The following is a 144,179-nucleotide window of genomic DNA, read 5'->3' as shown; positions in this document are numbered from 1 at the left end:
TTGTTGTTTTCAGAAAAAAAACAGCAGAAACTAGCAGAGACATCTTTTGTTAGACTGGGACTACATACATATTCAGCCAAGTATTTTCTACTCACTGTTACAGATGACTCCAGCATCTTGTCCATGACTACAGGTGCTTGTCCCTAATGCCTTTGAAGGACAACTTGTTACTCTTGGCTCATTCCCAGAACAAGTCACATCATCCAGCCACACGGGTCCTGAACCCTGCCCAAAAAAAGCCCCAGTCTTTACTTCTATTGGAGTCCCACAACCCATGCTCTTACACACCACTGCAGCATCTGTTAAATCCCAGCCAGCATCGCAGACGGTTCCCCATTGATTATTATTTAAAACCTCCACTCTTCCAGAACACAGATTAGATCCATTTACCAGTCTAATATCTAAAGAAGAGTGAATGAATACCATAAGTAAATGTCAGAATGTATAAAAGTCATTTTTGCTGTTTATTTTTTGCAAATGTAATAACTCTGTTTAGCATATTAATATGCTATATATATATATATATATATATATATATATATATATATATATATATATATATATATGCCTATATACAGACAAGATACACATAAATAATTAAACTATATTATAAAACTGTTATTGCTGCTTATTTCTTAGGGATTTCCTGTACAGCCATTTTTTGAGACTGCTGTGCCATTATTTACTGCTTGTTAGTCAACAGATTGTACCCTAGTTTGCAATATGCCTGATTCAGATTTAATCTTTTTAACAGAATCATTTTGGTATATAATCACAAACATCCTATGCAGTTACTTAAAGGGCTGAGTAGAGCAAGCAAAGTAAAAACACTGATTCTATCGTATAGTACCTCGACAGGTGACTCCAGCATCAAATGAATGATTACAGTTGTGTGATGCCCATCCACGAAATTTGCAATCCTTTAAAGACCATTCATTCCCCCCACACTGAACATTATTCATCCATATTGTTCCTACACCAGATCCAAAGTAGGAATATAGTTTCGCTTCAGCACCAGTGGGACATCCAACCTCTCTACACACCACTACAGCATCAGGAAAATCCCAGTTATCTGAACACACTGTTCCCCACTGACCATTATACAGAACCTCCACTCGTCCAGAACATGAATTCTCACCATTCACTAACCTAACAGGAGCTAAAAAGACATGTTATCAAAAACACTGAAATATTCTTATAAATCATGTCATTATTTATTCAGACTCATGTTGTTTCACAGATGTAAACTGTTATTACTTCTGTGGAACACCAAAAGGGACATTTAAAAATATGTAACTCTTTTACACAGAATGACAAACCAACACGGCAGTTTAAAAATGTGAATGATATTACTGGACTGTTGTCGAGGAGAAGATAAACCATGATGAATGACCTACAGTTACAGTAAATCACTCTCATTGGAAAAGAGTCACATGAAGTTTCTCTTTCTGATTTACTAATACACGTAGTGAAAAATTAGCACTGAAGAGGCGTGGACATTTACGTTGTTTTTCCGATTGACGATTGCATATGCATTTGTAGCAGATTCTCTTTTAGACACAAAATATATGAGAGGAGAGTATTTAAATTAATCACACTGATCAGTGTACTGATATATGTGCCATTATTTAACACCCAAATAAAGCATGTCTTAAATTACTCTGGCCTTATGAATAAATCACTCACAGAAATTTTCTGCAAATCTGCATTTTTTTTGTAATTGCGCTTTCATAATTTTGTTAAATCAGGACCAAATAATAATATAGTGTAAAGAAAATAAATAATGTCTAGTTAATAAAATAGTTTTTAATTTGGGCTAACTACATGCAATATTTATCCAAGAATTTTAAGCTCACGGTTACAGACGACTCCAGCATCTCGTCCATGGCTGCAGGTGCTTGTTCCTATTTGCTTTGATGAACAATTTCTCACTGTTGGCTCATTCCCAGAACAACTCACACCATCCAGCCACACAGGTCCTGAACCCTGCCCAAAGAAAGCTCCGGTCTTTGCTGCTACAGGAGTCCCACAATCCATGCTACTACACACCACTGCAGCATCTGTTAAATCCCAGCCAGCATCACAGATGGTTCCCCATTGATTATTATATAAAACCTCCACTCGTCCAGAACATTGATTAGATCCATTTATCAGTCTAACATCTAAAGGAGAGTAGTTTAAAACCATAAGGAGATGTTTAAGATTCAAGATTTTTATTTGTCACATACACAGTATGCATATACATCTTGTACCCAAGCCCACAGATAGGTCTTCCGAGCAGAAGCGCAGGCAGAAAAGGAGACCACCTGCTGTCCTGAAAGTCGTGTTGGGTGGATCCGGGACTTCCAGGGTCCCTGATCCTCTCAGCCGTTCTGGCCGTGCGCCCTCCAGGTGGACTGTCTTTTTCCGTGGCATTCTCACGGTTTGGTTACTCAACTGTTTTGTCCTATTTTCTTACCATTTCCGCTTCGGTTTAGGGTTAGATCTACATAAAATGACATCCCTACCCAAACCCAACTCTAACCCCAACACCAGGCGACAATTGTTTAAAGTTTAGAAAATATAAAATAATACATCAGAAAAAATAGTATAAACCAATAGTTAAAGTGGCATGGCATGGAAAAAGACAGTCGTGGCAGGGCCACGGAAAAATGCGGAGATCCATGAGAATGCCATGGAAAAATTTGCAAAAATTCTGTGACTATCCCACGGAACTTTGTGAGATCATGTTGCTTGGTGACAAATACCACAGCACACCTTCAGAGGTCTAGTCGAGTCCATGCCTCGACGGGTCAGGGCTGTTTTGGTGGCAAAATGGGGACCTACACAATATTAGGCAGGTGGTCATTTCTGTTCGGTGCAGAAATAAAATGTGGATATATTTTAGAGTAGTAAATGTGCTACTTAAATATATTTACTGTCCTCTGAAAATAACTTAACATAAAGGCCTTATTGTCAAAATAGCTTGAAACAAAAGTGAGTATATCCTACACTCTAAATTCTGCTGGGTAATTTTTAACCCAATGCTAGGTAAATATTGGACAGAACACATGCTGGGTAATTAAATAAACCTATGCTGGGATGTTGTTAACAGTGAAAATAGATGTACATCATTTAACCATGCAAAGCCAGTCCTGTTCATCATGTTCATGTTTTTGTCTGCTTCAGAGGACCATAGGGGAGACTAGGGTTGTGCCGATAGACGATAGTATCGTGTATCGACGATCTTCAGACATATCGCCAATGGCAGGCTTTCATGGCGATAGTCAAGACGATAGTTGGCGAATGGTTATTATTTTTATCATCACAGTTTTATATTAACACCCACAATGCATGCTTTTCCTCACATGAGGGTTTGTGGGCTTCACTTTAAGCGGAGAGCTAGTAAAGAGAGAATTCCTTCTTGCACGTACCTGCACTTAATGCGCGCGTCTTGGACTTCTTCTAGCACTAAATCCAGCATGCCGCGTCATGAGCAGCTGTGCTTCTCTCTGTCTCACGTGCACGCGCTCTTGCGTCTGTCCGCAGTCTAAACATAAACTAAAGTAGTAATCCTTATTTGTTCAGTTTAATGCGTTTCATGCGAGCTGATGCAAACTTTACTTTTTGTTTAAAATATGACCCGCTGCATATTAGCGCCTCTCTCTCACTCTCGCGTACGTGCAGAGAGCTGCGCTCTGTCCGAAGTCAGATCACTAAGTTAGGTATTAATCCTGTTTATGATATGCATTTCAATGAGTTGTAGCAACACATCCCTCATGTTTAATATATGATTGTGTTTAAAATATGATCGCGTTCCGCTGGACCGATGCATTTAAAAAGGCACCTCATGAGAGCACCACTGCTTGACACGTGTAGTCTTCTGCAACAGCACTAAATAAATGCATTGAATAGTTTGTATGTGCGCGCACGTGTGTGTGCGTGCGCAGATGAATGTTTTTACAGTTATTAAGTAATCATGATAGGGTTTTAATGACGCGCTCGCTTTCATGGCATCAGTTTTAAGAAGGTTGCGGTCATGGTGTTACGGTCTTGGTTTTTTTTGTCCACCCATCAAGTGACTTGTTATAATGAGTAAAAATTAACAAATAAAATAAAAAAGAGTAAACTACTGCCACGCCCCCGATAATATCGTGTATCGCCGATCTCACAGGCTGACGATAGGACGATCTGAAAATAGGGCATATCGCCCAACACTAGGGGAGACCGGGGCTGGTTGTCTCACGGGTTGGTTGTCACACTGCTTATTCCAGACATACTACATGGCACTGTGGTACAATTTTGATATCAATTTATTAGCCTTTAATAGCTTACTCATTTGCACTTGTAATTTTGCTGAGCAGACACAAAACATTGAGGTTAGAAGACAAATTTTTATTTTTATGGGTCAGAGTAAATTTTTATGTTGGTGTTGTTTTTGTGTTGAGATCTTGTAGGATATTAGTCATTCAAAAACAAAACACTCATTAAAAAGCTAAAAGTAGTAGCTTTATTTTGAGTCATCTTTTAGCGATCAAGTTAAAGCTGTGTGGCAGCTAGCTTATCATGTTTGTCAAGAAGTCAGTTGGGGATGGTTGTCACATAGCTTGCGGGGTTGGTTGTCACATAAGAATATTGGACATGTAGACCTTTTAAGACTTTGTCTGTTTGTTTGTTTTTGTTTGCTGTTAAAATAAAATAAATAAAGCATTAAATAGAGGTTTTAACACTAAAAAATATTTCATTTTATTTCTCAACACAGTAGACAATAATAGGCTTTATGCCCAGCCGCACTACTTCCTGAACTTCAGCCAGCTTCTTGTTTCCTGTCTTCCATTATTGGACAAACTGATTAATCCAGGTGTGTCTGACCTCAGTAGTCACAATAACAATAATCAGACACACCTGGATTAATCAGTTTGTCCAATAATGGCAGACAGGAAACAAGGAGCTGGCTGAAGTTCATATTGCAGCTGGGCATAAAGCCTATTCAAGTAACTAATCACCCACTTTAATCCCATTGTTTAAACATAAGGGGCATTAATAACAACTTTCATAGGGGTGGGTTCATATTAAAACTTATTTGCAGTTTCTAGCTTTAAAAAAAGTTACACATTATCTTTTCAGATCCCAATTTATCACTGAAATCCTATTAAACCTCTATAGGGACAACCAACCCCATACCCTGTGACAACCAACCCCATTGTGTCAGAGTGTCTTTGATGGTTAATTACTTCCTGTTACAATACAATCAAAAAGTAAAAAGTATACAAATTTAAAGCCAAGACTCCAAAGTTTCATTTCATGTAGGAATGACTGCTGAAAGATTTTTTGAAGATGAGCAATTCATGCATGAGTAAAAATTGTGACAACCAACCCCGGTCTCCCCTACACATTTGCGTATCTTCTGTTAAAGCTGTGAAATTTGGTGCTTTGAGTACAATCAGTCATACTGACCACTGGATGTTGAACAGGCACATCATGGCAAAAAACTCTCTGAGGATTTGAGAATTAGAATTATTGCTCTCCACAAAGATGGCCTAGGTGGTTCTCAACGCCGTTTCTGGAGGCCCACTGCTCTGCACATTTAGTATGTCTTTGACAGACTCACTTCAGTTCATAGAGATCTCTACTAATGAGCTGATAATTTGAATAAGGTGTGTTAAATAAGGGAGATATACAAAATGTGCAGAGGAGTGGGCCTCCAGGAATAACGTTGAGAACAAATGACCTAGGCTATAATAAGACCAGGAACATTCTGGAACTGAGTTACAGTACAGTGGCCAGGTGTTTCAAAACTTTTGACTGGTATGTACATCTATTATCACTTAGTGTACTCAGCTATTTTGACAATAATGGCTGTATATTAAGTTATTTTAAAAGGACACTAAATCCATAATGCTATACAAGTATTATTATACAGGTAACATTGACCACTCTTGATATATCCAAATTTCATTTCTACAGAGATGTCATTTAAAGAAATACTAAAATGCTTGCTAAACTCACTTTATGAGATATTGTAAATAAAAGATTATGTATTATTGAAGGCTTAGTTTGTAATCTGTCATTTACAGCAATAATCACAAATGACATATTTTTGTCATTCTTGTGGTCATGATGCACTAAATCTCAAAATGAGATCATTCGTCTTTAGCCAGGTATTTACAGGGTCACATAATTATTCGATATTAAACAAAATAATAATGCTGTTATCATTTTCGCTTATTTCTGTACAGTCATTTATAGACTGCCATTATTTTTTTGCTTGCTGGTCATTAAACAATACAGGACTTCAGTTTGCATATCTTTCCGCCATCTTTCAGCTCTTTTGTGTAAGACTTAAACAAAAATAAACAACTTAATAAACAATATTTTCTATGTCTATGAAAAACTTGCAAAAAAGTTTTTTTTTTTTTTTTGAAGAAAGTCCATTAAATTTAATTCTAGTGCAGTTTTTTAAATGTTTTAAGATTGTTTGTTGGTTTTGTGAACGTTAGAGGATTGTTAAGTTTTATAATTTTCAAACTGTATAAAACATTATTTCTGATTGTTCTGTAAAACATTGCTGTAGAAAACACTATTCACTTATTAGGTTTAGATGTTTTGTTTCATTTAAAGTCCCCATTATAGTAGTCTCAGCCTCAGACGTCACGCCCATAGAATGTTGGCTAAACGTCTGATGTTTATCGTACACTTTCCTGGAAACCCTGTGGGAATGTTGACGTTGTCTTTTGATTGGTTGAAATAAACTAGATTTCCAGGAGACGCGAGTGTCGCAATTAGTTTCGGTCCCTTGTAAACAAAGCTCTGACGTTCCATTGAGGAAGAGAATCAGTCATGTTCACATGGATAATAATGACCATTTATAATGATCAGCTAAAAATTGGATTCTCAAAAATATGCAAAGTTCGCGGCATAGACTCTTTGTAGTCGACATCGAGTTTTGCTTGAGGCAGTTAGTGGACAAAAAAGTTTGGTTCTCCTGAATTACTTGTAGGTGTTAAAAAGTGGAGAGATATGCTTCAAACAGACGTTTAACGGGAGCGTCTCATTGGTGTGGCTGTTGATGAAGTGCACAATGTTGTTCTGATGGTGAGTAATGTTGTTTATTTAGATGGTATTCGGTTGCGGTCTGGCTACTCGAGACTACCATTATAATGATCAGTGTCTGTTTTAGTTGGACTCTTGAGCTTACTATCCTTTCCTCTGGCTGCTACAACTTTGTTTTTAAAACATTTTTGTTGTGGTAAAAAGAATGCCAATAATGTAATAATCCAACCACAGTGGCGATTAGTATCTGATGGTTAAGATCATCATCTAGGGAGTTGATTTATTCATTTAGTGTTTGATCAACCAAAAGTATATTTTTTCTGTTAATAATATGATACTGCGGTAAAATATCCAACACTCTCATAACAGTTTATAATTCTGACAGATTTTAAGACAATTTCCACATAAAAAAGAAAAGTTGGGACATTTACGCATAAAAAGGTAAAAACGCTTGACTGACTTTCCCACTGTACAGGTACTCGTATGCCTTTGTGCTTTTATAGTTATGCATCGAAGACCTGTCAACTCCGAGCAAAAACACAAAATAATTAAATATATCTTTATATGATGTATCAGGCCACTTCTTCATTTTATCCCCTCAATGGGTTATACATGCCAGGTGCAGTTAATATTTACAATAACTGTTTTTAATCATGTTTTATGTGTGCTCCCATGACATTGTTTTATACTGACTGGCTATTGAAATGTAAGTCTTGCACAGAAAAAGAAAAAATGTCACATTACTTCCACGTTCTAAAATATTTGGATAGTATGGTTGTGTGAGTAGTTTCTTGGCTTTATACAGGGCCATTTTGTATGCAATCATCAAGATCCCATTTAGTCAATTGAAGGGTTGAGCAAAGACTGGCAAATGCTGTGGCTGGCCTACCTCGGCAGATGACTCCAGAATCATATGAATGATCAGAGCTGTGTGTCCATCCACGATTTCTGCAGTCCTTTAGTGACAATTCAGTCCCATAACAAGAAACTACATTCATCCATATTGTTCCCACACCAGGTCCAAAGTAGGCAAATTGTTTCACTTCAGCACCAACCGGACATCCAACCTCTTTACACACCACTGCACCATCAGTAGGGTTCCATCCAGCTGAAGCCACTGTTCCCCATGTTCCGTTATGAAGAACCTCCACTCGCCCAGAACATGCATTACTGCCATTCACCAACCTAACAGAAGCTAAACATGAAAAACAAAATAACAAAAATGCTAAAATATTCTAGTAAATTCTGTTATTATTCATGTTTTAAGGATGTATGTCATTATTTTTTTTAACCCCAATTTCCACCGACTGCGGAAAGGCTGCGGATCCGCTGCGGAACGGCGGCAGAGTCAATCGGTTTCCATTCAAGTCTATGTGTGTATTTCCACTGACTGAGTTCCGAATCTGTCACAGCTGCGGCCATCCAAATACGCAGAGCTTCTATTTTGCCAGACAGCTCCGCAGGGCGGAGCCATGACTTTTTCGCGTGACCTTACCCGAATTCGCGATATCTCGTGTTGTATTCTGGGCTGGTAATATCCCAAAATGTCTTCTATTGAAACTACTGTTAACTTTTTTATTTTATATGCAAAATTCTTCATCCACAAACAAAAATGGCTTAAATCCCCTCTGTAATAGGATCCATTGTCTCATCTCTAAGACTTATAAAAAACAAAAAATGTATGCTATTTTTGAAATGTTATGATGATTTATTTAAAGGTGTGGCTTAAATTATGCACTTTTTCTTACCCAAGTATAGAATTTACGACGGTATAGCTTAACCTCATGCAAACCAATAACTGATTGTGATATTTATTTATCTTGATATTGTCTAACAATGCTTTTCTTTCCCTGAATGTATTTGTACTCTTTATATTCGTTAATAAAAAAATTATAATAAAAAACATCATAATTTAACTTCATAATGGGCGGAGACAGAACTAGATATCGCGGGATCATCATGTGAATTTGCGAGACCTCATGGGTCCTCGTCACTTCAGCACGCAGCCGCTCTGCAACAAATACGGAACTGGTGGGTATTACCGGACGGCGCAGTGCGGAGCCATAACGCAGTGGAGCCGATCTGCAGCCGTTCCACAGTTGGTGGAAATCCGGCGTTAGTGGAACTTCAACATTAAAGGAAAACATTATGTAGCTCTTTTCCATACAATGACAAAAGAACACTGAAGTTTATGTGAAATGGAAAATGACATTTCTAGGCTGAAGTGAAGGGGAAGATTTGTCCTGATAAATGACTTCTAATTAGTCATAAACCAGTGTCACTGGAAAGGAGTCACGGGAAGATTCTTCAAAATGTCTACTTTTGAGTTAACCAACAGGTCAAGAACAATACAGTTAAGAGCAAATCAACAATTTTTTATTTTTGTGTGAACTACATACAATATTTATTTAAGCTCACAGTTACAGATGACTCCAGCATCTTGTTCATGGCTACAGGTGTTTGTTCCCATTTGCTTTGATGGACAATTTTTCACTGATGACTCATTCCCAGAACAACTCAGACCATCCAGCCACACAGATCCTGAACCCTGCCCAAAGAAAGCTCCGGTCTTTACTGCCACAGGAGTCCCACAACCCATGCTATTACACACCACAGCAGCATCTGTTAAATCCCAGCCAGCATCACAGACGGTTCCCCATTGATTATTATATAAAACCTCCACTCTTCCAGAACACTGGTTAGGACCATTTGCCAGTCTAACATCTAAAGGAAAGTGAATGGAAACCATTAGCAGATGTCAATTACTTTTTTACACATTCTATACAACATAATAATGCTACATAATACTAAATACATAATACTTTTTTTCATTTATTTCTCAGGAATGTTCTGTACAATCATATGCAGAGATTGTTGTCATCATTTATTGCTCGATTGTCAGAAAAGCAGATTAGACTTCAGTTTGCATAAAGTCTAGTTCTGTGAGAATAGATTTAGCACTATTATAAGAGCATCTATTATTGTTTTCCTGATTTTATCTTTACATTATTGTGTAAACCTGTGTTTCTACTGTACAGGTAAACAATCTGCAAAGATACAAATCCCAAAGCCAATTCTAAAGCAAGTTATCAACATGATCTCACGAATTTCCGTGGCATAGTCACAGAATTTTGTGCTCATTTTTCCGTGGCATTCTCACGGATCTCCGCATTTTTCCGTGGCCCTGCTACGGACTGTCTTTTTCCGTGGCATTGTCACGGATTGGTTACTCAACTGTTTTGTCCTATTTTCTTACCATTTTTGCTTTGGTTTAGAGTTAGATTTACATGAAATGACATCCCTAACCAAACCCAACTCTAACCCCAACGCCAGGCAACAATTGTTTAAAGTTTAGAAAATATAAAAGAATAAATCAGAAAAAATAGTATAAATGAATTAATGAATGAAGCTTTATTTGTCATTGTACAAGTACAACGAAATTACAGCCATCAACCTGTCCATACATACAATACATAAAAACAAGGGGGGTAGACAGAACAGGTCGACAGAGCATTAAGAAGAAGTACAGCATTACACGAGGGAGGGTAGGTTAAAAAAAACAAACCCCCAGACTATGCTCCAACGGGAGTACAGTTTGGGAACAGGGACAGAACCACCTCAGCAACATAAGCACATATTCAGTACATACAACATGAACAACACACGACTTGCAACACGATAGGTAGGAATGGGGGTTGGAGATAGCCCAACACAGGCAAGCAGCCATCCGGTCCTGCAGCCATATTCGGCGCTGGTCACAGACCCGTCTTTCCGGCTGGGGGGTACAAAGCTGCAAAGGCGAGGGATTTGGGTACTGGGTGGTGATTGCATATATGTATGTGTGTGTAAGAGTTCGTGTGTGTGTAGGCCTTGAGAGAGTCGCTTTGCCCGGCATCCCAAATCTCGGTGCCTCAGTCCGCAAGATGTTAAAGCGTTAACATAGCAAATTGCTATGGAGACGACCTTGCAGCGAACGTTCCGGCAGGGCAGACAGGTTCCCCCGAACCCAAGCTTCTCGTCGAGAATATGGTGCCAATAGTTAAAATGACATACTAACGCAAACACCAAATCTAACCCTAAACTGAAGCGAAAATGGTTTGAAAATAGGAAAAAGCAGTTGAGTAACCAATCCGTGAGAATGCCACGGAAAAAGACAGTCCGTAGCAGGGCCACGGAAAAATGCGGAGATCCGTGAGAATGCCACGGAAAAATGAGCACAAAATTCCGTGACTATCCAACGGAACTTTGTGAGATCATGTTGGGAAAATCACTTTTCTTGGACTTTCTTGGACAATGAACAGCAAAGTTGTAATTTCTCAGTTACTTCTGCTACTGGTTGACATTGACATGTAACACATTTGCATAATGCCTGCCCACTGCCTAAATGTTAATGTAGTATATAGCTGTCAGCTCACTGATTTCACTTTCTTAAGTCTGTTTACTGCTCATAGTTCGGTCGATAAAGACTAAGCTACACCCGCTTAATGACAAGATAACTAACAATGTGTTTCATTATGTAGTGATCAGCCATATGCCCTAATAATCTCTTCAAAGACTTCATCTCCTGCTGTAAAAGCTCTTCTGTGTAACACACAGATATTGTGTGTACATGTGCCAACCTTTTCTATGAATGGTCGATTCTGCCTAGTTTCTGACATGTATAAGATGATTACAAAATGATAACATATTTCTGAAACATCCTTTCCAATTTATTCTTGTGTAACCACAACCACTTAAACCGCTGAATTAACAAAGCTCTACCCACTCCTTAAACTGATAGCGAAACCAGTCCGAGTGGGACTCTCACCGGTAAATCCACGTAAATATCGCTTTGTGTCTTGGAATGCTGCCACCGATTAAATAGATTACAGAAAAGCTACAGTGCACGTCCCCTGATAAGAGGCATGACAACAGACCAGGCCAATCACAGCAAACTAGACCAGCTTGACTAATCAGAGCATTTCGCAACGAGGCTTTTTATGGGATCAGGTGCAACAACAATTAAAAATATGTGAAAATAATGTTTGTTTAACTATAAAAACCAATTCTACCATACCACAAAAACAATATCAAAAAAGGACATAATAGGTGCTCTTTAATCTTTTTATCAGGATCATTTTCAGAGGTGGAAAGAGTAATAAAATATTGTACTCAAGTAAAAGTTAAGTTACTTTAATTATATTTTACTTAAGTAAAAGTAAAGTTACTGGTCTAAAAATCTACTTAAGTAAAAGTAAAAAGTAAATCATTTTAACTTTACTCAGAGTAAAAGTTACTTTTTTTTAAAGCGGGGAGTGGTGGAGGATTCTAGTATAGTTCAAAAACGACAAGGGAATATAAATCTCAAACTAGTTTTTAATTATAGGAACATCTTTACAATTAAAGTGCAATAGAAAAAAGTAAATAACTAAGAACTAAGAAACATTTATGGAATTGTTTAATGATTTTTACAGGTGAGTAATGCACTTTTGAAGCAAAAATAATATGAGGTCAGCAGCTAGTAAATACAATCACTATAGTAAGGTTGTAACTGATGTATTGCTGGTAACATACATTATTTTATTAATCTATATACCTAGTTTAAATGAGCATATAATGAGATGAGTGCCATGGCTATATACTTTTGACACGTTTATTGTCTTCTAGCTTCCCTGACCTGGGTACCTGATGTCTCTCTCTCTCTCTCTCTCTCTCTCTCTCTCATGACCTGCGCATTCTCAAGGATGTTCTGAAGTTGTGTTTGACTTGATGCAAAGCTGCTAGACCTCGGAAGATAATGCGCATGGTATTAAAAACGCATGAGCGGTAAAAACCCGGTCTGCAATTTCGTACTCGAGAGCATGAATCTTACCTTTCATAGGAATGAAACACTCGCTTCGCGTCACTAGAAAGTGGTCGCTTAAATATAACCAGGGGTTTCTTTCATAAGATTTAAACTGAGACGGGTCTGCATTAGCGCGCGACTGTCTCGTCCGTCTCCATGGTTCTTTTTGCGCGTTCCCCCACCCATAAATCATCCGTTGCGTGTCTTTATCACCTTGCTTTTTAATTTTTTTTTACTCAGTAACGGATATGATTTAAAATGTAGCGAAGTACAATACTTTAAACAAAACATACTTAAGTAAAAGTACAGATTTTAAAAACTACTCAAAGTAAAAGTACACAAAAAACTACTCAATTACAGTTACATGAGTAAATGTAATTCGTTACCTTCCACCTCTGATCATTTTGTATGCAATCACAAACATAATAGAATCAATTGAAGGGTAGAGTAGAGATTGGCAAAGTTAAAAGCAAACAAACAAAACCACTATTTATCCCACCTCGACAGATAATTCCAACATCAAATGTATGATCATATCATTATGGCCATCCACGATATTTGCACTACTTTAGTGACACTTAACTTCCTGTACAATCAAGTAAATACATCCATATTGGTCCCACACCAGGTCCATAGTAGGCATAGCTTTTCACTTCACTGGTTGGACATCCGACCTCTCTACACACCACTGCAGCATCAGTAGAGTCCCACCCATTTGAAGCAACTTTTCCCCATTTATCATTATGAAGAACCTCCACTCGTCCTGAAAATGAATTAATGCCTTTCACCAACCTAACAGGAGCTAAACATGAATAAAAACATGTTATTAAAAAAAGCTCAGATGTTCTTGTAATTTCTGTCATTATTTAATAAAAAATGTGTGCTTTTTCACAGAAAGAGAAAACAAAAACACCTCACCACAGTTTCTTTCCATACAATGACAAATCAACAGCTTAAAAAATGGCATGGTAAATGAGAATACTTCGTTAGGTTACAATTAGGTCATTAATCACTGTCACAGGAAAGAGTCACGCGAAGACTCATCAAAACGTCTCCTTTTGTATTAGCAAAGAGATTTAGAATGATAAGGTTTGGAGCAAATAAATTATCACAGAGTTTATAGTTTTTATTCAACTATATCAAATATTTATCCAAGAATTTAAAGCTTACGGTTGCAGACGACTCCAGCATCTTGTCCATGATTGCAGGTGCTTGTTCCTATTTGCTTTGATGGACAATTTTTCACTGTTGACTCATTCCCAGAACATCTCGCATCATCCAGCCACACAGGTCCTGAACCCTGCCCAAAGAAAGCCCTGGTCTTTACAGCTACAGGAGTCCCACAACTCATGCTATTACACACCACTGCAGCATCTGTTAAATCCCAGCCAGCATCACAGACGGTTCCCCATTGATTATTATATAAAACCTCCACTCTTCCAGAACATTGATTAGATCCATTTACCAGTCTAATATCTAAAGGAGAGTAAAAGACAATCATACGGAAATGTCAATGTGTCAAAGTAATTTTTAAAATGTCTCTGTTTAGCATTATGCTGTGTTACATAATATTATAATACTGTTATTATTTATTTATTTCATTTTTACAGACTCCAGTGTCATTAGCTATTACTTGCTGATCAGCAAAACAGACTGGACTTCAGTTTCCATAAAGTCTGGTTCTGTAATTACAGATATAATGCTTTTAACATGATCATTGTTTGAATGTTATCACAAATATCCAAAGATTTGGTAGTTTTGTGGGGTTAATTGATTTTATTATTGATTATACACTGGTACTATATGTTACACTAATATTATTGTTTCCACTGGTATATTTTGACAGAACACTGAATATGTTACTGATTTACTGCACTAGAAGTTAACAACACTTTATTAAATGTCATAGCGACATTTAATTAATTTTGTCACGATTAGAATGGAAAACATTGAAGTAATAAATAACTGTGGCAAAAAAGCAAACATTTTACACTTTTTTGACAAAATAATAGCAAGATTTGTATTAAAATATGTTAAAAAAATTATTTAACTTAATTAAGACATAGTTAAAAGTTTATTATGTGTTTTTAGTTTTATTTAGGGCAAACAAATCATTAAAACTAAATACCCTTTTAATTATGCACATTTTTGTCATTAAATCTGCCTATAAACAAAAAGTAGACAAAATGGCAGTGTTATTAGTCAGAAGGATAAATGTTTTATGAACTTTCATAATAAAACTGACCCGAGTTCACCTAAACATATTAGACACTGGTCATGTGATCAACTGTCCCTAGTGGTGAACCATCGGATTTTCGAAACGTTACGAAACAGTTATGACGTAATGAAGCCTCGTTTGCTAAAATCACGTAACTTGGGCCAGTTTGAAACAAGCTCTGAACCACTGATTCGAAACAAAAGATTCATAAATGTTTCGAAGTCTCATGAAGCAGTGCTTCGAAAACGACCATCACTAACGTGAAGTATTGCCAGCTAACCCTGCATACCTAGCGGTCTTTTGATAAGTATATTGTTTGCCTGTTTATTGTATTATGATTACCCCTGTATCTTGTTTGTTTGGATTGGACTTCCTCTTGTTACTGAATCATCTGCCTGAATGTGTTTGCCCTTCCGCCTTAAGATTTGGATTTGTCTGCTAGTTTGGATTTTGTTTAATAAACATCCGCACATGGATCCCGCTGTGTCAGCATCCCCATTACAGAGGGCAAGAGAAATAATAAACCAAGAGTGTATGTCATCTCAGATAAGAAGTGTTTCATGTTACTCTATAAAAAATTGAGTCAGATGTTAGAGAGTCAGAAGGAAGGGGATGATCTTTAAATACATGCTGATGTATTTTTTTTATTATCTGACTTTATTTTGGGCTTGAGCGGAATAAAGTAATTTTTGTTTGGCACCTGGAACATTTGCTTCTGAGTTTTTCTTATGAAGAATTAAGCTAAGACTTTTTGCCACTACACAGTCACCTGAAGGGTTGAGTAGAGACTGGCAAAGTAAAAAACATTGTAGCATCTCCTACCTCGACAGATGACTCCAACATCAAATGTATGATCGCAGTTGTGTGTTCCCCATCCACGAAATGTGCAGTCTTTTAGTGACAATTCAGTCCCTGTACAATAAACATCATCCATCCATATTGTTCCCCCACCAGGTCCAAAGTAAGAAAAGCTTTTCACTTCACCACCGGTCGGACATCCAAGCTCTTTACACACCACTGCAGCATCAGTAGAGTTCCAGAAATTTTTACACACTGTTCCCCACTGACCACCATGAAGAACCTCCACACGTCCAGAACATGAGTTAATGCCATTCATCAACCTAACTGGAGCTAAACATGAATGAAGGACAAGTCATTCATAAATTGTTGATACATGTTATTTCAAAGTTCTAAGATATAGGATGTTATGTTTTCTGTGGAACACCAAACGAGACATTAATGAAATATGTAGCGCTTTCCATACAATGACAAATAAACATAGCAGTATTAAAATGTGGGATGGTGAACCAAGGGAAGATTTTTGATGATAAATGATTAGGAAATTAGTGACTGTCATTGGAAAAGAATGGAGAAATGTAATGACTTTCAAGGAATTTAAGCTCACGATTACAGATGACTCCAGCATCTTCTGAATGTGTACAGTTCTCTATGTTCCATTTTTTTGAGTTACAGCTTTCCAGTGTAGTCTCACTTCCAGTACATTGTGTGGCATCCATCCATATTTGTCCAACACCTTTACCAAAATAAGCATCAATCTTTGCCTCTCGAGCATTTCCACAGCCCAGTTCTCTACACACCACGGCAGCGTCTGATAGATCCCAGCCGTTATCACAAACTGTTCCCCATACACCATCATGAAGGACCTCCACTCGTCCTGAACACTTGCTACTGTCATTCACCAACCTAACTAAGTCTAAGGTTACACACAAAAGGATCAAGGATTAGAAATAGCATTTTGTGTTCAGGATATTCATTTTTGGGTGAACTATCCCTTTAAAATAAATATGATTAATCTTGGTTACAAAGTTTTTAATGACAAAGACTTCAACATATAGGCCTACTATAAAACTGAATGCAGTAAAATGTTTACATTCGGTTAAAATAACAAATTGTTTACTATGATAAGACAGCTATTTTGAGACACGTTTATGTGTATTTGTCTGTAAACCAAAAAGGCACGAACATGATCTCATTTAGCATTGTGCATGTGCGCTATTGTTGGGTAGAAAAATGCCATGCTGCGTACACAAGGTTTTCAAGTTCAAGACGGCTGTCCAGTCCAACCAGGCCCGGCGTAACCATAATTAAAGTGGAGAGCTAAATTCTCCTACCTTAAGCTACCTTATCTCAGGCGAATGAATTCAAGCACGCTAATAAAATAACAAGCTAGCATACATAAACGCCCAGTACAATTCGGTGACCTAGGTGGCGTTTCCTTGATGTTTCGGCCTGCGAGGTTTCGCTTCTTTAATGCAACTCACACGAGCTAGTAATGTAGCTGTCACTATCATCCTCAAAGCGAACTGCAAAGAAGAATCAGAGTTTATTAAAGCTGAACAACGGGCTAACAACTCCAGGAGGGCAGAGAGACGAGAATAGAGTCAGTCCAATTCGCTTTTGAGGGTGTCCAGTCAGAAAGTGACAAACCAGGAAGCGCCATCAATGCCGAAACAATGCAGAGCAAGCGAAGACACATAAAATGTACGTAGAGAATGACCAAATTCCCAACATTTGTTTCATTGTTCCTAAAAATAGACCTACTGCTCATTACTGTTCACAAAGCAAGAGTTTTCTTTTTTTCACGTGACTGCTAAGTAGCATTACAAACATATGAATTATATTTAACCCTCTGGGGTCTAAGGGGTTTTTAGGGCCCTGGGGAAGTTTTGACATGCACTGACATTTGTGCTTTTTTCAGTTGTTTAAAAACAAATAAATGGCAAAATTCTCATAACACTGCGTTCAGAACAAACTGGGCTACAATATTATATGATCAACATGTATGTACATGTTTGTATTTTTGAGAGAAAAATGTTTATGCGTTGTTTTTGAAAAAGCTACACTTTTAAGTCACTGATACAAGTCCACAAAACTCATTCTAAACATGTTTTCCCAAGACTTTTCAAAACAGGATCTAGTAGTCTAGAGTTTTTTCTTCAAAATGAGGTGAAAATCATTCGGTCTACTCATTCACATAAAGCAATATATTGGTTTACAATTTCTAAGACACTTTTTCCTGGGAAAGGCTGTATGCGTAGAGGTGGGATTGCTCCTGAATAATCAGTGATTGACAGCTGAGGAACAAAAGAGTTGCATAATGAGCCACATAAGGAGCCTTGTGGGGATGTTCAACAGGAATGTAACTTTCTCTGTAGTAAAACCATGATAAGGTTTACTTGGGAATTTATAACAAAATTTATATGTGTGTATATATAGAAATATTTTCTATTAATTTCACAAGTATACCTTTAAAAACCATAGTAATTATAGTAAAGGTACTGTTTTGGCCATCGTAAAAATGAACACAGGGTAGTCCCTTACGAAAATTAACCATGGTTTTATTGTGGTAAAAGTGTTGTAACCATGGTTTTTTGGTGAATTGATTACTATAAGCAAAACCATGTTTTTACTACACTAACCATGGTTTAACTATGGTTTTTTAAAACCATGGTTATTTTGTGGTTACCATGGTTTTACTACAGTAACCATGTTTTTTTTGTTTTAACTGTAGTAAAACCATGGTTAATTTTCGTAAGGGGTGTTTGGTTGGCCAGCGAGAGTTTTACTTTTGTGCAGTAAACAGCTCAAAATGAAAACTGCCTAGCGTTGTCTGGACTCTTATTTGTGTTTTTGTAATCATTATAGTAGAAACACAACAAGGGACAAGCGTGTAAAAACTTATCAATGTTTGTTTACAGCCGCCGCCATTACCTCGTGTTGATCATGAAAGCAGTATGTGTGCATGCACACGCGAGTGATCCTGTGTTTAATAAACTTGCTGTGCGGAGATATGCGCTAAGACGCAACAAAATAAGGATTGTATTGTTTGCAATCGCGTATTTTATAAGAATACCAAAAACTGTGTCGAGTTTCCTGACTCGTGTGTTTGTTTATGTGTGTTCCCCTCGCGTGAAATGTTTGACGGAAGAACAAAGAAAACACTCGCGTCTGGAGATACTGACACACATACACAAGTAAATAAGGATTTAGATGTCGTGTTTGGTGCATTCGGATGAAACAACAAGGAATGGAGAGACTGGATTGTGAATTGCGTATTCATTGACTGCAGGAGGCACGAGTTATGCATATGGATGTTTCTGCTCGTTCACTTCAATGGCGCGGGGGTGTGACGATCTCATCTCATTACAGATAATCAGGTAACAAGAGAGAGACGGTACTTCTCCTTCTCATACAGCTTACACCGAATGACAATATCTGTTTTCGATCTCACTTACATCATTTAAAAGCTGACATTCCAAGCATTATGTAGACATTTATCTTTTGTTTCTATGACAAGTATTCGTTAAGTTACAGTTTATTTTTCTGACGCATTTGAGAAAGGACTTCACTGAGGGAGAGAGAACAAAACGCACATCATGTTTATTTTCTTAATTTTGCGAAAAGCACAACATTCTGTTTTTATTGGGAGTGGACAGAAAAAAAACTAGACACTTTAATGTTTTAAATGATGTATAAATCATATCTGTATGTCCAAAATCAGCAGAGTTATCTAAGTCTCTTTGCAGAGTGAATGAAAAATAAAGAGCTTGCGGCACCCGCGCCGCTGTCAACCCCAGAGTGTTAACCGTACATTACAACTCAGCAGGACCACAAACATATAACTTACAACTTAGAGTTATAGCCTTCTATATGCTGTGCTTCTGTTTATTAAATTTATTTATAGTTTTCTTGCAGTTTAGTTCTGTTTTTGTCATTTTATTACTTTTTACTGGGCCTATAATACTTATGTTTATTGTACGGCAAGCTCCAGGAAAACATTGAGCAGGCTCGCATGAAGATCAAGTCGAGCAAGTCCAGAAGTATCTCCATCATCAAGGGGAAGCTATCAAACCACCGCTTTGACATTGGCGAGGAACCCATTCCAGCTGTCTCCAAGAAGCCAGTGAAGAGCCTAGGTCATTGGTAATGATGTCTCCCTTATGGTGCTTTTCCATTGCATAGTACCCCACAGTTTAGTTTAGTTGGGTCGGGTCAGCTCACCTCACTTTTGGCGTGATTAGATTTTCCATCGTGTTTAGTATCACTTCGCAGTGGGAGGGATTATAGGCGTGTCGTTATATTTGCGCTGCCTACAGCTGTGACATCATACAAGTGAGAGGAGAGCGTCGTTGTACATTCCCATACGTTTATTTATTTCTCAGTCCGCCACAAAATTAAAATCGGCCACCACAAATAGATGTTCGCAAATCGCGTTTATCACTACCTCTGTATTACATCTCAGTTTCTGTTCAAACACCTGTGGCGTCAGTCGATGGCGCTCCGCTGAGCCTTACTGAAGTTGCATTTAAGCATATAATGCTGACGTGCTTGTCGCGAATGTTCCGCCACAAACTGCAAGTCTGGAAAAAACTGTTATGTGTCCCTGATTCTCAACATGTGGATGTTTTTCATCGCTAAAAGGGAGTTTGGGAACTTATAGCAGAGCACAGATGACAACATGTTTGCTCGAGACAGCGCAAGCTAGCACTAAAGGTAAAGCTAACATTATAGCGATGACACTGTTAGTGACGTTTCTTTCAGACCAATCAGTGATCTACAGTGTTTTTTCGCGTCAGGTTTGGTATCAGCTCGGGTCGCTTGGAACCCCAACCGAGGTGGTACGAAAAAAAGTATCGGGTACCACGTACTGCACCTAATGGAAAAGCTCCCAAAAGTAAGCTGACCCAAACTAAACCAAACCGTGGGGTACTACGCAATGGAAAACCGCCATTAAAAACAAACAGCAGCTTAGGAAGGAGGTAGCCAGTGGCCTGAAGAACATCGACAGAACTCTGCTTATGGGCAAGCTGAAGCTCTGGTGTATGCAGTATGGACTCCTTTCATGTCTCCTGTGGCCATTAACCCTCTATGAAGTCCCGCTCTCAAAGGTGGAAAAGCTGTAGAGATTGGTCAGCTCATATGTAAGGAAGTGGCTTGGCCTTCCCAAGTGCCTCAGCAGTATTGAGCTTTATGGCAAAGGGATGCTACACCTGCCCATTACCAGTCTGGTAGAGGAGAACAAGAGTGCCAAGGTCAGATTGGAGATGATGCTACTGGATTTAAGCGATCCATTTGTAAGGCTGTTACACCTTGGCAACACAACTAGGTGCTGAAGTGTCCTTGCTGCAATGTTGGAAAGTCAACAAACAAGTGTAAATGCCTTTCCTCCCCCATCATCCCAGTGGCAGCCAACACCATTTGTTCAGTGGAGTGAGGGTCAAGCCAACCTCACCACCATAAGATCAGACTCTGGTCAGCTGGGCAGAGCACAGGACTGGAAGCTGTTGGCAGACTTGAACAAAAACTCTGTTTCCCAGCTGAAATTGTAGCCACCAACCTGCGACCAGACCTTGTTTTGTGGTCAGCCTCGCTCAAGCTTGTCTACATCATGGAGCTTACCGTGCTCTGGGAGGGTGCAGTGGAGGAGGCCTATGAATAGAAAAGGCTGAGGTACCCTAAACTTGCAGCCGATGCGCAACAACAAGGCTGGAATGTGAAGGTATGCCCAGTGGAAGTAGGTTGCAGAGGGTTTCGAAGCCACCTCAACATCCAGGCTACTCAGAGAGATGTGAGTGCAAGGAAAGGCCCACCGGCAGGCAGTCAGAGACCTCTCCATGACAAACAACATGGCAAAAACAGCCGGCGAAAGAGAGCAGCTCCTTCCAAAAAAATGCTCTTCGACTTCAGTTGTGTGGAGTTGGTTTGGATTTACGGGAATTTTATGTTAATGCATTTTGATTAAATAAAATAAATATATATATTTAAATATGTACCGTTTGCAATAATTTTCTTTTAAATGGGGGCGGGGAAAAAAATCTAATCGAAACGTAAATCGAGTTAATTCACAGATTTTTTCAGAGATTTTTTTAGGGGGACAAATCGCCCAGCCCTACGCTGGGATTCACTGTTGAACCCTCTAGAGGTGTCGTGGGCCTATCAGCAAAACACCCAGGAAGGAGGGCCCACTTGACAACCCAAAGGGTGCCATCCCTCAATTCACCATCCCACGGAGTCTCAATGGTCCTCAGGTAAGTATTAAGGGATATCAAGTCTTATACCATAGGCCGATATTGTTGGGTAATTGTGGTAAATATTTTGCCACCGTTTGCCACTGAACCTGCATTAACAATGACAGTGGGGCCTCTGGCCTTAGTCAAACAGGTTGGCACGTATTGTTGGTTGCTGTGAATTTTAGGAATGTCACAATCCACCCGTTTTAGACACTTTTATGTGGGTATCCGCGGGGACCCGACCTATTGCAGGACTCTGCCCTAGACACCCTTCTCTACCTCCCTATTGGAGTATTCCACTTTATTGCATAGATGGGCTGAACGCACTAAAATTTAATTAAGAGGAAAAGACCTGAAGTCTGCCCATGGTGACGTTTTCATATAAAATTTAGTGGGGATTTAAGCGATCATGTATCCGTCCGTGTACAGTTTATGGAACTAACCTAGCAAAATTACCTTGACACTACTTACTATAGTTTTACACTTATCAAAAGTGATCATCCCCGTGCCCAACGCCATATTCTCTTGGAATATCAAAACTTATATTCACAATATAACTTATAACACAATATTGTGTCTCAACGTCATACTGTGGCCGATTAAAATACACTTTGCGAATAGAAAAATAAAAAGACGTAATTTTCTCTTCATCCAGAGTGACTGTTAAACTTACAAAGCATTTTTTCTCGATTTGCATTTTTTTTTTACTTAAAGAATGTAAATGTCTTTATATTTTTATAATACGCATGGTTTATGTTATTTTTAGGTGAGGCAACACTCAGATTGTTGTAACTCTCCATCAGATTCAGAATAATCAGAAGATTTGATAGTGGTGAAAGAACTGTAAAAAAGTTGAAATTTAAATACTTATTAATAATTATGCATACGTCATTGTATCTACTATTTAGTGCGGGATATGCATTTTTTAAACTGTTAATGTTAAATGTATAGCGGAAGATTTTCTTTTTCCAGGTGGATCATCTAGACCAGGTGTCCCCAACCTTGTTTACACCGCGGCCCGGTTTCAGCTTTTTAAAAAAATTCCCGGACCGGGGGTTAAGGTTTGGGGGGGGGTCGCTGAATTGCTGTTCAAACAAAGTGCTGAAAATCCTCCTTTGCGAAATAACGTTTTAAACGGAAGAAAGATCAACCAACCATGCATTGGGAAAACCATGCCTTGGGAGGGCTCGAGACCCAAGTTCAAGAACAGAAGAAAAATGCAGTGAAGGAGGAGAGATGCCAGTAGAATTGCGGCTGGGCGCGGAGGCACGGAGATTCCCGTTTACCATATACTTTTAATGATGATTGACACAGGACGGTTTAGGTTCCTTTCAAACCTACATTAAAAGTGTAGCCGTTAAAATATTATTTCTGCCGTGTTTATTTTGATCATGGTGCCATGACCGCTGGATAATTCTGAAGTTGTTTTACAGAAGAATAAAATTAGTACTTTTCAGTAATTTGCGATGTAAACGTCTCTGCGTATTTACATGATTTGCAACGTACATTTGCAAATAATTCATAAAGTCATACCTCTGCAATTCTTTGATTGATTGTGTTTTAGAAGTACTGTATGCTCAAACTCTAATGACAGCAATGCGATTGCCGATGTGCTGGTAAAGATAAAGAGAGACCATGAAAAAGAGAAAGTGCGCCTCTGTACAAAAGTGGAAATGATTTATGTTATTTTAAGTCGGCTCTTAAAGTACAAAATACCCAACTAAGCTATTACATAGCTATTATACAATTTTTTTGGGACGTTCTTGGGACCCGGTGGCAACTTGTCTACGGCCCGGTACTGGGTCGCGACCCAGTGGTTGGGGACCTCTGATCTAGACTGTTGGTCATCCCAGTTGTCAATCATTCTGATGATACCCAGCTATTTTTAGAGTGTTGGAATGTACAGGGAGCACAGTCACAGTGGCTTTAAAGAGCACCTATTGTCCGATTCATGAGTTTACATTTCCTTTGGTGTGTAAGTGTGTACACTGTAACAAATTGCTGTAGTTTCTACAGCAAAATTTTACAGGAAATTCCTGTTTTAACATTTTACAAGATTTTAGTGTTGTTCACAATGCATTATGGGTAAAAGAAGGTATTACAGCTGTTAACAGTATATTGTCATTTAAACTGTAATTGAATTTACAGGCAGAAGGTGTTGCCACTGTATATCATATGTTTTTACAAAAATTAATTGTGAAATGGCATCATGGGATTGCGTGGGTGTATTTACATTTGAAATGGACATGAACACTGAAGAGTCATCATTCAAAATTGTTGGTAAGTTCACGTAAATCATTCAAATATAGTACAGTATTAAACTAAGTACTATTATGGTCATTTAAATAGTGATATTTGGTATGCGACCGCTATACCAGATATTATTAACATAACAGATGTTAATAATTTGTATTTCACAACAGCGTGTCATTAAGACATGTAGCAAAATATAAAATTAAATTCTTTACATTATTTTAAATGTTACATTTGGTAGTTATGTGTCATTAACTTTATAACGTTTCAGATGTTTGTTGCAGGCATGAGCGAGGCAGCAAAAAGCGCGAGGGGTCTCGTAACGGCTGGACTGCAAGGTGGAGAGACGAATCTTCAAACTTAAAGGTAAAAACATTGTACATGCTGTGGATTTTATCATGGATGCGTGCTAAAGTGTTTTTAGACCATTGCTGTTAATTAAACGCGACACTGAATTGCTTGTTAAAGAAAACTACGTTATAAACGCGTACGTTATTTGCTGCCAGTTTAAAAATTAGATATGGTTGGATATCGTGCAAATTTCTAGTTTATTTCGCCAGCTTATACTCCTTACTAAGGGCACGTCAACATGTTTAACATAATACCTGCGTTATATCTGAGTTGAATGTGCGGTAGTTTTGAATTCAGGCGCAAGGCAGCAAAGATGTCACGTCATACGGGTCAACTTCAGGGTGGTGACACTAAGAAGCACCAAAAACATCAGAGCTGTGTCCCAATTCAAGGGCTGCGACCTTATAAGCATGGGTCCTTAAAAATGAGCTCTCGGTCTTTCAAGGTGGCAGCCTCAGAAGTTCGCGAAGAGAACTGAAATGAGACGGTCTAACCTTCGGACGACCCATAATTGGCGTCACCTGCTGCGCCTGTCAGCAGGACATAGTGGAAACGTTTCTGACCTATTAAAACAAATATGAAATCAGAAAAATATTAATTTAGTTTAGAAAATATGACACGTTGATGTAGATTAAACTATTCAACAGTATATTAAATTAAATAAATCAACCTTAGAAATATATGCATCATAAAAATAATAATATTAACACAAATCATAACTTAGAATACTAAAACAGTGACAAACTTTTTTTTGATAAATACACAATTTTATTTAATGAAGGTTTTAATTGTTTATTTTATAATATCCAGCCGCCGTTGCAGGTGCGCAATGAATATTGGGATATCCTCCGCTGTTAAGGATCCATTCGTTCTATCCTTAACATCGCGGAGAAATGAGGACGCATTTTGAGGCTTCATTCTAAGCATCCTTTGAATTGGGATGTCCTTACCAGCCTTAAGTCGCGCTGCTGTGACGCAATCGGTCTTAAAATACGTCCTTAGAAGGTCGCAGCCCTTGAATTGGGACACAGCTTATGACGTTTTATTTTTGCATATGGCTGTAGTTTGTAGCCATTTTGTTAAAGTATTTTGGATTGCTGTTAAATGAACGTGACATTTAAATTGAATTGCTTGTGAAAGAAAACGAACGTAAGGTTACACGATAAATGCGTATTTGCTCTTATCTTAGAAAATATGGTTGGATGCTGCGATTTTCTATTCTAGTTTATTTCGTCAGTTTATTTTCCTTACTTAAGGTAGTGTTTAACAAATTAATTGTGTCATACTTAAGTTAATGTGAAGCAATTTGATGCCTGTTATTTCGACCAGAAATATTTTATAACATTAGCCAACATAGTCAGATGTCATTAATTTTCCAGTTTGTTGTTCACTTTTTACATGTTAGTATAGGTGCTTGCAGTGTTGTTTTAAACGTGAGATTTAGTTAGGTTGGAGTGTAATTAAGTTTAACATTGTTTTTCAGGCACGAGACAGCAGAGATTGCAACTCTAACCTGATAGGACTGGTGGTTTGAGACAAATGAGAAAAGGTGAAAAACCCACTGTGTACACTGCCCTTTTTCATGGATGGATGCTATACTTCACTGTTGACTTTGCTATTTTATAAAGTATTTTTAGACATGTATCACTGCAAGTTGTGTCAGCATGAGAGCAATACTATTATAGGCTTTACTCAGCATATGAAAGTACACAGTAATGTTCGTACCTTGTTCCTTTACATGTGGAGTACCTGAATGCTCCCGTGCATTCAAAAAATTTCAGCATTCAAGTCTCATTTAAACAGAGAACTAAGAGGGTATCGTAGAAGTGTCAGATTTGACCAAACAGGCACCACAATGACTTGACAAATTTAAGTTTGTAATTTCACATGTACAAGCCTAAAGGACTTTATTGGACATTTAAAGGAACACGCCCAGATTTTGGGAATTTAGTTTATTCACCGTATCCCCCAGAGTTAGATAAGTCCATGCATACCTTTCTCATCTCTGTGCGTGCTGTAACTCTGTCTGACGAGTATATTGTATACTGTTAAAAGATAGTTGTGTCTCATATCACCTTGTTATTTGTACACGGTGTGACTATACAAATCACAACACATAAATAGGAAAATGTTTGCGTTATTTTGTCACTTATTAGGAGCAGTATACTAGCTGGAGCCATTCACTTCCAGTCTTTGTGCTAAGCTAAGCTAGCGGGGGCTGCGTCAAACAGAGTTACAGCACGCATGAAGATGAGAAAGGTATGTATGGACTTATCTAACTCTGGGGGATACGGTGAATAAGCTAAATTCCCAAAATCTGGGCGTGTTCCTTTAAAAGACCATATAGATGAAGGCAGGAAGATAAAATGCCCTTTTAAGCTGTGAGAGGACATTTAGTGTTAACTTCACATTTGCTTCTCATGTCTCAAGAATACATAAAAACAACAATGTTTTGAAATCTGTTGTATTTGTTCAATAAATGTTGACTGTTATATTTTCTCTTACATTTTATATTTCTTGTTTTTAAGATTATTTTTAGGTGAAATCCTCAATGCAACTCAGTGGATGCTGAGTATGGACGGTCAGGTGGTTGTGAATCCACACCCCAACCTTGTGGCTGGATTTGCAGCTTTGTTCGCATCATACTACAACTTCAACCTGATTTACCAGAGGGAGGCATCCTCCACACTTGAATTTGTTCAAAGGTAATTATATTCACATAGGGAGCTATTTGTTTTATAGCAGTGTTTCTCAACCAGGGGGATGGGACCCCCCAAGTAGGCCTTAAGACTTTTAAATGACAGTTATTCAAAATACAACAAAACAAGCATGATAAGATAAAACAATCTAAAATCAAAAGATTTCTTATTGTTTGGATGTTTTTTTAACAAATTTACATTGTGTAGACATGCCAAGCTCTAGTACAGGGGTGCCCAACCCTGCTCCTGGAGGGCTACCATCCTGCAGACTTCAGTTCCAACCCAGCTCCAACACCAATACCTGTCTGTAATTATTAAGCAACCCTGAACACCTTGATTAGCTGCTTCAGCTGTGTTTGATTGGGGTTGGAGCTAAAATCTGCAGAATGGCAGCCCTCCAGGAACAGGGCTGGGCACCTGCTCTAGTATATTTTATTTGGTAGAAATAAGGCTTTTGACATTGTTTTGGACAATAGGTTGAAAGAAAAAAGGTTGACAACCACTTTTTTAAAATGTGTACTTTCCTGGTGTATATGTTGTATTTATAGATAAATATGGTAACATAAGGTTCTTACTTTAGAGTATGGACAGGTTAATTAAAAGAGAACATTCTTGTCCTCAGATAATCAAAACAGTGCTGTGGTTGCGTTTGTAATTATTTTTGTTGGTGAAAAAACAGGAATTATGCTGTCTAAAATGTAAGCCTTTTAATACTAACTTCTTCTCAATTTTTGTTTAATTTTTTCTTACTGGATTTCATCACGTAACGTAACGTTATGTGGGCACTCTGTAGATGTGTTTTTTTCCTGCATTATACTATTTTCATTTGAAAAATAAAATGATATATACACACACACCAGGAAAGTACCCATGCTACCATATGATATTTAAGTGTTTATATGTACATTTGTATGTAAATGTACATATATACATGTATATTCTAAAATTTATTTTTGTTTGTTCTTTGTGCAGATGTTTTGTTGGAATCACAGCTACCACTGGCATCAAGACAGCATCAAGAGGCAAAAAAGTGGAAACGCCTCTGAGAAGAGAAACAACACCATCAACCCTCATGTGTGTACTCTTTTCAGAAAATTATTGGACTTTGAATGGTTACGCATGTAAGTTCTTGTTCATGTATAAAGACCAAAACATGTTGTAAATAGGCCAGTTCTGTGATTGAACACTTGTGTTTCTAGACATACAAGTTATGTCATGTTCTAACACAGATTCAACAAGATCTTAAATGTAACACAAACCGTGTTTAGATGTTTTATAGATGCCATTGTTTTAGAATATTCAGGATTGAGTGGAATAGTTGCTGAAACAACATCATTTTTTTAAAAGTACTTTGCTGTCAGTTTTAATAAATGTTGTTCTTGAAGCACCTCTGACTTTGGTTGCATTATTCTGTAAATTACATTTAATTCAGTTTTCATTCTCCTGTATTTACAGGAATAGATTTGGTAAATATATTAGTGTAATGATGTAGTAAAAATTCTTTACAGCATTTGAATGTAAACCTATTACAATATCATCTTGGGTTTTGGGGAATTTACAGGATTTTATTGGCAACTCTAGTTGCCAACTATATACTGTAATTTATTGGAATTACAAAAAAATACTGTAACTCATACAACAAGTGTAATTCATTATAACTGTAAAATAAACAACAAAGTACTGTATTTTACAAACAACAATTAGCTGTAAATTGCTCTACAGTATAATGCTGCAGTCCATTTTACAGCAATTAATAATTTTTTTACAGAACTTTATTGGCAACTTTTTTGCCAGCTAAATCCTGTAAATTCTACAGTCAATTTTTACAGTGTATTAGTACACGTTAACGATATGCAGTCTACATTTACCTTGACAAATGACTCCAGCATCTCCACCATGTCCACAGTTGGTTACTCCCCAACCAGCACTTCCACAGTTTATCAAGGAAGACTCCGTGCCAACACAGTTTACATCATCCATCCATATTTGTCCTGAACCTTGTCCAAAATAAGCACTAGACTTTGCCTCTATAGCATTTCCGCATCCCATTTCTTTACACACCACTGCAGCATCTGATAGATCCCAGTAATCGTGACACACTGTTCCCCATACACCATTATAGAGAACCTCCACTCGCCCAGAACATCGATTGAAACCATTCACCAACCTCACAGTAGCTTCAACTTGAGGTCCATTTCTAAAATCTGTTTGTATTCACAGAACATCAAACAAAGTTATGCATACATATATACCAGAATGTTCCTGTAAAAGTATATCCCACATATACTGTATGTTTCTTACCAAGCAACAGAACAAGGCACAAGAAATATAACATGATGCCTGCAAAGAAATAAAAAAAGGTTAATTTTTAGGCCTATTTTATAGCCTTTAAGAAAAGTTTAAAGCATTTAAGACAACAAAACAAATAGCATCAGAATTAATGACACATCAGGGCCATAGCCAGCCTGGTGGAAGCATGAGGGTTCTTTTATTCAAAAAGTGGACCTTTTTGCAGTTTTACTCTCTTTTTGTGTTCTAATTAGTATATGATGCGTGCAACTTTAACACATTTATTGGAGATTCACAGAAGTGTACTCTAAAAAACAGCACTACTGTATATGTAATTCACTGGCTTGTAATCATGGGGAAACAATTTATAATGCTATATAGCACCTACAGTATGTAGCACCATGTGGTGCTATGCAGAACCATAAGTGATGATTGTTTTTTTAATTATTGCTTTAATTGTTTTTGACATGTGTGACCCTAAAAAGGTTATGACAGCAAAATCATATATATAAAAATAAGTTAACAATAAAATAGGAGCAAATATTTAAAATATAAGCAATAACACAAATAAATACAACAAAACAAACATACAAATGTTCAGGTTTTTCAGATGGTCTAATAGTACTGTAATTTTTAGGTACAGAAGTTGAATTGAAGGTAATCAAAAGTTAAGAATAATACTACATTCACTACGGCTGTCACAATGATAAAATAATCGTCTCATTGCAATAGTTTGACCTCACTGCGATGATTTCAGATCACCGCAATAATTGCACATCTCTCTTAAAAATACTAGGGGGAGCTGCAGCCTGTATTAATGAGACCATAACAGATGGAGCTCCTTAAAGGACAAGTTCGGTATTTTACACTTTAAGCCCTGTTTTCAGATTTTTTTTTCTGATGAAATAGAACGGTTTTGACTGAAATTTGTACATATGATGCTGCCCCGAGAATTTTTGGTTTCTGTTGTATCACCCACTACCTCTACAATGGCTGTATAGGTGCACTGGAACAATCCTTCCTAAAATGCATTAAACTTTCGTTTACAAAGATGTGAAACTCACCGAGTGGCCAGGGGTGTTCACTGATATACTCACACAAAAATCACTGCAAAAGATGCTTTCCAACAGCTGTTTTAGCATTTGTTGTAAACTTGTGGACCTATTTTTCCAAACACCTCACACCCATAAATTTTTCCATTGAGAGCTTAAATAATAGACACTCCAGCCCAGTTGGTGGTGATAATCCACCTTTGCCAATTGCAAGAATACAAAAACGTTCCCGGCGCAGAGTAATACCGTACCTCAGCACATCTAATAGAAGTCAATGGAGTTTGACAAAAACTACGATAAAACCTGTTGGAAACCATCTTTTGCAGCGATTTTTGTGTGAGCATATCAGTGAACACCCCTGACCACTCGGTGAGTTTCACGTCTTTGTAAACGAAAGTTTAATGCATTTTAGGAAGTGAAGGATGTTATTCTTACAGACATTTAATATGTGTAATATGAGCTTAGTAGAATTGGTCTATTTAAGGTCTGTTCTGGTATATTCAGTTTATTTTGATTGCATTTTTATTTTCAGTTATTTTTCAGACACTATTGTTTTTATTTCTTATGAAGAATTTTCAGTTTTTAAAATATATATTAATTAATTGCTTTTAAATATTTGTTGTTTGTTACAGTAATATGTACTGCAAGGTAAACATTGCAAAAGATCAAAACAATGAGTGAAGATTATTTCATGAACAATTCATTAGACAATTTTCAGCCATATTTCATAATCGTGACAGTCCTAACATTCACTGTATAAATTAGTGATGAATCATTTTTAAAAAAGCTAATCAGTGAAGAAGTTTAAGGTTTATCATGTCTATATTAATATATTGTTACACATGCTTTTAATTTTAAAAAATTACATTTACTTAAGACATGACAGACACGTAAACTCACTAAGGGGCAATCCTCATTGTCGAGCTCTGTACTGTATGGCCATCATAAATTAAAAAACTTGTAAAGAAAAGAAACTTAAAATCTAGAGCGAGGGGCCACCTGAACAACACAAATGCCCAAACCCCCTCCACCCAACATGCATGCATATATTGTCAGTAATGTATATAATCAAATACGTTTATATAAAGCCCATCACCAATTATTAGATTTCTTTAACCTGGTAAAATGTCACTCCTGTTCTGCAGTTTCTTCCTCTTCAGTGTCAAGGAGACTTAAAGAGAGTGTAGATGTTTTTTTGTTTTTTTTTGCTACAGGAATCACCTGCGCTCTCTGCTCCTCCTTTTTACATCATTCTTGACATGTTTCTTTATGCATGTAGCAAACAGGGTTAGCCAAAGCTACTTAATCTATACACTGTCTACAGTATACACTACACTGACTTTAACTTAATTGAAATGCTACTGTAAGTTAGTCTGCAGCATATTAAATTCCTATTTGCATGAATGTGAATAAAATAAAATAAAATATGTGAATAAATTATTATTTTTCAAGGTCATAAAAAAAACGTTTAATATCTATTCAAGGTGTGTAGGTTTATCTGTGTGTGGATCTAAACATATCTGCATATACACACATTCAAAATATATTTGATAAAACTCAAATGACCACAGGAATTAGCAGAAAACTCTATGTCTAATGTACCTCATCATACTCAAAGTTGTGTGCAAAACCCACAATCTGTCAGTATTTATTTTTGTCAAGTTTGGTCTATCCTTGCCAAAAACTTTCTTCAAAGAGGACAATTTGCCATTCAAAGCCAATGGAAAAATGCCAAATTTTCTGAAAGCTAACTTTAACATTTGTTTATATTTACATGAACATACTTACAAAAAAACCTCATGCAAGCAGCATGACTTTAATAACAAAGCTATACAAAGCAAGTTGAGAGGCAAAAGCTCCAACAGAGAAGCATGCTAGAGCTGAGACAAATTTTTTTCAAACCATTGAATCATTTTGACGAATCTTTAATATGACTCGGGAGTAATTGTCATCTCAGAGATTGATTCGTTCATTTTGTGTTGACCGCGCATGATAACATCTATTGGCTCTGTGCCAGAAAGATAATTGGTTAGTTGTCCTCTCGGGTCTTTGGGTACAAGTTATTCTTTACTTTCACCTGTGACATCAATATACTATGCTATCTGTATTGGAAACAGAAAGTATTAGTTCATCTCTCGAGTGTTCCAAGTTGTTTGTTCCTTTTAACATGTGACATCACAATAGCCTATGCTATGCTGTCTTCACTGGAAAGAGAAATGATTAGTTAACTTCTTCAGTGTTCAGTTAATCTTCTTTTGTCACGTGACCGTGCTTCCTGGCTCAGTTTTTAAAAACCATTCATTTATTAACTTCAAATGATCAGAAGATACAGTGCATCCGAGCACAGGACAGGCCAGAGCCAGCGAATAGACAAATCCAGTGGGCGCCAAACATAAAAACGGTGGCAGTCCCAATTCTGCGGCTGGTCGTGAAACATGTCCAGCAAGCCAGGCTGTTTTCAGCCTAACAGCAATTCCTACACGTTGCCCATGTCTCCTCCGGTGCTTTTTCCGGGGCGCATCATAAGGCCACCAGCACAGGTAATCTGGGACGTCTCAAGTAGAGTTTGAAGGATATACCGCGATTTCCATACAGAGCTTATGGAATCCGATTTAATAGTATCTGTGAAATAGTTCCTGATATCCAAAAGCATCTGGCGGTCAAAAATTAGGAGAGAATAACAATTTGTAACAAACAGAAACATAAAAAGTGCAAGGAACACTGCGAGTGGCAGACGGCACACAACACACATCAGCACAATCTTTTGTTGGTTTAGATAACTAGAGGTTTAAATAACTAGAGAAATCTTTCATTATAAAAATATCTTATTAGCATAGGGGCCGTTTGCATGTGTAGCGGTAGGCTCATAAGGGAAAACATTTTAAGATGTAGCTGACTATGCCACCCTGTACAACAGGGAAATAATAAAATAGGAATCAATTTTATTGAAAAAGGCTCACAGGAACACTGCTTCACAAGAAGGGGTCTTGAGACGTGGATACCAAAAATACAAAACTTTATTATAACGAAACAGAAATATTAAAATCAGTTGTGTACGATGGCATCAGGCTAGAAGATCTAAAAGTTACTATAAAGGAGACCGAGGCATGCCTATGGTAGTCCAAACAAATTAAAGAGCACACAGCCCCAGTATCACTGCAATCTTAAACACCCGGTGCTCCACTCTCACCACACTACACACACAGGCATCAATGGTGAACACACTGCACTCCGGAAGTCCCACCACCGTACTCAAGGCCTACTAATGGACAGCTGGCAGCCTCGGCTCCTGTAACAAAGGAAGAATGAACCAAACAAAACAAATTTAGTATGAAGAACCTAAATAAAATAAACAATAAAGAAAAGATTTTCAAAAGAAACTACTAAACCACAAAATAACCCAGCTACGGAAAATGAGGTATTAGCAGAATGAAGGAGTAAACCTCCAAAATCACGACAATTATCAAATGCTAAACCACCTGCCAAATAAGTAACTGGTGCAGATGCATAAAGAAAAACAAATGAAATTCAATACACATAAACAAAATAAGACAAGTACTTACAAATAAACCAAAAGTAAGTAAAAACCACAAAATAATTCAAAACAAATAAGTATTAAACAAAAGACCTCAAGTTCAGACTAATGGTGCAGGACAATTTACAAACAAAGCAGGTAGAAACATAAGAAATACAAATAAATGAATAAACAAATGTAACCAACAAAAGACCTAATTACACATTTAGGGCGCACTCACATTATCCAAACCAAACCATGCCCCAGCGCGATTGTCACCCCTCCCTACTCCCCCAGGTGCACGCACTCACACTGTACTTTTTATCTATCCGAGTCCGGGCGCGCTTTCCTCATTAAAATGCGATTGTTTTTAAAAAAGCAGGAAGTAAAGCTCTCTCTTAACACTGGAACCCACCGTAATGATAAGTCTGTGTTTTTAATTGGGAGTCGTTTGGTGCGCGATTACAGACAGCCTTCTCACATGTCATCATATTGCTTAGTTGATCTGTCACGTGCGCAGCTCGGACATTCACGTAACCCCGCTGCGCGCATCAAAAGGTTTTTACGGCGGCAGATGAAGGTGAGTGGTCGCGCAGCTGACGTCTTCACCTGTTGAATCGCGCTCAGGCGTGAATGCGCTCACACCACAGCCTTCAGCGCCTGAGCCCAAGTGAACCGTGCTCCGGCCCACCTCTGCAACCCGGCCGTGGCGTGATTAACCAATCCGCACCCGGGCGCGGAACAGAGCGATCACACTTGTCAAACAAACCAGGCTTTGGGGGTCAAACGCGCCCGAGCGCGGTTTGCTTTGGATAGTGTGAGTGCGCCCTTATTTGACTGGCTTTAGCCGATGCCTTAGCGTCCACTCTATCCCCACCCGTCACGTAACGTAGACATTTATTTCAAGTCACACATCCAATAAGCCATAAGCAACACAAGACATACCTAAACCAACACGTACCTTAAAATGTCTTCACTGATTACGCACACGCAAGGGCGGTGGCCGGCACGAGATTACGCCGGGGAATGTTAGATACAGGAACAGTCACAAATAACGATCATACACGAACGATCCAGGAGCTATAAATGAAGTGTTTAGAGTAATGTTTACCTCAAGTCATACAGGGATAAGCGGTGAGCTGCACAACACATACCTGCAAACGGAAACAGGGCAAATGCGGAAGCGGAAAGAGTGAACCGGAAAGGGACAATCCCTGGCAATGACGCACGGAAGGGCTTCGACACACAAGCGGCATCTTACAAACCTGCTTATATCCGGGTACGTGATTTCTAATTAGACCACTTGTACAGCTGTAGCAAATAAAAAAAAAAGTTTAATAAAAAGGACATCCTACTACACATGCAATGCAAGTGTCATCCAGTATAGTGGTTGAATATCTGCTCGGTTCTAACTAATCTAATCTGGACCGGCTAACTATTGCGGAATAAGTATTACCCAGACGAATTATGTGAATGTTTTGTTCCGGACAAGCTAACTATTGCGGGATAAGTATATTTACTAGACAAATTATGTGAATGCTTTCTTAAAGGGATCTCTAGTTTACACTTAAATTGATTGACTGTATCTGTTTTTCGAACATTGTTTGGTAAATCATTCCAAAGCTTAGGGGCTAAGTAGGAAAAGGATCTACCACCCTAGACACTTTTGATACTCTAGAAATAATTCAGTGACCAGAATTTTGCGATCGCAGTGTACGTGATGGATTATATTCTGATAGTAGTTCTCGAAGATATGAAGGTGCTAGGCCATTTAAGGCTTTGCAGGTGATTAGCAGTATCTTAAAATGTATGCGATATATAACTGGTAGTAACCAGTGTAAAGATGCCAAAATTTGGGCTTGTGTGATCATACTTTATAGATAGAGTAAGAAAGTATAGAGTAAGCACTCTTGCAGCTGTGTTTTAAACCAGCGTTTTGCATGACACCCCTGAGCAACGAGTTACAATAGTCTATTCTTCAGGTCAAAAAAGTGTGGATAAGCTTCTATGCATCTGATGCAGACAACATATGGCATATTTTTTTTAGATATTTCTAAAATGGAAGAATGTTGTGTGGCAGTTGTTGGAGATTGGACTTTTGAAAAATATATTGCTGTCGAACATCACACCTAGGTTCTTGACTGTGGAAGATGGCGCAACAGTGCAGCCTGTCTATGGGCAACTTGTAATCTGACATATTTTGTTTGGAGAAATTTGTTTAAATAATAAGTATTTCTGTCTCACTGGAGTTTAGCATAAGGAAGTTATTTGCCATTCAGTCACTAATATCATTAATACAGTCTGTTAGCTTAGCTTTATTTCTCTAGGATATAAAGATGGGTATCATCTGCATAACAGTGAAAACTTATGTTATGATTCCTGAGAATGTGTCCTAGAGGTAACATATGTAACGAGAACAGTATAGGACCCAGAACTGATCCCTGTGGTACGCCGTATTTAACCGGAGAGCAACATGACTTTTCCTCATTAACATAAACAAAGTGATAGCAGTTGGTTAAATATGATCTAAACCAGGCTAACGCCTGACCCCTGATGCCAACATAGTTTTCTAGTCTATTAAGTAAGACAATGTACTATTGGGTAAAATGGTGGCTGCTTGCACAGCTTCGATATTTTCCAAAATAATCAGAATTTGGTTTTGAAGTAGTTCATAAAAGTTGTTACTACTGTGTTGGAGTTTAGTATCTGTTTCACTATGTTCTTTGTTTCTAGTCAGTTTCACAACTGTGTTAAAGAGGAAACGAGTGTTATTATGATTTTCTTCAATGAGCTTGCTGAGATAAGTAGATCTGGTGTTTTTAGAGCCTGTCTTTAGTGTTGAACATTCTCTTTCCATGCATCACGCCATACCTCTAAGCTTGTGCACCTCCAATTACGCTCCATTTTTCTTTAAGAAAATCTGTGTGGTGGCCCGGAGGTCTGTAGATAGTAGCTGAGATGAAAGAAAGCTGTTTGTTGTTATGGTCAGTTAGTTCCATATTCAGCAACATTATTTCAAATGAATACAATTTTAGTTCAGATTTATGATTTACTTTCAATATTTTATTGTAGATTGTAGCAACACCACCGCCTCTACGCTCTAAGCAAGGTTTATTCTTATAATAATAGAATGTGGGGTGGATTCATTTAAACTAATGTAATGTAATGTAAAACGCAGTCGGACCACCTTCGGCAAACCGACCAACATAAAGAAGCTGTCGGTCTGCCGGCGTTTCTTGGATGGCAAGCCACCAGCGGCACACCAGTGCCACCAGTACCGTTGGTACACCAGTGGCAAACCACTAGCTTTCTACTGAAACTAAGAATTATAAAAATCTTAAGAAAATACATGAAAAACAATATTTTTTAATATTTCAGTTTAAAAGAATTTGAAGGATAGAATAAAAAATGAGAGATAGTGTTTAATACAATATAGTCCACGTGCAGGTGTGTTAATTTGGACTATCATATTTAGACAACAAAACGAGTTTGTGGTTTCATAATCATTTGAGGAGATTTTAAATTGTTGTAGTGATCATGTCAATGTGTGACTTTGCCATGACGCGTGTGCTGTGCGCGCTGAACATGTGCCCTTTTTAAAACACTAGGCTTGTTCGACTTCCTGCGGCGCTACAAGAACCGACAGCCGCCGGTTGACGTCAAAGTACCGTGAGAACGAATTGAGAACTCATACGAAGTGTAATTTCGTCTCGCTCTCGCGGCACTTTAACGTCATCCGTCTAGTGGGGCCGCCAGGAAGTCAAACAGCCTTCTTTCTCAACACGGATTACCATGAGGTGGGACTGACGAAGCTCCTCTTTCACAGGTTTCTTTACTGTTTTCAGGTAAGTTTAAGTCCCTCAAAATACACAAATAATAAAACAGAAACGCTTTTGTTGATATTTACTTCATAGAAATGTTTTTTTGTCTTCGAGAAGTCTGTTAGCATGTGGACGCTTTTCAAAAGTGATAATGTTAGGGTGATAGCTTTTGCATTGTTTATTAAGTTTTTGCTTTTTAAAAAGCAACTTCGTGTGTTGATGAGATGATGTGATAGCTTTGTTCAGGTTGTCAGTCCATTATTGAAAGTAACTTAGGCTAATTTGTTTAGCCTAAAATATGCAATGTACTGCACAGTTAAACGGTGAAAAAACTTTCATATAGCGTGAGTATTTGGTAAAACTAGTACAAACACATGTTTTATCGTAAACATATATATACAAAAAGTTGTTCTTTTATTTTAGGAGTGACAAAATAACCTCTATAATAGAAGAAAAGCTGAAGATTTCAACATTTTCTGAACGGAGCCACAGAAAGAGATGTAAACTCAGGCAGGTTGAGAGCATATTAACTCACTTTATATGCACTTTTTTCACAACATATTACCATGCATCTTGTCATTTTTTACGTTTGTTGCAGTTATTCTAGGAAGGTTTTAACATCCAAACGTGAGTGGCACCGTATGAGCAATATTAAATGAATAAGTAAACCTAAAAACATAGATTCTGTTTTATTTTGTATACTTTCATTTTCTTTTCAGTGTTTCACATCCTTTTAATCAATATTGATTGCTTTGTGACAAATTGCATGTTATGTTTGTAGATTTTCCAGGCTGATATCCGTGAGGCAGAGTCGAAGCAGGCCTGTCAGAAAACATATCTAAGGTGCTATGAATCTCATAACTAGTAAGTACAACCTCAAACTAATACATTGCTGTTTACAGGTTTAAGGTTGTAGTTTATTTATTTAAAGTGCATCCAATTTCATTGGTAAAAAAACAATGTTATTTTGTGTATTTGGTATAATATGCAATGTATTTGCGTGGTGTACAGTTAAAAACACATACATTTTTATAGCTTTGGATTTCCTCCCTTGCTCAAACGCATTGATTTTGTACAGAACTCATTGATCTGAAATGCGCTGTGTCCCTCATTGGCCAGCTAATATGTACGTTGTGATTGGCCTGAATATGTCTGACGTCAGCCGGAAATGTGACGCTCCTGTTTGAAAGATTCGGTCACAATGCAATGCTGACAGGAGTTCATTTGTAGGCTATGAGTAAAAGCGGGAGCAATTATACAGACAGCGCATTATTTGAAAACCACGGCCACCGGGGGAAAACAATCCAACCATCTCCATTTACTTTATATTGAATTTCTGGCTAATAACCAAAAATCAAAACAATGCCTGAAAGCTGCTGCGTGACAGAGTCTACAGCTAACACACTGAAAAACCCAGAAATATGTTTTTAGTACCAAGCTATAAAACTCAGCCTTTAAGGAGACAAAAGTGGATCGCTGATTATGTTTCCCTACAGTGGGCAAATGGGCATAGTTCTAATTATAGTAGTACTATGACAAGTTGCCTGTATCCAGTTTTGTGTCTTTGAAATGCTAGTTTTTTTGTGTCAACAGCTTATAAAATCTTATTTCTGGATTTTTGGCTTGTTAGCTCAAGCCTGGTCGGGCCAGACTCTCATACATTCATTTCATTTGTACAGGGAGTCTGGCCACGCTCCATTGCAAAGTGTTACTTCCGTTAAGGAGGGTCTTCTGTTGAAGTTTAAAACTATTGGATCTGCCCAGAGTCACTCAGGATCTGCCATAGGCAATTGCTAACGTGTGGTCGTGACGTATGTCATGCGCCAAAACCGGCTGGAAACAACAAGTTTGAATGATCAGACCAACAAAACTTAGCAAACATTGTTCTTGCTCCGGCTTTAACTTCTGTATATTCGGCAGTTTTGCAACAACGGACCGAATAGCTCTTCTCACGTCTTTCTCCGCTGCCATTACTGAACTACAACTCAAACTAACGCACAACCTCAACGTCATTGTTCTTAGCCACCCCCCTCTGTTCGCTGATTGGTCCTGCAGATTTTTGCAGGAGAAAACGAAACTCTACACAGCAGTTCCAGACATAGTACTGAAGCCAAATGAAAATTAAGCGGAAGCACGTAGGAGGGCGGAGCCAGGCTATGTTAGCTCCACACCCTGTCACACAGCAGCTTTTAGGCATTGTTGTGGTATTTGTTATAAGCCAGAAATGACATGGAGGTTCAGGCAGCCTCACGCAATACAAAGTCATTGTTTACGCATATCGTTAACATGTACTAATACATACTTACACACCAAAATAAATGTAAAGTTGTGAGTCGGACCATAATTGCTCTTTAACAAAATACAATAAAAAGGCAAGGCTTTTTCACATTTTACTCCTAAATTCTCCCAAGCAGTCTAAATCTAGAAAAAAACCACCTCTTCTAAGACAAGCATTCACATACACAAATACATCTTATAATAAAATGCGCAAATGAGCTTTTGCTTGAAATAATATGAACAGCAGCAATCCTAATCCTTCTCATTTTGCTTTTCTGTTTTTGTCCATCAGGATACACATCATAAGATAACTAGAGCTTACGGCTCTGTTTGGATCCAGCCTCACTTGTGAAGACTTCAGATGACGTAAACACTCACAAAGACATTATATGATGGGATCTATAGATTGACATATACACAACTGCCAAATGTAATATATTGTAATTACTGCACCAAAGCGCAACTCTGCAGATTTTCAACCTACTTAATATTGTTACAAATAAAATATATGTTTATATTTGAAATTATATTCTTTAGATAATTTTAGTGTTTTTTTTCGATTTATTTGTCATAATTAGTCTGCCATATTGATTTTTTGCATCTTCCATATATTGTTAATGTTCATATTACAGACATTGTAACAACACAAAGTGGGTTGAAATCCTGCTAATTTAGCCTATAATAATAACAACTGTCTGTTAACTAAACATGACTTTTATTATATTAGAGCTGTTGTAAAATGAATGTTGATTTGTTTCCAGAATATGCTCCTCAGTGTATCACACTTACAGTACCTCATGCTGATTAAGGGATCTTTTGTAACCTTGAAACATGCATTTTCTTAAAATGGCATGTATTGTGAAGCACAATATACCCTATCATGGTTTTACTTTGGTGAAACTGATCATTTTTCAAACTAAGGTTTTGTGGTTCTACTATACTGCTCTACAAATGCTAAGTGCAGTAACTACGCAAACACTAAAACCGAGAAAAAAGTTCTTAAAGTTTTTTACATCAGCCAGTCAAACTTGTTACTGCAATTTTGGCAAACACATTTTTCTGATGGGACAAAATTAAACCAGGAGACTTTGTCACAAGACAACAGATCTCACAAAACCCATTTCAACCTTTACCTCAATTTTGAACAAATGCATTGTTACTGAGCTTTGGCTTTGTTGGGCATACTGTAGTATTATAGTAATGCTGGAGTGAAACCATGGTAACAATATATTTTAAAATCATGGTAAAGTTTGTGGTTACTAAAGTGTAGTACTGTAAACCTATGCTGTTGTAAGAGAATGTTTATTCTTTATTATTGTTGTGAAACCATGGTTGATTTACTATTTACCATGTTTTACTGCAAATTATGGTAAAATCATGGATAACTTTGCATGGGTACAGAAAGGTGTAAACTGGTTGTTTTTATTTGGAAGTCACGTTGGTTTTAATGCATCTGATAAATGTATATTGGATATTTATTCTGTTTACTGACAATAATAAATTTGCAGTTGCTGATGTAAATTGTTTATTATTGTGTTGAAAGACATTTGGTTAGCGTGATTAAACAATTATGAACCACGGACCGACCGTGGGCAGCTAGCAACCATTACCGGTATAAACCAGCAGACCTTTGCGGCTGCCGCTGGTGGTCCGCTGGAAAAACGATGGGCAAAACTCCGGGGCGCCGCTGGTCCGCTGGCCTTATGTTATCTGGAGCAGCGGTCCGACAGCGGACCTCCGTCGAAAAAGTAGCAGCTGCCGCTGATGGTCCGCTGGAAAAACGATGGGCAAAACTCCGGCGAGGCTGCTGACGGCATCCGCCGGTGGACCGCCAACTTTGCCGCCGGTGTTTGCTGGGAGGGTGCTTGTGACAGGCGTCTCAGCTGGTGTGCTGCTGAGAGGTAGCCTGACGTTGTCATACTCAATTCTAGTCAGAATTTGAGTCTGATACCGCTCCATTGAGCTATAATTATGAGGCGTGTCTCATCCAAAAAATGCCTCTGCACTCAATTGGATAGACCTACGACCAATCAGAGCAACGGGGTGTGAGACGTATGTTGAATTGACGTATTTGCAGCTTGACCGAACTGCTAGTTATTTTCGCTACAATGACACACACTACAAGTCTGAGTTAGCGAACGTACATCAACACCTACTATGATTACAACATTTCATTTTTATCACATTAAGTCATACAGTAAGACTATCTCTTACCATTTGTACATTAGTTGAACTTCATCCACGACGATACCCATTACGTTTGCTTAAAAAATATCGGAGCCTAGCATGTCCCTCCACGATTCCGGGCTTCTGAAAAGAAGCTGGCAACGACCGCTAATTATATCCATCTCGTCGTGCACACCGAGTTGCATCGCCGTGATACCCATTTCAGTTGCTTCTTTAACTTGATCCTTCATAAGTGCGACAACTTTTGTCGAATCCCGTAGGATGGCAAAAACATCAACAAATGCCTTGCTTGCGTTTCTCTGTTCCTCTTTTAAAATCAATGTTCTGTCAATATCTTTTAGAACAGACTCAATGTCAGAGTCCACACATCTGATTTCTACCGCGGCAGCCATTTAGTTGTAAACAACAGATTCAACACACGCGCTCTTTGGTGACGTGGTTGATTTACATTACTGATCATCTGTCCATCATCGTATAAAGCCCGCCCTGACAATTTGATTGGCCGACCAGTTTTGGGTCGAGCATAGTAGCTCCTCAACGATGAAACCCCAGACCGATCTTCCCGTTCCTCAAAATGTTGTGGGCGGGGCTAAGATCGGCTGGCACCCAGGCTAGCTGAGAGGGGAAACCCTGTTTGAAATTATCCCAGGAGCATGTGGTGGATGCTGTTTATGAGTGGCACCTGCCAGTCACCCAATTAGTCAGCCGCCTTGACTCTGATGTTGGAACTGAGCCATGTGCACTACCTGTAACACTAGGCGCATCCGAAACAGTGTTTGTAACATTAACACTAGCAGTCTTACTCAGTGATGGGAATAAGGGCGTTAAAAATAAACAGCGTGGCTAACGCCATTATTTTTTTCAGTAACGAAAAATCAAATAAATTACTGTTTCCTCTGTTGCCGATAATAAATGCTGCACGTTACTATAATTAATCTCACTGAAGCGATTTTCACCAGAGTAGGTTCTTTCATCCAGGCGATGTTTTTCTCTAGTGTGTGTATTAGAGGGTGTGGAACAACCACATAACCGATGATGATTGGCTTAATTCCATCGTTAGCCAACCAGAGGCAAGCAGAGATCATACACAAACACATGCACAGTCCAAGCAGTGCAGTGCTGCCAACTTGTCTAAAACCTTTTAACGGCTTCATTTACAAAAAACAACTAGGACAAATCTAGCTATCTTTTCTGGCGTGCTTGGAGACTGACGCAAGAGCATGTATCGCGCTCTCTTCTCAATGAGCAGAGAATGCTGCTGCTAGCCACCCACAGGCAACCTGGTCCTTGCGCTGCAGTCTGTCTGAGTCCCACACACCCGCAACGACAGAGCGATAGGATGTACAACAAACTCAAAGGTAGCAGACACAAACACAAAGTATAATAAGCACTACTTTTCCATCGTTGAGGTGAAAGGCAAGAATGTTTATGTAAAGTGCAACTTATGCCGAGTTAGAAAGTGTCTCTCCACGTCTGTAATTCTGATCTAATGAAGCACCTCACATCATCACATACTGCCACAAAATTAATGGTTTTTCTTTAGTGTCCAATTCATTCATTTAACAAATGTAATATTGGGGGCATCCAAGTTATTTGAAACTTTTTTTTAGTAACACAATAACTACTTTCCAGGTAATTAATTACTTTATAATGATGTAACACAGTTACTAACTATTTTTGAGAAGTAACTAGTAACTATAACTAATTACTTTTTAAAAGTAATGTTGCCAACAATGGTCTTACTATCCTCAACTACCGTTTGGATGAGTGCTTCTAGTTCTGCCACCTTCTCCATTAGCCTTCCTACTTCATTACACTTAGCAATACAAGTCCACCTCTGAATGGCTGAAGAAAAAATGAAAAGTTTTGGGAGTGGCCTAGTCAAAGTCCTGACCTCAATACTATTAAGATGCTGTGGCATGACTTTAAAAAGGCGGTTCACACTCGAAAATCCTCTAATGTGGCTGAATTACAACAATTCTGCAAAGATGAGTGGGCCAAAATCCCTTTCACAGCACTGTAACAGACTTATTGCAAGTTATCGCAAACGCTTGATTGCAGTTGTTGCTGCTAAGGGTGGCCCGACCAGTTATTAGGTTTAGGGTGCAAGCACTTTTTACACAGGGCCATGTGTGTTTGGATATTGTTTTTACTTCATAATTAAAACCATCAGGCAAAACTGCATGTTGTGTTAACTTGTGTTATCTTTGATTAATATTTACATTTGTTTGATGATCTGAAACATTGAAGTGTGACAAACATGCAAACAAATCAGGAAGGGGGCCAACATTTTTTCATACCACTATATGTAGGGCTGTATCTGACTGTAAGCCATACTTATTAAAAAAGTTTTTATTAAAGTTTTATTACCAATCCGATTGGGGCTTTTTTGGAATTGCACTCCCTATGTTGGCACATTTCTATTTTCCTTTGAATGGTTTAATTCGAAATCGCATACTTAGGCCCAATCCCAATTCTACCCCTTACCCCTTTCCCCTTCCCCTTTGTTTTGCGCGTTCACGTGAAGGGGTAGGGGTGTCTCAATTCTCTTTTGGCTGAAGGGGAAGGGGTAGGGGTAAGGGCCAGATAGCCCTTCAAACGAAGATTTTTCAGGACCACACTTCAGACAAAGGGGTATGATAAATTTCCAATATGGCCCATAAATTTAAGTATTTTTGGACATTAAAAAGTATTTTAATAACAAATAATCACTTGTTTTATGTTGCCTTTAATCTTGTGTTCATGAATACGGTATGTTCTCAGAAAAAAGATTTGTAAAAATCGGCATGAAAAAAAGTTTGCTAATGTTATTGACTTTGTGATAGTTCCACAACATATACTTTTTAATAATTTCTTGTAATATAAAATTTTATTGTATTATAACATCGACCCATCTATGAGGTGGGATCTAGCAACGACTTATGATGACGTGTAAAAGTCTAGTAGTGCTGTCCCATTCCTTAGGGGAATATATTCAGCCCTACCCCTTGACACTCTGTATCAAGGGGGAAGGGGTAGGGGTAAGGGCAAGGGGGAGGGGTATAAAATAGAATTGGGATTGGGCTTTACTGAGTAGGTACTGAATTTTACTGAGTACCTACTTAAGGAGCGCTAAGACGTTTACCTAAGTTTGCGTTAGTATGGACAGCATCCACCATGTTTACGATATCATGTGACCTATGACCTGGTAGACCACAAGAACCGATAGGAGGACGATATCACAATACCGCGAGAGCAAGTTGAAATCAAACTTCTCTGAATGATTTCGGGGATTGCTCTCACGGTACTTTGATGTCATCTGCCTGTTGATTCTTGCAGCTTTGCATGAACTCGAACAAACCTAATAACAGGCATGAAAATATATGCTTTTGACAGGTGGAGGGACAGGTGCACTAACACCTGATTGTATCAGTAACTTGACAACTCTAGTACGGTCTCTGTCAGTGTCACAGTTATTATATCACACATTATTTTTTAGTAGTAAAAAGTGTATGTTTTAAGGATCGCTCTTCATCTGATCTCTATCAAAAGTCCTTTACAAAAAAAATGAATTATCTCAGCTTTTTGCTCAAAATTTGGTGTTTTTGTAGAAACCTACGATATTTGAGAGGTGAAAAAACAGAACACTGAATCCAGTGTGCCAGTTATAAAGTGGCTTAGGTTTGGTTTAAACTGATGTCCAGATCACTAATTTAACTGTCCTCAGCATTGTCAATTAGACCGACTCAATACTAAGGTAGTATACGCTCAAAACTAAAGGCACCTATGACTCCTCATGACTTGTTGAAAGAAAACCTTCGTGCGTAGAGCTGTAAACTGGGTGGCTAATTTGAAAAAATGTAAAATTTAAGATAGTTTTGTTTAACATTTTCTTACAATCACTTGTGTTACACGCTTCAATTGTTCGGTTCACATCAAAGAAAAACATGAGATTTGTGTTTCCAATGGTTTCCAAACATCATAGGACACTAACATTGCTCCATACACTCTCAGAAAATAAAATACATAATTGTACCTTTAGGGGTACAATGGCTTGTCACTGGGGCTTTTGTACCCTTGTGATTTGTACCGTATTTTCCAGACTATAATTCGCACATTTTTTCATGGTTTGGCTGGTCCTGCGACTTATAGTCAGGTGAGACTTATATGTCAAAATTAATTCATACTGACTAACATGAACCAAAAGAAAACATTACCATCTACAGCCACAAGAGGGTGATATATGCTGCTTCTGTGGCCTACCCCTGAAAAAAAAAACTATTAACTGAAATATTAACTTAAAGACAATGGAGAAAGACTTGACAAACAAAATGTCCCCAAAGAGAATAAAAATTTTCTAAATAAATGCGACTTATAGTCCAGTGCGACTAATGTTTTTTTTCCTCTTTTTGACACATTTTTTGACTTATGCGACTTATACTCCGGAGCGACTTATAGTCCGGAAAATACATTACCTTAAGAGACCAGGTTTGTACCTGTGAAGACTTTTTTGTACCTTTATTTAACAGTACAAAAATTGACCCCTAAAAAAGGGTACAAAAATGGCTTTGACAGGGTACAATTGTTGACTATGATAGTCAGCTTAAATTATCTCAAATGCTTTAAAATGGCAACAAAAACCCAAAGCACATGAAGAAAGCAACTACGGCATTTAATTATGGTTAATGCAGATTGCATTCCTGACTATTCTTCCAAGATTCAGCCTTCCTCTAGAAAGATCAAAGATGATCTAAAATAATCTGTAAGTACTGTGACAGTCAGAAGACATCTGATTAAAGCAAAGCTGTTTGCCCCTTACAAAAATGAACCATGTTTTTTGGTGTATTGATTATGTCACAGGTCGGAGCAGACCACAGGTGTTGCAAGTCACGCCCCTTCCTAGTTTCCACCTCGAGGAGGTCCTTAGAACACCCCAATGACCAGACACACGAGAGAAGGTAGGTATAATTAAAACAAACTTTATTAATTTACTTAAAAATATGCGGGAGGGGAAAAGGGAAGCTAAAATCCAAGTCCAGCTGGAAAGGCACAGTCTCGAGTCTCCGTGACTCAGTCGCAGGCAAGTCTCAGGTGGGTCCTTCCTTGTTTCTTTTCCTGACTTTGCGACATTAAACAGTTCACTCACTGGCTTCTTTGTGTTCTGGTTACAGGATGCCGATCCGGGGCTCTCGCCTTTTCCTGGGCGTAAGGAGAACAGAGGGTGAGTATTTGAGGGATGGGGTATCGATACCTGAATCCATACGTGTTCAACTCTACGTTGGTCCAGCAGGGGTGTTCCTTCTCATCCTTCTCGTCCTACAGCCAGGGGAACAGTGCTCCTGCTGCCGGGCTCGACTCCACTCGTACGGTGGAAATGCAAGAGATCGCCGAGGTGAGTGCTCCACCGGTTCACCAGATGGAGGCACCGGTAAGTACTGCGGGAGGGAGATCACTCGAGCTGCGGTGGAAACACAGGTAAGTACTTCACAGGTGACTGATACTTTACTTTCACTTTGGCGGCGTACAACACAATCTGGTAGCTCTTAGCTATGGGCAGAAGGTAAGTACTTCACAGGTGACGGGGGCTTTACTCTTCAATAACAGATGAGGACTCACGTAGCATAATTTTACCCTGGGCGCCGGACTTTTAATGAGTAAGACTGCGGAACAGTAAATCAATGGAATTTTCAGACCTTAAGCGATGGAGAGCGTCCTGGCATTGGCCTGCTCTGAGGCTCCAATAGGAAGCTGTTAAAGCTGGGGGCTGCTGCGGTGGGCCGAATGCTTCCCTCTCCTCTCTTCTGACTGACGGGACCAGAGATCTAGACAGGGGCGAACCTTTGAAGGGGCTCCACAACAGACGATATTATTCACACAGCTAATTTCCTCCTTCAGCAGTCAAACTTTCTCCTTGTATATATTTTCCACTTCACTCACACAAGTCTTACTTACCTTGTTAGTTCACCACCGCCTCCGTAGGGCCAGGAAGTTCCAAGATGTCAATACAGAATGTCGATACAAGCCGTCCTTACAGGATATCCATACAGGGGGTCGTGAATAGCATATAGATAGAGATGTTACTTCACCAGTCGCAACGTCCACTTACTTCCCCAAGACTCACTTCAGCCTAGAGGTGGTCACTGACGACAGACACAGCATAACACTGCAAATCTTTCAAGTGTACACACTCATGGCAAGGACAAGGACTCACCCACTGCACTCCACAAACTTTAGTGAAATAGGGTCACAACCACTGCTGACTGGGGTTTGTCCTGGGATTCACTGGCCGCTGATTACGATGGAGGGTCAAGATACAGCCGTCGACGTCTTGACACCCCTGTCTCTACCTCTACTTGTGACTCCCGGCTCACCCACCACTCCCTTCCACGGTGGGGCCGCTCACCTGCGAGGCTAGAACTCACAACACTCGCTGCATGATTTACTCTCCAATAAGATGTTGTTTTCACAAATGCTCAAAGGTACTCACAAGTAACGCTAACACTCTCCCTTTGTCTCTTTCTCCTTCCAGTTGTCGGCTGATCCTCTTGCCTTCGGTTATCTAGCGCCGGAAGTCCCCCTTCGATGACGCTTCTGGTGAGTATTCCTTTTCCGCCTTCTCAATACTGCACTTCTCCCAGACACTCAACTCCTCTCACCGGATCGGCTAGAATAAACTCCCCTGTTTGCAACTTCTGAAGCTCTTTTTGTACTCCTCCTCTTCTCCTTCTTCTTGTCCAATCCCTAATCGCCACGCTCACATAACACACCTGTGCCTGATGAAGCCTGATTTCCCTCCGGGAGTTTCCCGGATTTCCAGCAACTTTAGTTCCCCCCAAAAATTCACTCTGTCCCTGCTGAAAAAAACAGCATCAAACCAGCATGGACCAGCATGGGAATTATGCTGGTCTAGCTGGTGGTCACAGCATACCAGCACCAAAACACAACATATGCTGGTATGACCAGCATGGGATGCTGGTCCTAATGCTGGTATGTGGCTGGTGCTAATGCTGGTTTGTTGCTGGTTTAGCTGGTGCTAATGCTGGTGCTGATGCTGGTTTGATGCTGGTTTAGCTGGTGTTCACTAGCAAACCAGCACCAAAACACAACATATGCTGGTCTTGCTGGTATGCTGTTTTTTCAGCAGGGGTGACAATTACTATCTGCAAAACCATGGTTTTACTACAGTAACCATGGTGTAACTACGGTGTTTGAAAACCATGGTTGTTTTTTTTGTTCGGTTAATTTTCCTAAGGGGCACCATTGTTGAAAAAAAAGACGTGCAAAATCACATCAACACATCAGCTGGCCCAAAGAAACACGGCGTAACATTTTGTGGCCTGATGGGAGTAAAATTGTTCTTTTGGGGTCTAGTGGTTATCGACAGAACCTCAGGTGACCCCCGGGTACTGAATTCAAGTCACAGCACTCTGTAATAACAGTTAAACATGGTGGTGCAAAAATCATATTATTGGGATGTTTTTCATGCTATCATGTTGGGACTATTTTGCCCCTAAAATGGGTGTTTCAACAAGACAACAACCCCAAACACACAAGAAAGAGGGCGATATCTTGGTTTCAGACAAAAGGATTGAGTTATTATGGAGTGGCCAGTTCAATCCCCTGATCTCTACCCCACTGAAAACTTGGGGTGACATTTTTCTGACGCAAAACCTAAAAATTGACAGGAACTGTGGATCCTGGGTTGAAATAGCTGTTTCTGGGTGCCAGAAGTTGGTTGACTTGATTTGACACAGATGTACAGCAGTTATCAACAAAAATGGTTATGCAACTAAATATTAATAATTCAAACAGTTTAAAGTGGAGTTAAATCTTAAGAAATTTCATCAGTTTTAAGTATCTACAAAGAAAAAATTTGACACTGCTATTTTTTATCAGCTTAATATTGATTTTATTTGCTTCCCTTTAAAAGAACAAGACAGACTTGTAAATTATGTAAATGCTTTGATTTGTAATTTAATGTGTAATGTTTTCAATACATTTGAAATATGGAAATAAACTCTGTTTTTAAAATGTTTGCACTGTATTATTTTGAACATTACTCTATAAACTCTATAAACGATCACCTACTGAGTAAGTGTCATTTGCCTGAAAGTCTATTTTATCTCCTGGTTTCCATTCTTTATCAACCTTAACACTGCATGAGTGAAAGGGATGGTCATAGGTCAAAGGAATCAACATTTTTCCAAGGATCCACATGGTAGGGTTGGGCGATATATCTAAAATGTTTATCATTGATATAACGCGTTACATATATATCATTCGATAGCGATAATTATTGATAGATTTTAATAAGCTTTTAAAAAAATGATTAGTAGAAAATACATTTTAATTTCTCCACTGAATGCTTTATTTGCACACGCTGATGTCACTAGACTAGAGGCTGTGTCCTGGAGGGACGGTACATTTCACTGAGATGGCTTCAATCACAAACAGCTATGGCTCCATCTGCTGGGCTAGTCGGGAACTCCACCCCTCAAATAAATCAGTATTCCTGCACAGCTGAGACTGATCAGAATCTGATGAGCTGAAGGCTTTTTAAGGGTGAGAGACACACTCTCTGTGTGTGTGGGGGGTTTGAGAAATAAAACTGTAAACTGCACTCACAGCAGAGGAACACAAAAACAGGAGAAACTTAACATTGGAATAACCTTGCTGTTGGAAATCCTTACCAGACTAAAGAAGGGCTTGTTACTGGGTTGACCACAATCTACATGGACTGAATTAAGAATAGAAGAATGTTTATTTACCTGAGGGTAGTGATGGCGAAGTGAAGCTTTCTTGAAGCAGTGAAGCTTCAACCCAATTGTATCGAAAAAAGGTTCATTATTTGAAGCTTTACAAATCAGAGCTCGATGAGGACCTCTGCTGGTGAAAGCGCTGTCTCATTGAATGTTCCACAACCAAACAACAAATTAATTTTAGAAGCAAGAATTAATTGATTGACAAATTAAGGAAAATTGATAAATAAATAAATGAATCAATATTTAAATTCATGGCCAAGGCATGTTTCTTTGCATTTGCATGGTAACCCCAAACATAAATTTAATAAAGATAACTTTTTGTGTATGGTGAATGTGACATTTTTTTAATGTTTTTAGGAAAAAATCACACTGTGAATGTTGAAGGTACATAAGTGCAGACACCCATTTACACAATAATAAAACTGCCTTACAGACTAATGTGCTGTAGGCTAGATGGGCACAGCTTATGGATGTTTTGTGCTTAATTATGTTTTATTAACAATCAGCAATCAGGTGTTCACCTGTTCAGCATGACTATATAGACACACCGGCTTATTTGTAGGTGTGAGTTTGTGAAATTGACATTGTAAGTGGTCTTAAATTAGTGATGCTTAAAGTTTAAATTACAAATGAAAATGAGAGTGATATTGCTTAAAGAACTGCAAACATAGTGGGATGGAAATGCATTTTGGTAGGGGGAAATGAATTATAGTGATTTATGCGTAACTTATGTGGATTGATTTTTATTTAGGAACAGGATTTTCTCCACAGTGCTGGGGCTGAGCCTATTTCTTTTCTTGCTGACCACTTTGCCAGCTTTAGAAAATACCCGTTCACAGGGCACAGAAGAGGCAGGAGAACACAAAAAGCTCAGGGCCAGCATGTATAAATGGGGGTAAATGTGCTTGTGCTGTTGCCAAAACTGAAGTGGATTTTCAAAGCGGGGTATGTTGGTTTTACTCAGGTAGCGCTGAACCTCAATGGTGGCATTGGCAGTTGCACTCTTCACCTTTTTTTGTTTCCATTACCCGTAGGTCAAGAAGATCCCACAGTCCTGTCCCTGAAAAGTTGAAAAATTCAAAAGATTTGCTATGTACAGTAAAATACAATGGGGCCATTATAGACTTTGAGTCCTACCTGAAGTGTCTGCAGCTGCTGTAGAGGATTCCCCTTGCTCTGGTATGGGGTCAGATGCTGTTTCTCTTACTTTTGTTGCACACTCAGCTGTAAGCCTTTTGATGGCATTCTGAGCATTGGATGGATTGCAAAACCCAATGGTTTTAAATCTTGGATCCAGGAGAGTGGCAAGGGTCATTTGGCTTGCAGTTTCATAATGAGCCAACCTCTCAGTCATAAGTGTGTTGAGGTTGTTGCAGAGCTGTGCTGCCTTCTCGTCACCACTTGCTGCTTTGTAGCTATTGCATGCCTCAACATGCGAATGAGGGGAATGACCTTGGAGCCAGACACAGTTTTTTCTGCAGAAAGTTCTGCAGTTGCATCCTTTAGTGGAGACAGTACACCAAGGCACTCCCACATTGTGTGGTACTCTGCTGAGGATAGAGGAGCCAAATCTGTCCTAGGGGACACCAGTGCAGCACCAACTGGTTCACGCTGTTCATAAAGTCTGGAAAGCATGTCAAATGTGCTGTTCCAGCGTGTGTCTACCTCTTGCTGTAATTTATGAGCAGGTTTGCCCATCTGTTGTTGGAAATTGGAAAGTTGCTCCTTTGCAACAGTGCTGGATCTAAAATAAGCAACAATCTTCCTTGCCTTGCTCCTGATGTCTTGAAGCTATGGGAAGTCAATAGCTTTTTAAACCACAAGGTTTAGAGCATGAGCTGTGCAAATGCTATACCTTAGCTGTAAATTGTTGGCACATGCTATCATATTTGCAGCTGCATCAGTGACAAGACATTTAATTTTAGATTGAATCCCCATTCCTCAATGAGAGATGTCTTCACTGCAGCAACGTTTGCTGCTGTATGTGAAGCAGGTAATTTTCCTACTCCCAGCAACACCATTGCAAGCTGATCTTTATCATCAATGAAATGGCAAGTAACAGCTAAATAAGAATCCATGTGAATTGATGTCCACATATCCGAAGTTAAGGTAACACCTCTAGCCCTAAGCACTTCTTGTTTAGCCTTCTCTTTATCTTCTGTAAATCTTCTCCACCATTGTCTTCAGTGTTTGCCTTGATGGGAGCATGTATGAAGGATCCAAGAGGCTGACAAAATTTCTAAAGCCAACATCCTCCATCACAAGAGCCTCATCAATCCTGTCTTTTTTTTTCCTACAACAGAGAAAGAGAGAGAGAGCTTATTGTTTTATTTATCTTTTTATTTTATTTTTTATTAAATACTATTTTACTTTTAATAATGCACAATGTACTTTGTTTAAATTTATCTTTTTGTACTATTTATATGCAGCCCAGCTGCAAACGCTTTGGTAATACAAATGTACATTATAATAATTAAAAAATAAAACAATTGAATAAAATGAAAAGTAGACTTTTACCTTGGCTGTTGGTTACATCTTGGACAGAGGATCTGGCACTGTCATGCTTTGCACGAAAATGCCTCAACATGGATGATGTATTATTATTATAGGCCAGCTGCTGGGAGCAAATTAAACACTGGACCTAAAAACAGATTAATGATAGACCTTGTCTTAAAAGTAAAAGGTGTAAACCATTTAAATAAAGCTCATGATATTAAGTGGTGCATAAAAGGGTTTTCTGGCATGTCCTATATTTTTCATCTTATAACTATTATCCAATAAATATATATACATGACAAAATTTACTACACGAAATGCTACATTGAATCGTATAATTGGCCAATGATGAGTGAGAGTTAAGTTATAAATATAAGATTCGCAACAAAATCATATATCCACCTTATTGGGCGAAATCAGATGAAAGTGTTCCCACATTTCAGACCGTGATTTTTTTGTAAGAGGCTCCATTAACAACTCGCAACAATAAGCTCTCCTAAACTCGCTATACAGTAATCGAATCCTACGCAATACTCCAATACAACCCATGAGGGTGCACCACGCATCGAACCATTTTAAACCTTTGAATCAGATAACGAAGCAGTCACGTGGGTGTGCGTGCAACGAAGCTTCGGACGTCATTGGTCACTTGATTTTGCCAGAACGAATCAAGCTTCGATACAAAGCTTCAATGAAAATCGGTTCATTTTTTTGACACACGCCTCGGAGCTTCGGTGTCACCGGTAACATCACTACCTGAGGGAATCAGGGCTATGAGAATAGACCTCATCCTGCTGGAAACTGTGTAGCCTCTCATGACATGACATCACAACACAAACAATAAACAATTTTAGTTTAGCAGTACAGAAATATGTATATCTTACATAAAGATGAAATGAACTCTATAAATGCTCTCTCTGGAGCATTTTCACCACCATAATGTTTGATTCCTGTGCTTTGTTTCTTGTTGTCTGTTTTAAACTTTGTTTGCAACGGTGGATCGGGTACTTTTTTTAATGTACTGTAAATGTCGCCAAATCAGTACAGCCTGGTAGAGTAAAAATTTGAATAAGAAATCATTTGTACTGCTTATGTGTCAAACACAGCCATCGGCATGCAGCCACTTTGAAAGCTGGTCTGACCCGTGCGTGTGCGAGCCGGACGCGGAACAGAAGTATACCCTGCCCACAAGTATGCACAGCTTACACAACATTGTTCCAATGCTGGTCAGCCGCAATGTTCCAATGCTGGTCAGACGCAAAAAAAAAAACAAAGAACTGCCACACTGGTGAGCTAACATTTCCTTTTATTATTGACAATCTCCTCGGCCACAGCACTCATTTTTACACGTTTTCGTGCTTTTCCTGTTACATGGCGATGGCACAGCATACTTCACATTGTTGACTGTTACTTCAGACACACGTTGGATAGCTCTGCAGTTCCACAGGTAAATATAAAAATGGAGTTGTCACACTTTCTCACTGTCGGGACTTTCTCAAATTCACCAAGCATACTTCCATAAAACTCCCAGCACTGTCTGAACTGGTGTCTTTTGCTCAGTGTTGTAGCTATGTTTACAAAATTCTGCAGTTATGGGCAACTATTTTCAAATATTGGTGCTTGGCCTCAAATCTCATGTACCATAGCAAACGCAGGGGCCCATACATTTGTATTAGTCTTGAATAATGAATTAAATAATGACACTTTGGAGTAATAACACCCCCAAACACTTTCATTTCTGTCAGGAACTCTTGAGTACATTTAACAAAAAAAAAAAGGGTTCTCTCGACACAACAGAAAAACCAATATGTACAATCAGGTGGCACACGGTTAAGCTCGAATAACTTTTGAGGCCTCATCAAAAAAATGTATGTACATTACATTACATTTTTTACATTAGACTGTATAACCCTTTTCAGTTCTGGACTTTGTGACATTCAAAACCACTTTTCTGCAGGTCGTAAGCTATAAAAGCATCATAGTTATCCTTAAAAAAACACACACACAATAAGAAATTAACCACATCAACAATTTCTTCTTGAACTGACAATGGTAGGTGATTTTTCTCTCTACATTTCAGAATGAACTTGAATGAACCATACAAGAAGGATTTTCAGTGACAGTGTGTGTCCTAGGCTAATCAAAATGTGCAGCGTTGTAACTGTGCTCAGCCTGCGTGGTGGGGTTGGTGACTGGATTAAGAAGGTATGTTCTTAGGGGGAAGCCGCTGTCTCCTAAAAAAATGCTCTGCCTAAAAGCTCTTCTTTCTGCGTCTTGACCCACCGCCGAATTGGCCCACACAAAGCTGCCTTGTGTGCTACCAGGCCACTTTTTCACTATGTCTGTAATCACTCCCCTGTGATCAACTACCACTTGGACATTGATAGCCGTGAAGCCCTTGTGACAAATGAAGGCCTGGTCGGGTGCTGATGGGTTGGAGATGGTAATAAGTGTCCCGTCCACAAGGCCAATTACTCGCGGGATACCCACAATGGCATGGAAGCCTTGATAAGTCTCCATCACTTTGTGCATTGTGAAAGGCATACGTATGTAATCAGTGGCGTGGCGAAGCAGTACGTTTGTGACTGAGAGAACGCACAGCCACACTGAGGTCTTACTCAGCCCATATCCCTCCCCAACAACCTCCAGAAAACTCCCCACGGCATAAAAACGAAGAGCTGCCAGCAGCTGAATTTCGGGGCTGAGGGGGTAGCTCTGTCGACTCTGTCTTGACAAATCTGGGCCAACAAGATGCAAGAGCTGCAGAATTTGCTCCCGTGGCAGAGAGATGATTTCTGAATGCCTCCGCAAAAATTGACGTCGGCGGACAGCGTTGTCATCGAAACGACTTTAGTATGTTTGCGGCAGACAGACGAAAGTGTGGTTCTGTATTATTTCTTTGAAAACAAAACCAAAGGTTTAAAAAGTAAGAACAAAGTCAAGCAAGCATTCTATGCATTTTGTTGTCAAGGTAAGTGCACGCGCACAAACACACACGTCTGTTTTGGTGGGACATTCCATATAATATGTAATTAACAGCGGTTCACTTTCGCGATTTGGTACGATTGCGCTCACATCAGCAGCAAACCGATCTGGAGTTCACATGAACTGGACCCCAGACCACCCTTTTTAAGCGGACTCGAGTACGTTTCGCGGGTGCGCACCCGAGTTCGGAAGACAGCGTTCACATCATCCAAATGTACCGAACTCTGACGCCAATCGAACCCGGGTGCGCACCAAAAGTGCTAATGTGAAAACGCCCTAAGTGGCTCTGCGGACGGCGCCGTCTTTGATTAAAAACAAGTACTCGCTGCCATAGCTGTAAAGTTTGTGTAAACTCATCTTTCTTTATATAGACTCCTAAGCCTTTTCTGTCAAATGGTTCGCCACCTGATGTGCCTTAGGATAGTAAATAAAAAAGCTAACAACCATTAGTGGATGGAAACTTTATTAATGAAAACACTTCCACTGAGTGTAGGCTATAACAACTTAAGTATTTTATGTGTGAAATTTTTAAGTAAAGTAAAATGTATTTTAATACTAAATCAGATGTTATATTAAATGTTCATATAACATTTTCTATGTGTAATTAAACTGCGATCTAAAAAAGCTTTTTGCGTAGTGGGTGGCCACTAGCAGTATGAACCCTCAGCAGCGATAAGGTATAGCTAAGAGCGCTCCAGACCAACCTTACGAACGTATGACTTACAGAAGGTATACTTAACTAATAAGGCTTCGGAAAACACGTATTAACGATAAGTTACTTCTTACGGTACAACTTAAGAACGTAGCATTAAGGTAGTTTCGGAGAACGCAGCCCAAAACATTAAATTATACAAAGTTTTGCGGTTGGTTAGTAGCCTTATTTTTTTTTTTAGGTTTAATTACACAGAATTCATGTATTGTATTTTGTATTACACTGTAAAAAATTAGCTGTAATTATGCAGCTGGTTGCCAGTAACATACTGTAGAAGATAAATACTGAAAATGTTTCATGTTCATTTAACTTTGAACAAACTGTTGCTAGTACATAACATAAATGTAAAATCTACAGTTAGTTACTGGCAACCAACTGCCAGTAACACTGTAATTTCTACAGACATTTTTTTTTACAGTGTATGTATTTTATAAAATGTCATAAAACTGGGGCCCCCCTAGCACCATCTCGCGCTCCCCAGTTTGAGAGCCACTGGCCTACATTATTTACAGATAAAACTGACCTGCACCCTTGAAACTCTAAATTGATAGAAATTTTTTAAACATCTAGCTGCTTTTCTTGAAGTGCTTTCTTTTTGGGTGCCCTTTGCCTTCTGCCTAACCTGGCCTCTTTCTCTACATCCTTAAGCATGTCTGCTTAACCGTTTTGGTGGAGGCATGGAGAGGACATAAATCGAATCTTAGCGTACTATTGCCATTCAAACTACTAGATTAGATTAATTAATAGATATTTTTTATTTTTGTTTATTTTTTAATAAATTGAATGCTGAATTCGGAAATGATCACTTTAGTACAGTGCGTGGGGAATAATAATAAATAAATAAATAAATAAATAATTTAAAAAAGGCTGGCAGCAGGCCAAATCAGTCACCAGGGGCCTCATTTATAAAAGTATGCGTAGAATCCCTACTAAAATTGAACATACTCCAGAAACCTAAGAATTGTGTATGCAAACCAAAATTGAGATTTATAAAACTCTGCGTATGCACACCTGCATGCAATTTTCACTTTATAAATCACAGATCACTGGCAAGTGTGCGTCATGAATCAGCCTCATATCCCGCCCAGTACATGCCCATTTTATGCCATATGAAAATGAATAATTTTAATTTAAAAACATAAATAGAAATTTCCTTTTACTAACAGACTTATTACTATAGCGATCTCCTTTCTTAATAACTTAATAATGTGTGAATAAATATATATTTTATAAAACGGCTCGTTCTGGTTCTTCATTCTGATTGGTTGAAACGCGTTCTAAGCCGTGATAAAATACCCCGGTAACCCCACGGTTCAGACCGCATCACAAGTATCACTGCGCCACTGTTGCTGCGTATTGATTTATGAAAATAAACACCACAGTTTTTAATCATTTTTTTATTTTTCTACCTTTGCACAATTATGGCGATATCCAGATAAATGTCAATAAATAAAACATTTCGTCAATAAAGAGAAAACGTTCTCTGAAGTTTTTTTGTCTTATTGATATTTCCGCTATTATCCACAAGATGGCAATCTTACCCAACTTAAACACTGAGGCATTCACTCGACACAACAGCGTGGTGGTGGATTTAGCGTGTGTTTTGATCAGGCTCTGAATCTGATCTCTTACAAAGTTCCTCACAAAAATGGAATTATCTCCGTATTTAGCTGAAAATTTGAGAGGTGATAACTGATAAGACAACAAATGAAGGTAGGATGAAACGTTTTTTGATGTTGTTGGAAAGCGGATGGACTGTTCTTGCATTTGATATCTTATGTTTATTTAAAGAAGATAATTTTCTGTAAGGCATTCAACTAAAACTGGGTGGCAACTTAAAAAAAAACGCTGACGGGGAAAAAGTTAAGCATGCTTCCAAACATATTTGATCATCACTTCAACAGTTGCACGATATAAATGTTAATGTATAAATTAGATGAATGTTGATTTATAAAATAAACACCACAGTTTTTAATCATATTTTCATTGTGCCTTTGTTGCGTCTGTGTTGTTTGTGAACTGCGCTCTGTTTCAGTCACACTTGATTCTGAGGAACTACTTTGTTTGGCGGAAGAGTAATATTTGTACTAATATAATTACAACTTATTTGTGTTTTATTTTATAAAATCCCGCTAACGTTATGCATATGAAGTAACCGTTTTATAAACGCAATAAACCCCTCGAAGCGCTGGGCTACCAGTGCATTTTATAACAGCTAAGGGGGTTTAGGCTCTCCGCTTCGCGTCGTGCCTAACAACGCCCCTTAGCTGTTATAAAATGCACTGGTAACCCACTGCTTCTTGGGGTTTATTGCTTTATTTTAGGGTAATAGGTGAAAGCATGTTTTTTCATACTGGTTTTGTTATGAACACCATAGTTAGCACTATTATAACGAGCACATAGAGAGTAATTTAGCAATTGTCTGAGAGTTTAACTCATTCACCGCCAGCCTTTTTGAGAAAAGTTGCCCACCGGCATTTTTGTGATTTTAACAAAAGTTTCACAAAATTCCTTGCAGGAAAAATTATCTTCTATAAATATATAAACATACAAATTATATCAAATTAAAGAACACACCCTCTGCTTTCAAACAAACAATAAACAAATAAACAAACAAACAAAATGGGGAAAAAAAACGTTTCATTATATATTTACTTTTTCCACTTAATTTAACCACTTAAATATGGATATTTCTCTTCAAAAATACAACATTTTGAGCAAAAAGCTTAAAAATTGCGTTTTTGTAAAGGAATTTATGTTAGAGATCAGACTCAGAATGACTATCAAACATAAAGGCAGTTAAAATAACCATTAAATCTTTTTAACTTCCGTTTTTGATAAATTCGGTTTGGCGCCATCCAGTGGATAAAAGCGGTATTACACTTTCACTTTGAAATTCGTCCAGAAAGGCATATTTATTAGTTAAATATTAACTCATAATTGACGAGATAACTCGTCAATGGCTGTGAATGAGTAAATTGCTATTTTCCATACTTTGACAATTATGTTAAATATCAGTGGCGGCTCGAATATAAAATACGTTTTTATAAATTCAAAGTAAGTGTTCGAGGTGTCGTGTGTTGCTTGCGTTTTCAAAATATGTGTTTGTTGCATCAAACTATGTGCATCATGTGTTTTGTCAAAATAAGTGCCACACGCGTCAAACCATTTATGATAAAAGAGAAGCTCACATTCACAAAACACATGCAAGACACTCCCTTAACAGTAAACTCTGATTACGCATGCGATGTGAGTTTCTGACAAACGCAAGCGTCTCTTTTATCATAAACCCTTTAGATGCGTCTGCAGCAGGCACTTAATTTGACAAGACACGTGATGCACATAGGATCTCTTGAAGCGCAGAAAACATATTTTAAAAAAAGGAACCACACACATGATGGGCTACATACATGTTTTGACAAACTTCGCATTAAGGATATTACGCAGCGCCTAAAAATAGTCCCCTGCTATTGAAAGTAACTAAGGGGATTATTTTCGGGCAGTGCGTAATATCATTGCGCCTGCTGCAGCCATGTTACAGCTGCCAACTCCTTGATGATTACTCCAGAATGAGAGTATAGTTCCTAGTAGGGATGCTCCGATCAGGATTTTCTAAAAAATCACAACTTTTAATTTTCTGTCTGTCCTAGAACATGATGTAACTACAGAAGAGTCAAGTTTTAAAAGGAAAAATATTGAAACTCTTTGGTTATTTTTTAGCTCAATGTAAATTGTCTAATCAGACACCTTCGCAAAAACTGCTCTAAACATATCAGACATCAATATTTTTTTCCACTTTAAATGATTCAGTCTTTTGAAACTATTTCTGCCTGAAACATACAAATTAAATATTAATTACATTTGTGTGTGACTTTTTAACCCTTTATATGCCAGTTTGTTTACATTTACCCATGTTTTTTTAACAAAAACAAACAAACAAAAAACAAACAAAAAAACTAAATATAAAAAAAAAACATTTGAACTACCATTTGATTATTATTATTATTAGAACCTGGAATGGGTCAAATATTGGTAGCAACATTGATTTTTAAGCATTTTTATTTTTTAACAGGCTCAGGTTTTATAAAAAAAAAACTCACACTTGTGATCCTAAAGCCACAAAATGACACCTTCCCAAAACTGCTTTAAAAATATCATACAGTACATCAATATATTTTCGACTTTAAATGAGACAATTTTTTAAAACTACTTCTGCCTGAAACATTCATATGAAATATTAATTAAATTTGTGAAAAAAATAAACATTTATATGCCAATATATTAACATTAATCGAACCACAGTGTTCAGCTGATGTTGTGAAACCTTTTGTGGGACATTGTAGCCTGGAAATGCCCTGTCCTGATTTCTCACTCCAGGGGCTGAGGGCTGATTAATTTTTTGTAAAATCATCTGTAAACACCGGCCAGAATGAGCAGCCCCACATATGCCTGCAGTTTCCCCGTCTCAAGATCGCTCCAGTCTGCGATTGAGTATTTCCCATGCAGGTTCGTCATGGCCCCAATTTGCTGCAGGATTTCATGCATCAGCATCAATGAAAAGCTTGAAGTCAGGGCACTGATTCCGGCAGTGGCATACTGTGTAAGCCCTGGGATCAAATCTCTGGCTGCAGGGAAGTAGGAAGATTTTCTCACCTTCTGACAAGTCTTTTGAAAATCCCTCTAATGTATTAGGGGCTGGACACACCAAAGCTTTTGAGAGTTAAAAAATATTCAACTTTGAGTGAAAGCTCCGCTTGTCAATGTCAGTTCTCAGACAGCCGTCCAATTACAGTGGAGGAGGGGTGTGACATTACCACAGCAACCAACCGACTCCCAGCTGAATTATCACAGCTACCAAAGCGCTCAGCTGAAAAACAGCTGACATTCGGCGTCCTTTAGGCGTTTTCAGCCGCGTTTAAAAGTTTTGGTGTGTCCAGCCCCTTAGACTCCAGCTGGTCTACTTCTACCCCTGAGGCCTCCGTGTTGACCTCAGAGTCCTCGGAGGAAGATGAGGAGCCATCCTCGCTCTTGAAGCATATGATTATTTCTAGAGCCTCATGTGGGCTGTAATGCCTTCCCATTTTAACTACTCCTGGTATTGTTACGTCTTTGGGTTCTTTCTCTATTTTTACCTCTTCTCTTTTACTCGCTTGTTAACCTATTAGCGCTTCCCCCAGGTGTTCCTCATTCCCTCACCTGCTCCTCATCTTGTTATTTACCTCCCTATATATAGTTCCCTCTTTTTCCCTTCCTCTGTTGGATTATTGTATGATGGTCACGTTGTGTTGTGTCTTACTCTGCGTTAGATACGGAGCCGTGCTCCTGTCCTGTCCAGTCCAGTCGAGTCGAGTCGAGTCTTTGCTAATATCAGTGATTAATGCTATCTCCTGTGTGTTACCCAGTCTGCTCTCTGTACAGTTACTCTGCTGAGGAGGTGTGTGGAAAGAGCCTTGGCAACTCAGGCGCTCCAGTATTTCTCCTCTCTCTCACGAGCCCGTCGCTGCTGCCGCAGCCGGTCACAGCCTGCCTTTGAACGCCGCGGTGTCGGCCAAGTCTGTCTGCCTACCCTTGGTTACACAGCTACGCAGACAAGTTTTGCTTTACCTTTTAAAAGACTGTGACCTCCTAAGTTACTTAACCTGAGTGGCTTTGCCTATGTTTTGTTTTATACTCTAACTTACCAAGTGCCACTACCTGTATGGCTCGATCTGTATATAATTAAAGCAAAAGACTCACCTGCTCATTTGCCTTTGGTTCTCTTTTGTTCTGTGTGACAGGTATACTGTTCATACCTATAGCAGTGTAACTGCATAAACTACATGAGCGAGAAACAAAATGATTGATTTTGTTTCGGTTCTGGCCTCTCAATGTTTTTATTACTTAATTAGTTTATAACTCAGAATGTGGCCTTCAAAGAGAGAAAAATTTCGATATGTTTGATATGCCCCCCTGCCCCACTCAACACCGACTCCACCCCGACATCACCCCCTTACCACTAAGACACACTTCTTTTTACACACACACTATTTTCAACATCAAAGTTTTTTCTTTTCAGTAGCATCATTAACTATATATATTTTGTAGGTTTTGTATATTTTGTCATCTGAATTTGCAGAATTAATAATAAGAATGAATTGATTAATTCATCTAGCAAATATACCCATAATTGTACATTAATTCTAAGAAACATTGAGCGTGAGACAGCATGATTAAAGTTTTAGTGACCTTTAATGTATAATCAAAACTGAGAGGCATCCATGGATGAATATACATATATGTTTATTGACTACTCTACTGTGATTATGTGAAACAAAACTAACAATAGACAAAACAAACAAACACAAAGGGAGAAAGAGAGAGAGAGAGACATCAACATTCACCTTATTTAAAAGAGCACAACTTAAACGCAGCTATATTCTATTGTATATAAAATTTTGGATACTTGCTTATGGTGCAAAGCAGGGTTTGAGTGCGTTTGAAAGTCTTAAGGCTGCGGTATACCAAATCCAAGTCCCAAACTCATATAACAAAGGAAATGCCAGGCTTTGAGGCCTTGCTGAAGCCATTGCTGCCTCCCCTGCTGGTAGCAAGAAGAAAAGGAAGAAGAGAGCGAGAGACAAGATGAACCTCTTTTTTAAACCTCCTGAAGAGTCACACCCTATGAGGTCAAGCTTTACCAATGGTCTGTTGCATGGGTTGTGGTCTCCTTGGTGTTGGTCACACCTCTTAGATGTTGAATGAGCACATTGTGTGTAACTATTTAATCCAAGTTATAGAAAGTAAGCAAAGTACAATGCATGATATGGCTTTGTAAAATACATAATCAAAGAGGGAATCAGAAGAGAATCACATACATACTAAACATGGGTAAGGTTTGAGGTAAATGAGGCTATGATTAAACTCAATGTAACAGCAAATCCTAAGAGCAAATACTTTAAAATGTGTTAGCTAGGGTTGCTTTGTTTTAACCTTGTTCATAAGTTAGTAGACTATTTAGTTTAGATTAGATTAGTATAAATAAGTGCTTTATGGATTTTAGCCCCCCTGACGTCGCCCAGTAATAAACAGACTCAGACATATTAATGATTAAAATCTTTCTCTTTAATTAAAAGCTGTGTTACTCAAGTTCATAAGCTTATCCTGCCACTCATTGACATTACATTACATTACATATGATTCAGTCATAGTTTATAGCCTACGTCTTATTTTACATTTCTCCTTTGTCTGATCTTAAGTGCATATACACTCTAAGAAAGGATGTGTTCTTTTTTTCTTCAAATTTTTGTGTTATGCTATTTAACACATAATGTGTCATTTTGTGTGTTAAAATGAACCCAAAATGTGTTGGTCTAATAATAACATCCCTTCTAAGAGCGTGACAAGTCTCACAATATTATTGTACACACAAAGCAAAAAAATGTGTGAGCAAGAGATTCCATAAGTTGTTTAAGAACATGCATTAATAATGTTCAACATTCTCAACAGAAGGATTTTCCCATTAAATCTACTTGATCAAATTAAAGTACATTACTATAAGTGTTATAACTAGTTGATATGTTTTTAATCAAGTTTTTTAACAAATCAAATAACTTTAAAGATTAAACAAGCTGTAGTGATTTTTACTTCCTTCAGATGCTTTAGCAAAAAATTAACGTGTCAAAAATGGAAATATTCTGTAACATTTTACCATAGTTATAAAAATGAGCACAAAATAAGCTTACAACATATAACTATAATTGCATCTGTTTATAAGTAAAATAACCTTTTGGATAGCCAAATGGGGATAAAAGAAAATGTTATTGTTCAGTGGTTTCTCTTCCAATTGTCTTGAAACTCTAATGGAGACAGTTCTGATTTCGGGTTCTTTTTCCCAGGATAAACATCTAGAATGCAATAGAAGCAAAAGCTTCCATTTGCTCTCCATATAATAACTGAGATAGTTTATCTCTAATCTGTGATTTCTGTTTCTTATAGGTCTCTCTCCCTATATATAATATATATCATTACTAGTTGTGGGGTTTCTGTCTTGCATTTAGAAAAGACCTGCAAAACAACAGGGTTTAAATTGCAATATTAGATCAACAACAAATATATGTGTATATATACATACAGTAAAACAATGCATCACATCTTTCTAAATTTTTATTTCAGGGGCATACACATACATAGTGCATAAAGAACCTTGAACCATTAAACTAGTATTTCAATTTTAAATAAATTGTTCAGGAGCTTTTTATTTATTGTTATTTATTGGAAAAGTTTAAAAGCACTTTATTTTATTTCAGAGTATTGTTTTTATTTATTTTGTTGCATATTTGAATATTATATTCAAGTCTTCGGTACTTGAAAGTTTTATGGTTCAAGGTTCTTTATGCACTATGTATGTGTATGCTCCTGAAATAAAAATGTAGAAAGATGTGATGCATTGTTTTTGTTAATATAACTCATATACAATCTCTTTAAGCGTATCACAATTTAAACAATGAATCGCAATAGCTACAGAATCGGGATATGTATTGAATCGGCACAAAAGAATCGGGGTAGTATAGAATCGCCAGATTAGTGAATCATCCCAGCCCTTATGTGATGAGCTGTTACGGTGACATAGGACTCCGTAGCTCGCGATGTCCAGGCATCGCAGCTAAGTGCGACACGTTGAGCTTTGCTTAAACAGTTTTTTACTTCTGATGCAACCTCGTCATACATTTTAGGCACTACTGTGTCTGCGAAAAGCTTCCTCAATGGAATAACGTACCTTGGCTCCAAAGTATAGATCATATTTCGAAAACCGGCATTTTCCACAACGCTATATGGTCGAATGTCTTTTTGCAGATAAAAAGAGCAATCGACTCCGTGATGCGTTTTGCCTTCTCCGAAGTGGATGGTAATTTACTCAATGTCACATCGTGAGTTCATTGAGATGCTGCAGGTTGATTGGCTTTCAGCCCGAAATTCAGCTCTGAATGGTGTCGAGTAAGGTGGGGACTCAAGTTGGTCGTATTGCCACAATATGCTATCACTGTATGGCAGAGTTTGCATACCGTTTTAGTCATGTTCGCGCAGCTCTTCCTGGCAGTGTGTAAAATCCAAAGTGTTTCCACACTTGTGATTTAAAACGTGAAGGTGCAGAAATTATTTTCAAAGAGGTTTGCTCCCCTGACTCTGCCATGGTTTTGCTTTCTCACGCCAGCTTAAAACGGATACGACGTCATCTACAGACAACATGTATACTTTCGCCCTCTGTTGGAATAAAAGCGGTAACGTCTTTCCACCACCTCTCTGGAAAAGTAAAATAATTAAATATATATCGTTTCTGAGGTAAACAAATCGATCTCAAATTCGCTTTTTAAAGAATCGCGATAGTTTGGTGAATCGATTTTTTCTCCCACCCCTAGTATATTTACAGCTGGTCTATCCGCACTGGATTAGTATTACCTGAGGTAATTTCTCCGGACCTTTTTTACAGAAGGTAAAAGTCGCCGTAATCTTTACTGACATTGTCCGTAATGATTACTGACATGGAGCATTCGGACAGGACTAAAATCAGTAACATCATAAGAAAAATGCTTTCACAAACTCTATCTAAATATGCAATATTTAAAGACTCACTTTACAAACCTGTTAATTTGTTGCGTGGTGAAATATCCTTCCATCAGGCTGTGTCATCCAGTTTGCTAAATAATTTCCTTTATTTTTAACCACTTTCCTTATCTGTAAAATAAAAAATACAGATGAATTGAAAAGCACTAAAACCTCATCTACTGAAGAAGATTACACAAAAATATATGGGGGAGGTTTCCCGGACAGGGATTAGACTAGTCCTAGACTAAAATAAAGGTAAGAGCTGTCCAAACTCAAAACAACTTGTACTGACATTTCTTAAAATTCATCAGTGACCTTTGTTGTGCCTAAAGATGCACACAAGTAATGTTTTTAGAAAGTCATGTTTGTTAAAACTAGTTTTATTTCCTAATTAAACTAAGGCCTAGTCCTGGTTAGCTAATCCCTGTCTGGGAAACCATCCCATAAAGTATAAAAAATATTATAATAACACAAATGACCAGGAGAGATGACACATACTTTCTCTATTCACCATTTTCTGTCTGAGAAACAGTTTTAACCAAAGAGATTAAAAAAGTATTTTCTTCTATCTATAGTTGCTAAATTGAAACTATTATCCATTTCATTGCTTGTTAGTTTGCAAAGTTAGACCTAAGCAAACACTGGTAGATACAATATATTACACGATTTTACCATGCAAAGCAGGTTGATGAGCAATTGTAATCAATTTATAAGGACTCAAGCCCCAACGGGGGAAGACCCCTTTGTATCCGTTAGTGTTCATCTTCCCTAATCTTTTCATTATTCTTCTTCCACCATGGAAATCTCAATCCCTCTAGTGCAGTGGTTCCCAAAATGGGGGCCAGTTTTATGACATTTAATAAAATACAATAATTGTTTCATAAATTCTTTATGATTAAACCTCAGAAAAATAAAACTACTAACCAATAGCACTACATTGTATAATTTGTTTTGTTTAATTCAAATTTTAAACCATTTTTATTCAGTGTGCAAACAAATTTGATGGCAAGCATTCCAAAATGCATGCGAGGCTGTATCTTTGCAAAACTTGTGTATTGACACAGAACTTGGTTTGTGCCACCAGAGTCATGACCTGAGGGTGCATGCGCAGTTCCGTTACAGTGCCACATAGTGGTCTCAGGAAATGAAAAAAAAAACATTACTTATAACTACTAACTTAGGTCTAAAACCATTAAATTGATCTTGTTAGATTCCTTACGGCACGGCAAGTCAAACAATGCCCAATGTTTCTTGATCACCATTTTGGGTGTCAGCCATTTTGTATCATGTTCTAGGAGAACTTGGAAAGTTTGAGACTCACACCCCCTAGTAGCCAAGATATATGTGGAAATGATATTTTAAGACCACTAGATTTTGGGACGTCCCCAACATCGGACTGATCACCCGACTGGTGAAACATAAATATAATTTGTTTTTACCAAACTTCTTTGAGAGACTTTGGCATTAGTTTATTGTAGCATAGATATTATGCTTAATCTCCGCTCAATTTCCTTATCCGTTTCAATGTGTATATCTCCCAAGGGTTTTTAAACATTACCGTAGCTATATTGGTGGACAAAAAGTCATCATTGAAACGTGTCATCAACCTGTCCAGTTCCTTAATAGCCAAAGACTCAGAGATGGTCGAGTCTCAAATCATATTGCAACATGGATGATGGCGTTACAGGGCTATGAGGTGTAAGTTAGGTATGCCCAAAACAACAGGATGCCAGCATTGTAGTGAAGAAGAGTACATTTCAGAAAGCAGTACAGTGACTACCGTATCCCCACAAACATCAGACCATAATTATTATGATGAAAATGTCTGTACAGGTCTTTCTAAGGCCTACATTAACGGATGCTCATATCGGCATGAAGAGCAGGTACAAGTTGGAGTATGGATGGTTTGGGAGGAGGATACCCCATGCAGAGCCCATCAGTTCTGTTTAGGTTCCAAGATCATTCATTATGCAGAAGTCGCTGCAGCACTCATAACCTTACAGCAAGCAGTGAAGTATGGCATTGGAGATTTGGTAAATTGTTCTGACTCTACCTTTGCCTGACATAGCTTTGTCTCATTTTCCTCAGTGGAAAAATAATGGCATGAGAAATACAAGGGGAAAGGAAGTAAAGCATAAAGAGCTGTTCCTTGCTTCTTATACAATGATGGGTGGTCTTAACAGCCCATGGGGGTTATACTCATACACACCCTTGATGAAGAGCAACATACGACACCCTCCATCTCGTCTAGTTCTTTGGCCAAAGATGAAACAAGCCATAGCATCTTACATTTAAGTTTGTGTAGTCTGCTGTCAGTTTCAAGCATCCAATGCCCCTCATAGGGCCCCTTTCCAAAAGACCGTAAAAACACTCCCTTGGTCTAACATTCAGATGGGTTAGATTGGCCCTGTTGTAAAGTCTTCTAGAGGCAATAAATATCTGCTCACCGTGACTTGTACTTTCACAAAATGGGTTGAGTGCCTTCCAGCCCCTAATGAAACAGCTGAAACCACAGTGACAATGTTTATTGACCATGTGTTTAGTCGATGGGGGATGCCACTTTCAGTAAACTCAGATCGAGGTACACATTTCACGCCACTGTAAGAACTTGTGCGAAATGTAAGTGGTCAAGACAAAACTGCACATATCCTATCATCCAGAGTCATCATGGCAGGTTGAGAGAACAAATTGGACGATTGTAGGAATGTTGAGGAAGTCTGTCTAAGCCAATGGCAGGGACTGTAATGTTAAACTACCCCTGGTCCTCATGGCAATTCAGGCCACCCACCCCCATAACTCTACAGGCGTCCCTCCCTTTGAGATTATGACTGGACGAGAGATGACACTTCCCTTACATCTCCTCTAAGACCCTGAGTATGTCAGTGTAGCCACTGCATACACTGCCCACCATTCACAAGTTCACACATACAAATAAGTCAGATAGAGTTATTGGAATGCGTATTTGGCATGCAAAATACTCATTGCGAGGAGGCTTTTGGCCCGAATACAGAACACTCCCCCCTGTTCTGGTTAAGTAGGTTATATATTTTAACTTCACTAAACTGGTTGGAGTTTCCAAAATGTTCTACTGGCCTGGTCCCTATGAAATTATAAGAAAACTGTCACTGGTAGCTTACCAAATGAAACTAGAACTTTAGTGACTGATTGTCAAATACACACTCAACACATTTTTGAACATCTTGACCTATCTGATGTATACAGGAAACACATCAGCACTACTTGTGTAGTATCTTGGCATGGTATGTAGTGGAGTAAAACACCATATGGCACCCACAGCTGGATACAATTAACATGCTTAAACAGCCTCAAAAGGTCACCATTACCCAGGAAAAGTTACGCTCTAGTCAAAATCTAAGGAAAGGCTATTAACTTGGTTATGGGATATCAGTGACAGTCTCTTGCTTATCTTAACACTAAGTGGTTGGATTACACTTTGTCCCCTGGGGTGGGTGCTGTACTAACAGATTCTGGAACTGCAGGCTAGACTCTCAGGGCAGAAGAGAACAAACCCAATCAAAGCTTTTGAGCTAAAACTTACATGTAGGCCACTCCAAAATTCTCCCTGAATATTCCTAGAGACAATGATCAGTAAAAGCATCCTCTCTTTTAATGTAGGTTATTTACTGTTGCTCCACTCAAGTTCATCATCATGATCAACAATGTCCAGTCGTCAATCAGGGGAATTTAATGAACAACAGGCCTAAGGACACTCCATGGGCCATAAGAACAAAGGACTCCCCAGAGGTGTAGTTTATGGCAGTGATCCTCTCACTGTCATGGTGGAGAAAAGTTGCTCAATTCTGATGGGCTAACACAAACACATGCCCAGGACTAGAAGATAAAGATGCCAGACATCAATCTTTGGGTCACGGATGGCAACATTAAGATTATTTTGGTGAGGAGAGAACATTTTCATTGGTCCATAGGTCTTGCCCTATCAAACGGACAACTCACAGACTTCTTCCTTTGGGTCATGTAGTGCAACTTCCGCACCACTGGATTTACCCTATAAACCAAACTCAATTTGCTTTCATCTTAAGGCCAAAAGCAAGGGAGAAACAAGGGAGACCAAAGCTTTCCACATTTATACAATAAGAACTTAAATTGGCAGTACAATCATAAACTGGTCATTCGGGTGTTGTTCAAAATAACAGTGTTTGGGTTAATGTAACTTGAAACTGAATCACAACATGTGTAAACTCAATTACTAACACATGACTATGTGCTAATGTGAGAATTCTCTTGTGTAATATTTCTCTTTGACCACATCCAACTGCATTGCATTTGCCTGCTCTGTTCAGAATTGCTTGTGTTTTTACATTTAATTTCCAATATTAACTTGTTTTCAAATTTTTTATTTCCATTTATATTCAATTCTATATCATTTGCTTGCATTACGTAGTAGTTATTCACATTGCATATTTAGTCAAATAAACCACATTTTATTACAACTCTCTTTCTTGTGTTGGCAGTCAGATGCTCTACAAGTTAGCCAGAATCTCACAAAATCCTTCAGATAAATTAGATGACAAACTCTCTCCAATTTACAATTTTCATTCTTATTATTAAGGTGAAGTTCTTTAGCTGGTGCCCCAAGTAAAGGAGGGAGGGGTCATCTGACAAACACGCATGCACACTCTAGCTGAAACTCACCTCTATTGTCCTGTGTATGGCATACTACATTAATTGGTGCCGTGTCAAAATCACTACAGCGGACATTTACATATGCATTATTAACATTTTATCGTGTAAGCTTTATGGTATACCTCAAACAAAGGAATTTATTCTAATTTGTATTGTGCTCGAACTGATTTTGCCAAGTGGTTGATGTCCTCAGGGCAACATATTGTGTTGACCCAAGGACAACATTTTTCTAAATAAAACCTTAACCTACCCCAAACCCCAACCCTAAACATAACCAAACCCTAAAATCAGTGGGACATGATAAGTGAAAAACAATGGTCTAGAAACAGCTTATCCTGGTTGTAAGCTTAAACTTAAAACAAACTGTAAACTTATTTCTGAAATCTGATTGGTTGATTGAAATGTTGTCCCAGGGTCAACACAATGTTGCCCTGAGGACATCAACCACCCGGCAAAACCAGGAGAGCCTTTGTATTGTTTAAACAAATTGACCACACACCCCTGATTTACATACATGAAACAGACGTCTCACCTTGTCCATAAGCATCGCCATCATATTTAGGTTACTGACACTGATGCCAGCCTTAGCTGTAACCGTAATCTTCACCACACCTTTTCTCACAATTTCTGTGAAATAAAAGGGACTTTTATTTCAAGGTCCAAGAATGTTTTATTTAAACAACATCTATTTATTTATTTATTTTCTTCATTGAGATATTTGAACGACAAGTACTAATCATAACAAGTTCTGCATTGGCTTAGAGAAAACGTTTGAAAATGATCTTACTGATGCAGACAGCTCCTGCGTAAAGTCCATCTACACAACTGTTAATATTATATCCAGTAAATGAACAGCCCTGCAGTGTTAACTCATTTCCAGTACATATCACATTATCCATCCATATTGGCTCAACAAATGGACCCACATATGACTGCGGCACTGAAGCTTCACCGCAGCCAAGCTCAATACACAAAACTGCAGCCTCTTCTGGACCCCAGGATGTGTGACACACTCCACCCCAGAGATTATTATAAAGAACCTGAAGTCTCCCATCACATGGACCTGTGCCACTCACCAGCTTTTTATCTGCAGGAAATATTAGTTTCACAAACAGTATACAGTCTATGCTCTGTCATGCACTGAATTACTATTATTCAATCATGAATGATCATTTCAATTTACCTCGACAGACGACTCCAGCATCTTGTCCATGACCACAGCTGCTTTTTCCGATTCCATTTAAAGGACAATTTTTCCCTGTTGAATCACTCGCAGCACATAAAACATCATCCAGCCACACGGGTCCTGAACCCTGCCCAAAGAAAGCCCCGGTTGGTGCTGCAATTGGAGTCCCACAACCGATGCTCTTACATACCACTTCAGCATTTGTTAAATTCCAGCCAGCATCACAGACGGTTCCCCATTGATAGTTATTTAAAAACTCCACTCTTCCAGAACACATATTAGCTCCATTAACCAGTCGAATATCTGAAGGAAAGTAGATGAAAAGTAGATGTCAATGTGCCAAAGTCATTCTTACAATTTATTTTCTGAAAATGTTCTGCAATATCTGCAAAACTGTTCAGCATAATAATGTGATAATAATACTAAATACAGACAAGTCACAATACTATAATACTGTAATTATTTAAATAATGTAAAGATTTTCTGTACAGCTATTTACAGAAACTGGCGTTGCTTTATTTATTGCTTGCTGGTAAGCAAAACAGATAAAGTCATACATTTTGCATAGGTGATTCTGTGAGTACAGATGTAATGCTTGGTACAGGGCCATTGCTTGTATACAATCATAAATATCCTAAGCAGTTACAGGATGAGTAGAGACTGGCAAATGAAGAAACACTTCTATCTATCCTACCTTGACAGATGACTCCAACATCAGATGAATGATTGCAGTTGTGTGTAAATTCTGTCATTATTTATTCAACCACAATTTTCTTTTAAAGATTTAAGTTCTTATTTTTTTCTAATGAACACAAGTGATCAAACATGCCAAATCAACAAATAAACATGGTAGTTTGTAAATGTGGGATGGCAAATTATCTTTCTGAGCTGTTATCACTGGAATAATAATCCATGATCAATGACTTACAATTAGATTATAAATTACTGCATTGGAAAAGAGTCGTGTGAAGATTTATCAGAATGTCTTTGTGTTAGCAATCAGGTCAAGAATGATAAATACATTTTAGAGTGATTAAATAATGACAGAGTTTTTATTTTTTTAACTACATGGAATATTTATTTAAGGATTTTAAGCTCACAGTTACAAACGACTCCAGCATCTCGTCCATGGTTGCAGGTGCTTGTTCCTAATGCCTTTGATGGACAATTTTTCACAGTTAGCTCATTTCCAGAACAACCTACAGATTCCAGCCACACAGGTCCTGAACCCTGCCCAAAGAAAGCCCCAGTCTTTGCTGCCACAGGTGTCCTACAACCCAGGCTATTACACACCACTGTAGCATCTGCTGAATCCCAGCCAGCATCACAGACGGTTCCCCACTGATTATTATATAAGACCTCCACTCTTCCAGAACACTGATTAGCTCCATTTACAAGTCGAATATCTAAAACAGACAACAAACATAGAAATATATAACATTATTGTCATGGTCCTGTCTTCAGGTCACAGTTTTCTAAATCATAGTGACAGGATCATGGCATTTCCATGTTTTCTGTGAAGGCACTGGTTTTGTTTGTTTAGGCCTTGTGCCTTCTGTCTCTTCTCCTGACCCCAGTCCCCTCGTGATGTTTTTGTTGCGTCATCAAAACCCTGTTGTTGTATTTTGTTGTTTGCCATTGTGTTTGTATATTATGTTTTATTGGTTTTTCTCAGTCTCACAGTATATCTTGTCACGTGTCTAGTTTGTCTTGGGGGGGGTACTGTCATAGTCCTGTCTTCACAGTGACAGGATCATGGGAGTTCCATGTTTTGTGTGAAGAGACTGGCTTTGTTTGTTCAGGCCTTGTGCCTTTTGTCTCTTCTCCTGACTCCGCACCCTCGTTAATCACCTTATTATTGTTTGGTTCATGTCACCTGTTCCCCTCTTGATTTGCTACCTTATTTAATGCCTTTGTGTTGGCTGTCCTGTGCTCGATCGACTGTTTATATGGTGTGTTTGTTCCACGTGAGTCGAGTCGAGTCTATTGTTTGTGGGTTAGTTGGAGTTCAGACTGCATAAAGTCAGATTCTGTGAGTGCAGTTTTAATGTTTTTAGTAGGACCTTTTCCCTTTCAGTCAGCGCTGCATGTCTGGCTGCCAATGGCATTGGAGGAGCTTGACAGAACTTGCCCATTAAGGAACTTCTGGCGTAAACATAGCGCCATAATGATGCTGCAAGCCGGAGCCCTCAGTGCTTCTACACATTAAACCCTCCTATTACTCTAAAATCTGATTTAAAAAAATTACCAACAAGGGTCAATTGGACCCCAGCATTTTAAACCTACAGAATATTATTTTTTAACTAAAGGTTTGTGTCAGGTAATTTATATATTTGTTGACTACTTAAAAACCCTTTAGACAAACTCTCTACCCACTACCCCTCACTTCTACCCATTATACATCTGGAATACCTATTGCACGTCTATGGGAAAATTTGCAAATCACCATAAAACCTCATTGATTGACCCACATTTGTGTTTATATAAGGATGTAAGGATAGTAATATGAATTTGACCCCAAGAAAAACTACATACATACACACACCTGCCAAAATGAGCAGGCCAATGTAGACGTGTAAGTCAGTCTTTCCAAGTGTCCCCATACACCCTTCTCTCCCCTAAGTTTGTAATTTCAAGTCGTTTGCAATTGATGGTGTAATGAAAAGCTCAAATGCTGATTTTATATCTTGGACATGGTTGAAAACATATCTGGTGGGCCCTGGAACCATTTTGATGACATTAGCCGCACTAATAAGTGGCGGTTCATACTTCACGTCTAAAATCGCAAGACTCTGTTGAAAAGTTAAAGTAAATAAAATAAAATATGAACTGCCCCTAAAGGGCGGAGTATATTGTTGTTTTACGTGTACACAAGTGTACGGACAGTCGAAAGCACAGCCTTGCAAAGTATAGACGTGTACACAAATGTTCCAGGCATGTGCATTTTGGCAAAATGCAATGCATCTTTTGGGCTACATACTATTCTCTTGGCAGTGCACGTACATTATGTGTACACTCTTCTGCTGACAAAAGTTGCACCACGCGCACTGTACGCTAACCCTCAAGTACATGTAAAAAATGAACTATACTTCGGCCTTAAGTCTACCCTGTTGTTCAAATAGGGAGCGGGACCATAACAACTTGCTATTTTTGGAAGTCAACGTGTCTGCTGGTAGTTGAGAAAAAAAACCTCTGACAAAATTTCATTGACAGAAAACTTTTGTTTAAAAGCCATTTTTAATTGAGAATGAGCATAAAGAGAGACCCCACAAAGCACAAAGAGAGATGGTTTAGTAGGCTTCTGTGCATGTTTTTATTTGTTTGATCTGCCCATGTAAACCACAAGAAATATGTTTCCCCTCCACCCCAGAAAGGAAATATTATAGTTCTTATGAGAATTAGGATCGTGTGAACTATCAGTGGTTCTCGCAGTATGGTTGGAAGGATAGATCTCTAAAACAGAAGGAATATTTTGGAATATTGAACATTTTATAATATTTACATATTGAATGTATAAAATAAGTTAATATTATTAAAATATAGCATGTTATAGTGACCTCAATATCACCCAGAAACAACCAAAACAAATATATGTGAAATTTTGATATTTTCTGCTTTATACAGCTAAAAGAGCCTGGGGTCAAATTGACCCAATAGAACACAGATGTTACAAATGTGTAGAGGGCATTGAAAAAAATCATCATGTAAATGTTTGGTTTACCGACATGTCCTCATTAAAAGTCATGAAATCTGAAAAAATGTTAATCATGTTTTTACAGACGTTTAAGTGAAGATAATAGGACGGTTAAGGCGAGAACGCAGGAAGAAACCGGTTCAACACAAAGGCTATTGAATCTAACATGTTGGGGGTCACCTAGCCAGCAGGTCTACAAACATCTATTAGCGAGGCGCCACGTGCCAGCGCCCAGGAGAATACAATACTCAGATGGCAGGGCACGCTCTGAGCTCAGTAAGCCAAGGCAATAACGTCCACTATCCAGATATTCCCTGCATGGAGGTAGCCTTCCCCTTCTGCTGGCCTCTGTAAAATACAAAGAGCTGTTCTGAGTTCTGAAGCTTTAAGTTTGATCCTTGTATAACTGCAGGACATGAATGGGACAGGACAAAGCTATGGCTAAGTCTGGCTCCTCCGGAGGTAGCGCTTGCAGGTTCACCACCTGCCAGGCCAAGGTCTCAGAATTACATGGAAGTCAGCTTGCTCAAACTCTAGGCACAAATCATGGACCAAGAAAGCTTGCAGGTGCCCTACCCTTTTAATCAAAGCCAGTGCAACCAGGTTTTCAGGGATATAATCTTTAGCTTGACTGATTGTGGTGCACCTTTAAGTGCTATCAGCACCAAGGAGAGACCTAAAGAAGGTATGGAGAGCCTTCTCACCCCCCATAGAACCTGGTGACCAAGTCATGTTTACTGACTGACTTACTCCTGGGGTTGTGGTGGGGGGAAATTGCAGCAGTGTAGACTTAATAATAACAATAATAATAATAATGATGATCAAGCATTTCCTAGGGGGTCTTCGCTATGAGAAGCACACCACAAAATGAACAGGTTTCACTTCATGCCAAAGTGATGGTGTGCACTACCTGCTGGGGTAGGTCACTTAGAACCTCTGCGTTTCATCCAGAGACCAAACTTGAAGTTTCCACAGGTCCGGACACGGGTGCCATAAAGTGCTCCGTCTCTGAGAAAGTTGATCTACCAAGGAGGCTGTCGTGAGGATAAAAAGTTCCAGAAACAAGGTCCGGTTGGGCCAAAATGGGGCAACTAACAGGACCTGCTCTTTAAACATGTTCCTCTGTAAGGTCTGTATGCACGCAAGAGATGAGCATCTGCAGTTTTTACTGAAATTAACAAGATGCCTCTGAACTTTTGGGAGGGGGGTGAACTGAATTGCATAGCTGAGTCTAATGGTGCAAAGGAGCCAGCAGATCAGGCTAAGAAGTGGAGGTCAAAAGGAGAAAGAGTAAATGGCAGTTTTTTTAAGGGTTGCTCTTTGAAAGTTTTGGAAACTACTAACCTACTAATGTACACAATAGCCACATGTCCAAAACTACATTTTCTCAAAACTGTCTTCACTTTTAGAAATTTAACCATCTTTATTACCTACATTTTCGCTGATGGACATTTTGTCGTAATTATGTATATATGTGACTGTCCAGGTGCAAAGCCTAAATAGAGAACAATTTGTCTTTATACACTGACAGTCGGCATGCACGCAGGTTTGTTAATGCTGAGATGAGATGATAGTGGACAGATGACTTTTGTGTCCCAAAAATTATTATAAGGACTACAAAACAGTAAATTGGATCCATTTTGATATTAATTAATCTGGTCCTTGGCATTTATGTGAGAAAGAAGGTGCGCCACACAGGTCTCACACAGCCCTTTCACATATGTATCCTCATAAAAATAATGCATTAGGTGTATAGCTTAAAATTAAAAACTTTTGAATTAAAGTAGAGATAATGTGGTGATATGTGTGCTCAGGAGATTGTGATTGACTGTTAACTGTGGGGTGCAGGGTTGCCTACTTAGCTTCAGTGGGCAACCAGTCTTGGGCTACAGGGTGATATGGCATAATCACTCTGTAGGTTAATATGATATAAGTTTGACGTAAGATTGCATTTGTTGACTTATATTTATTTATTTATATATATTTAAGACTTTTAGGCTCTGTTTACACGTACATGGTTATTTTTAAAAACTGAGAGATTTACCTTCGTTTGTGCCCCTCGTTCACACGCAAACGGAGAACCCGCCCCCGAAACCGATTGTTTCTAAAAACTCCGGCCAGAGTGAAGATCTTGAAAATCTTCGGTTGCATGGTTGCATGTAAAGTGAGACAAACGGATGCCCAAGCAGGCAACGTCGCAGAGAACGCGCCAGAGCCCGCACCCACGCCAAAAGCGCGACCCATGTTTACATGTGACTGCTACTTTGAACGCTTCCAAGATCACATTTGTGTTCGCGCAAACTCGTTTCGTGTTTTTGTATTTGCAAATCCAGCTGCTCCATTATGTCGAGGAGTAAAGACGAGTGCTCGGAGGTCAGCAATTTTACGCGTGTTTGACTTCATGCGGCGCTGCAAGAACCGACGGACGGATGATGTCAAAGTACCGCGAGAGCGATTAGAAATTAGACCTCTACGTGTGATTCCTCAACTCGCTCTCGCGGTACGTTGACTTCATCAATCACCTACTGCAACAACTCCAACATGAAGAACCAGTTCACGTCACCACCAGCGCTGCCGGTGATTGGCTTACGTGGGCTTGAGCGTCTCTTGACGGCAAATATGCATGGGTACGTGTAAATAAACACTTTTCTGAAAACTGTGTGCACGATATTATATTTGAAACCGGAGAGGTTGAAATGTCCGTTTATGAAAATAGCCGCCCACGTGTAAACATAGCCTTATACACACATATTTGAATTATGCAAAGTACAATTGGTGTCATGATTCTGCCCTCTTGTCATTGTATTATTCAAGCCCAGGTTGTTTGTGCTTGTGTGACTCTCCTGACTCCGCCCCCTCGTTTCCCTGTTAATCATCTCATTATTGTTTAACTCTTGTCACCTGTTCTCCCCTTGATTTGTTCACCTATTTAATGCCCTTATGTTTGCTGTCCTGTGCTGATTCATTTTGTAACTTCTATATGATACCTTGTGACATTTGTATACCGTGTATGTAAACTTCATAGTGACTTTCTGCCTGCCTGTTCCGTACCTGCCTGTTCCGTGCCTGCTCTGTGCCTGCCTGTTCATCTGTAAGTCTAGTTAGTTGTCAGTGTATTGTTCAAGTTTATTGTTTTGTAGTCTTAGTCAAGTATCTGTCTTGGTGTTAGTCAAGTTATTATCTGTCTTAGTCTTTGCTCTGTTTTACCCCCTCGTGGGTCTTTGTTTTGTGTCCTTCCTTGTTATAATAAAGCCTGTTTGTTCATCAAATCCTGCACTTGGGTTCTTACTCTATCTCCTACCTGGAGATTCCAGACAATTGGTTTATTGTTATCAGAATAAAAACGCAGAAACTATTGAGAGATCAGTTGTTGTCAATATTGCACACCCCTGCGGTTTTGACTCACTGGTACAGATGACTCCAGCATCTTGTCCATGGCTACAGGTGCTTGTTCCGAATGCCTTTGAAGGACAACTTGTTAATGTTGACTCATTCCCAGAACATTTCACATTTTCCATCCACACGGGTCCTGAACCCTGCCCAAAAAAAGCTCCAGTGTTTGCTGCTACAGGAGTCCCACAGCCCATGTTATTACACACCACTGCAGCATCTACTAAATTCCAGCCAGCATCACAGACGGTTCCCCATTGATGGTTATATTCAACCTCCACTCTTCCAGAACACGGATTAGGACCATTTACCAGTCTAATATCTAAAGGAAAGTGAACGAAAACTATAAGTAGACGTCAAAATGTATCGAAGTTATTGTTGCAGTTTCTTTTACGCAAATTTAATACCTCTCTTCAGCATAATGCTGTTATACAGTAATCATATATACAGATACATAGAATTATATTAAGCTATATTATAAAACTGTTATTGCTGCTTATTTCTTAGGGATTTTCTGTACAGCCATTTGTTCAGACTGCTGTGCCATTATTTATGGCTTGCTGGGCAGCAAAACAGATTGTACCTTTGTTTGCAATAAGGCATGTAATCTTTTTAACAGAATAGTTTTGTATGCAATCATAAACATCCTATGCAGTTACTTAAAGGGCTGAGTAAAGACAGGCAAAGTAAAAACACTGATTTATATCTTACAGTACCTCTACAGATGACTCCAGCATCAGATGAATGAGCACAGTTTTGTGGTGACCATCCAGGAAAATAGCAATCCTTTAAAGACCATTCATTCCCTGAACACTGAACATTATTCATCCATATTCTTCCTACACCAGATCCAAAGTAGGCATTTATTTTTGCCTCAGCGTTGGTCGGACAGTCAGCCTCTCTACACACCACTAAAGCATCGTTAGTACTCCAGGAATCTGAACACACTGTTCCCCATATTCCATTATGATAAACCTCCACTCGTCCAGAACATGCGTTACTGCCATTCACGAACCTAACAGGAGCTAAACATGAATAAAAGACATGTTATCAAAAACACTCAAATATTTTTGTAAATCCTGTCATTGTTTACTCAGAGTTACTCATGTTGTCTAAAAGAAGTGTGCTGTTATTTTTTCTGTGGAACACCAAAAGAGGCATTAATAAAAATATGTAGCTCTTTTACATACAATGACAAACCATCACGCCAGTTTAAAAATGTGAATGATATTACTGACTGTTGTAGAGGAGAAGATAAACCATGATGAATGACCTACAGTTACTAAGTTTCTTTAAGTTGCCTCTTTCTGATATACTAAGTGCCCGTAGTGAAAAATTAACATGGAAAAAGCTTTGACATTTACATTGTTTTTGCAACTGATCTTATTGCATTTGCATTTGTAGGAGATTCTCTTTCAGACATAAAATATATGAGAGGAGAGTATTTAAATTAATCACACTGATCAGTTTACTGATATTTGTGCCATTATGTAAACCCAAATAAAGCATGTCTTAAATTACACTGGTCACGCTGGATCACCCGCAGAGAAAATTTTTGAGAAAATAAATAATGACAGTTTTAAATTTTGGGTAAACTACAAGCAATATTTATACAAAGATTTTAAGGATCTCACGGTTACAGATGATTCCAGCATCTTGTCCATGGCTACAGGTGCTTGTTCCTATTTGCTTTGATGAACAATTTGTCACTGTTGACTCATTCCCAGAACATTTCAGACTATCCAGCCACACGGATCCTGAACCCTGGCCAAAGTAAGCCCGGGTCTTTGCTGCTACAGGAGTCCTACAATCCATGCTCTTACACACCACTGCAGCATCTGTTAAATCCCAGCCAGCATCACAGACGGTTCCCCATTGATAGTTATATTCAACCTCCACTCTTCCAGAACACAGATTAGATCCATTTATCAGTCTAACATCTAAAAGAGAGTTGATTAAAACAATAAGGATATGTTTAAGATTCAAGATTTTTATTTGTCACATACATAGTTATATGCTTATACATCTTGCACCCAAGCTCATACAGTAGATAGGTCTCCTGAGCTGAAGTTGTGTCAGGTATATTACGCTACTTTAGCCAGGAATATGGCGGGGTAACATAATTATTAGATATTACAAAATATTATAATGCTATAATTATTTTTGCTTACTTCCTGGGAATTTTCTGGACAGCCATTTATAGATACTACAGTGCCTGGGTTTAGGGTTACATTTTGTATTTGCTTTAGGATGTCATTAAAAATATCTACATGTTTTTGTCTATTTTTAAACCATTGATGCTTTGAGTTGAGGTTAGAATTGGGGTTTAGGTTAGGATGTCATTTTATGTAACAAAAAGTTGTTCTAACCCAAAACCCAAGCCACAATTATAAGAAAAACATAAAAAAGAGAAACCAATACATAAAACAACACGAAAAGCCGTATTAAGTGAACGGGAAGGACTGGCATATCGTATGCATGCAAAATTGGAATTTGGCGTATGTATTACACGACTTTGCACACTGTGTGCTATTTATACGCAAATCATGAAAATGGGCTGATGCAATCACCAAGATCCCATTTACTTTTAAGGTTTTGTTCTGTGTTTGCTTGTATTCTGTGTATTTTTGTTATTTGAACTTGTATTTTGTTATCCTGCTCTGTTCGGACTTTTATTTTGAAATCATCATGCCATGTCACGCTTCACACTTCCTGTTTGTTTTGGTATAAGTCACTTCCTGTTCACCAGTCCTCTGCTGATTAATGTTTAGCCTCACCACTCTGTTACCCGTCTGAATCTGTTCCTGTTATCTGTTATCCTGTTATTTGTATTCTGTTCCTGTTTCTGACCTGTGCCTGTTATTTGGATTTATTGCCTGTTTGCTGCCTGCCCTGATATTGTGCCTGTTTTGGATTACGTTTTTGGATCACCCTTAATGGATATTTTTGCTGGCCCTTTTTAGGATTTTTCTAATAAACACCTTTTGCAAATGGATTCACCTTCTCACTCGCTTTCATTAAAGCAGCAACCCTTACATTACTCAATTGAAGGGTTGAGCAGAGACTGGCCAAGTTAAGAAAATCCTGTTGACCTACCTCGACAGATGACTCCCGTATCATACGGATGATATGTAGAGCTGTATTGTGTCCATCCACGATTTCTGCAGTCCTTTATTGACAATTCAGTCCCGGTACAAGAAACTAAATTCATCCATATTGTTCCTACACCAGGTCCAAAGTAGGCATATTTTTTTATTTCAACACTGGTTGGACATCCAGCCTCTTTACACACCACTGCAGCATCAGTAAGGTCCCAAGAATCTGAAGCCACTGTTCCCCATGTTCCATTATGAAGAACCTCCACTCGTCCAGAACATGAGTTCTCACCGTTCACAAACCTAACAGGAGCTAAATATGAAAAAAAATGCTAAAATATTCTAGTAAATCCTGTTATTATTTATTCACCCTCATGTGGTTTTAAACATTTTTCACATTGTTTTATCTGTGGAATACCAAAGGAAACATAAAAGGAAAACTTTATGTAGCTCTTTTGCATACAATGATAAAATAACACTGAAGTTTGAATATATTGAATGGTAAATGAGATTTCTAGGCTTAAGTTAACGGCAAGATTTTTCATGATAAATAACCTATAATAAGTCATAAACCAGTGTCACTGGAAAAGAGTCACATAAAGATTCTTTAAAATGTCTACTTTTGTGTTAGCAAACACGTCAATAATAATAAAGTTAAGAGCAAAAAAAAAGTATTTTAAGGATCTCACGGTTACAGATGACTCCAGCATCTTTTGAATGGCTACAGTTGCTTTTTCCTAATGTCTTTGATGAGCAATTTTTCACTGATGGCTCATTCCCAGTACAATTCACACTATCCAGCCATACGGGTCCTGAACCCTCCCCAAAGAAAGCTCCGGTCTTTGCTGCTACAGGAGTCCCACAACCCATGCTATTGCAAACCACAGCAGCATTTGTTAAATTCCAGCCAGCATCACAGACGGTTCCCCATTGATTATTATATAAAACCTCAACTCGTCCAGAACATTGATTAGATCCATTTACCAGTCTAATATCTAAAGGAGAGTAAAAGGAAACCATAAGCAAATGTCAATTACTTTTCTACAAACTGAATAACTGCTGCTACATAACACTTAATGTAAACATGACAGATAGAAATATATTACACATTATTTTAATTGTGTTATTATTTCCATTTAAGTTCTATACAACCATTTGCAGAGACTGTTGTCATCATTTAAGACATCTCGGCTTAGATAAAGAAGCACCACCACAACCTATACATTCAACTGGTAAACATTTCTCCTTCCAAAATGTCAAAAAACCTTGGTGTTGTCTTTAATGATGAAATGTCCTTCTCTTATAACATTGCAAAGATCATGCCATTTTGAGTTATACAATATCAGGAAGATATGGCCATATCTCGCACAAAGCATGCTGCACAGCTTCTGATTCAGGCCCTTGTAATCTCCAGGCTGGACTACTGCAATGCTCTTCTTGTTGGCTTTCCCATACAGTCTACTAAAGCACTCCAATTAGTTCAGAACGCAGCAGCTCGATTCATCTTCCAAAAGCCCAAAAAGGGCTTATGAAACACCGCTCTTCATCTCTCTCCACTGGCTACCGACTGAAGCATGTATCAGGCACAAGTCGCTACTACTCTCTTACAAGACTTTCACTGGGACCGCACCGGCATACTTTCACATCTTCATAAATTCCTATACCCCATCCAGAACCTTACATTCAACAACTAAGCGGCATCTTGTGTTACCTTCACAAAGGGTTACTAAATCACATTCCCGCTCATTCTCCTTCACTTCTCCCTGCTGGTGAAATGACCTTCCTATTGCAATCTGGTCAGCCACATCGCGTCATTCAAAAAACAATTAAAACCCTATCTCTGTCAAATACTTGACAAAGATATTGACCACACTTTTTTATCTTCTCCCTTTTCAGTAAAAAAACACTAACTCTTTCCCTCTGCAGTTATTGTTTCGGAATAGTGTAAATTGTATTTTGTTATAAGCACCTTTTGTTCTTTTGCCTACCTATGACACATCACTTTTATTGTCTCTGAATTTTATTGTTTCACTTTCTTAAACCCGTTTACTGCTCATAGTTCTGCCAATAAAGACTTAGCTAGACCCGCTTTATGACAAGATAACTAACACTGCGTTTCATAATGTAGTGATCAGCCCTATGCCCTAATAATGTCAGTATGTGTGTTAACCTTTTTTATGAATTGTCAATTCTGGCATGCTATCTGACATGTATAAGACGAATTAAACCAATTAAACCAGTTGACCAACATAGTTCGACCCCCTCATTAAACTGATGGGAAATCTGGTCTGAGCGGGACTCTTACAGGTAAATCCGTAAATATAGTTCCCTTTCAGTTGGTCACTACGACTGAAAGGATTCCAGCCTTTGCAGTGGAAGCTCGCGGATCTTCACCTCAGTTTGAACTTGAGTCTGAGTGTGTGCGTTGCCTCTCCCTGCGCACTTCATCAGCTCAGCACAGCTAAGAGTGTTTTTCCTCTAAAAGAGCAGCATGGGTTGAATTTGTGTCTTTCTCTCGTCTCACGACGGGGTGCGTCTTTTTAAAGACGTCAATGTATGGGTTCAAAGATGGTCATAATCTCCGTCTCTCGTGTTGGGCATTCAGCATGCCGAGACGGCATTTGTGGAGGGTTCATGTTTTCACTGCGAGAGCATGCCCTCGCGGATATGCGGAGATGGGTTACGTTCCTCCGGAAACGCCCCGCCCCTTCGGTTGCGGAGCTCAGTTAAAGGTGCCATGGGAAAATTTTGAAAAAAATTATTCTGCATCACAGTACTGAATCGGTCAGCAGGTATGTCCTCTGGCTCTCAGTGCTGATCCGCAGCAGCGGTTCCAATGGAGAATGGTTGGCTCATGTTCTACGAGACCACCGGTATCTGTTGGTCCTTTCCTCACCGACCGGTAGCAGTCGTCTGCACGAACGCCGTCTGCAAATCAGGTTCGCGAAGAGGCGGCCTCTGCACTACATGGCGTTGCCGCAGGTATGTCAGGTTAAGGCTCTGACAGATCTACACGAGGGTGGTCACGACTCAGCCATCAGTGCGTCCAGGTCACTGCCAGGCTGTTGGTTGTGCGATGTCCACATTACTGGTCCAGGAACACCATCTCAGGCTGTGTCTCACAGACATGAGTGAGGTTGATAAGAATCGTCTCCTAGGCAGCGCTGAGGAACCAGCTGTGACAAGCTCGCCCTGCCCTCTCAGCCCGCCACCTATGGAGGTAAGAAAGGTCTAAGCGGTCCTGAGACGGGCAACCTGGAATGGATGGGATCACTCTTCGGGAGACGGTGAACACACCGCTCCTTCCTTTAGAGGAAAATGTATGTGTTGTTTGCAAAGTGATCTCACAAAGTTCCGTGGGATAGTCACAGAGATTTTTTGCGCATTTTCCAAGGCATTCTCACGGATCTCCGTATTTTCCTGTGGTGCTGCCATGGACTGTCTTTTTCCGTGGCATTCTCACGGATTGGATACTCAACTGCTTTTTCCTATTTTAAAACCATTTGTCGCTTCGGTTTAGGGTTAGATTTGGTGTTTGCGTTAGTATGTCACTTTAACTATTGGTTTATACTATTTTTTTGGATCTATTCTTTTATTTTTTTTAACTTCAAACAATTGTTGTCTAACTTGGGGTCTCAGAGTTGGGTTTGGGTAAGCATGTAATTGTATGTAAATCTAACCCTAAACCGAAGCGACAATGGTAAGAAAGTAGGTCAAAACAGTTGAGTAACCAATCCGTGAGAATGCCACAGAAAAAGACAGTCAGTGGCAGGGCCACGGAAAAATGTGGAGATCCGTGAAAATTCTGTGACTATCCCACAGAAATTCGTGAGATCAGGCTGGTTGTTTGAACAAACCAAACATGAAAACCTATTCTAGAATAGCACAAAAACAATACAAGACATCAAAAGGAACATAATAGGTGCTCTTTAATCTTTTTAAAGGGGACAGAGAATGAAAAAACATTTTTACCTTGTCTTTGTTGAATAATGGTAGTCTACCCACATTCACAAACATAGAAAATGTGCTAGATATGCCAAACATCTCAGTCTCATAGAAATTCCTCTTTTAGAAAACAGCCCAATCTGAAAAACTGATGCTTATGACATCACAGGCATCTAACTGCCCCTCCACTTTAAAATAATTGGCTACATTTTTTGAGTGGCAGCAAAGTCTGCCAATCATTAATGAGATTGCAAGTTAAGCCAGTAGGGGGAGCCAAATAGGTGCAAAACCACTTGTTTAAAATCCCCAACCCTAATATCTGAGAGAGGTTTTTAGGAAGCTTCTAAGGCATTAAAGACCCCAAAAAATTTTTTTTGTCTACATGTCACATCACAGAACAAGGATAAATACTCCGTTCAATCATTCTATGTCACCTTTAACAGGATAATTTTTGTATGCAATCACAAACATCCTAGAGTCACTTGAAGGGTTAAGTAGAGATTGGCAAAGTTGAAAAGCAAAAAAAAAACACTATCCCACCTCGACAGATAATTCCAACATCATATGTATGATCATATTCATATGGCCATCCACGATATTTGCACTCCTTTAGTGACACTTCACTTCCTGTACAATCAAGTAAATACATCCATATTGGTCCCGCACCAGGTCCATAGTAGACATAGCTTTTCACCTCACTGGTTGGACATCCGACCTCTTTACACACCACTGCAGCATCAGTAGGGTCCCACCCATTTGAAGCCACTGTTCCCCATTGACCATTATTAAGAACCTCCACTCGTCCAGAACATGAGTTATTGCCGTTCACCAACCTAACAGGAGCTAAACATGAATAAACAATGAAAAAATCAATAGTTTGAAAAAATGGCATAGTGTATGAGATTAGTTCATTAGGTTACAATTAGATCATTATGGACTGTCACAGGAAAATAGTCAAGTGAAGATTCATCAAAATGTCTCCTTTTGTATTAGCAAAGAGATATAGAATGATACGGTTTAGAGCAAATAAATAATCACAGAGTTTATATTTTTTGTTTCAACTATATAAAATATGTATCCAAGGATTTAAAGCTCACGGTTGCAGACGACTCCAGCATCTCGTCCATGGCTACAGGTGCTTGTTCCCAATGCATTTGAAGGACAATTTTTCAGTGTTGTCTCACTCCCAGTACAACTCACACCATCCAGCCACACGGGTCCTGAACCCTGCCCAAAGAAAGCCCCGGTCTTTATAGCTACAGGAGACCCACAACCCATGCTATTACACACCACTGCAGCATCTGCTAAATTCCAGCCAGCATCACAGACGGTTCCCCACTGATCATTATATAAAACCTCCACTCTTCCAGAACACTGATTAGGTCCATTTACCAGTCTAATATCTAAAAGAAAGTGGATGAAAACCATAAGGAGATGTCAAATGTGTCAGATGTGTCAAAGTCATTTTTCCAATTTCTCTGCTTAACACAGTGGTCATCACTATTTTTTTCATGAGAGCCACACTGATAGGTCAGAGTCAATAGGAGAGCCGCCTTTACTGCAAAGTATCAAAAGTTACATCCAGTCATAAATAGCATGTCTGCTTATCAATCTGTCAAAATGTTGCAATGCAATAAATACGAGGGCGAATCATTCTTTATCATTTACCAGTCAAATTTGTAACTGAGACAATGATTTCCCTTTAATGACAAAAACAGGATTTTAATGCTTAGCATTCTTATAATATGCGTATGCAGTTCCCTCAAACCACTAGGGGGCCACCTTTTTCTTAATTTTATGCAGTGCTGCACTAAACGATTGGCAAGTGACATTACTTTGCTGAGAGAGCTATTCGAAAGCATAACAAGCAGTCTGATCTCACGGTACTTTTTGGGGGGGTAACGATACGTGTACCGCATGTGCACCGAATGGTCAAATGCAATATTTTGTGTGCGGAACATAGGTGGAACATAATATGTTGTGTGCGTTTCCACACAAACATTTTAAGTGGCAGAAGTCTCCACGTTCAACGCAGGTCTTCTGTCGAACATATAACATAATTCGGCCTGCAGAAAGATTTTTATTTACTTGTAAATGTATATTCGTTTGATTATTGATGTAAACGTTTACGGGGCCGCTTACGTGTCGCGTCTAAAAGCGTGTGTTAAACGCATGTCAACGCGCTGTTTTGTTCTTTCAAAAGTGCGTGAGAGGTTGCGCGTCTTTTGTTGCTACGCAATCATGAGACGCGCTTTCTGTGACAGTGAGAATAAGGAATGCGTGATCAGATTTTTCATCTGCACCTCACGTCAATCATATCATTGTCACAATATAGTGCAATCAGTTAGTCGGGACAGAGAGGAGCTGTAGCCCGGGCTTACTCAGCTGTTACTCAGCTGCGGAGGGGTATGTTAGTTTAAGTCACAGCTTACATTGACGACACAAGCAAAGATTAGGAGAAACGGGCAAAAGATTAAAGATGGCTATGTATGCAACTGACTAATCTCAATATGAGTGTATAATAAGTATATCATCATGTTGCTTGCTATGCAGTTACACATAAAGCATTAATATTTAGGGATGCACGATCTGGATTTTTCATGGCCTGTTTTTATACCGATTTTCTTAACAAGCAAATTGGCCGATTCCGATCCGATTTCTGATTTTTTTCTTATCAAGCAACAAACAAGAAAGAATGAAAGTATACATAAACAATATGTTTATTTGGTATTTAACAGGCTAAACTTGGTTTGGTTATTGAAAACAATAACTGTAACCATCTAAATAACAGCAGTAACTGTGCAGTAGGCTACATTCAATACAAACATAAGTGGTTAAATGAGACCATGACATGGATGGTTGAGTGAGGGTTGATGGTCTTGCCTGTTTTGCATTATCAACAGACTTTTGATACTTATTGTGTTCTATCAGGTGATGAACTTAAATGTCTGACCAAGTTTGTTGTGGTGAATGCAGGGCTCTCAGGTTTTATTTAAAAGTTTGGAGTTAGATAACATCTGTTAGGGGAGAGGCCCCTCTGCCCCACCACATTCTCAAGTTTTTGCTAGCAGTTCAATGTTACCTTTATTCATAACTGACCAGCACAAATATAAATTAGAACAATTGGTAAGTCTGATAAAAGACAAACAAATTTATCCAAATAAAATAAATTGCTCTACATATTAACAAATACAAATGTATCAAAATTAAACTAAAAACTGTATTATATACAGTAGGATTGCAGCACTAGCCATCAGCGTGTATTTTAAGCTGTGTTTAAGAGAGAGATAAGGTTACATGTTCAGTACTACATGGCAATAATAATGAAATACATCTCTGGAGTGAGAGTGAGAGTCAGAGTCAGAGTGAGCGTCGTGCATCAGAGCTCCGTCGAGTTTATCATCCAAATCCTATTTTCTGACTACCTTGTTCCTATTTATATAATATAACATATTCGTTTATCTCAAGAATACTTTACTGTGACGACTATTGAGCAGTACTACCACGTGAAACGATTTATCACTGCTAAACACCCAGTGTTAGCATATAGCCCGCTAGCATCACAGGTGCCGGTTTTAGTTACCATTTTGCCGATCTAATGGCGGACTCATCCACTGTATGCTATTCAGACCTGTCCTCACCTGAGCGGGAAGCTGTGGAGCAGTTGATACCCGGTTATCGCAGATCCTACGCGAAGTACAGCGCCCAGTTCACCCAGGCTCCAGACATCCACAAGCGACCGAGAAGTGCAAAAAGCGAACACCCTACGCGGTGCAGCTTCACGGACCGCGCTCGAGGGAACGGAGACGCCATCGCCCAGAATGAAAGCGATCGGGAAGCCGTTGAGGAGCCGCTGCCCGGCCGTCGCAGATTCAGCTTGCCTCACATCACACTGGCTACAGACGTCCGCAGGCGATCGGGGCGTGCTGCGAGTGAGCTTCCCTCGCGATGTAGCTTCACGGACCGCGTCCAGGTGACCGAAGACGCCATCACCCAACATGAAAGCGGTAAGACTCCGCTTGTTATTGTAACCTGCATTACTTGCCACATGTACAGTTTAGCTTCTTCCATCAGCACAGAGGGGTTTACTTGTGCTAAGTGTATTGAAGTAGTAAGGCTGACGGAGAAGATTGCAGAACTAGAAGCGCGCATCCAAACGCTAGTTGATGACAGCAATACCGCTAATGCTACAAACGCTAATACCGCTAATGCTACAAACGCTAATACCGCTAATGCTACAAACGCTAATACCGCTAATGCTACAAACGCTAATACCGCTAATGCTACAAACGCTAATACCGCTAATGCTACAAACACTGTTTCGGGTGCGCCTAGTGTTAAACGTAATACACATAGCTCGGTTCCATCATCTGAGTCAAGGGGGCCGACTAACTGGGTGACTGTCAGGCGGCAAAGTCGTTTCCGGTGCCCACCCAAGATCCCCCTGGTAATTTCAAACAGGTTCGATATTCTAAGCAACACAGCGACTGAGAAGTCTGTTAAAAGTGCCTTGGTCATTGGAGATTCGATACTTAGGAACGCAAACATTGAGGCACCAGCCACCAGAGTCGATTGTATACCGGGAGCCAGGTCTTCAGACATTAGATCAAAACTTAAAGTGCTGGCTAATGCTAAGCGTAAGTTTTCTAAAATTGTTATTCACGCCGGCACGAATGACACCAGACTCCGCCAGTCGGAGATCACCAAAGATAATATTAAAGAGATATGTGAAATTGCTAAAACAATGTCAGACAATGTAATATGCTCTGGTCCCCTCCCCGCCTACCGGGGGGATGAAACTTACAGTAGATTATTGTCTCTTCACGACTGGATGTCAAAATGGTTCCCTCAGCATAACGTAGGGTTTATAGACAATTGGAAGCATTTTCGGGGGAGACCTGACCTGCTAAAGAGAGATGGCCTCCATCCATCTCAGGAAGGAAGGGCGATTCTCTCTATAAATCTGACCAATAGTCTTACTTCGAATACAGTCTGACTATCCAGGGTACAAGTCAGACAACAGACGGATCGGCTTAACCGTCCATCTGTTAGCTGCCGTGATATGTCAAGATCACTTATATCCCAGCACTTCGAGTCAATCTTACCAGAATATCAACACATTTCAACTGTATCTGTTCCCCGAACAAATAAATACAGAGCACCGCTTGCCACATCTGGTACAAATCTGATTAATATAAAATTAGAAAACAATACTTTAACAGATGAACCTCGAATGTTAAAATTCGGCCTTCTTAACATTAGATCGCTTACCAATAAAGAACCTATTGTCAATGAAATAATTACAGACCAAAACTTAGATGCACTCTGTTTAACAGAAACCTGGCTTAAAGCAGACGACTACATTAGTTTAAAATCCACCCCACAAGACTATTATTATAAACACGAACCTCGATTAAAGGGGAGAGGGGGTGGTGTAGCTACAATATACAACAAAATTTTTAAAGTAAACCAAAAATCTGAAGTAAAATTTAAATCATTCGAACTAATGTTGTTAAATATGGAAATAACCGATCGTAACCACAAACAGCTTTCTTTTGCCTTAGCTACAATCTATAGACCTCCGGGCCACCATGCAGATTTCCTTAAAGAAATAGCAGATTTCCTGTCTGAGCTTGTAGTCACTGTAGATAAAGCTCTTATCGTTGGTGATTTTAATATTCATGTGGATAACCCAAAAGATGCACTAGGACGTGCATTTATGGATGTTCTAAATTCTCTCAATATTAGACAAAACGTGACAGGGCCAACGCATACTCGTAAGCACACATTAGACTTAATTCTGTCACTCGGGCTCAATATTAATGACATCAAAATATCACCTCAGAGTGATGCAGTTTCTGACCATTACCTTGTGTCATACACTGTACTTCTATATAGGATCAGTCAATCCACAACATGCTACAGATTAGCCAGAACAATAATTTCCACCACTAAAGATAGATTTATTAGCACTCTTCCAGACCTGTCCAAAATTAAACATGTAGCAGATAACTCTGACGATCTAGATATTGTAATAGAAAACCTAAACAATGTCTGTTCTAACACATTGGATGCCGTTGCTCCCATTCGAAAAAAGAGAATCAAAGAAAAACCGCCAGCTCCATGGTATGATCATCACACCGCAGCACTCAAAAAGGCAACTAGGAAAATGGAAAGAAATTATAGAAGCACAAAGTTAGAGGTATGGCGTGCAGCATGGAAAGAGAGTGTTAAACAATACAGACAGGCTATTAAAACCGCCAGATCTACCTATCTTAGCAGGCTTATAAATGAGAATCATAATAACCCTCGTTTCCTCTTCAGCACGGTTGCAAAACTGACTAGAAATAAAGAACAAACAGAAACCAATAGTAAACTTCAACACAATAGTAACGACTTCATGAACTTCTTTTATAACAAAATTACGTCTATAAGGGAAAACATCGTAGCTACCCAGGCAGCCACCACTCAACCCGTTAGTTCACTTAACACTAGACTACCATACGAACATTTTGATTCATTTAAACCTACTACAATAGATGAGCTCTCTAGACTAGTTACATCATCCAAATCATCATCCTGTATATTAGACCCCGTTCCCACAAAACTGCTTAAAGAGGTATTCCCTGTAGTGTCAACCCCGGTTCTAAATATCTTTAACTCATCGCTAGAAATAGGATACGTTCCAACAGCTTTCAAACTAGCAGTTATTAAACCGCTGATTAAAAAAACCGCAGCTTGATCAGGGAGAGCTTAATAACTTTAGACCAATCTCAAATCTCCCTTTTCTTTCGAAAATATTAGAAAAGGTAGTGGCAAGCCAGTTACGCACATTCTTGACAAATAATAGTACATATGAAAAGTTCCAATCAGGATTCAGGCCCCACCATAGCACAGAGACAGCGTTGCTTAGAGTTACAAACGACCTCCTATTAACATCCGATCGTGGTGAAATCTCAATTCTTATATTATTAGACCTTAGTGCAGCCTTTGACACAATAGATCATACAATCTTACTCAATAGACTAGAAAACTATGTTGGTATCAGTGGTCAGGCGCTAGCCTGGTTTAGGTCGTATCTAACCAATCGCTATCACTTTGTTTATGTAAACGAGGAAGAGTCATATCACTCCCTGGTTAAATACGGTGTACTGCCGATCGGTTTTAGGTCCTATCCTGTTCTCGTTATACATGTTACCTCTAGGAGACATTATCAGGAAACATAACATAAGTTTTCACTGCTATGCGGATGATACCCAGCTTTACATCTCCTCACATCCCAGCGAAACACACACGTTTTCTAAGCTAACAGACTGCCTTAGCGATGTTAGTGACTGGATGGCACATAACTTTCTTAAGCTGAACTCCAATAAGACAGAGATACTTATTATTGAACCGAATCGCTACAAACATAATATGTCAGATTACAAGTTGCACATAGATGGCTGCACTGTGGTGCCATCTTCCACGGTTAGGAACTTAGGTGTGATGTTCGACAGCAACTTATCCTTCGATAGTCATATCGCCAACGTCTGCCGCACAGCATTCTTCCATCTTAGAAATATCTCGAAAATACACCATATACTGTCTACATCTGACGCAGAGAAGCTTATCCATGCTTTTATGACCTCTAGAATAGACTATTGTAACTCGCTACTCGGGGGATGCCATGCAAATCAAGTAAACAAGCTTCAGCTAGTTCAAAACGCTTCCGCAAGGGTACTTACTCGATCTAAAAAGTATGACCACATAAGCCCAATTCTGGCATCTTTACACTGGCTACCAGTTAAATATCGCATACAATTTAAAATATCACTAATCACCTACAAAGCTTTAAATGGCCTAGCACCCTCATATCTTAGAGAATTACTATCAGAATACAATCCATCACGCACACTACGGTCGCAAAATTCTGGTCTCTTGATTATCCCCAGACTATCAAAAGTGTCTAAAAGTGGAAGGTCATTTTCCTACTTAGCCCCTAAGCTCTGGAATGATTTACCAACCGATGTCCGAGAATCAGACACAGTCGATAATTTTAAATCTAGACTTAAAACTTTTCTCTTCAACAAAGCATTCGCATAATTTGTCTAGTAAAAGTACTTAACTCGAAATAGTTATCTGTACGGAACAAAGCACTCGCGGTCATAACACAGATCAACCAAATAAATAAATAAAAATCTTATCTTAACCTATAGTCGGATTGCGATTTTGGAACTTTCGTGTTCTTGTGAATAGTATGCCATACAGACCCGTTTGCCACTGAACCTGCATTAACGACGACAGTGGGGCTTTTGGCCTTAGTCAAACGGGTTGGCACGTATGGTTGGGTTGTGATTTTGGCGCTTTCTTTCTATTGCGATTAGTATGCCATACAGACCCGTTTGCCACTGAACCTGCATTAACGACGACAGTGGGGCCTCCAGCCTTAGTCAAACGGGTTGACACGTATGGTCGGGTTGCGATTTTGGCGCTTTCTTGTGTCTTTTAAATAGTATGCCATACAGACCCGTTTGCCACTGAACCTGCATTAACGACGACAGTGGGGCTTCCGGCCTTAGTCAAACGGGTTGGCACGTATGGTCGGGTTGCGATTTTGGCGCTTTCTTGTGTCTTGTGAATAGTATGCCATACAGACCCGTTTGCCACTGAACCTGCATTAATGACGACAGTGGGGCCTCCAGCCTTCAAACGGGTCAAACGGGTTGACACGTATGGTCAGGTTGCGATGTTGGCGTTTTTTCGTGATCTTGTAAATAGTATGCAATATAGACCCGTTTGCCACTGAACCTGCATTAACGACGACAGTGGGGTTACAGACCTTAGTCAAATGGGTCGACAGGTTTCATTTTCTCTTAAAAATCGGAAGGTGACCCTTAGTTACCATATATACCGTCGCAGTGGGCCCCCAATTTGCAAAATCCTCAACTGTGGATAATATAATTATGCCGCAATAGGTAGTCTGTCTGAAACTAAGCTGATTCAACCACATCACTGTGTGACACTTGCATTACATGTGAACGGCCCCTACGCTAATATGATTTTGTTTTTCTCTCCCTGTCTCGTCCCTGGGTCCCATTGACCCTGAGGACAATGGGACAAACAGACCCAGTTCCGGTGGATGTGGAAGTCGGCACACCTCTGATCTACTGGTCGTCCTTCAATGTGATGCCCAGCTGATGCCTGACCAACGACCATTGGCAGGACCCGCTTAATATCCGCTTAATCTTTGCTTAATCTCCGCTTAAGCTCCTTATCCGTTAATATGTGTGTATATACATGTATATCTCCCAAGGGTTTTTCCCTCCCAGGACTTTTATTTTTATTTCCTCGGCTAAACAACCCGGGGTTTTTGTTTTTTTTCTGCTAGGGGGTTTTTTACCCCGGGGAGGTAGCCTGCTTGGGCTTAACTTAGCTTCTTCTTCTCGACGTTACATTAGTAATACGCTCGCTCATAATGTCGCGTCATAGCCGCAGCAAATTTGACTGCTTATGCTATTGTGTATTATGTTATGCTATCTGTCGTTTTTCTGTGCTTTTACTGCTTCTATTAATGTAAAGCTGCTTTGAAACAATTGAGTATTGTGAAAAGCGCTATATAAATAAAATTGAATTGAATTGAATTGATTAATTTCAGTAAGCCTCTACGTTAGTTTCAGGTAAGCTAAAGCTTCTGATTGCAAAGCAGTTGGGGAGTTTTTTTAAGAAATCAAGCATAATTTAACACGTATTTGACTGTATTCAAGAAACTTGTGTTATTTACAGCATTATCGGATCTTGCTCGTGTAACTTTCACTCTATGCGTGCACGTGCCGCGCATCCACGTGATTGACATCAGAGGAGCGCGAGAAAAACTTGAGACAGCTAAACTCGGCAGATAACTTCCCTGCGCCTCGTCCATTAATTGTATATAGCAGGAAAAACTATCAGTCTCTTAAAAATATAAGGTGTGAGTGTTTAAACTGACTGAAATGCGTGTATCTCACAGTGAATGCGTAAGACTTGAGAGCCCTGCCAATGTACTGTTGTTAATCTCCACTGTAACGGTGGTGGCCCTTAAAATATTTCTCAAGATAAATGTTGGGCGCCAGACAAGTTTGTTAAGTCTTTTCATTAAGGGTTCTTTAATAAGTAGCACCACTCACCAGTTACATAAGATGATTGAAGGTTAATAGGGACAACAAGAAAAAGTGTTAAGAGTCAAAATGACTCAATAAATGTTTTCCCTTTGAACACACTCTCAATATCATGAAAAATTACATCACTTTTGAACACAAAGTAAATTTAACTTCTCCTTTACAGACATTGCAGCTTGCAATCTTAATGTCCTGCGCACATATTTTGAAATGCTTTTACACAAAATACATGTTTGCGAATGATAAAAAATGTAGTCTTTGCACGCGGGTGCACTTCCGGAAAAAAATACAAAAAACGGCCGGTTCCGATCTCTAGGGTGCATCCCTAGTAATATTATTTTTATGCAGTTATTTTTATTATTATGCAGAGATGGAAGATAGCCAATTCAATACTGTGAGTTAAACAATCCAAAATAAATCAAAACAGAAATATTTTTTGGTGGCAAAAATGTAGTTCATAAATGTATTTAGGAATTGAATTTGTTAGTTTAGTGCAAGGTTTTAGTAGAAAAAGTTTTAGAGAAGGTTAAGAAAAGAGTTACCTACTGTTATAAAATAATGTAAAAAAAGTATGTTATTTAGTGGAGAACTTTGCAGTAGTATTTTATTTATTCTTTTTTGTTTTATATATATTTTATATATTATATTTTAATAAAAAGTGTTTAAACAAGTTTAAACAAATTGTAAGAAAAGTTTATAGTAATAAACAAATTGCAGTTTAATGTTTGCATTTTTTCCCTTACTGTACCGAACATGAACCAAACCGAGGCTTTAAAACCGAGGTACGCACCGAACCGTGATTTTTTGCATACCGTTACACCCCTAGTATTTGATGTCATATGACAATCGCTCTGTACAAGTGTTGCATGCAATTGAACATGTTTATCGACGTGCATCTTGATATAACGGAGATGGTTTTCTAACAAAGTTAGCATCTGGAGCAGAAAAGACATGCATGATCACATCACCGTATTATTTACTGCCATCTGAGCCACAAATTGAAGCTTGCCGAGCCGCGCAATGAAGAACAGTGGCTTAGCATAATGTTGTGTTACAAAATATTATTATAGTGTTATTATGTATTATTTTTACAGACTGCAGTGGCATAATCTATTACTTGCTGAACAGCAAAACAGACTGGACTTCAGTTTCCATAAAGTCTGGTTCTGTGACAACAGGTTTAATGCTTTTTACAGGATCATTGTTTGTATGTAATCACAAATATCCAAAGCAGTCACTGTATCATCTCCTACCTCGACAGATGACTCCAACATCAAATGAATGATCACAGCTGTGTATTCCCCATCCACGAAATGTGCAGTCTGTTAGTGACAATTCAGTCCCTGTACATTGAACATCATCCATCCATAATGCTCCCCCACCAGGTCCAAAGTAAGAAAAGCTTTTCACTTCACCACCGGTCGGACATCCGAGCTCTTTACACACAACTGCAGCATCGGTAGTGTTCCAGAAATTTTTACACACTGTTCCCCACTGACCATTATGAAGAACCTCCACTCGTCCAGAACACGAGTTAATGCCATTCACCAACCTAACAGGAGCTAAACATGAATAAAGGACAAGGTATTAAAAACCCTTCAATGTTCTCATAAATTCTTTCATTACTTCCTGATCCTCATGTTATTGCAAAGTTGTAAGATGTTATGTTTTCTGTGAAACACCAAAAGAGACATTAATGAAATATGTAGCTCTTTTCCATACAATGACAAATCAACACAGCAATTTGAAAATGTGGGATGGTGAATAAGGGGACGATTTTCCATGATAAATGATTAGGTAATTAGTGATTGTCATTTGAAAAGAGTCACATGACGATTCTTCAAAATGTCTTCTTTTGTATTAGCCAAGAAATTTAGAATGATAACGTTTGGAGCAAATAAATAATCACAGATTTTAAATTTTCGATTCAACTGTATGAAATATTTATCCAAGCTCACGGTTACAGACGACTCCAGCATCTTGTCCATGGTTACAGGTGCTTGTTCCTAATGCATTTGATGAACAAATTTTCACTGATGGCTCATTCCCAGAACAAGTCATATTATCCAGCCACACGGGTCCTGAACCCTGCCCAAAGAAAGCTCCGGTCTTTACTGCCACAGGAGTCCCACAACCCATGCTCTTACACACCACTGCAGCATCTGCTGAATCCCAGCCAGCATCACAGACGGTTCCCCATTGATTATTATATAAAACCTCCACTCTTCCAGAACATTGATTAGATCCATCTACCAGTCTAATGTCTAAAGGAGAGTGGATGAAAATCATAAGGAGATGTCAATGTGTCAAATGTCAGATGTGTCAAAGTCATTTTTGCAATTTCTCTGTTTAGCATAATTTTGTGTTGCATAATATTACAATGTGATTATATCTGTTTTTTTTACAGAATGCAGTGGGATTATCTTTTGTTGACTCGTCAGCAAAACAGACTGGACTTCAGTTTCCAGAAAGTCTGGTTCTTTATAGGCGGAGTCCATGATGTTTGAAAGCCAATGTTGATATTTGAAATCACCTAAACAAACACGCCCCTACCCCAATAGAATCTGGACCTTCTGTTGATAGACCCGCCCCACACATACGCAACCCGGCATTTGATTTGATTTCATTGCTATAAGTGTGTTTTGGTAGTCGGCCCGTCTCCTTTTCCATTGCGTTTTTCAAACATCGTAAACCCCGCCTTTAAGTATATATTTAATGCTTTTAACAGGATCATTGTTTTTATGTAATCACAAATATCCAAATGTTACAGCTGATTTCATGACTGTGTCTCTTTCTTTCTGTGACTTTTCTTTGTCATGTCTTTGTTTGCAATAGCTACTCTGAGCTTGTTTCTTAGTTCCGCCTTTGGGACACTTGTGTCTCATTTGTGTTCAAAAATTAAAGAGATGCTCAAGTGAAGCATGGTAGAGAGAGGAGACTGCCACCAGCAAACCTGCATTTTGTTCTTTGGTTTTTATAACCTTTATTTTTTATTGGGTTTTGTTTGTCTAAATTCAGGGTGATGATTTAAAGGCAACCTGATCTCATGAATTTCCGTGGCATAGTCACGGAATTTTGTGCTACTTTTTCGTGGCATTCTCACGGATCTCCGCATTTTTCCGTGGCCCTGCTACGGACTGTCTTTTTCCGTGGCATTCTCACGGATTGGTTACTCAACTGTTTTGTCCTATTTTCTTACCATTTTCGCTTCGGTTTTGTCAGGGTTTTAGTTCTGTTTAGTTTGTTTTCATTGTTATTCATCATTGCTCTTTGTGTTTGTTACCTTTTATTAGTCTCACCTGTGTTTGTTAATTATCATCATTAGTTACAGCTGTCTGTCATTATCACTCACCCTTTATAGTTTGCCCTCATGTGCCTGTCCATTGTCTGATCTCGTCTAAATGTACCATTGTCATCATGTTTTGCTGTCCATCGTGATTAAAGTCCTGTAAGTTTTATATTCCTGCGTGTTTGTCATCTTTTAGTTAAGAGAACTGTGACAGGTTTAGGGTTAGATTTACATGAAATGACATCCCTACCCAAACCCAACTCTAACCCCAACACCAGGCGACAATTCTTTAAAGTTTAGAAAATATAAAAGAATAAATCAGAAAAAATAGTATAAACCAATAGTTAAAGTGACATACTAACGCAAACACCACATCTAACCCTAAACCGAAGCGAAAATGGTTTGAAAATAGGAAAAAGCAGTTAAGTAACCAATCCGTGAGAATGCCACGGAAAAAGACAGTCCATAGCAGGGCCACGGAAAAATGCGGAGATCCGTGAGAATGCCACGGAAAAATGAGCACAAAATTCCGTGACTATACCACGGAACTTTGTGAGATCATGTTGTTTAAAGGTTATAATTATTGGTTGTTTATTCCTATTTAAGAGTTTTGGAGTATAATAAAAAATATGCTTTGTATATGCATTTGTGTGTGTCCTTTCTTTATGTTACGTCTCCGTCTTTATTGAATTTAGATAGTGGGTCGTAACACAAAGCAGTCACCTAAAGGGTTTAGTAGAGACTGAAGAAGGAACAAAACCCTGTATCATCTCCTACCTCGACAGATGATTCCAACATCAAATGTATGATCGCAGTTGTGTGTTCCCCATCCATGAAATGGGCAGTCTGTTAGTGACGATTCAGTCCCTGTACATTGAACATTATCCATCCATATTGTTCCCACACCAGGTGCAAAGAACGTAAAGCTTTTCATTTCACCACCAGTCGGACATCCGAGCTGTTTACACACCACTGCAGCATCAGTAGAGTTCCAGAAATCTTTACACACTGTTCCCCACTGACCATTATGATAAACCTCCACACGTCCAGAACACGAGTTAATGCCATTCACCAACCTAACAGGAGCTAAACATAAATAGAGTAGATATTACGCTCAAATGTTCTCATAATTCTGTCATAATTTCCTGATCATCAAGTTATTTCAAAGTTCCAAGATGTAAAATGTTATGTTTTCTATGGAACATCAAAAGAGACATTAATGAAATATATGTAGCTCTTTTTCATACAGATCAATTTGAAAATGTGGATGGTAAATGCAGGGAAGATTTTCCATGAAAAATTATTAAGACATTAATGAATGTCATTGGAAAAGAGTCACATAAAGATTCTTCAAAATGTCTCCTTCTGTGTTAGCAAACAGGTTTACAATGGTAAGGCTTACAGTAAATTAAAAAGATGAGCTAATATTTTTATGCGAACATTACGCAATATTTAGCCAAAGAATTTTAACTCACGGTTACAGATGACACCAGCATCTTGTGCATGAGTACAGTTCTCTATGTCCCATTTTGTTGAGTTACAGCTCTCCAGTGCTGTCTCACTTCCAGCACATTGTGTGACATCCATCCATATTTGTCCAAGACCTTCACCAAAATAAGCACCAATCTTTGCCTCTCGAGCTTCTCCACAGCCCACCTCTCTACACACCACTGCAGCGTCTGATAGATCCCAGCTATCATCACACACTGTTCCCCATTCACCATCATGAAGAACCTCCACTCGTCCAGAACAACGGCTACTGCCACTCACCAACCTAACTAATGCTAAGGTTACAAACAAACAGAATCAAGGATTAGAAATAACATTTTGTGTTTGTCAGTGACAGATCAGATCACCGACCAGCCTGCACATACATTTTATCTGACAGTAGAGGTAATGTAAAATTTCTCAAGAGCAATTTTTGAAAGGGACACAAATAGTACAGCCAAAATTTGTTCTCAAATCCATTCCACTCATTCACAGTCTATGTAAATTAAACTCCATTTCAATGTAAGTTATATTCACCTTATTCTGCCACGCCCCTTTTTAATTCTTCGCTCTTCCGCATTTTGTCAACCGACTTCCGCTGCTAATTTGGCACAGTGCATTCGGTGGTTAGTTTGGTGGTTATTAGATTGTTTGTAGCTCACTATAACTTTCGCGAAATGACAAATATCGCTACTGCTGTAAATGTTTTAAATTAGGAGCACGGTTAAAACTTCACACGACGCTCGGATAGTCTTATATTGTCCCATCAATCGTCTCGTGGTTAGACGATATGAAGCGGACGCGGCAAGTAACCTATGGGACATATTACCTCGTCCTGTCAGGAGTTGATGGAGCAGCAATGGAAATTATTAAAGTACTTATGCCTACCAATATTTACACAGTGATTTTGTCTTTTTTAAAGCAAATGTGCACCTTAGCCAGTCCAATAACTGTTTCGTTTTTATGTGGTAATGTACCATGATAGAATTCATTTGCAAACTTGCTAACACTTATTCCTTCAAATCAGGAGACTAAATCCTTTTAAGTGGAATCTACAACGCTCACATATGGTTTAAGAAATTCCTTACAGATAATATCTGATCACACTGTAAAGGTTTATATAACTGCATGACAGGTAACAGCTGATCACATAGTAAATGTTTAATATAACTGCACAACATCTGATCACATTGTAAAGGTTTAATATAAATGCACAACAGATCACATTGTAAATGTTTAATATCACTGCACATATCTGATCACATATGAAGGTTTAATGTAACTTTACAACAGGTAACTTAGGTCACATTGTAAAGGTAAACTATGGACTAAAAAACAGCTAACTTTTCAGCAAGACCACCCTGCAATAAATTAAGACACAGCTTTATCAGAGTCAGGGGCGTCGCTAGACCCCTTTTACTGGGGCACGTGCCCCAGTGTAAATCTTTTGTGCCCCTGTGTAAATCTCAAGTTTACATTTTAGCAGTTAACTACTAGTATTCCTGTACAAAGACAATCACGGCAAAACGGATCTATATGCAATGTAGTTACCCAATTCACGTTTGAAAAAGCGACGCAGCAGTCACACTGACGCGTGCACGCCGCAATTCATGTCCGCGTCCACGCACCCATTCATGTCCGTGCGCGACTGTTTTGCCGTGCGCAGCCACATACAAAGTACACGCAATTGAGTTGGTTTATGAAAACATGACGAGACTAAACTAAGTTTCTAAATAGCTAATAATGAAAATCTTATTTTCACCCGATCATTGACGCATGTGATGGACATCAGAAATGTTTTGTGCAAAGCAGGAAAAGGGAAGCCAAAATGAGAGATGATGAGTTTAAGACACATAACATCTTACCCTGTCAGGTCTCAAACATTAGAGAAAAAATCTCAGGAAAACCTCTGTTAATAGTCTATAGAATTGCATTGTTCACATACAAAAACTATGTTATACTGTTCTGTATTATCAAATATGAAATGAATATTTAGTTCACTAGCTCTAGGACATTACGTAAACAGTTAGAACTAAGATAGATTTTTTTAGTAGCAGTCATAAAATGAAAATATTCTTAAAAATAAAAAATAAGTTATTAATCATTGTTATGTAAAATGCAAATGTGCTAAATTGGGTCACATTTCAATGACAGTGTAAACAAGGCCTAAATGAGAAACAGCTGTTGTGCGATAGACTGTAGGCTACTAACAGATTAACAAGATTTCGGAGCTATCGTTTTACAGACTGCCAAAAAAACATTGAAAGGAGAAATAAATTGATAGTTCATGCAAACGTGCACAGACCGCAGGTGGGGTCACTATCTAGCAGAGTTTTTACTTAAAAGTTTTTTTTAAGTATTTGTATTTTATCCATGTTTTTCTATGGAAAACATACATTCCAAAGCATATTATCATAATTTTTACCCTATTACATTTCATAAATAAACGTGTTTGTTTTACATTTAATATTTAAGTACATTAACATACTTTTACTCAAGTAAAAGTACACAATTTTAATGTAATTAGGTTTTAAATAAAATTTAATATGCAATATTAAAGAATACACAGTATGATTCTATGTTTTAGAATGTAGTGAAGTAAAATGTTTCCCAATACAAACATCCTAATAAAGCATGATGCTTGGAAAATTACTAATGTAACTAAGTATTGTCCACCTCTGCTATCAAGTCCAACTAAATTTAATTTAAGCTGATAATAATCAGTTTTACTGGCATTTTCGCAGCAGCTTCTATGAAAACCAGACATTTTGTGTCACGTTTTGCCACTCAACCGGGCAAGCTCTCGCGTGGTCACGTGGAAAAGTGACGTCAATGCATACCCTCTATTGCATGATTGCCGTCTTCCCTCATCTTTAGGAAACCAAAACATTTGTTATTTTTGACGAGGTATTTGTTCAAGAGTTTAGTTTAGCAACTAGTCAGACCCTTGAAACAAACAGAGACCGGATGTAAAGTTTCGCTCAGACGCGTAATTGAAAACTGAAAAATAAAGATGATAAGGTATATGTTTTATTGTACTTGACTGGACACCCTTGTGTTGGTCTATTTTCAAATGTTCAAGTTTTAGTTGTTTAATCTGCTTCTGTGTCACCCTCATTCTGTATGTTCTGGCCTTGAAACAAAGCTTTTAGACTATAAAAGCAGTTGTTAAATTAAGGCACCACAATACAAGAAAATTATATCTACTTAAGTAATTTTTGGGGGGAGGACCCACCCAGATTTGATTTTGCTTCCGACACCCTTGAGAAAACAAGGCGAGTTTGTCTGCTACGTTCTGTTGTAATGACACAAGTGTAAATGCATAGAAATAAAGTTTCATGACCTTAAGACATACGTGGTCAGCCTTATTTCTCTGAATAAGTTGTACAGTAAAGAAAAGACTCAGAAAATATAGTGGACATCTCTTTCTATGGGTTTTTACAAGCATGGCAGTTTGCATCAAAATTAGGTGTTAAATATATGTCCCCCACAGTTTGAAAACCCCTGGTACCTACATTTACCTTGACAAATGACTCCAGCATCTCCACCATGTCCACAGTTGTTTACTCCCCACCCTGCACTTCCACAGTTGATCAGGGAAGACTCAGTGCCAACACAGGTTACATTATCCATCCATATTTGTCCTGAACCTTGTCCAAAATAAGCATTAGACTTTGCCTCTGTAGCATCCCCACATCCCATTTCTTTACACACCACTGCAGCATCTGATAGATCCCAGTAATTGTGACACACTGTTCCCCATGTCCCATTATAGAGAACCTCCACTCTTCCAGAACATCGGTTGAAACCATTCACCAACCTCACAGTAGCTTGGACTTGAGGTCCATTTCTAAAACCTGTATTCACAGGACATCAAACAACGTTATGCACACATTAACAGGAACATTCTGGTATGAGTATGACTGAAAATTCTTTTCCACATATACTGCATGTTTCTTACCAAGCATCAGAACAAGGCACAAGAAATATAACATGATGCCTGCAAAAAAGGAAACAATAATGATCTGTTTGCCTTATAAATTAATAAAAATAGTTCAGGGTTTATGTCCTTGAAATTAGTGGCATTTAACGTTTAAAATGTAATTTCTGCAAAAAAAATGAACAGCCTTGACCACTACAATTACTGAAGACTGCACTACTAGAACTGCCAATAGTGATTATTCTGACTGTTCATACCAAACAATAGTGGATGTCATTTTTATCATGTTATATTCATTTAATTTGAGCATACATAATATATTTTATGATATAATGGTATGAGAGTTACTGCACAGCACACAAAAATGCATGCCTCAATTTGCATCCGGAGTAAAAATGTTGGGTAACACCCTTCTATGAAGCCCATATGAATTATAGCCCCCTTTATAATTGTTTATAGGTAATTATTACTACTCTATAAATATATTTATAAAGACACAACAACACCTACACCTCATTATGAGAACACTTGAAGAGTTTGGTTCCAAAACGCAATAAACGTCATTTTAAAAAATTAGTACCGTCAAAATCAGTATTGTATCAGGGCAGTATTAAAAAGTAAATTCTTAATTTTACACATGATCCAATATCCGCTGTGTTATTCTGTCATCTTTTCCCCAAAATGCAATAAACGCCACTTTTCCTTTTCTGCAGAATGCAATAAATCCGCTCAACAAATCACAGGGCACCATTCCACACATTGTAAACAACAATGGGGGCACATTAAATACACGGAATCCTAGTTTTCCTCATCTACTTTGTACTACCTGATCAACAAACAAACAAAAACAAAATAATACTTTGATGGCATTGATAAAATTGTGGTGGTTTTCTGTGACGGGAAAGAAACGTAAGCCATCAAAATCTTATGTGAGAGGCACTAGGGAGATGGAAAAATACAGGTTGCTTGTTCTCCCGACACCATTAAGCTTCTCTCTGTCAGGAAATACTTCGGAGACAAATGCAAGTTAACAGAGTTTATTTAGAAAAATGAGAGAGATGGAGAGCAAAGTCACTGGTAATCCACACACGGCATACACCCTCGACTCACTCTGGATGAAATCACTACTGTGGGAATGAAGCACGCCCACAGCAGGAAGAGTGAGCCGGCACTACAAAAGTCCAGTACAGATCTGAGAGAGAGAGAGCCACCCACGCTCCCCGTCGAGAACACCAGCACTGTCACCCACACGACAGAGGGATGAAACACGCCGCCCTGACGGCGGATGACAGGCGGAGATGGAAGATGGTAATCCAAGTTCACCGACGGAGTAATCCACTGAAGATTCCTGATGCAGATATAGACACCCGGAAGTAACTGGTATACCGCCTAATGACGAAGCGAACCAGTAGATCCGAGAGACAGACAGTCATTAGAGTCAATGTAATCCACAGTCGTGAAAATGTATAATCCACTCACGGGTGATGAAGTCAGCCGGTGGGAAACTGAGACAGCTGGTGTACCGCCTAAAGACGAGGCGAACCAGTAGATCCGAGAAACAAACAGTCAGTAGAGTGAAGTGTAATCCACAAGCGAGCGGTCCAGGCGAAGACGCGCCTCCGTATGCCGTAATCCAAACCTGGGGTAACTAGAAGAGGAAACAGGGAAACGTCCGACAAGACAAGGCAGAGTAGCAAGACTGTGACCAAACAAATGAGCGCGCAACGAAAGACAGGACTACGTGCAATATAAAGGAAAAGGTAAACGAGACACCACCGGTGAACAATCATCGAAACAAGGGGGCGGAGTTAGTGAACACACGAGGAACCGGCACCACAGGTAAACAAACACACACACACATATATCCCACACACAGCCATCGATCACCCAGCAGTCATGACAGTAGCCCCCCCTCCACGACCGGCACCAGACGGACCAGGAGACTCACCCTGTCGCCGACGGAGGTCCCCGACCAACCCAGGATCCAGCACATCCCGAGCCGGAACCCAGCTCCTCTCATCCGGACCGTATCCCTCCCAATCCACCAAATACTGAAATCCTCTGCCCCTGCGGCGAGAATCTAGTAACCTCTTAACAGTATAGACAGGGGCACCATCCACTAGACGAGGGGCGAGAGGGTTAGGGGCAGAGACAGGAGGATTATAGCGGGCAAACATCACAGGTTTAACCTTGGATACATGAAAAACAGGGTGAACCCGACCAAGAGAAAGAGGTAACTTAAGCTTTATCGTCACCGGATTAATGACCTTAGAAATGCTGTATGGCCCAATGAATCGCGGAGCCAGCTTACGAGAAGGCTCACGGAGAGACAGATCCTTGGTAGAAAGCCATACCCTTTGACCACAAACGTAACGGGGTGGAGGTCGCCGATGACGATCAGCTGCAGCTTTGGTTCGTCTGGAATTAGATAATAATAGAGTCTTAGCTCTCCTCCAGGTGCGTCTGCACCTGCGTACGAAAGCTAACGCAGACAGAACCGCTGCCTCGGGCTCCTGTGATGGAAACAGGGGAGGTTGATAACCAATGGAAAGTTCAAACGGGGACAAATTATTAGACGTAACGGGAAGAGAATTATGAGAATACTCAACCCACGGAAGCTGATCGCACCAGGAATTCGGATATTGTGACGACAGACAGGGAAGCGTTCTACCGAGATCCTGATTAGCCCGTTCGCATTGCCCATTGGTCTGCGGGTGATAACCAGAAGACAAGCTGGCCGTAGCACCAATTTGTCTACAAAACTCCTGCCAAAAACGAGAGATGAACTGAGGACCCCTATCTGATACTACGTCAGTCGGAATACCATGTAACCGAAAAACGTGATTAATCAAAACCTGAGCCATCTCCTTTGCAGAAGGAAGCTTGGGCAAAGGAATAAAATGAACCGCCTTAGAAAAGCGATCCACCACAGTAAGAATAACAGTGTTACCATTAGATGCCGGTAAGCCGGTGACAAAATCAAGGGCAATATGAGACCAGGGGCGGGAGGGCACGGGCAAAGATTTTAGCAGACCAGCGGGTGGTAAATTAGATGCTTTATTACGAGCACAAACCGAACAGGCTAATACAAACTGTCTGACGTCTGTGGCCATAGAAGGCCACCAAAAACGCTGACGGACGGCAGCCAACGTTCTCCGAATACCTGGATGGCCGACAAACTTGGACTCATGACCCCACCGGATGACATCGGAACGTAACCGCTCAGGAACCCATAGGCGACCCGCTGGACACCCCTCCGGAACTTCCCCCTCCCGACCGGCCTCTCTCACCCGCTGTTCGATTCCCCATACGAGGGCGCCGACCACCCTCCCCTCCGGGAGAATGGTCTCAGTCCGCTCTGAATCAGACTTCTCGAACAGACGGGAGAGAGCATCAGGTTTAGTATTCTTCGAGCCAGGCCGGTACGAGAGAGTGAAGTTAAAACGATCAAAGAAGAGTGCCCAACGAGCCTGCCTAGATGTTAGTCTTCTGGCTGAACGGATGTATTCAAGATTCTTATGATCCGTCCAGACCAGAAAGGGCTCCGAGGTTCCCTCCAACCAGTGACGCCATTCACCCAAAGCGAGTCTAACCGCCAACAGCTCCCGATTACCTATGTCGTAATTACGTTCTGCTGGGTTTAACCGGTGAGAGAAAAAAGCACACGGATGTACTTTCCCATCAATAGACGATCGCTGAGATAAAACGGCGCCTACCCCGACATCAGATGCATCCACCTCCACTATAAATTGTTTAGCCGGATCGGGAATAGAGAGAACAGGCGCAGAGATGAACCGGGACTTTAACGCATCAAAGGCCACCTGAGCCTCTCTATTCCAACGGAAACATACGTTAGGTGAAGTGAGAGCGGTAAGAGGTTTAGCGATCTGACCAAAATTTCTGATGAAACGCCGATAAAAATTGGCGAACCCCAGAAATCGCTGAAGCTCTTTCCGAGTGTCGGGTACTGGCCAATCGGCAACCGTCTTAACTTTAGCGGGATCGGGACGAATCTCTCCCTCGGCAATAACGAAACCCAGAAACGAAACCGACTTTCTGTGGAACTCGCACTTCTCCGCCTTAACAAACAATTGGTTCTCTAAAAGCCGTTGTAAAACCATGCGAACGTGCTGAGTGTGTATCTGCATGGAGGGAGAAAAGATGAGAATGTCATCGAGATACACAAAGACAAATCTGTTAATCATGTCACCCAGCACTTCATTGACCATGGTCTGAAAGACAGCCGGAGCGTTACAAAGCCCGAACGGCAGAACGGAATATTCCCAGTGTCCTGAAGGGGTATTAAAAGCTGTCTTCCACTCATCGCCCTCTTTAATACGTACCAAGTGATAAGCGTTACGCAGATCTAGCTTGGTAAAAACGCACGCTCCCTGTAACAACTCGAATGCTGATGACATTAATGGCAAGGGGTATTTATTCTTAACAGTAATGTCATTCAGCCCTCGATAATCAATGCATGGACGAAGAGACCCGTCTTTCTTCTTAACGAAGAAAAATCCAGCACCGGCTGGAGACGAGGAGCGGCGAATGAGACCGGCTTTAAGAGCGTCATTGATATACTTGTCCATAGCCTCTCTTTCTGGTTTAGATAGGGAAAATATACGACCCTTAGGCGGAGAAGTGTTGGGAAGGAGTTTGATTTCGCAATCATACGACCGATGAGGAGGCAGAGAAGTGGCCCGGGATTTACTGAAAACCTGCTGCAGATCCGAGTACTCCGCCGGGACCCCTGAGAGATCGACAGCCGGAACCTGTGAAACAGAACAAGAAACAGAAGAAGGAGCAGGACCAAGACATGAAACATAACACGAAGACTTCCAAGATAACACAACATTGTTCTGCCAATCAACGTGAGGATTATGTTTAGATAACCAGTCATGGCCTAAAATGACTGGTGATTGTGAATCATCTAAAATGTAAAATTCAATCTCCTCACGATGATTGCCAGAAACAAACAAACTCACAGGGGGTGTACGATGCGTGATCACAGCCATATGCTGACCCTTCAATGTCCAGGCAGACAAAGGAGAGGAAAGAGGGATGAATGGAATACCCCAGGACTTGGCCAACCCAGCATCCAAAAGACACGCCTCCGCACCGGAATCCAGCAACGCCTGTGAATGATAGGAATTAATAATGACCGGAAGAGTGGTACTGCTTACGGGAGATTTAAATGATGCGCCCACCGAGACTCCCAGGTTCATCGGCGGGCGTGAGCTTTTACCGGACATGAAGCTGCCAGATGCCCCGACTTGCCACAATATAAGCAGAGACCATTAGACAGACGACGACTTCTCTCACCAGCAGAGATGCGAAACTTGCCCAGTTGCATAGGCTCCTCGGTGGAACTCTCCGAGACCATCTCCCCTGGTTCTGACGTCAGATGGCGAAATGAACGACGCAGATCTCTTTGCCGATGGCGAGACTCAACCCGCAGAGCCAAATCGATGGCAGCTTCTAGTGACGGGGGTGGCTCTCTCAGTGCAATCTCGTCTTGAATCGCCGGTGTGAGACCCTCGAGGAATTGAGCTCTTAATGCCGCGTCATTCCAGTTGCAGCAAATAGCGAGAGTCTTAAATCTAATAGCAAAGTCAGTAACAGAGTCATTACGTTGCCGTAATCTCACCAACTCGGCCGCTGCCATGTCTCCCTTGAGTGAACGATCAAATAACTTCAACATCTCCTCCTGTAGAGCCTCAAATGATAATGTAAATGAAGCCTTAGCTCCCCAGGCAGCCATACCCCAGTCTCTTGCTCTTCCCGTGAGTAATGTCAGAACATAAGCCACCTTGGAAGTGGATGAAGAAAAGCGACGGGGTTGAAGTGCAAAGACGAGAGAGCACTGTTGCAAAAAGGACCGGCAGGTGTTGGGATCGCCGTTGTAGGTAGGAGGTGTTGCCGTGTGTGGCTCCCGTTCAGTTGAAACAGCTCCTCCGGGTGTAGCAGGAGGTTCCCTGTTCGGTGCCACTTGGTCCAACCGATTACTGAGTTCCTTGAATTGCTCAGACAAAATGCTGAAATCTCTGGCCGCAGCAGACAATAAAGAAGAGTGTTGTTCAATGACCGCCCCCTGCTGGTGAAGGGCGGTCTGCACCTCCAGACTCTCCAAACTTGCTGCCTCCATTGGTGGCGCGCTCATCTGTCAGGAAATACTTCGGAGACAAATGCAAGTTAACAGAGTTTATTTAGAAAAATGAGAGAGATGGAGAGCAAAGTCACTGGTAATCCACACACGGCATACACCCTCGACTCACTCTGGATGAAATCACTACTGTGGGAATGAAGCACGCCCACAGCAGGAAGAGTGAGCCGGCACTACAAAAAATCCAGTACAGATCTGAGAGAGAGAGAGCCACCCACGCTCTCCGTCGAGAACACCAGCACTGTCACCCACACGACAGAGGGATGAAACACGCCGCCCTGACGGCGGATGACAGGCGGAGATGGAAGATGGTAATCCAAGTTCACCGACGGAGTAATCCACTGAAGATTCCTGATGCAGATATAGACACCCGGAAGTAACTGGTATACCGCCTAATGACGAAGCGAACCAGTAGATCCGAGAGACAGACAGTCATTAGAGTCAATGTAATCCACAGTCGTGAAAATGTATAATCCACTCACGGGTGATGAAGTCAGCCGGTGGGAAACTGAGACAGCTGGTGTACCGCCTAAAGACGAGGCGAACCAGTAGATCCGAGAAACAAACAGTCAGTAGAGTGAAGTGTAATCCACAAGCGAGCGGTCCAGGCGAAGACGCGCCTCCGGATGCCGTAATCCAAACCTGGGGTAACTAGAAGAGGAAACAGGGAAACGTCCGACAAGACAAGGCAGAGTAGCAAGACTGTGACCAAACAAATGAGCGCGCAACGAAAGACAGGACTACGTGCAATATAAAGGAAAAGGTAAACGAGACACCACCGGTGAACAATCATCGAAACAAGGGGGCGGAGTTAGTGAACACACGAGGAACCGGCACCACAGGTAAACAAACACACACACACATATATCCCACACACAGCCATCGATCACCCAGCAGTCATGACACTCTCATGCTAACACATTGACCCCAGGGGATCTTATGAAAAACGTTTTATTTTATTTTACGTGAAGTCAATTAAAATTGAGCATAGCTGATCGCTTTGAAAAAGTTCCCAAGTATAACCGCAGGAATGACAATGCTCTTAATATGACAAAGTAAGTGTTTTGATTAATGCCATTAATCTTTATTTTTTTAAATCGGTGTATACCACTAGTCAATTAAATGAATATAACATGGCCATGTTCCTGTGCACATATACAGCCATTATAGAGGTGGGAGGTGTTACAAGAAACACCCGAAAATTCTCGGGCCAGCATCATATGTCCAAATTTCAGTCAAAACCGTTCTCTTTCATTATAAACAATCTGAAAACAGGGCTTTAAGTGTAAAATACCCAACTTGTCATTTAAACCCGATTTACTTTTATTTTGAAAAACTCTGAGAAGGCAAACTTCAGTATGTGTTTTAGCACTAAATAACCTGTAGATTGATCAGTACTGTAACAAATGAAACAAGAAACACAATGCGGTTTAAGAAAAAAATTACCACTTTAGGAATTTACTTATCATGGTTGAAAACAGCTTACCAGACCTACACGCGCAAAACTGTAACAATATAATACAAAATTTGTCAGCTCTGTTAAGAGGTCTTTGCTAAAGATGCTGTCATAGTTTGAAATGCAAATGTAATCAGGGCACAGAGAAAATCGTTTTGTTACTTTCGCCCCGCGTAACTTTTGCCTCGGGTCTCCCCTATATAATAATATATATAAATAATATATTCTAAATCAGTGTATAATTGATAATGAGCATTGAAAAAGCAAATGCGTCACTTATAAGTAATAATAAAAATATTATAAATGTTAACTATAAATGTTCTTATAATGGGGTAAAGGTGTTGTTGTGTCTTTATAAATATATTTATAAAATAGTAATAATTAAATATACACAATTATAAAGGGGCTATAATTCATTCAACCTGATCTCACGAATTTCCGTGGCATAGTCACAGAATTTTGTGCTCATTTTTCCGTGGCATTCTCACGGATTGGTTACTCAACTGTTTTGTCCTATTTTCTTACCATTTTCGCTTCGGTTTAGGGTTAGATTTACATGAAATGACATCCCTACCCAATACCAACTCTAACCCCAACGCCAGGCAACAATTGTTTAAAGTTTAGAAAATATAAAAGAATAAATCAGAAAAAATAGTATAAACCAATAGTTAAAGTAACATACTAAGGCAAACACAAATCTAACCCTAAACCGAAGCGAAAATGATTTGAAAATAGGAAAAAGCAGTTGAGATCCGTGAGAATGCCACGGAAAAATGAGCACAAAATTCTGTGACTATCCCACGGAACTTTGTGAGATCATGTTGAATTCATTATAAGCATGAGCTTCATATAAAGTGTTACCAAATGTTGTTTTAGAAAGTCTAAATGCCAACAAATATAGATTGAAGCAGAATATTATTGTTAGATAAAAACATGTTATGAAATTTGAAAATGATGAAATATCAATACATTATACAATATTCAATGCATTTTGACATTTGGACTTTACAATGCTTTGGTGTTATTGGAAATGTTTGGACTACACGAATCGAAAAACAATCTTACGCAAACTCCAATGGAATTAAGAATGAATAAAGAGTTCTGTTATGTAAGGACAGATATTTAAAAACACAAATTAGAAATTTCAACCTGCTATTGTAAATAATTACAAAAATCTGTTGATTTTTTACAAAATAAAACAAATTTGATGTTACCACAGGCAACAGTCACCTGCATCGTCAACGACGGAAAAAGCGCTGAGGGGATACACCACCTGTAATGTGTGTGGTCAATTTCACTTTTATCGCCATTCAAGGTACAGTAGAAATACTCTGAACTCTTTTGTGTTTTGTCATTTTAATAAAATAACAATGTTAGAATAAAATTTACATACATTTAAAAATGTCCGGGAACTGGAGGTATACAGTATGGGTTGTATTTCAACAAAGTTATTGCATTGCAAATTTCAAAATGACTGCCTTTGTAGTTCTAGTGTTGAGAAAAGTTTAAAGCATTTAAGGCAAACAAAACAAATTACTGTACATTAGAGTAAATCACACATCAGAGACAGAAGCGTTAACACTTGACGGAAGGCTTGTCTGAAGCGAGGCCATCAGCCAATCGCAGTGGCCGCAAAACATGCTCCGGTGTTCCATAAACGTAATTGGTTGGTTCTGCTTTTATATTTGCTTAAGGCGATCTGATTGGCTGACGCATGTCTTGCCACTAGAAAAGTTGAGAAATGTTCAACAGCGGTGCTGATGGATCCACAATTCAGTTTGGCAATGCATGACGTCATCCATTAAAAGTGAATGTAAAGCAATAATGCTTATTCCCTGCGTGAACGTATCGTAAGAATTATTTCTTCTGGCTGCTCATTTGCCCCAACACAAAAAGCATATAAAAGGCCTGATTATTGTTTTAATTGTTTTACCCTTAATAATGTTATGACACCAAAAACTAACTCGTATAAATGTAAACTATTGTTAACAGTAACAAGTAACAGTAAAATAAGAACAAATAACCAAAGTATAAGCAATAGCACAAATAAATACAACAGAACAAACATAAAAATGTTCAGGTTTATCAGATTGTAGTGTTTAGGTACAGTAATGAATTGAAAGTGACCAAAAGTAAAGTATAATACTGCATTCACTGAATAAATTAATGGTCTATTTAAGACCCTGTAATTCACTGATTCAATATACCATTACACATGTTTTTATTTTAAAAATGTTCACATTTACTTGAGACATGAACTCAGTATGGGGTCATCCTCATTTCAAGCCATGCCACTGTAAAAAAATGCAGCATGAAGTTAAAACAACTTTTGAAAGTCAATTCAACATACCATTTTAAGTTTTGGCTTGTGAAAAGTTGACATAACTTATAAAATTAAGTTAAAATTGTTTAACTTAATTTTTTAAGTTAAAGTAACATAAAAATATATGTTGATTTGACAAAAATGCTGCATATTCTTTAAAGTGTGTATTGGCCATTATAATGTAAAGGAACTTAAAATCTAGATCTTTGGCAGCGGGGGTGCCACCCAAGCCACAAATATACCCAACCCCCCCAAACTCCCTGCACCTCCCCCTGGCAACGAGCATAACAATATTGTCAGTACTGTATATAATAAAATACATAATAAAAGACCATCACCAATTATTAGATTTCTTTAACCTGGTAAAATGTCACTCCTGTTCTGCAGTTTCTTCGTCTTCAGTGTAAAGGAGACTTAAGGAGAGTGTAGATGTTTTTTTTTTTGCTACAGGAATCACCTGCCCTCTCTGCTCCTCCTTTTCACACAGACATCATTCTTGACATGTTTCTTTATGCATGTAGCAAACAGGGTTAGCCAAAACTACTTAAAATACACACTGTCTACAGTATACACTACACTGACTTTAACTTAATTGAAATGCTACCGTAAGTTAGTGATCCAATTCCTATGAATGAATGTGTAAATGAATGAATGAATAAATTAATATTTTTCAAGATCCTGACAAAATATTTAATATCTATTCAATGTGTGTAAAGTTTATTCATTTCTGAAATATTTTCTGCACACATTCAACTAACATTTTCTATATGTTTGTGATTTACATGTGAATTCTACAGATAGCTGCTGCTAATTTATTTTTGCTTACGTTGAGTGGATTTACTATTCTGTGTGTGTATCTTAACATATCTGCATATACACACATCCAAAATAAATTTGATGTCACTCCACTGACCACAAGGAATTAACAGGAAGCTCTATGTCTGTTGTACCTCATCATACTCATAAAGCTGTGTGCCAAACCCACAATCTGTCAGTATTTATTTTTTGTCAAGGGGACCAGGTTTGGTGTACCCTTGCCAAAACATCCTCAAAGAGTGAGGAAATTTGCTATTCAAAACCAATGGAAAAATGTTAAACTTTTAGAGTGCTAGTTTTAATATTTGTTTATATTTACATGAACATTCTTACAAAACCTCATGAGACAATCATTTTACTGCAACAGGTGTCAGTGAACCTTAAATGAACTGAAGAGCTTCTTTCAATAAACTGTTTTTTACCATTTTCAAAAATAAATCAAGTTGTATTAATAATTTAACAAGCACAAATATTTAGATAAACAAAACAAAGCTAATTTAATGATTTCAACAATCCACAAATTAATCAAATACAGTTTAAAAAATTGTATATGGTAAATTGTTCTCCTTTTCTCTCTTTCTATGGCCTGGTCTTCATACTTCCTCCAGAACATCTCCAGCAATCCCCTTTCCTGTTCCTGATATCATGTTGAGCTCCAGCTATCTCATGTCATCTCTGAAAGCAGCACTCACTTCTTCACACAAAACTTTTGTTTAAGTGTGTGCTCATCACTCTGGTCCTCCATGAATCCATGATCTCCAAACTCACCCTTATTACAGTAAAGAGTCTGGTTAATCGTTATCCATTTCTGCCAGTTTCATCCATGTGCCTTTATCTTCAAGAAGCTCTCCTTGGCAAATAATTATTACATTGGAAGTGATGAGCTTCTCACTACCAAACTGGCTCTTAAAGAATGGAGGCATTGGTTGAAGGGTTCAGGACATAGCCTTTACATACTGATTACAAATGACTGAAGACCAATCAAGCCTGTTAAGCTTTTCTTCACACGTTATGATTTTATACCAACCTGGTACAAGGAATGGAAAAGCTGATGCTTTTTCTTGACTTCGAACTGTACTCCTGATGATTCTCCAAAGCCCCAAGAACCCATTATATTTCTCAATGACAGTTTCAGTTTCAGTTTATTTAAGTTGCATCTCATATCATATTTAGGCCTACATACAATGAAAGAGCAAAAATCTTAGGACACAACACCTCTTTTGACCAACAACAGTATATAAAATGAAAAATACCTATATCCATATATTAAAAACAACCTAAAGAGCACATCCATACACACACACACACACAAGGACACGCATACACCCACACTCAACAACAATTGAAGAGTTTGGTTCCAAAACGCGATAAACGCCATTTTTGAAAAAAATGAGTTACTGCCAAAATCAGTATTAAATCAGGTCAGTAGTTAAAAGTAAATAATAAATTTTACGCAAAATCCAATACCCGCCGTGATATTCTGTCATCTTTTCTCCCTTTTTTCCCAAAATGCGACAAACGCCACTTCTCCTTTTTTACAGAACGCAATAAATCCATTTCTGATATTACAGCGGACCATTCACGCAATGTAAACAAACGTGGCGGCGCGCTGAGTACACGGAATCCTAATTTTCCTCATCTACTTTGTACTTCGTGATCAACAAACAAAACAAAATAATACTTTAATAGCATTGCCAAACCTGTGATGATTTTCTGTGACGGGAAAGAAACGTAAGCCATCAACAGCTAATAATTTCCGCGAGAGGCACTCGGTTGCTTCTCCAGACAGCGTCAAGCTTCTCATGCTAAAACATTGTGTTCTTAATATAACGAAGTAAGTGTTTTGGTTAATGCCATTAATGTTTATTTTTTAATCATTGTATACCACTAATCAACTAAATAAATATAAAATGGTAAAGATGAATGCACATTTATACATTGATTTAATAGATTTATAGCATTTTGAAATAAAAAAATGTCATGGATTTATTGCATTTTGTGGAAAAAAGAATTTGTTTTTATAATAAATCTTTGAAAATCAAGTTATGGATTTGAATTTTTTATGTTTTTATAACCTAAAGATGCTATGTGAAAGTTTGTAACAGAAAATAGTGGTTTTCATCTTGTCACTTTCTTGGAATAGAAAACACGTTTTTACAGAAATTTGTCAAAATGGATTTATTGCGTTTTGGAACCGAACTCTTCAATTATAAACACAATAATAAATTATGATAAACACAATAATAATTCACTCCGCAAAAAGACTTAGATAACTCTGTTGATTTTGGACATACAGATATGATTTATACATCATTTAAAACGTTAAAGTGTCTAGTTTTTTTCTGTCCACTCCAAATAAAAACAGAATGTTGTGCTTTTCGCAAAATTAAGAAAATAAACATAATGCACGTTTTGTTCTTTCTCCCTCAGTGAAGTCCTTTCTCAAACGCGGCAGAAAAATTAACTGTAACTTAACGAATACATGTCATAGAAACAAAAGATAAATGTCTACATAATGCTTGGAATGTCAACTTTCAAATGATGTAAGTGAGATCGAAAACATATATTGTCATTCGGTGTAAACTGTATGAGAAGGAGGATAAGTACCGTCTCTCTCTTGTTACCTGATTATCTTTAATGAGATGAGATCTCCACACCCCCGCGCCATTGAAGTGAACGAGCAGAAACATCCATAGGCATAAATCGGGACTCCTGCAGTCAATGGATACGCAATTCACAATCCAGCCTCTCCATTCCTTGTCGTTTCATCCGAATGCACCAAACACGACATCTACATCCTTATTTACTTGCGTATGTGTGTCAGTATCTCCAGACGCGAGTGTTTTCTTTGTTCTTCCGTCAAACATTTCATGCGAGGGGAACACACATAAACAAACACACGAGTCAGGAAACTCGACACGGTTTTTGGTATTCTTATAAAATACGCGATTGCAAACAATACAATCCTTATTTAGTTGCGCCTAAGCGCATATCTCCGCACAGCAAGTTTATTAAACACAGGATCACTCGCGTGTGCACACGTAAGGCTTTCATGATCAACACGTGATGGCGGCGGCTGTAAACAAACATTGATAAGTTTTTACACGCTTGTCCCTTGTTGTGTTTCTACTATAATGATTACAAAAACACAAATAAGAGTCCAGACAACGATAGGCAGTTCTTATTTTGAGCTGTTTACTGCACAAAAGTAAAACTCTCGCTGGCCAACCAAACACTACCCTGTTTTCATTTTTACGATGGCCAAAACAGTACCTTTACTATCCCTTACGAAAATTAATCATGGTTTTACCAAAAAAACATGGTTACTGTAGTAAAACCATGGTAACCACAAAATAACCGTGGTTTTGACAACCATGGTTTTCAAAAACCATAGTTAAACCATGGTTAGTGTAGTAAAACCATGGTTTTGCTGATAGTAATCAATACACCAAAAAACCATGGTTACTACACTTTTACCACAATAAAACCATGGTTAATTTTCGTAAGGGTATGATTACTATGGTTTTTAAAGGTATAGTTTAAATTAATAGAAAATATTTCTATATATACAAACATTATATATATAATTTTTTGTTATAAATTCCCAAGTAAACTTTTTCATGGTTTTACTATAGAGAAAGTTACATTCCTATTGAACATCCCCACAAGGCTCATTATGTGGCTCATTATGCAACTCTTTTGTTCCTCAGTTGTCAATCACTGATTATTCAGGAGCTTTCCCACCTCCACGCATACAGCCTTTCCCAGGAAAAAGTGTCTTAGAAATTGTAAATCAATATATTGCTTGATGTGAATGAGGAGGCCGAATGATATTCACATCATTTTGAAAAAAAAACCTTAAAGACTACTAGATCCTGTTTTGAAAAGTCTTGGGAAAACATGTTTAGAATGAGTTTTGTGGACTTGTATCAGTGACTTAAAAATGTTGCTTTTCCAGTCAGCTTAATTCAGTGGTCTTTACTCTGCCGGGGTGTCCACCTGGTCACACTTATGAAAGTGGAAAGGTTTCTTCCTAAGAAATACTGACTGTGCCACTTTCAAGACTCTATGCCACTTACCCTCTGGCAAGCTCCTTCTTTTGTCCATTCCTTGTTGAGTGGGGATTTTATAACTTATCTGACAGTTGGATGGAAATGCATGCATCATTGTTGTAGTAGACTGGTTTTCCAAGGCCTACAGGTACCTATGGCTTTTTTGGTCTATGAAAACTGCTTAAATCATGTATTTCCTAATGTCTTTGTATTTTTTAACTACCTGAAAATATTATAATTCATCTCCAGAGTCTAATAGGCCTTATTTAAGGTCCTAGGTAGGACCTTAGTCTCTAGCTAAGGTCTTAGACCTTAGTCTCTAGTTTAGTTAAAGTCCCATAAGTCTCGTCTCAGGCTAACACCCCCAGTCTAAAGGGCAAGCTGAGATGAAGGTTAAGGAAGTCAGACACTTTCTACTTTACAAATCTTCTGTCATGTCAACCTAAACTTCCTTTAGCCAAGCATGCACAGAACTCCCTCCACCAACCTGACACTACACTCACATTCTTCCAGTGCACTCTCCTCTGTTCCCATTAATATGACAGGGGCGCGCATTTGTATCTTAAATAAAACAGACAGGACATCAAGTAATTGACGTTTGGATGTCTTATTACATTTACATGACGTTTACATAGGGCATTAGGCAGACTTTCAGATAGAGATTTAAAAATTGAGGAAGGAAAGTGTGAAGATTTGTCATTACGCACATCTTCTTTATATTTTTAGAAAAAATAAGGAGGCTATAATAATATAGAATATAATGTAAATAATAATAATATAGATAGTTCATAATAATTTTGATACGAAAGTTTTTGTTGAATGACGATTCATCTCAATTTAATTAAAATAGCAAGGGGGAATGGGAAAGGGGATCTAAAATCTCTCTCTCCATCAGGGGGCATTGGAGGGAGGGGAGCCTGGTTCCAGGGGGTCCGGGAAAGGACAGGGCAAGTGCCGGGTGGAGCTCCTTCAACCTCAGCCCACCTCCTGCAAAGGAAGACTTCCCGGGGCTCCTCGGTTCTTCCTGATGGTAAAGCAGACAGACGTAAGTATTGCGTAAAGTTTCGATCAGCTCCGTACTTCCTAATTAACTCTCTTTTTCCTCGTCCTCGGATGCTTCCTCGATGGTGGATCGGACTGGGTAAGTAGGGGCTACAGTTCGTGTTACGGTGAGTATCTTATTTTTCCATTCTCGACTTGGCGTCGAATGAGGTAAGTTCAACTTGTACCACGGTGCGTATCTTGCTTTACAGGTTTGCTGGGCGTAAGGTCGTACCAGGTAGGTTCGACTGGCGTAACGGTGAGTATCTTCCTTTTCAGGTTTTCCGCTTAACGTCGGATGAGGTAAGTTTAACCTGTATAACAGTGAGTATCTGACTTTACAGGATCTCTGGGCCTGGGGTCACTTAAAGTGGATTCAACTTGCGTAACGGTAAATATCTTCCCTTTCAGGTTTCCGGCTTGGCGTTAGATGAGGTAAGTTTAACTTGTATAACGGTGAGTATCTTACTTTACAGGGTCTCCGGGCTTGGGGTCACTTAAAGTGAATTCAACTGGCGTAACGGTAAGTATCTTCCCTTTCAGGTTTTCACTCCTTTAATAGATTACGAATTATCGTATGCAAAATCTGGGGTTACTCACACTTCCGTTGTTCCAGATCACCACATGCAATTCTCGGCTCACCCACCCGCTTCACACTCAGTGGGGCCGCTAAAGGATGATACAACACACACTCCTTTACTAGATTATGAATTATCGTATGCAAAATCTGGGGTTACTCACACTTCCGTTGTTCCAGATCAGCACATGCAGTTCCCCGCTCACCCACCTGCTTCACACTCGGTGGGGCTGATAAAATGATACAGCACACACTCCTTTAATCGTACAACCTTCCGGCACACTCAACAGCGGTTACTCACAGTTCCGGGGTCGCCGAAGGCCGTCCCTCTCTCCTCCAGGAGGTTTCAAATGTTGACAACACAAAGGATGTAGTCCGCCCAACGTTGTCCACATGTAGCAATAATCCAATGTTCATAAACAGCTTAACTGATTGTAATGTTCACCCCGTTATCCTCTCTAACAATGTTTTCCTGTTTACAGGTCTGCAACGCTCACCCACTGTGATCTCCTTACACAACGACTCGGCCCGTGACTGCTCCCAGCGATCTTCTTCCACGCAAAATGAACACTTCCTGGTTCCTCTCAACTCTCACTTATATACTCCCTACCCAGCGTGACTCACCCAATCGCCGTTCGCCACGTCAACGGCGCAGCTGCATGTTGTTCTGAGTGATTGTGGGTATCCCCGGGAAACCCGGAAGTCGCCCCATCGAAGTCACTCCGTGACAATATTACTTCAGATAATAGTAATTCTGTGGGAATAGACCTTCTGTAAATACGTAAATAGTCTGTCATTTCCTGTACATTTTGCGGTTTCTTATATTCAGTTGACACAAAAGCTACAGAAAGTACATACAAAGTTAGCTGCCACTGCTGGGAAAGCAGCACACACACACACACACACACACACACACATTGGCATATGTGATTCACGGGCGATGAGAGAATGTCCATGTGTTATCAGGATCGTGTGTGCACCCACTCCTCTGATAGCGGCAACGATGGAAGGAATGAGGTAAGTAAATGTGTGTGTGAAATGTTAAATTAATAATAAGTAAATGGGGTACTTGTGGAGCTATGAAATGTTATACTTACCCAGAAGTGGCATGGCCCAAAAAAGGGCAGGGCTTGGCCTATATAAAATGAGGCCAAATCTAAAATGTGCTACTGTGGAGCCACGAACGAAAACCAAACCCCTGCTTGTGGATACCGGTGTAATATATGTTCTTCAGTGTGGAAAAACCTTTTTGGCACTGTAAATAAATCCCACCTTATACACAAGAGCTTCTGCGAGTGCGCCATCATTTGTACAATCCTTCACAAACTCACATTGGTTTCCAGAAAGCAAGCTTTGACTTTCTCAAACTGTCCCGTCATACTGATAAACAAGCACAGACCCAATGTTATTTTCTGCTCATGCACATTGCCATATAGACATATATATACATATACATACATACATACATATATATAACCATTCACACCCCAAATAACAATAATTAAAGAACAAAATCCTCCCATTTTTAACTTGCAAAAATCTATTGCTTTCCATGTAAACAAAGTAGTAGTGCATCTTTTAGCCAGTTCCCAAGATGTCATCCATCAAAGCCATCTTTTTTATTTTCTCTTTCCATTTAAATTCTTTTCAATTAGAATTGTAGTTTTGAAATAAGACTTTATGTTGGCAAAAATTTTATATACATGACAAATACATATTCCTTCAAATCAAAGGTCCTTAAGATCATACAGTAGAACTTTTGAGTCAGATGACCTAAACTTTTGAAGGGTAGTGTATTATAAAAGTTTTTCGCTGCTGGCCACATAAAACATGAAAATTAAGACCACCACCATCTTTTCACAATTTTTTAATGTGTTACATAGGTGAAGCAATTAATGCAATGTCATTTAAAGGGAAAAATACACACCTTAGATGACACACTGAATTCAGTGTGCCAGTTATTAAGTGGCTTAGGTTTAGTTTTAACTGAACATGTGCAAAGCAGTAATTTATTTGTTAAGTGTCTTCAGCGATTTCAAATAGACAGACCCAATACTAAGTATATTAACTAGCATTTGCTCAATACTCCTACTAGAGGCACTTGATGATTTGATGATGCACCTCATAAGACTTGTTGAAAGAAAACCTTCGTGCATAGAGCTGTGTGGCTACTTTGGGAAATGTAAAATGTAAGATAGTTTTGTTTAACATTTTCTTACAATCACTTGTGTTAGAGGCTTGAGTTGTTGAGTTTACACCAAAGAAAAACATGAGATTTGTGTTTTGAATCATTTCCAAACATCATAGGACACCAATATTGCACCATTCTGTCTCTGTGATATGGGAATGCGAGGGCGAAAGTAAACATTTTTTTTAAGAAAAAGTAAGGTAAGAAAAAAGATTATGTTTTATACAGAGATATATTTTTTTCCATGTTCAATAACTAACAGGTCTGGTCTATGAATATCAGGTGTTATTTTGTACAAATGTAGAATGACTTCAGGATAATGTCACTTTTAACGTAAATTGCACATTGTTACAATCGACCCTGTCAGCTGGGATGAAAGTAAAACACAGGTGGGTCAAAAGTAACACAACAGAACAAGATAGATTATTTTGTACTTTTGTTTTTATTAAAAAAAAAAACATGCTTAAATATATATCAAATTATGACTTTCCTTATATGTAACTGAAAAACATACTTTGTCATTTATCTTAGCAAAAAATAAATAAATTACATTGTTATTTTTATATTTCAGTTTTATCAAATGTTTCAAAAGTAACCTGACTGTATAAACTTATATTGTTAAGAATAAAAAAATTAAAAGATGAAAATTAAATTAAACATAATGCAACAGTATAGTCACGTTTCCTTACATAAATAGAAAATGTGGATAAAACATCAAGACTGCGAAAATACAAATTCATTGGTGGATGTGATATGCTTCAATAAATGCTGCAACACACAGAAAGTCGCCACATTACTTTAGTCCCAACAGGATCTCTTGACATTTAAACTCGATTTACCTTTATTCTAAAAATTCTGAGAAGGCAAACTTCAGGATGTCTTACAGCACGAAATAATGTGTAGATGTGTGATCAATACTGTAACACATGAAACAAGAAACACAACTTGAAAATTAGAAAAAAATTACCTCTTTAGTAATTTACTTTTCATGCTTGAAAAAAGCCTTCTTGACCTAACTGCTGGAAATGATGACGAAATCATGAGGTGTTTGGCAGCCCTATCAAGGGTTACCTGCTGAATGTGCTGTCAGAGCCCTGACTACATTTGAATTTTAAGCTATGAGAAAATTGCTTTGCTACTTTCGTCCTGCCTTACTTTCGCCCTTGCTTTTCTTTACATGGACCCAAACATGTTTTGGTTTATGCTCATGCTGTGGTTATGTTTAGGACCACACTTGTGGTTATATTTATGCTGTGGTGATTTTCATGTAAACTTTAGTATTAGAAAATAAAATACAAGATTCTTGGATGATGTCTAACATTGAAATTTCCCATTACCACAGCAGAAATACAAACTCTGCGGCATATCCACTGGAGAGTGGAGACTTCACTCCGACGTGGTCTGAAGCATTTGGCAGACATTTGGCTAAGCCCAGGTCGACCTATTTGCTTCACCGGACAACACTCACTGCCCGCTTTGGTTTGCCATGACCGAGGGTTCCCATGGCATGGACGCCTTAGCTTACCCGTGGCCACGTCATCTGAGGAAGTACGCCTTCACCCCAAATGAGCTAATTGCTCAGGTTCTGAGCAAGGTCAAGGAGAAAGAGCAACAGGTTATTCTGGTAGTGCCCATGTGGCTCATCCAGACCTGGTACTCATAGCTATTGCTACTAACGACTGCCCTTCCTTGGCCAATTTACTTGAGACAGGGCCTTCTGTCTCAGGGGCAGGGCACGATTTGGCATCCGAGGCCCGACCTCTGGAACCTCCATGTCTGGCTCCTGGATGAGTTGAAGATGCTCTAGCGGGGCTTCTGCCCACTGTGGCCACCTCTTCTCTATGCTCTATGCCTTTAAGTGGCGTCTTTTCTTGTCCTGGTGTTTCTCTCATAGAGAGGATTCACAGAGGTGCACCATCAATAGTAGTATTGTCCTTTCTACAGGAAGGGTTGGAAAAACATCTCTCTCCCTCTACACTCAAAGTGTATGTGGCTGCGATTTCAGCACATCACTCCGATGTTGAGGGTTGGTCGTTAGGACAGCATGACCTGATTTGTAGGTTCCAGAAAGGCACGAGGAATTTAAATTCACCCAGACCGTGCCTCATCTCTTCTTGGGACCTTTTAGTGGTCCTATCGGGCCTCAAGAGGGCCCCTAAGAGAAGCTGATCTTTCTCATCTTACGATGAATACCACTCTCTTAGTGGTGCTCACTTTTGTTAAGAGGTTGGGGGACCTTTAGACGCTCTCTGTTTCCCCGGAGTGCCTGGAATTCGGAATTTTTTTTTTGAGACCAACGTTCCTACAACTCCCTTTAGAGACCAGGTGCTGAGCCTGCAAATGCTGCCCTCCAGGGGTGATGACCCAACCTTGTCATTGTTGTGTTTGGTACGCACACTGTGCCTTTACGGATCACACACAGGGTTTCTGCAGGCTTGACCAAGTCTAATTTAAGACTTTTTAAGACCTTTTTAAGACCATAATGAATGAAATTTAAGACCTATATCACGACAATGAAGTCCAATTTTATAGTCCAGTGTGCATGCATCCGTGTGTTTTTTTTAACCTTTTATCTTTCATGACAAAAAACAAGATGTATTTTCTAGAGGTGTGACAAGACACTTGCTCCACAAGATGAAACGAGATTGGGTTCACGAGAATAAGATTAGACAAAATGTTTACACTTTGCTGATATTACCAGTTTTTCACCTTAAACGTCATTACGAGGTTTTAAGAAATCCCCAATGATAAAATATATGAAGAAAAATAGCATTATAATGAATTAAAATCCCATCATTTTAAAATGTTTTAACCAATTTAAAGGCTCTCTAAGTGAATAATGTGCGACGTCACTTCCTGTTGATGTTTGAACTGTTTTCAAACAAACGGAGCGTAGCTAACGCCTCCCCCTCCCTCTCCCGTCCGTGCTTTCATGAATGCGCCCAATGCCCACCCCCAAATCCTTCTTGTCGTTTATTGGCTAGAACACTTTGTTATGTTTTGTTGTGCTAGGTTTGGCCACTATGTTGATATTGCCGTTTGTCAAGCCTGAGCTGTCTACAGAGATCACGTTTTTTTACAGTTTGAACAGCGGACAGGCAGCAAGCAGATAGTGAGGAGATGTTTGCTGTATGTAACAAAAAAAATGTATGGTCTAAAACGCGTCAATTCGCTTAGAGCTCCTTTAAGGGTTTCACTAACAGTTATTTTGGTAAATGATGATGATCAAGTAATCTGATACTTTTTGCTAATAAAAATAGAGCTAAATGGGCAATAGCATTTACGATGACAATAATGATGAGACAATAATAATTGGTTTAAATAATGTATCAAGAATAAACACATGGTTTTATGTAACAACAATGTTAAAATATTAGGTGTGGTTACCCAGATAGAGTTTAGATTAATCCAGGACTAGGGCGTTAAGTAGCTTTTTAAAAATATAACTAACAAAATACATTACTTGTGTGCATCTTGAGACAAAACAATGGCAGTGAAATATTTTATGGCAAAAAAAAGAAGACCAGGAGTAAAGGAAATAGAATGTAGTAGGCCTATTGTCAGATCCACCCTCCGGAGCAGAGGGGGCGCTGATGCACCTATAAGCTAGATACCAACCGCCGTTAAAAGAGAAAAAGAAGACAGGCTTCGTTGGCAGACAGTGGAGCTAAGCGTGGATCGGATGTCTGATGGAGCAGAAGCCGCGGTGCTTAAAGCTGCTGATGCAGATGTTTTCATGCCGTGGGGCTCTATAGGGCTACTACTGGTGGCACAACAGAACAGAACTGAAATATGCCCCGTGTTTTCAACAGGTTTCTGCAGTGGCTTTATGTTTCTTACATTGCATGTGTGATACTAAAGCTTTGATGCCCACTGTTCCGAGTTTTAAAACTTTCTTGCAAAATAAACAACGGACCCCGTACGCTAACTGGTGTTTACCACGGAGCAAAATCAGGGTTAAGTAACCAGTTTTCATTAAATGTGCACTTCCTTATAGCTAAAACTCACACTTTTTCTCCATTTGCGTATACCCAGTCCACGCACTTTAGCAAACTCCCGGCAAACTTGTGCTTTCGTAGATTCCACCTATTCAGTTTTCCCTGACACATGACGAACATGTATAAAACAGTTACAATCTTCTTGACAGTGTTGGTTGGACAACATTTTAAGACCTTTGATATGCAGATTTAAGACATTTTAATGCTTATTAAGGCTTTATTTTCATACTACGGAATTTAAGACGTTTTAAGACTTTTTAAGGATCCGCGGACACCCTGCACACATGGAAAATAAGATCTTCCGACCAGCTCTTTTTGGAGGACAGCAGAAGGGAATGCTGTCTCCAAACAGAGGTTGGCGCACTGGACTGTGGATACCACCACTTTGGCGTATCACTCCCAGGAGCTGCTATGCCCATTTGGAGTGAGGGCTCACTCCACTAGAGGTGTTGGCTTCTCTTGGGCACTGACACAAGGTCCCACCCTAACAAAAATATAGAGCTGCAGGTTGGACGACGCCTAACATGTTCACCCAGTTTTACATCCTTCAGGTAGAAGCAGTGTCAGCCCGGGTCCTCGAGAGTAATAACTAGCCTGGTGACTGACTAGGCATCTCACTTGCCTAGCACCCTCTCCCCCCCTAAGGTGAGTAAGGTCCTATACCAATATACCCTTCTATCAAATGGGTTGGTACCTTTCCATCTTCAGCTTTCCGGATATAGACTGATCGGAGCGGTCTTTATCGGTTCAGTATTTCTGAATTATGCCAGTACTGAGATTCATATCCAGTCATTTGTCTCCACTATCTCACATTGATAGTGTTCCATAGTGGTATACCCGCTTGTCTCCTTCCTGACACATTTTTTGACATGTGATTCTTCCCAACATGTGAAACCATGGTCTATTCATACGGGCTTCCCCACTCGGTCTGCATAGTGTCCCTTTTTCTATACTATTTTATTTTTTGGCACATTCCCAGTATTCTTCAGTACCCCGCAGCTAAGTCGATGCTATCTGCTTTAAAATGCTCCGCTGGTGTTACTGGTAAGGGGTCTTTCCTCCTCCTTGGATGAGGACCCCCTTGCACTTTACTTGAAGGTTTTGATGTCATTTAGCAACAGTATGGCACGTTGCACTTGGCTATGATTGCTTTTTAAGGTCAAGACATGAGACAGAGTTGTGGCATTTCATATTGGGACCCCATACTGTCGTCATCAACACAACGTTGAGTGAACGACAGAAAGTGAACATCTCGGTTACATATGTAACCATGGTTCTCTAATGGAGGGAACGAGACGTTGTGTCCTCCATGCCACAACACTGCTCATTCTGCTGAGCCTCATCGAGCTCAGACACAAGCGAATAAATGGACCCACCTTGTCTCCTTTTATACACATAAATGTAGGCGGAGACTGGGTAGGACTGGGTAGGTCAATCAAAAGGGTAGGAAACCGTCAAACTTTCTCGGTTGATGATTTATGCCAGGAGCTCGGGATATCTGACTTCTTTGTATTTCTGAGACCTCAGCCCGGCTACGTGCCCGCGGTTCCTACCATTCTCATTGGGGATCAGGTGGAAAACCTGAAAGCTGCCCCAGTGGAGCCAGACTCAGTCTCAGTTTTGCTCTATCTCACACCATGTTATTGGCTATATGGACCAAACTCAAGGATTCAGAACCTCAGAACAACTCTTGCCTGTTACTGTGTCCAGCAGAAAGGCAAGGCTGTCTTCAAGCAGAGGATGTCCCACTGAATAGTAGTTGCCATTGCCCTGGCTTACCAAGCTCAGGATATGCCCTGCCCACTCAGGTTGAAAGTTCTCTCTACATAGAGTATTGCATCCTTTTGGGTGCTGGCACGCAGCGCCTCACTGACAGATGTTTGGAGAGCTGTAGGCTGGGCAACACTCAACATGTTGCATGCTGTAAGCCTGTTTCCTCCCTTGCTAATACCCTAAATGGGTAGAAACAATGGGAGCCTGGAAAAGTGTGCCTTAGTCACAAGCACATTCAAATTGAAGCTACTTTTTATGCGCACAAGAAGTCTTAGTTTATACAAAACTTTGCTTTCCTTGTTATACTTGACTGCACAGACTATGTAAATACTTTAGCCTCATAAGACAGGGTTTCTGCAGGTTTCACCAAGTCAAATGTAAGACTTTTTAAGACCATTATAAATAAAATGTAAGACCTATATCACAACAACAAAATCCAATTTAAAGTCCAGTCTGCATGTGTCCATGTGTTTTTTATCTTTCATGACAAAAAACAAAATGTATTTTCTTGGGGTGTGAAGAAAAACTTAACCCACACGATGAAACGAGACACGAGAATGGGTTCATGAGAATAAGACAAGACAAGATCTTTACACTTTGCTGACATTATTTCACCTTGAAACTTTAGGATAAAGTTTTAAGAAACCCTCAATGATGAAATATGTGATTGGAAATTTATTTAACTAAAATCACTAAATCTGGAAATGTTTTAACCAAACTAGGGGTTTTCAATAACAATAATTTTGGCAATTGATGATGATTAAGTAATCTGATCATTTTGGATAATAAAAATAGACCTAAGTGGGCAAAAGCATTTAAAATAACAATAATGAAAAATAATAATTGGTTCAAATAAAAGAGTAAAACCAAATAAACACATGGTTTTATTAAACATCAAAATATTAAAATATATAGGGGTAGTTTCCCAGACAGGGTTTTAGATGTTCCAGGACTAGTTCTTATTTATATTAGTTTTTTTTAGAAACATACCTCACAAAATACATTACTGATGTGCATCTTGAAATAAAACAATGGAAGTGAAATATTTTCTGAAAAAATATAAATAATTACATTGAAGAGACATTGGTCTGTCTAATGCACAAGATATGTGAGCAATGGGTTTTCATCCATGGCAGAGTGAGAGACTGCATCAATGAATTCTTTATATCATATAATACTTTGATATTTACAAAGACAGAGTAAAGAACGTATTAACAGCTTTGTTTAATTTCATTTTAATTCAGAACAGTTAAATTTTGCCTTAAATTTTGATTTTGAAATGTAGGAATTTGTAACTGTTTTCCCATCATTGACGAGTTAAGTAGTCAATTAATAAGAGAAAACACTTTCCTGCCAATTATGAGTTTTTCCGGCAACCATCGTTCTGAATCTGATCTCTATCAAAAATTCTTCACAAAAAATGGAATTATCTCAGCTTTTTGCTCAAAATTTGGTATTTTTAAAGAAATATTTGAGAGGCGATAAATAGAAAACAAATTGGTAGAATGAAAGTTTTTTTTTGTGTGTGTGTGTGTGAAAGAACAGGGTATGTACTTTTGTTTGATATATTGTATGTTTATATATTTAAAGATGATTTTTTTTGTGGAAGGCATTAAACTTTTGTGAAAATCATAAAAAAATTCTGCCACTTGCTGGCAACTTTTTTTTAAACGCTGGCGGGGAAAGAGTTAAGACCCCACGGAAACCCTAAAGACAGAACTTACAATGCCACAGACCTGACTTAATACAAATTTAAATGATGAATTTAATGAGAATTATGTTGCTTAAATGCATTTAAAATAAACTATTATATCTCTTATAATATATATATATATATACTCTTTACACTGGTGATCCTATGCCTAGATTTTACAGAAATGTACTGTATTTTTCTTATTTCTTTTTAAGAGAAAACAACTCCCTGCCTATGTTGAGTTTTTACAGCCATACATTTTTCTGCTATTATTCACTATTTACCCAACATATAAAAGACTAAATCATCTATGGATCCAAAAACAGTTGTTTACGTTACAAAAATGCAATTATCTCAACTTGATTTTATATTTGAAAATTTGATCTTTTTAAAGAAACCTGCCCAAATACGGTTAGGTTTCTCCAAAAATATCACATTTTCAAATTTGAGAGGTGATAAAAGAGAACAAATGAAGGTGAAACGTAATCATGCATTGTGGAAACTAATGATCAACGTCACTGGCTAAAACACACATGCACAGGTTACTTTGCTTCCTGGACGAGTGCGCACTCAAGTCCGAGGTGCTTATACAATCATGCAAACTGCGCCCCATGATTTTTATGCTATGTTTTTTGTCAATTAACATTTTTATCAGGCTCTCATAATTAGTTTCTATAATTTCACCTTAATGGCAATAAAAAAGTTATCAGTCAGTAAATAAATGCTTTAAAGCTGTAGTCTACGATGTTGAAAATCGGTCGAGAAAGCCTGAGATGGTTTGGAAGTTTTAAAAAACTCATCCCGCCCCTCTATGCTACCTGATCCCTCCCACCGGGAAACGACCTGAACAATGCCTGTCAGTCAAGTTGTGATCACCGGTAGTAAACATCTGAACAGAGATTTACCGAGCAGTAAACTAAACACATAAAGCCTTGAAGGAATGAACACCAGAGGTGTAAAGAGTAGCTGAAAGCCATACTTGAGTAAAAGTACAGACACCTTACTGTAAAAATTACTCTACTACAAGTTACAAGTCACCAATTTAAATACGACTTGAGTAAAAGTATTAAAGTAACCCAATTTAAAAGTACTTAAGTATTGTTACTCATACTGAATGTTGGCTTAAAGATGCACTAGTGCTCAACACAAAGAGATATTGTAGGTCAGTGAAAAACAAGAAAGTTTATTTATGAGTTTTTACTTCCTAAAATAGAAATCAAACACCTCAAAATTTTGACCTGGCAGAACAAACAGATTAAACATTGTCATAGTCTTTTGACTAAAATTGTAATTATTTTTAGTCATATTTTTGTCATCTGAATTGATTTAGTTTTAGTCTAATTTTATTCAACTACATGCCATAAGATTTTAGTCTAGAAATCTACATTAAATTTAATTGAAACCCATTTAATTTTAGTCTAGTGTCATTGTGTACTTGAATGTGCCATGCTGACAAATATATAGCCTAACTTTGTGATATAAATATATGGTAACACTTTACAAAGGTTTATTAGTTAACATTAGTTAGCTACATTAGTTAACACAAACAAATAATGAACTGCACTTATACAGCATTAATTAATCTTTGTTCATGTTAATTTCAACAATTACTAATACTTTATTTAAATCTTGTTAACATTAGTTAATGCACTCTGAACTAACATGAACAAACAATTAAAGCTTAAATTTTTATTAACTAACATTAACAAATATGAATAAATACTGTAACAAATGGATTGCTCATGGTTTGTTCAAGTTAGTTAATACATTAACTAATGTTAACTAATGAACCTTATTGTAAAGTGTTACCAAATATTCTTATATAGGCCTATCCTAAAAAAGTTATAATTTAAATATTTCAAAAATTCCAGTAGAGTCCAGTACACTGTAAAAAATAATATGCCCCATCTACTCAATAAAATTGTGGCAACAGATTACAAGCAATATCATTAATTACATTCAACAAATCAAAATTGATTTAGATTTACTCTATAAACTCCTTAATATTAACATATTCAAAAAGCCAATCTGCAATTTGCAATTAAAATTTGTATTAAAATTTAAACAAAAATATTGGGTATACTAGAAAAAGATCTAGCACTATACAATAAAAAATATTATGCCATATCTACTCAATAAAAGTGTGGCAACAAATTACAAGCAATATCATTAATTAAATTCAACAAATAAAAATTGTGTTAGAATCACTCCATAAACTCTTTAATAGTAACCCATTCAAAAAGGTTAACTGCAATTTGCAATTAGAAATTAATTTAAATTTAAACAAAATATTGGGTATACAGGACAAAGACCTAGCAATAAATACTATTCAACTATACTATTTTAATTTAACATCATCCATTAATATTTTTATTAGTAATAAGTATTATATCTGATTTCAGAATGACAGACAAAGATGAATCAATTCTTATTTTATTGCAGTCAAAAGAACAGGAAAGCATCTCATTTTAATGATGTATTTGTAACAGTGTACACTTCAAAAAGTATTTTACAGTCTTTAAAGAAATCCGTCCACATTTCCCGACGAAAGGTTCCATGTTTGTGTTCTGTTACATTGATGCACACCCAGAAAATCAGACAGCAGTTTAGACTTACTGTACTGTAATCAGTTTATAAACTTTGAAGAATCCAGCTCCAAGAAAAGTTTCTGAAACACCTAAAAAGATGCCTGGGATACTGGAGATTCAATGCATAGATCCAATCCAAGGAGGATAAAGCCTGCCCTGGGAACACATTTAAGGCTTCAATAACAATTCCAGCATCATGGGCTGCCACTCCTTGAAGATCCATTCTTTACAATTACAGCCATCACAAGCTGCTCAAGTCCCGCCTCTTCATCTTTATCCTGCAACATTAAACAGCAAATATGTCTTAAAACCTTTATAAATGTATACAGCTTGAATATTGAAATAATCCACGCATTAAACTTGTATATTAAAATGTTTTAAAGAAAACTGGAAGATATGTGCAATGGAGTTCATCTGAGTTTGTGGCTTATTAAGTTAGGTATGTTTAAAATGTGCAGTAATATTGAAAACTGATAAAAAAAATTATCATTGGAATTACAAATAATATCAAAAAATGTTTGAAAAGATATATAATCTATATTTATAATTATACAACAGTTCTTTCTGGTTCTCGAATCTGATTGGCTAAGACCTATGCGATATTGTGCTGATATCGGCACTGTAACCGCTTCACCTTTCGTATCACTCCGCCACCTAGTGAATGGAGGTCCTAAGCAGGCTCATCTCTGAATGGAAAAACACAGACGCGCTGTTTTGAATCACTCTCCGTTTGTCTCATTAGTTTACTAGCTCATAAATCAGTCTGTGAATCCCCAATCGGAAGTTATTTTTCCGTCAAAGATCAGCGCTATTGGATGTTACGTTACAGTTAATGGGATTAATGTCTTGTCACATCGTGTGGACACTTGGAAAGAGGAATATAAACACTCGTTTTTTTCTGGAGCTATATTTCTTATCAGAACGCGAAAACACCGTGGAACTGCAGGTAAGCACCGCAGCTTTTAAATGTGGACATTGATCATTTACTTTATCGTGACTATTAAAACATGTTATGAGATATCGCCACTGGTATATTTATAAGCAGCATGCAAAAACATCTCTCTGACACTTATAAAAAACCGTTTTATATAGTACTGACAAGAACAAAGTTTAATAATAATAATCGAGTGCTCGTATCACGTTAAGAATAAATGAGAAAGCAATAGTAACGTTATACAAGTAGTTTTATTAACTTTTACCTCGCGCCAAAACAATAACAACACAAAAGACACTAAATATGAATTAAAAAAACAAGTAATAGTTTGATCATGACACCAAATACTGCTGATTTGATATCATTTTGACGATCATAAACAAACAAGGCCAACATGAGAGCCAGGGTATCTCTTTCAGAGATGTAGCCCAGAGAGGGCGGTGGTCAGCGGGGCGAGTGAACACTGATGTCCGCTCATGCTTTGGTTCTCATTCGTACCGAATCTCACTAAGCAAACGTTCAAACAGGCGCTATCTTTACTAATCGACTGCAGATTTAAATATAATACATATACATTCTCGACTGAACTAATCTTAAAACTACACTTTGTGACCAAGAAACGGTAATATAAAGTAACGGCTTTTACGTCCATTGAGTTGTTATGAGCTTCAAAGCAGCCGAAAGTTTTACCTGTCATTCTGGCCGCCCTCAAATCCGTGGCGGAAGAAGTAGTTCCCAAACAAAAAGGCTTTTAAAATAACTCCGTTGTTGTTTTCTAGTTTTCGTTTTTCAAACGTGTGCCGTCGAACTGTTGTATAAAAGCAATATCGCTCTCAGAGTCGTGTGATATAGCTCTATATCATCACGGCTGTGACTGCCTCCGGCACTCGGCCTCGTGCCTCTGGCCTAATCACAGCCGTGATGATATAGAGCTACACCACACTCCTACTCGAGCGATATTGCTTAATTAAAGTTAGGGCAATCTTTTCGCTACATTTTTTTCTGTCACACGATAGGATACAGTTACATATTTATTTGTTAACCAAGTTACTCACATGTGTATATACACACACATACACTATATACACAATATAATATGTACAATATATTTATTTAATAATATTCCTCACCTTTTGTTGTGAATAAAGTTCTCCCTCAGCAATGTTTCACGTTGTCTGCAGGAAGCTGCAGTACGTTACAGGCCTTCATGAACACACAATTTAGATAATAGGTCACGAAATTAATAATAATAATAGTGAATATTCAATTTACATTATGTAGAAAGTTTAAACATTTTAAAAAGACAACTTATACATTTAATATCTTACTCACCTTTTGTGGAATTAAAGGAATAATGTTATATTTCCCCTCAGTAATGATACTGTACTCCAGTAAGAGGCCTTTGTCAAACAATTCAGTCAGAAATGGTTCATGTTTTCCGCGGGAAAATTCAACACAGGGCGTCGCAATTGAGCACACAATTAATTTACAACGGAGAATAGTTTTACATTACCAATTTATTTGAATACTTTGTGGATATAATTAACACAAAACAAAATAAACCGAAAAAGACCGCAGTAAAGTCACATTTATCTTTATAACACGAACCGAGCGAGCGAGCGAGCAGAATTTGTCATAATAGATACATACATGATACATATCTATGAGAGTTAGTGATAAGAGAACCCACCCATTCAGAGGAACAGTATGATTGGTCAGTTTTTCTGTCACTCAAAATTAGTTGCATCTGGACCACCAATCGCAGCATGCGAATCGAGGAATGCATCCTATGTAGGACCTCCTGGGTCCTAAAGCTGAAGTTACGTCCAAACCCAGTTCATATTAATCCTTATTGTAATTAATATTTACAAATTATACAAAGAAACCCTGTTTATAGACTTATAAGACTAAAGATTGGCCGTTAAATTTACCCAAAATGAATTTTATCCACAGTTTAAACACTACATTGACTTCACAGCCAGCGGAGATTTTCAGCGAGACTGGCCGAGGTGAGGTGCCGTTGTCCGGTATATTTACGCGCGTTGAGTGCCCGCTGATTATCTGGAGCTCCCATTGCCACAAAACTCGAAGGAAATGTTTAAATAGGCGATATCTTTATGAGCCTACTGCAGATTCTTGTTTAAAAACAGTGGCGGAACTAGAATTTTTTTAATGGGGTGGCCAGGGGGTGGCCAAAGCTACTTTAGGGGGTCCATAGTCCATAAAAGAAAATGACGTGTAACCCTGTATCAAGAAAGCATAAATGAATCTTTTGATCGCATTAAATGTAAGGGTGAATTTTAAATCTTTCTACTGTATTTCTTACATCTGATTAACTGTCTGTTAAAGGGATTCACCCAAAAATGAAAATGCTGTCATCATTTACCCACCCCTATGTTTTTCTAAACCTGTATTTTATTTTAATAAACACAGAAGAAGATACCCCGATAAATAATGGTAAGCACACAATTAATGGTATATCCATTGAATTCCATCATGTTGTTTTTATTCCTACTATGGAAGTCAATGGTACAGCTGTGTGCCTACCATCATTCATCAAAATATCTTCTTTTGTGTTCATCAGAAAAAAAAGAAATACGTACAGGTTTAGAACAACATAAGGATGTAAAAATGATGACAGAATTTTTATTTTGTGAACTATCCCTTTAATGCAAAAGATCAGGAAATCTAAACTCCATGATAAACCTTAACCTTACTTCAAATATAGCAGAGCTCAAAACAAAGGATGTTTGGATTAATCTTTTTTTAGGAAGATACAGAAGATGCAAACGTTTTCTTTTTTCTTTTGATATTTAACTAACTTTAATGACAGAGACTTCAACAGGTTAGGCTAAGACCGAATGCAATAAAATGTTTATTCGTTTAAGACGTACAGTAACCAAATGTTTAGTATAAAAATCACAAAGACAGCTATTTTGACATATGAGCATTTGTCCGTTTAAGCCGAAAAGACGCGAACATGAAGTCGTTTAAGCTCTGGTGCACGCGCACTATCGGATATGCACTTTCAAGTTCAATGTGGCAATCCAGTCGAATTAACAATCATACAGTAGCCTATAAAGATCACGTCAAGAATGAAAACATGGTGCTGGGTTTTGTTGTAAAAAGAATTAACAATCTTAGACTGTATTCAGTTCACAAGAAAATTACCACACTTCCAGCATATACGGTGAAATCATGTAATATTAGCAATGTACAACTTCACTTACATCAGCATTATGTAGACATGACATTTATCTTCTGATGGTATAAAAAGTATTCGTTAAATTACAGTAATTTTTCTGACGCGATTTTGAAAAAACGTCACTGATGGAGAGATAACAGAACGCGCATTATGTATATTTTCTTAATTTTGTGAAAAGCACAACATTCAGTTTTTATAGACACACAAAAAATGACACTTTAACGTTTTAAATGATGTATAAATCATATATGTATGTCCAAAATCAGCAGAGTAATCCAAGTCTCTTTGCACAGTGATTGAAAAATAAAGAGTTTGCGCCGGGACCGCAGGGAGGGTTAATATTCATAATGTTTTTAACAATGTGCTGCGCTGCCACAAGTCGAAAATAAACAGTGATTAAGTGAAAGTAGCGCATTAAATTTGGGGTGGCACACGGGGTGGCCAGTGGCATGTCAAGGGTGTCCAGTGCCACCCTGGACACCCCTCTGGCTCCGCCACTGTTTAAAAAACATACATTCTCGACTGAAATGCTTTCAAAACGTTGAATTTTGGCACAATAACAGAAATATTTCCTAAATCCGTCTGCTCAGCGCTCACGACCTGCAATACAACCCGGAATGGTTTTTGATTTAAAACAGCTGATTAATATTACGTTGGATTTATTCAGTATTCGCTACATGCGCAGATACACAATAAGAATAGCTAAATCCTTCATAAAAACAATACGTTGTTTTTATTCCAGGCATTTTTAAAGAATTTTAACACAAAAAAATACCAAACTACATGAAATTAATTTTATTAAATAAAGTTTACATATTCAATTTCATCAAATCTACAAGCCTGCAGAATGACTTTTTACAGTGTATGTTGTTACAGTTAATATACAGTAACAAAAATATGATGCATATTAAAAACGTGAAGTTGTTCATTTGAAAGATTAATTGAAAACACATGTAGTAGACGTAACACCACTATCTTACATTAAGTGCACTACATTTCTCCAGTCATGCTTCCCTCTTTACGGTAAATACATTACAGCATACTTGATTAAATGTGAGAACAGTGAAATTGTACACTTATTATCAATCTTATGATGTACTTAAGTTACTCGGGCAATCAGTACAGGACATCGCTGGTTTATTTAGGCATATATAGTAAGTTATATCAAGTTAGGTTATGCACCAGCTCAGGTTAGCTGAAAAACATCAGTATATAAAACATTTGTGCTTGCCTTTGAGGTGCGGGATGGCCCTCCTGCAATCGCGCATCACTTTTGTTTTGATTGCAGCATCACATGTTTAACAAAGGGTCCCTTGACAGAATCAAATGTGATATGCATCCATATGTTTGCTCTTTATCTCTTCTATCAGACCAGACGCGAACTTTTCTCAACAGTTTATGACATACGCAGCACGCTGATGTCCCGCTATACGGTGGCTCAACGCAAGCCATTCAGCGTTTGACATCAAAGTACCGCGAGACCAGACTTCTTCATATGCATTTGATTCGCTCTCGCAGTACTTTGATTTCATACGATTGCCCTGCGTAGCGCCACATGAGGTCCCTCAGTTGTGTGTGTGCGTGTAACCTCGCGACCACAGATTCTATCCATCACCCTCTGACACTTTCGTCTCGTTTTTATTCATTGACGAATAAACAATGTAGCGAGTAACGGTAAGTGTTATTTCAAATGTAGTGGAGTAAAGAGTACAAATACCCAATCAAAAATGTAATTGAGTAGAGAGTAAAAGTTGCTTATTTTTTGAGTTTGAGTTTGTTTATTCAGGACAATGTGCAGTTACATTAAAAAGATGGCTGCACCAGATTTAGCATAAAGCTACTTTCCATCTGTAGACGTTTCCATACTCAGTACAAGTACAAAGTAGCCCAAAAAATACTTAAGTACAGTAACGAAGTACATTTACTTAAGTACTTTACACCTCAGATTTTTCCTTCAACACTTTTAAGGACAACCTTGGGATTTATCTCTTTTTCTGGATTATTCATGTTTCTATAAGGCCTGAGCGGGGAACTAATAAAGGACTAACAAAAGACAGTCAGCTAAGTGATGGAAATTTTGTATTTGTATTTACTTTTCTAATGTAATTTAATCCTGGGATGTGTAATTAAGCTGGGTCTTTTTTAATCATCCTAACCAGATTTTTCCCATTTTTAGTAAAACACAGTATTTGAGTTCCTGAACTTTATTGTAACTAAGAGGTTAAATTATTTATTCAGACATACTTGTTACAAAATATTTGTAAAAATTTTATAGAATTAAAATAATAAATTATGCTACCATTTTAGATGTGTCTAGATATATTTTAGAGATTTAATTCATTTATATAAAGTAAATCTTTAAAACTGACCGGATATTAAACTAAGAAGATGCCACAAACTATTTTACCCTCAGACATACTTTAAAATGTGCTAGATAGGTTTGCTATGTTTTAACCTTGTTCATAAGTCAGTAATCTACTTAATTTTATCCCACCCCTGACATTGTCCAGTGACAATAAACACACTCAGACATATTAATGAATTATTTCTCTTTATTTAAAGCTGTGTTATCCAATATCATAAGCTTATACTGCCACCCAGTGTCATTAAATTACATTACATTGCATATGATACAATTATAGTTTATAGCCTACGTCTAATTTTACATTTCTCTTTATTCTGATCCTAAGTGCACAAACCTGTACAGAGTATTCTCACAATATTATTTTACACACACAGCAAATAATGTTTGGTAAGAGATTCTCTAAGTTATTTAAGACCATGCATTAATGATGTTCAACATTCTCAACAGATGGATTTTCCTAGTGAGGATTTATATAAAGTTCCGGACGTTCTGGTTACATCGCCATTTTGGCAGGCAGGGACAGCCAGGAGAAACTATGAAATGGATTGTGCCAGCAACAGATTATAATGCCCCTGGCGTGCTTTGAACGTGTATCAATAAAGGAACTGATTTAGTACTTTAAAAGCGATGCATCTGTATGGAGTATGAAGGAAAGGCTAACAACATAAAGAGATTACCAATATATTATTATAATGAGTTGTGTGTTTTCTGTCTTGAATTTAGAAAGGACCTGCAAAACAACAGGGTTTAATTGCAATATTAGATTGACAGTACAAAAGGGCACTGAATCATGTTCCCGCTTATTTTCCTTCACTACTCCCTGGTGGGATGATCTTCCTATAGGAGTCCGATCAGCCACATCTCTCGCTACATTCAAAAAACAACTGAAAACTAATCTTTTTCAAATATACTTGACCAATTGATACTGACACCTCTTCTACCTTAAAAAGTACTTTAACTAACTCTCTTTCTCCCCCAACAGGTATTGTTTTGGAAAAAACCTGTAACCTCTTGTATTATTGCCTTCCTATGACAAACTGCTTGACTGTTTCCTTATCTTTGTAATTCGCTTTGAATAAAAGCGTCTGCTTTTATATATACTCTGTGTATTGTGTATACTCTGTGTACAGTACTTATCACTGTTAAAAGTAAAAGATTCTCAGCTGCCACACTGGGATTCTTTAAGGACATTTTAGGTCTACAGTAATTCACACGTACACAGGCATTTTTATAAACTTTGAAAAGGAGTTTTCCCTTCATTAAAAAAAATCTGGATCCAACATACAGAAACCCGGAGAGCATGCCAGATCAACAGAAGGCATTGCAGAGAATCTCTTGGCACATACAACAACGTTTCAATCACCTGATACTGCCAAACCACATAGAAAACGCTACGGATTTAAAGATACCCGTGTACATGTGGACAGGGCCTTAGACAACTTAGTATTTCAAAAATCCTATTAATGTACTCAAGTAACTTAAATTCTCTGAGAAACTTGCTCTTCATTTCTGCATAAAGATGGTCACTGTTAATCCAGTAACATCATAAGAGAAATGCTTTCACAAACTTGATCTAAATATACAATATTTAATGACTCATATTACAAACCTGTTATTTTGCTGTTTGGTGAAATACCATTCTATCACGCTGTTTTTTCCAGTTTGCAAAATAATTTCCTCGATTTTTAACCACTTTCCTTATCTGTAAAATTAAAAAAGGTACATATTAATTAAAAAGCACTGAAACCTCATCTAGAAGATTACACTAAAATATATAGGGGGAAGACCCCATTGTATCTGTTAGGGGCTGGACACACCAAAACTTTTAAACGCGGCTGAAAACGCTTTGAGGACGCCGAATGCCAGCTGTTTTTCAGCTGAGTGCCAGCTTTCTTTAGCTAAGCGCTTTTGTAGCTCTGATACGTCAGCTGTGAGACGGTTGGTTGCTGTGATACTTGTCCCGCCCCACCTCCACTGTGATTGGACAGCCGCGTGAGAACTGACATTGACGAGCGGAGCTTTTCTTCCAAAGTTGAACATTTCTCAACTCTCGGCACTCAGCGCTGAGTGGAAGAAAACCGCTAGCTGCTGGCTTATTTGAAAAACGCTGAGCTTCCATTGAAAACAATTGAAAACATGCGCCGGCCGCGGGCGTAAAAGCGTTGGTGTGCACGCCCCCTTAGTGTTCAGCTTCCCTAATCCTATCATTATTATTCCTTCACCATGGAAATTCATGGCAGCCCAAAGAAGCATAGAGTAAAAAGTTACAATATTTGGCACACAGACGGAGGGCAGTTTGAAATGTTAACATACCAAATTTGCCTCTATATTTGAAGAGTTTCGTTGCAAAACGAGATAACCACCGTTTGTTAATTGTTCAGTTAATTTCAATTCAACTGCAGTTGGTTTGCTTTGATTTAAACCTTCATAACTCAAAAAATACAGCTACCATAAAACAAAATAATAACATGATAAGATAATATAAAACATGTTTTGACAAAAATGTTAAAAAATGGATTTATCTCGTTTTGCAACGAAACTCTTAATTTGTCTCTCTCAAATGCTCTAGTGCCACCAACAGTTCAAAGTTGTTTTTCCTTACTTTATTTAAATTTTACCAAATGTAACATACAATTACAGAACATATACATACACAAACATATTGTTAATAAAAGGGTCTGCACAAAAAAAATAACGTAAGAATAAAATTTAAATTGAAAGAAAAAACGGAACAATAATAATAGTTGTAGTATTAATAATAATATAAAAATAATAATAAAAGACAAGCAAATAGTAAAATTAAATAAATAACCAAATAATAAAATAATAAAAAAGCTTGGTCATCCATAACTATATATAAATTAATAAAATGATTATAAAATAATTATTTACAAAATAAAATCACGGGTACAAAAAGGTGCTAAACATATTAAGCACAGCCATATCTCTAGGTACCAGTTTATGTTCTGGGGGAGGAAAATAATTACTATCCAGAAAAATCCTAGGATCAGGGAATTAATTTTACGAAAAAAGTGTTGAGGGAGGAAAATAGGTATACACTGAAAATAACAGGAAAACCAGCGCTCAATTGGCAAAGATAAATTTAAAAAGATCT

The 144,179-nt window shown here is 38.6% G+C and overlaps 2 protein-coding genes, 1 long non-coding RNA gene and 1 other non-coding gene across 5 annotated transcripts in view; 1 reads left to right on the top strand and 3 right to left on the bottom strand.

Annotated features, from left to right (window-relative positions):
• The window catches only part of LOC141365552 (scavenger receptor cysteine-rich domain-containing protein DMBT1-like), a 2,613-nt gene extending 198 nt beyond the window's left edge, over nucleotides 1-2,415 (bottom strand). The window contains exons 1-4 of the mRNA XM_073870053.1: nucleotides 2,253-2,415; nucleotides 1,962-2,162; nucleotides 851-1,159; nucleotides 1-401 (exon numbers count right to left, since the gene is read on the bottom strand). The exon at nucleotides 1-401 is cut by the window's left edge and continues 198 nt beyond it. Of these exons, the coding sequence (XP_073726154.1) occupies nucleotides 88-401; nucleotides 851-1,159; nucleotides 1,962-2,162; nucleotides 2,253-2,415 (987 nt within the window). The 3' untranslated portion in view covers nucleotides 1-87. The remainder of the gene's footprint in view (nucleotides 402-850; nucleotides 1,160-1,961; nucleotides 2,163-2,252) is intronic.
• Nucleotides 2,416-24,091: 21,676 nt separating this feature from the next.
• On the top strand, nucleotides 24,092-29,023 carry LOC129424509 (uncharacterized). Of its 2 annotated transcripts, XR_012359638.1 has the most exons (6): nucleotides 24,092-24,385; nucleotides 24,643-24,724; nucleotides 26,193-26,258; nucleotides 26,866-26,968; nucleotides 27,238-27,414; nucleotides 28,381-29,023. It is a non-coding gene; the product is annotated as an uncharacterized lncRNA (long non-coding RNA). The 2 variants fall into 2 exon arrangements; XR_012359627.1 differs by lacking the exon at nucleotides 26,866-26,968 and having other exon boundaries at nucleotides 28,381-29,020.
• Nucleotides 29,024-64,600: 35,577 nt separating this feature from the next.
• Nucleotides 64,601-116,264, bottom strand: LOC129432499 (scavenger receptor cysteine-rich domain-containing protein DMBT1). Its single transcript, XM_073856765.1, has 20 exons — nucleotides 116,194-116,264; nucleotides 105,914-105,952; nucleotides 105,474-105,809; nucleotides 101,940-102,248; nucleotides 101,242-101,550; nucleotides 99,134-99,439; nucleotides 98,429-98,737; nucleotides 88,137-88,442; nucleotides 87,580-87,882; nucleotides 83,784-84,089; nucleotides 83,096-83,407; nucleotides 81,634-81,939; nucleotides 80,716-81,024; nucleotides 80,016-80,321; nucleotides 74,016-74,321; nucleotides 72,913-73,218; nucleotides 72,517-72,816; nucleotides 72,262-72,356; nucleotides 67,101-67,193; nucleotides 64,601-65,525 (listed from the first exon to the last, which is right to left on the bottom strand). The coding sequence occupies exons 2-19, from the start codon at nucleotides 105,945-105,947 to the stop codon at nucleotides 67,104-67,106; spliced, it is 4,848 nt and encodes a 1,615-aa protein (XP_073712866.1). The 5' UTR covers nucleotides 105,948-105,952; nucleotides 116,194-116,264; the 3' UTR covers nucleotides 64,601-65,525; nucleotides 67,101-67,103.
• A 24,743-nt stretch (nucleotides 116,265-141,007) lies between these two features.
• LOC129432510 (uncharacterized) overlaps nucleotides 141,008-144,179 on the bottom strand; it is a 15,641-nt gene continuing 12,469 nt past the window's right edge. Inside the window, exons 4-5 of the transcript XR_012359680.1 lie at nucleotides 142,674-142,766; nucleotides 141,008-141,794 (exon numbers count right to left, since the gene is read on the bottom strand). This is a non-coding gene — a transcript (uncharacterized protein). The remainder of the gene's footprint in view (nucleotides 141,795-142,673; nucleotides 142,767-144,179) is intronic.

The sequence above is a fragment of the Misgurnus anguillicaudatus genome, chromosome 1 (genome assembly GCF_027580225.2).
Source record: "Misgurnus anguillicaudatus chromosome 1, ASM2758022v2, whole genome shotgun sequence".
NCBI classification, from domain to species: domain Eukaryota; kingdom Metazoa; phylum Chordata; class Actinopteri; order Cypriniformes; family Cobitidae; genus Misgurnus; species Misgurnus anguillicaudatus.
This window is presented reverse-complemented; position numbering and strand designations above follow the sequence as displayed.

Excerpts from the sequence above, each read along its gene's own strand:
- LOC129432499 (XM_073856765.1), bottom strand. The coding sequence starts at position 105,947 with ATGTTATATTTCTTGTGCCTTGTTCTGATGCTTG. Across the intron at positions 102,249-105,473 it reads TGCTGGAGTCATTTGTCAAG|CATTAGTTAGGTTGGTGAGT; the intron begins GTAAATGTAGGT and ends TTGTAACCTTAG. Across the intron at positions 80,322-80,715 it reads TGCTGGAGTCATCTGTAGAG|ATATTAGACTGGTAAATGGT; the intron begins GTACTGTAAGAT and ends ACTTTCCTTTAG.